This window comes from Anopheles marshallii, chromosome 2 (assembly GCF_943734725.1).
Source record: "Anopheles marshallii chromosome 2, idAnoMarsDA_429_01, whole genome shotgun sequence".
In the NCBI taxonomy this organism is placed as follows: Eukaryota; Metazoa; Arthropoda; class Insecta; order Diptera; family Culicidae; genus Anopheles; species Anopheles marshallii.
In genome coordinates, this window is record NC_071326.1 from 39,167,631 (window position 1) to 39,307,812 (window position 140,182).

A 140,182-nucleotide genomic window follows, 5' to 3' on the forward strand; every position below is an offset into this window, starting at 1 on the left:
TTGGAATTTGTTCTTCATTGGAGTAAATTGCATACCTTTTCAAGCAGTAATTTGATCGCTTTATCACGTTCCGCGCGTGCATCGTTCGCTATGGCTAAATAATTTTCAGGAACTAAGCTCTTTGCGATCGATTTCAACGTTGTATCATTCATCGGAATGCAATAATTCGTTAATGTAGGTTATTTGACCGGTAAAAACACCGGCTGAGCGAAAGTTGGTGAATGTTTGTTTACTTTATTTCTAGAAATGTCAAACGGGGAGCTACAATGTCAGGGCTGAGCAATGTGCTACGGTAAAGGTGTAGAAATGTATTCTTGGAAAAAATATGATTTTATTTTTATTCTGTCTTTCTGTGTAACTCAATTGAAAAGCTAAAAATTTGGTATCCTCTCGCAAGAAACATATTCATGTTATATTGCGCAGTAATTTCGCAGATATTATGCAATATTTTAAAAATTAATCGCATATTTTGGGCTATCCTGGTGCTTGTTTATGAACCAACCTGTGTTTTTGTGTATTAACCTCGACCATCGCCACTGTAATCACCTTGCGTACAAAAGGACGCGAGTTTGACAGCACGTAAAATACACGATCAAAGTTTTGAAAAGCAACGAGAAGAAGAACAGCGGGAGAAAAATAGTCCAGAACGAATAGCAATAATACTTTTCTTTTGTTTACATCGCCACCCGCTAGAAGATAGGAGGCATTCCGGTCATTTATCATCGTGCTCTCTCTTCCAAAGTTCAAGGTCGAACGTGTGCATAACAAAAACTGCCGTGGAAAGATCGCTTAGGTTGCGCAAATTCATGAACGTTACTTTGACCGGCAAACGAACTATCGAAATGTATCGCAGCAGATCGTAAACTGCTGGTCAGCGCTCTGCATCCACATTGTGAAACTGAGCTATTGCACCTAGTGCTGCATCGAAACCATGAACGGACCACCGGGTGTATCTATTTTCAACGATGGAGTTAGCATCAACCTTAACAACAGTGCGCTTGAAAAGCAGCGTGCCCTGGAGGAGGAAGAAATACTCGAGGACCAAAAGCGCCTTCAGCAGCAGCTGGCTAACGAGCTGGAAAATGCATTCGACGATGTGGAATGTGACGACAACGATACGCTTGATTCCTTCACCCATCGATACTCCGATGGAGATGACGATGACGATACCGGGCGAAGCAGCAAACGGCCGCCAGCCCCGCCTGTCCCATTGTCAGCAATGGCCTCAATTCCGCAGATGAGTTCAGCCGAACAGGTGGGACAAGTGCATCCCATGAATGATTACGGCGGTGCAGCTGCACGAGAATTACGCTTACTGCTGGAGTCGAAAACCCGTGAGCTAGAGCACGTTACGAGAGAAATGTACGACCAGCGCCACAAACACGAACAGCAAATGGGTGAGCTGGAAAAGAAGCTTCTTATCGAGCAAGCAGAAAAGGATCGGGCCAACATGACGCGGGATCAAACCCGCGAACTGTTGGTGCAGAGCAAGACGAAGATATCCGAGGCAGAAGACACGAATGAAAAGCTACGGGCGAAGGTATCCGGCCTGGAGGACGAAAATGTGAAGCTCGTGGGTAAGTTGGAACAGACAACGATGATGCTGCAGGACAATCTGCACCGCTACCGGATGTTGGAGCAAAATTCGGCCCAAAAAGCTGATCGCCACACGGACGCACTGCTGAAGCAGACTGAGGAACGGCACAATGCAAAGGTGGCGATGATGCAGCAACAGATCGACAATCTGCGCAGCGAGCTGGACGAACGGCAGCAGGATTGCCGGAGGCTAGAGGCACGCTACGGTGAACTACAGAAATCGCGCGAAGCCATGCTTGTGGAGCAGTCGGAAACCGTGCAACGGTTGCAGGTACAGCTGGAGGACTCGCAGCGCCAGTGTTCGAACTTACTGTCCAAGAGCAAAAATCAGGGCGATTTCGAGCAGGAAAGGCTGCGAATGCGCAATCGCATTCAGGCACTTGAGAAGGAACAGTCCGGCATGCAGCAAACCATACACGATCTTACGAACCGGCTGGAGAAAACGAATGCCGAGCTTGAGCTGATGGATAGCATAATGCATTGTGGACAACCGGAAGAGGAGGAGGAAGAACCCGCGGGCGGTGACAAAAAGCCACTCAATGCTGATACAACCACGGGCGGGTATACCTTTGCGCAGCGCAATCTGATCGGTAGTACGCCGCACAATAATGTACCGAGCTTGCGCGATCGTGGTGGTGGAGATAGCGATAATCGGGTTGTACGGCTTAAAAATGAGCTGCGCGTCTGTATGACGGGACAGAAAGAGAAACGGGAGCTGATACGGCAACTGGAAGCAAGCCTGCAGGCGAAAGATCGCGAGCTGGATCAGTTGAAAAAGGACGAAAGTGAAACGCTGGTGCAGATGAACCAGTATAAGGAGGAAGCATTCCGGCTCGCCTCCAAGTGTAGAATATTAGAACAAGAGCTGGAAAAGCTAACAGCTGATGAAACAGGGAGCGCGAAGAAAAATAACGAACGATCGATAACTACCGGTAACGGTGGTGCAGCAAACCGTCGACGGTCGAGTAGCGATTTTCGACCGGAAGCGTTTCTCGAGGATAAGATTTTCACCCTACAGCAAACAAAACTCGAAGCCGACGAACGAATCCAGCTGCTGGATCGTGAAAACCAACAGCTGACCGAACGGTGTGCAACGCTAACCAACGAAACCGGTTCCCTTGCTGCACTAAAGCTCGAAGTGGAAAAGCAAAAATTTCTTCTGCTGGACGCCTACAAAGAGTGCGATCGTTTGAAGCGGCTGTACATAGAGGTGAGCGGAGCGAAAGAAGAGCTAGGCCGGGAGCTGTCCACCTTGCGATCGCAAGACAGTGCAAAACAGATTGCGGTCTTGCAAGAGCAGGCCGTTTCGCTCGAACGAGCTCTCCAGTTGGCCGAACTGAAGGCGAGTGAATTGGCGAAGCTACTAGACAAGGAAAAGACGGACCATGAGCAGCTGTTGAAGCAAATGGCGAGCAGTACGGTTGGTCACACGCAAAAAGGGGATGGAAAAAGTACTGCTGCTACCGGAGGCAACAGTTGCACCAAGTGCATCGATGGGTTAACACAGATCTCAAAGGTAAGTAGCGAATTGTTGGACTGTGCAGATGGTTCATCTATCATAGAGGATCTTTATACCATTTGCTTGTTTATTGCAGTTGGAGATAGAAAATCTGAAGCTTCAATCTAGCTGCTCGTCACAACTGCGAGAAATTGCCGAACTGACAGTTCAACTAAACGATCAACTCGCGACAGTAAGCGAGCTACACAAACGGCTCGATCTGAAGGCAGAACGCGATCAACTGTTAGACGAGCTGAAGGAAAAGGCGGCCCAGTTCGAGCAGATCATTCGCAACCAAATGTCGAACAATTCCTCCAGCACCACGTGCGATAGTGCCACATCACCGCGAAAAGTTTCGTCTCGAGATCAGAGTGTCGGTACGGACGATGAGCTGATCGGTGGTTCCCCACCACTCGAGGATCCCGAAACACGTCGCCAGTTGCGCGAGCTGGAACAGAAGGTGCGCGAAGAGGTGGCCAAGGTATACGCCGGGAAGGTTAACCAGATCGAGGAAAAATTTCTTGCCCAGTTTAACCGGTTCAAGGAAAACATCGACACGCTCAAGAACGAACTGTACGATCGGGTGGCCGAGCTGAAGGTACGCAACCAGGAGGTTGAGGTGCTCAAGTGTGCCATTGTGACGGAGCGCGAAAAGATGTCCGAACTGTTGGCACAAAAGGACACGGATGCACGCTCGCTATTCGACAAGCAATCGGAGCTGATGGGCAAGTACAAGGCAGAGCTAGCGAATGGGCAGAAAAAGGTGCAGTTTCTCGAACGTGAGCTGCAGGAAAAACGGGAGCTGGTTGCCAGCGAACGGCAATCGATGGAAAAGTTGATTACGCAGATCACTGCCGAACGGAAAATGTTCCACGAGCGGGAACAGGAAATGAACGATCGGTTTAAGGAGGTCGAGGAGGAGTACCAGAAGAGTCTCGATTTGGTGACGGAAAAGTATCAATCTGCAAAGAAAACCGCACTCAACTATAAGGTACGAAATCCTGGCAACTGTACTTATGTTCGAGCATTTTAAAACTAACATTTTCTAACTTTCCTTTACCGTTTGTACAATTTAATAGAAATATGCGGAAGATAAGGAGAAGCACATGCTGAAGGAGTACGATCGCATCAAGGAAGGTTATAATGTAGCGCTACAAAAGGTACAAACCCGCATGAAGGAAGCATTGGAAGGCAAGGAACAAAGCTTGCGCGAAAGGATGGCCACACTAGAAGCCGAATACGAATCGAAACTTCAGCGTATCGGGGCGGAAAAGCGAAAATGAAATGCAATCGTTGGGCTAATGAGCATGTATTAACAGAATCAAGACGATATTATTGTATATACTAACAAAACTGCCTTACAGAAAAAGGGATAGACGGTCGTTTATGATTTTATCCGGTTCGTTTTTATAGGTAGAAATAGTCCTGAAAGTCGGTGCAGAAATGTAATATACTGGACCCCATAGCTCTCTTTCTCACTGAATATCTTAGGTTTTAAACGAAAGGTTATATTGGAAAATGAACCATAAAAATGTAATAAACGGTTGACCAACGTCGCAAACAAAGCGATGGTTAGGACACGTGATGAGATGACGCTCATAACAAAAGTATCTCCAGCAGATGCTTGCCAGCGACACTTCAGTTGATGGAAGTGAATGAAGCGATACAACGTTGGAGAGCATCACAAAGTACTCTAAATGTGGGCTCGGGGAGGGAAAGATGAAAGTATATTGCCCATAGTATTTATATTTTCTATTAACAATCACACTGCCTTGTGCTTGTAGTAAAAAAAACGTAGAGTTTGTAGTAAAACAAGCCATTTTAATCGCTTACTAAAAAATCCTTGTTGAAAGTAAAAAGACTGTGTATTCTGTTTCTGTTTTAGATGTTGAAAGTAAAAATGCTGTGTATTATATGTTGTGTTAAGATATCTGCAAGATGTCAGTCTCAATCTCGGACAATTTCATTTCCCCCTCTTGTTCAATACCATTTGAGCACATTTTTGTTATCATTCCAATCAATAATCAATAATCATCGATTTTGGAAGGCCAGAGAGCGTGCGACATCCATCGATGAGGTAGTGCGTTCTTCTTTGAAGTCAGCATACGAGCTAATAATAGTTTACAGGTGCTGAGTCCCCATCAATCCAATATATGGGTTGGTCCCAACTGAGAGAATTGCAGCCACTAATGCTACTATTTTGCTTGTTACCAATTTGGTATGCATTTTTGTAGAACCTTGGACACTATCCGAAAAACAGTATGTATGGCGAATACTTTGAATGGCAAAAGTTTCATCAGCCTGTAACCAGTTGCCGTCACTGTTTAAGTGTTTTTTTCGGCGTTGTAACTTTTACCACCCCCAACACAAAACAATAGAAAATGCGCAAAGGTTTCTGACCGTGATTTTCTGGTTTAATTACAAATTAATAAATATTATACAGGCTGTCCACTCATCGTAACGTAAGCACTTATGTTTGGACATTTATCTAACTTCACTGTATCCACTTGAAATTCTTTTGGCACTCGTCGCCAAGTTTGCGCGTCGAAGTAGTAGTACGTGCCACGTTCGGTTGTGCCATTTTTTTCGTACGGTGTCATGCCGGGCACACGGGTTATCCATACCTTCTCCTCCGTATGATACCGCCAATCTCGACTGTGCCTATGGTTGTGTGTGTGATGTGTGGATTGGTAAGCGAAATAAGAAAAGAGAAGACAGCATTAGCGCGATGCGAAAAGTGAGTGTTGGGGTTTGGAAGAGTTGAATTACAGTTCGGCAGCCGCTGCTAATTGCATCATATCACCAACGTTCGTGTAAAATAAATAAAATAATAGATCATCCTTATACTTTTGCAGCGTTAGCTTCGACAGCTTGTCCCTTATTGACATGTTGATCAAATACTCGGGCGGTACAGGGTAGTCGATATCCTGAGGCCTGTGGCGAGAAGGGTTATCGATGATTTCAATTAAACACACAATCAAGAGATCAAGGACAATACGCTAGCGACAAGTCCTTACCTCGCCGGCGCATCAGCGAACGGGCCACCAAAGCACGGGTACAGGTTTTCCGCCGCGGTCAGATTCAACCCCAGCGCCATCAAATCCTGGCCCATCGCTAGCGTCACAAGGTTGGGATCCGTTTCCGCCGCCCGGAGAAACGTTAGCAGGCCCACCATACCGAACTGGTTGTTCACCATACTGGCAGGGATGTTTGTTACCGTTCCTACGGAGAAGTAAAGTCACGTAAAGATAGTTTCAACACGAATAACGAGAAATGGATAATTTCCCGAGGGAAATATTAGTATCCGCAAATGCTAACCATTGGGTGATGTTTGTACGCCTCGTTTCATCGCCCCCTTGTCCATGTTAATGTTGGAATTGCCGGAATCACTCTGCAGGTCCATGCCCATGCCTGCCGCACTGCCCACCGGTCCACTGCCGCCCGCACCCTTGCCACCCAAACTGTCCGTCCCACCATGATGATCCGGATGGTGATGATGATGAACACCCTGCAGGCCCTGGCTGGCCGCACCAATCTGGCTTCCTTCGGCGTTCTGCGTGCCGGGCAACGCTGGAAAGTCTTCGTTCGACATCGTAAACGCAATTTGTTCGGACGTCGGTTGTTTTACCATGCCAACTGTAAATAGAATGCGGGTTCAAGGTTAGTCCTTCGTGGCTCTTTTGGGGTACAGATCAAACAAAATGTGTAAAACATTACCGTACGGTTTACTGCCTGGTGGTTGCAACGCGTTCGACTGCGGCAGGGATTGATCGTTTTGACCGCCGCGTGCGTTCGTGAGCGAAGGAAACTCGGAGAGATCGAGCAGGGGCGGAGTGACCGTTTCCGCCGCACCACCGTCGAACACACCGTGGTAGTTATTGAGGCTATTCCCGCTTTGAGATCCGTATCCTCGCGTCTGCATGAACGAAACCATATTGGACTGTGTTGACGGTGCATGAAAATTAAAAAAAAGCAACGGATATGTACATGATTAGAATATTGTTCTAACTTTATATAGAGTCAAACAAAAGGAAAGGTAAATAAATGATACACAATTTATTTTTTATTAATTATTCTTGATATATTAAACACACAACGGAAAAAATGGTTCAGTCATTATAATTAGAACCAGAACAAACCAAGTTGAGTAACCAAAGAAAATAAACTCAATTTTGGTTGACTCAGCCAGAAAATAATTAATAGTCCCTAGGAATGATTTACTCAGTCTGCTTGGATTATTTGTATAGGTACTGCATTCTTTAGTACTAGCCTGGGCCAGGTGTAAACATTCTAAATGATTTGTGGTGAATTTACATACTTCAACTGGATAATTTCTTCGGGGTAACAGTGACTGAATAACCCCGGGTACGTTTAGCAAAACGTTGATTCCTTTTATCTTAGCCCACTACGGTCAACAACGATTCTTCAACGATGATCTTTCTTTGGTCGATTCTCGGAACTTTCCACTAATACAATTTGGTGTAAAAATAAACCAAATTGTAGAAGAAGCGTTGCTAAACGTGTATGCAAAATGGCAACAGAAAAATGGAGAAAATGCATGAGAGAGACACCACAAACGCAGGGATTTTTTTCTTTTGGTTATTCAAGAAATTGGAGTTCAAGGAATAAAGGACATGTTAATTAAAACACTAGTAGACATAGCTTCAAGGAAGCAAAGTACACTGTGAATTGTTTTTTTTTTCGTTCTGAACCTTCGTTTCCTCATACCAGAGAAGAACTTCCAAATCTGATTGCAAACGATGAAGATTACATCAGATTGATCGATTGAGCGCCACTAATTTATACTTTTCGATTGTTAAAACACCATTTTTGCATTCGGCGAGACAACACCGTACTACCGACGCCATGCTTTCGGGTGCTGTATCTACATCGTTCTGGTTACACCATCTACAAAAGATATTTGCACACACACACACATACACACATCTTCAACACTTTGGGTGTTCTATAATGCTGATCCATGCGCTTTTATGTTTCACTCCACGATCGTCCCAACGATACGCTTTTACCATTTCTCCAATGAATCACTTACATTGCCCTCGCCTACAGTAGTGTTTCCTGCGCTACCCACACCGATGGTTGCAACACTCGATGAACCCGACACCGGTGTTGACCGCTGATGGTAGTATCCTTTGTGTGGCATTCCGTTCGGCAGAGTGGAGCACATGCTTCATTAAACGCACAACAGTACAGCAAAACACAACACAATCACAGTAGTCGACGACAGGAAACAAGCTTCCGGTAAAGTGGCGAATTATGCTTTTCTAACCATCCACAAAGAGCGGATGACGCATACACACGCGCACGGGGACGGGACAAACACACAAGGAAACAGCGCTGCGTGAAGGTTTCGTCTAAACTAACTTCGTCTCGCCTTCGCAAAACTCTTTTTGACAGTGCAGATCGCGCACACGCGCCCGCACACAGCGAAAGCAGTTGTGTGGTTCGTCCTAAAACACCAACAAAGCAACCGCGGATGTAAATAAAAGCTAGGTTATGAAGGCAAGCGCACAGCGAACAAAACGCACGAGGCACGCGCATCAACAAACACGGCGAGTGTTTAATGACAAAAAAACTGCGCAGCACGATTAGACTAGATGGTACGGAATAATCTTATGCTTTTGCTTTTCCGTTGTTGCCGTCTGTTACAACGAAACGGGAGATTTATTTATGTTTTATTTCATTTACACACCGCGCACGATCATGGATGGGTTTTGTTTTGCTTCTAAGCGTACGTGTAGGGAACAGTGTTTTGGTGTGTGAATCAGGTTCCGGTCTGTGCAAGAATGCAGTTATCAAACTTATGCAGAGGTGGTCAATCCGCGAGCAAGAGCGCTGTTGTTTTCGCACCTTATAGCGTACACAAACGACCGCATGGTATCGCTTAATACAGACGTTTAGCTAATCACATTAAACACACAGAGGCATGTTCATAAAAGGACGTAACACAACGAATACACAGAACTAGGCACAACCCGAAAAAATGGTTCCGAAAAAACGTGCACCACCAGAAGGATGATCGCGAGAATAACAAACAAATGTTTCATGCGCGGGCGCTTCTTCCCAACAAAGCACACACACAGTGCCGTCGCATTAAGTTAGCCACTGTGGCTAGCGCATCACAACACAAATGCATCCGCGACAACACCAACACGCATACGCACCGCGACTCTGCGCGCACCGAATTGCTCTCAATCTTTTGCGTAAATACGGAAAGCAGATGCGTCGCCTGGCACCAGCCTGGAATAGGGTGTGCGGAGTGAAGACAACAGCGCAGGAGAGGCAGGTAGCGCAGGTTGGGGAATACGGGTATGTGGTGGCCGCACTATGTAAATGTATGCATTGCTTGCGCACACATGCTTCCCGGCAAAGGTTGATCACCGCTCTTAACAGCGCGTGTATTTGTTTCAACGTAAACATACAATGGCGCAGCATATGAATCGCGATCGCTTGCTTCATCTCTCTATAGCTGATCTTCAACAAACGTTGAAAGTGGAATCTTTCACCGGGTTCAATCAAATGTGACTGTGAACACACGCTGGCAGGATAACAAAATACGACGGGCACAGGTACATTTAACGATTTATGATCGATGCTTAAAACCATCCGCGTAAAAGCAATAAAATCCAAAAAGTACATGATTGCTGGACAGTTATGGTTGTTGTCATGTTTTGTTTTTCTACCTTGAAAAAAAGATGTTCCTAAACATAGCGGAAGCAGGCAAAAAAATGCAACACTCATCCAGAATTTTGATGGAATCCAATAAACGCACTGTTTTTAAGGATCGGAGGGCGAAATTTACTGCTCCATTTACCCCACATGGTTACCTTCTTTTCAACAACAAACAAGAATAAATCACAAAAAATAATAAAAGTAAAGTTACATGCCTATGCATTGGGTAAAAGTGAAAGAAGTGCTGCTGCAATTGATGCTACTCTGCGATCTACCAGATTGTAGAAAGATTATAAAAAATATATTTTTTTTTTGCTGCAGCATTCTTTACTTCATCAGACAATCCAAAATTGGCCACTTCCATGTTGGTTGCACATAATAAAATCGCAAAATTTTACGAACGATAACAGGAACTCTATCGGATATTATCATAACAGTATCGATTTTGTTCTAGCTCTAACGACGTGGTCTATTATGATATCCACAGATCAGCAGATTGCCATCAGAGGTGCCACGCTTGCATCAGATTTAGAAACGGTCGAAGGAGTTGCTCAATGTAGATCAAACACTTCGTTTTAAAGCATGAAAATGGTAAAACAAACATTTGGATTACATTTTTATCATACATTTATAACCATCTTCTTAATAAATCCTAAAAATCACCTCTTTTCAGGCCATCGAAATGTAATACCTCCTTAAACTAAGTAATCAACCGTTTAGAATAAGTCTCAGATGACGATGGAACACCATTAAAAGAATACAACATTACACGGGACCATTTGAGGTAATGAACATATAGAATTAAATTATACAAGAAAAAACAACGAAACACAAACAGAAACCTTTATCCCATCCCTTGTACCAACCAAAACCAACCAACCGAACCAAAAACCAAACATAACACAACAATTTAATATGAATATCAATGGATGAACAGTTAAATTACACAGTAAATGAAAGAAACTAGAATTGCAAACAATAGGAGAGAAGTAAAATAATAATAGTCTTCGAAACATACAAGACAGATTTACAGCAAGATAAGACGACAAAACGTTTTCAAAGTGAGAGCACTAATTTTTGCTTGACGTTCATTAGACTCGGGTTGTTCCGAAAAATAAACTCAAAAAATAATACAAATCACATCATCACGGTAGCTATCGCTGTCAAAAGAAGGGACCGTAAGCATTTTTAAATGTTTAAATGACCAACCACAAAGTGGCCGAGCATATGCGTGTGCCTAATCATAGCGAGATGTGTGTGTGTGCTATATGAAGGTGTGTTGGATTAACTGCATCATTAGGATTAGCTTCTTCATCACTTACCATCGAAGTACCGCTGAGCCCGGACAGTGTCCTTCGGTCCGCGAAGCCTCCCGTGCCACTACCGGCCCCGCCACGCTGCTGCTGCCCGCCAACTCCCGCACCAAACAGGTTACTACTTCGGCCACCGCCCGACAGAGCGTTGCCAGTGGACGACAGTTGCTGTGACTGCTGCTGGCTACTATTTGGCCCGTTACTAGCGAGTCCGGCGCCACCGCCTCCGCCGCCGCCCACGTTTGGCCCGCTCGTGGCACCCATAACGCCCGAACCACCACCCGACCGGGGGTTTCCACTGCCACCATTCGAGCTAGGCGAGAGCGGTGCCACCGACGAAGAGGATTGATTGCTTTGCTGCTGCTGGGAAGGAGTGGTGGCATTCTGTCCGAAAGGGCCACCGGTTGCACCGACCACCGAAGGAAACATACCGGACGTTGGGGTAACATGTCCTCCGGCACCGGTCAACGCACTACTACCGAACGCTCCGGCACCACCTCCGCCTACCACACTGCTATTGCCTCCCCCGCCTCCTCCTCCTCCTCTCCCACTTAAGGACACACTGCTCGGTATGCTTCTGGGCGGTTGTTGGAAGTTTAAGTTTGCCATAACCTGTTTGCCAAAGTGGTCCAGAGCGTTTTGAGACAAATACATCCGACCCACGACACGGCATGGGATTAGTTTTAGGTTATCATGATCGTAATCGAACAACGTATGTACGATCATAGGGGTTTTGGAAAGGAGTGTAATGCAACACGCAATCAATATCAAAAATGCAAACGCAATCAAAACAGAAAAAAAAACAAAAGAGAATATACGATCGCAAGTCACGCGGCAAAGAAATAAAAACGAACGCGTGTTGTTTCGAGTAATCGATACACAACATTAGAATAAAAGGACAAAAAAGAGAAAGAAAAAATCAATCAGCGCATAGCAATTGGATGCATCAGTAATGTCCGTTTGGTTTTCGTTTTCGGTTCGATTTTGGTTGGTTTGGGATTTTATCGTGTGATGTTCGTTGAAAGACAATTTGAAATTGCAACAATATTATCCATCGCCATCATCAACGGTGTCGGGGGTTCGTTTATCATACACAACAATATCGATCAAAACAACCATCCAACGAGTGAATGTACACAGATATTGTTACCGTAAGATTAGCCACCAGCATTTGGTTCGATGGCGGATTGCAATTATTTGTGTTAAATGGAAAGAAAAGAAAAAGGAAAACATACCATTAGTGTTGTAAGACAATCGACAAAAATGGACAGCCCATATTTACAAGCTGCTAATATAATACACTGGCTATATCATTCCTGGCTGCTAGTTCTTGCTTCATGTTTGTGTACCAATAACAGCTAAGATTTCTTCTTCTTTAACACTATGAACTTCTCGTTTCATGTTGCACTGCCCATGGCATACTGATCAAATCCAAAATATCCTTTAAGCTTTGTATATAGTACCGAGCAAAACAAACGCAAATGATGCAACAGCATCGGCGTAAAAGCACTATTCGGCAGGCGCAGCATATGCCGTCACTTTCAATGTTGTCATGATTCGATTCCTCGCATTCGTTGCCCGGAAGTGCCGTTTTCGGGCTGTTCTATCACCAACATTTAAATATAGGCTTTCCTTACTAAACTTTAGGCTTTTAATACTAACATGGATTCTTCTTAACATCTTTAATAACCAAAGAATTCTCTCGGGATGTTGTGGGCCGAGGATGATCTGCACTTTAATCAAGTAGTATCATGTCGGAAGGCTGCTATTTAGACAACAATCATAATATTGACGGTTTTTAGGAGACACTTTCATCCCTTATTTTCTTTTCTATCATTTCTTTGTTTAATCGTACACAAATAATCTCCCTTAGTTGGTTTCCTATTGGATTTGACACCATTTTGCGAATACCCGTTTTTACAGACTTCTTTTAAAAAATGACATAAGTCTTTTATAAAATTTTATAAACCAATTGTGTATTTTACTCAAGATATATAGTTTTTTTAGCGGCACCACAACCTCAAGAGGTCTATAAAGGTCTGCCATTTCTGGCTTTCTGTGATTCCTGCGTCTGATCCGTTCGTGTAAAGACCGGTGTCTTTACTATCATGCCACCGGGCCGCCACAAGAAATGTAATAATAAATATTATTAAGAAGAATAAATAAAATTATTTACTGTTTTTTTTTTGCGGTACTGTACCGTTTTTTTTCTACTGTATAAATATCTCATACAGAAACAATCATGCATGCATAATTTTACTTATTTCAAGTATACCAATTTTTTAGCTTCGTGGATAATAGAAAAACATTAGTTAATGAGGGCTCGTGATTCATTAATTTTATACGAGACTCTACGGCCTGTGCCGTCCCTTATATCTCCCAGCATCTCTTTGCGCACTTTTTCCTCGATGGTATCGACGGCGCGAAAGTATACTGTTGGTGAGATTATGCTATCCTCACTAGAAGCAAGCTATCATCTCCGAGTTTAGTGCGGTGTACCATTATCCGGCAGATTGTTTTTCCTTCTACCACTTCTTTTCATCACTATCTATATTAATGCTGTTAGCCAAACATGAACTTGCTATCTGATATCTGATATAGAACACAACAACACACGATTGTTATTGGTATTTCTTCAGCTGATACCTAAAATGAAAACAACACTAGGCGGTAATGATTGTAATATATAATGAACAACCTACCTAACTTTCGTAAACACGATTCATAAAAATCTGTAGCCTGTACACGTTAAATCCCTCCAGCTTCCGCTTCCTGGTTTCGTGTCCGTTTGTTGTCGTCCAGTGGCAGTGCAATGTGCGCTCCAGCCCCTTGATTGCCCACACGTTGTAAAGCTATTTCAAACACGGCAGCCAAACCTATAGATGTGAAACAAATAATGAAGTTTGCGCTGAATTCTTGGTTGGCGGAAATGTTTTCCCGTGGTTGCTATGATATGTTCCATTCGCGGAAACAATCACCACACACTCCCACGTCACACAACAATTTTTCGTTTAATCTCGCTCTCGTCGTTCGAACGATTTATGGACAACGCGTGTATGTAGAACCTTTTCCTTTTTCCGCTCTTTTACTTCTTACGAAGTTCCTTAGGAAAAATAATCAACCTGCACACACACCGAACCGCGACACATACTTTTCAACGCGTGCTGTGTTTTTCCCTTTCTTCCTTCAGCCAACCTGCGACGGTCGGGAAAGATTGGGTGATGCCGGATCAGAGGTTATACTGGCAGTGTGAGGGAGAATGAATGGTTTGCGCTCACTCATTCCCCACAGAAAAAAGGACGGGTGGGAAAATCACGTAAAAATCATGCTGTGGAAAGAATTCCTGGTTTTACACACAAGTGCACACATACTGTTGTCACACATACAAACGGTCCCCCGTTTACACCCTTGCAAAGAATCTAGCAACGCAACAAGAATCCTTCAATGGGCAGGTTATTTATGCTGCGTATAGGAGAGAAAGCATAGCGATTCTTCGTATTCTTCTTCCACACTGCCACCACATACACAAGTGCACCAACACTAGTGTAAATTCAAGCGCGCGCACACACACGCATACACCTGCAGGCGGCAGTTTGTATGCGTGTGTGTGGGTTTGTGTATACAAACGGTATGATATTAATTTGGTGTTTTTTTTTTCTTTTGTTTGTCTTCCTATGCCTAGAACTATTTTGCTGCTGTCGTGCGATACTTTTTACATCGTTACGAAACGTTTCGTCAAATTGAATCTATTGCAGCTATCACACGCCAAACTAAGACTAATCGATCAGGATTTCATACCACTCGAGCATCGCCACCGCAAGCACACGCGTTAGCAGGCGCGCGAAATATTATTGATTAATTTCGTTTAACCAAATGGCAAACCAACCTCGTCAAATCAGAATCCAACCCAACGTGTGTGTGTGTGTGTGTGTATGTGTGCACGGTACACTGCCGGCAAAGGAAGGGTTTGCGTCGAGTTCGTTGTTATGTTGATATCATGCGCTGCTGCTTGTCCGCGTCCGTACTGTCGCCGACGATTGCCACTTCGCGCCTACCGAGTGTAAATGAAAAGATAGAATGGTGCCGTTAAACGTTTGCAATTACTTTGGGATTCGTTCTGAAGAGACAGTAAACAAAACATTTTGCAAATAAACGATTTTTTAGAAACCGCAATGAAGACGAATCGCGTAACGCACGCACGGGGCAAAAATCGACATTAGCCTTGGATTTTGTGGGCATGTATTTGTAACCCCGCACGGGTTGCCTGTGTGCAGCTTGCTCGAACCGGTTTTATATGCGATGATTCTATGATCACACATCGAGGGCGAAGAGCCACCGTACCCTGCGAGGGATTACATCGATTGGGGGTGTAAAATCTTTCTCTTCCGCGCACCATCCAATTCATTCATGTGTGTTCCGTTTTGCCTATAATGCCGGCGGTTGGAAAGAGCCACCCAAAGTTAATTGTTTCATTCGCTGTAGTTTTTTTTTTAATAACATTTCCTACACCGTATTTGTTTATTATCTGATTCTGACTGAATTTGTCTGAATGCTGCATCGAATACGGTGCGATAGTTTGCACGGGACAAATTCATGAAATAGGCTACACCAAATTCCTATCACAAAAGATGGCGCGATAATAATTGCATTATGCACATAGAACAGGGATAAACAAACCCTATTCTGAGCTGCTTTGGTTCAGCAACAATCACACCACCAATAACAATATCGGTATTGTTTCACTATTTACAGCGCCACTGAGAGCATACATACATCTGATAATTACAGTAATTTACCACACTGTATAAACAGAGCGAAACTGCATAACAGTATATGGGGGCCATGCAATTTGAGATGACCATCATATTTTGATTACGTGCAAACCGTCACGCGCTTGGGACCGACGAATATCCTTGGCTGGATGGTGAAGCAATTGAATACCACTAGGATATATTAAACATTTTCACTAGAGGAAGACGCGCAGCCCTAACCAAACGTGAAGGCTGCATTCACTGAGCTTTGCGAAGAACACACACACACAAACACACACACACACACACACCTATGTACAACATTCGATGGAGCGCTACCCGAAAGAAGACAACGAACTCACTGGTGCAAAGAAAGGAGATTTGGATCCCGTTTTGTGGGTACGATTTCACTGCATTAACGGTGACTAATTCGTGTGAACTGCATAAATGCTCGGTTGTGCATACCTACGCTAACAATTTGCACCAGATTTGCAAGGTATTTTCACCGAAAAACGTAACACTTTGGACGCGTAAAATATTGAGAAACTCTTTCCACTTTCAGTAAAGCTTCTGCTTTGACGTTTTGTTGTTCAGGAAACATCGCAGAGCTTTCAACGTGGATTGCGCCAGTCAACAAAATGGACATGCGGCTTGACAGCGTAAAACATCGACATTTTGGGAGAAAGGTTTTATTTTATTTGCGCGCATGGAAAAAGCGCCGATGCACAAATCAATATTACAAATCATGCCAATTTATGCACAAATCAATATTAATACACACTAATTTGGTAAACATAATGATCTGGTTGAAACCGCAACATTACCGCTTTATTAAGTAAGTGCAAACGAATCAATAGATAGACAGTTATTATTTTTTTATTGTTAAACATTCGTCACCCTGAGGCGAGCTATTGTCAAAACGTCAATAATCGCGATTAGCAAAATTTGTCCCACATGCACCGGCCTGAACCAGACGCACACACTTCGGGCTCGAGATGGTTTGACAGTTGTCTGTTTTTTTCTCTCTTGCCTCTTGCCCAGCCGCGTTCCGGATTTCTGTTTTGTGCGGTTCTTGTTAGTACGAATGGAAAAACACACAGAGGAAAAATGGCTGATGCGAAAAGATCAACAATAACGACAACTAATAGCAGCAGCGGTGGCGGTAGCGGCAGCAGTAGCAGTAACAGCGGAAGTACCAGCAAGTCTCGCAAATCCAAAACCGATTTGATTCGCAGCCTTGTCGGATCCTATCTGAAAGCGCGCAACTACAGTGTAAGTGTAACGACAGGGTGGCGGTATTCCATGTACTGTTACCTTCACAAACCTGCTTCCGCCAGCAAAGGATCTCTTCGTTTCCATGTGTTGAAATTGATCGTTCCTGTAACGCCGGGTACACCGAACAGTGGAGTGTGTGCGCGGTGTACAATGTAGCGCACAAGCTAACCCTAAATCCTGGAGCCGACAGTAACCGGAGAACGGCGTTGCTCGCTGGTTCCCGGCTTTTTACACCAAGAAGCAAACTTCTTTAATGGCTTACTGCGCTGACTCGCATGTATCTGATTATGTTTCGTTCTACCGTTTGTCAGGTTAACGACCGTTATCGAAAGTCGGATCTCATCCTCACGCAATCAACTGAGCAAATTGTGATGAACACTGCCATCAAAAACGATACATCGATGGTGAACAGTTTTCTGTACTCCAACATCTGCCTAAACTCAAACATAACCCAAGTGGAAGCCCATTTTGCCAAGTATGCTTTTAGTTCAATGTATTAAAACGCGTCACCCGAACACCGTCATTAATCATATTTCACTTTACTTGCCCCAAACAGCTTCGCCAAGTTTGTACGAAACCAACCGGAACCGATGCGTACGGAATTGAATGAGATTATCCCACCGCTGCTATGCCATCTGTATATCGAGATGTTGAAGGTGGTTACTTGGCGATCGGCAATCGAGTTTCTGCGCAAACATGCACCGTTGGTGGGCAGGGTGGAACCCACCACCGGTCCGGCTGGTTCATCGCCGCTGCTCATGTTGAACCAGCAGAAACTAAACGGCACCATTGACGGTTTGCCGCTCGGAGCAGATGTGAGTTCGCTAATGCCATCGGCAACTATGCACAGTTCCGCCATTGTTTTCTCGCCCGTACGGTTCCAAGATTCGACACGTTTCGAATCGTACCGAAGATTGATCCATAAACTGTCACAAATTGCACGGTTTCAGGACTGCGAAAGTGAACCACTGTTGGTGCAGTTTCGCTCCTGTCAAACGCAATTACGTTTCCGTTCCGAGTCTATTGCTGCCATGCGCCAGTACTTGGCCAAACATGGCCATTCGCTTATACTGCAAACGTTGCGCACGTGGTTCTACTTCGATACGGTCGACGACAAGAACTTTGTAGACTGTCAGCCGGACACTTCTGCAGCTATTGCCCAACTGAATTCCACGATCGGGCGTTCACTAGCAGTTCGATTGAACTCCTCGAACGGGCAGCTAAACGGTAGCAGCCTACCGATGGAATTAGACGAAACCGGACCGGAAGATGTATCGAAACGAACCGTACCAGAGTATGATTTCACCGAACATAACGAACGTGAAAACGAACGCTATCTATTGCTGAATGGTTTTAATGCCCGATATTTGCGCTACAAAATGCTTGATGCGGAGAACGGTACGATCACGAACGATCGGATCGGTTCGGCAATACTCGGCGAAGATGAAGATGAGGACGAATATGGTAATTGTATTAAGGACCCGCAAGCCTCCCAAAGTGGAATTTCGGAACAGCAGCAACAAAACGATCCGGTTACTGGTAGCATTGGTATGGATGGAATGTTCCCGCGAATGGACAGTCAGGAACGGTTGCGAAGGTTGCAGGAAAGTGCAGAAAAGTTGTCTATGTATCAGCGGCCACTGTGCGTGTACAGCTTAGAAAACGTTGGTCAACAGCTGACGAGTATGGCGATCGATGCCGGTTGCTGCCATGTTGCGAGCGGGTTCGAAGACTCCACCATTATGCTCTGGTCGACCAACCGTAGCACTCAGATGGGCCGCAAACCGTATGCCAACTTTCGCGACCGGCAATGCTGTTGGAATGTGACTTCCTGTGATAGTAGATTTAGTGAATCGGATGAATCCGATGATGAAGGTGCAGATGGTGGAAACGGTACGGACGAGTCGGAGTATCGGATAGCGGGAGGGGACAGAAACCGCCAAGACGGCACGTCACTGCTGGACGATGGAATAGATAGTATGTTCGATTTGCGTAAACCGGCTGATATCAAACGGGCGAATAAGTTGCTACCGCCGCATAAACGGCGCCTTACCAAACGGGAACGCTGGAAGCAATTTCTCGACAATCGCTGCTTGGAAAACACTTTGTATGTATCTTGGTCCTTATTTGTTTGCGTTCATTTTTATTCATCTATTAATACCTTTACTTAAATACCATTTTAGCTCCGAAACTGGTGGATTGTCTTTGCGCGGACACGGCAATGCCGTCACGGATCTTCTCTTCTCCGAATTCAGTCCGCTGCTGGTAAGCGTTTCTCGGGATTGTACCATGCGCGCTTGGACGGGTAGTGACTATACGTGCCGAGCAATATACCGCGGACACAATCATCCCATATGGTGTGTCGCGGAAAGTCCTACCGGGCTGTATTTTGCTACCGGTTCACGGGACTCAACCGCTCGCTTGTGGTCTACCGATCGTCGGTTTCCACTGCAAATGTACGTAGGCCATACGCAGGATGTCGATACAGTGGCATTTCATCCTAACGGGAACTATTTAGCCACCGGTTCGACCGATCTGTCCGTGCGGTTGTGGTGTGTTACCACAGGGAAATTATTGCGTATCTTTACTGACTGTCGGCAACCGGTACAGAGGATATGCTTTAGCCCTGATGGAAAATATCTTGCTGCGGGAGGTAAGTCTTTGCGACGGGAAACTTCATTTGTATCACTACCTGTACCTTTAGACCTCACATTAACCTTTCTCGAACCTTGCAGGGGAGGAGAATCGAGTGCGCATTTTCGACCTAACGGCCGGTTCGCAGCTGACAGAGCTGAAAGATCACACAGCGGCCATTACTTGCATCACATGGAGCAAGGACAGTGGTCATTTCGTTTCGTCTTGTGCGGATGGCACGATACGAATCTGGGATGCGAAGCGCATGTTACTTCCCTCATCATCCTCTTCTTCCTCCACTTCCACCACGTCCAATGCATCGACTACGTCGATGCAAATGCCCACACGGGAACTATCGTCCACTTCAGGGCGAAGCATCAATTTCGCTACACTTAACAATGGTACCACCACCAATCCAAAGATGAACATCACAACTAATCCACAGCAACAAGCGACTCCTGCTGGGAGTAGTGGTAGAAGTGGTACAGGATTGACGTCGCAACAGCTGCATCATGCTACGGGCAATGTGGCATCATCAGGGTTACCTCCAAACGCACCGATGTCGTCGTTGGGCGCCGCTAGTTCCGTCAATAGCAATAATCTCCTGCTCGCATACTCAACCGGTTGTCGGCGAATTTATCGACTGCACTATAATAAGCTTAGCGGTGGATTATCGTGTTTAGGAAGTAGTTAATGAAAGGCAAACACACAAATGAGGTAGCGTGGGAGAGAGAAAGAGAGGGAAAGAGAGAAACCTGGAATAAGTATTATTTATTGAAACTCAGTCCTCCATAAAGAAGCAAGCAAAAACTAATGCAAAACAAATGGTTGACTGTTGGAGGTGGTCTACTAAAATGGACTGTGACAAAAGGAAAAAGCGACAAAATCAGTGCGCAATAATGAGCAAATGGAACCCGCAGCTACATTGGTCGGTTTTGCGCGTACTGCACCGCACAAACACTCCGTGTGTCGTGTGATTATCGAGTCGTAGTAGAATTTTGAATGAAATTAAACAAATAAACAATAGCCGTAAGGAAGAATCGTCAAATATCACGTGAACCGGTGTACAAGAATTTAATTTCAAACGAGAACTTGAAGCTTGTCTTGGGTAAAATACGCCTCGCTTAACAAACCGACAGTTGGCGTAGTGCCTTATTACTAGTAAAGTTAGTAGTACCTTATTACTTGCTTATTGAACAGTTGTTGAGCCGTTAATCAGCGCTGAATTGAATACAATCGTTGGGCGGAAAAAAGCAAGCAACGATCCACATGCGAACCCTGCAATGCTGCAGCGAAAAGCGATGACACGCACACATACGCATCGAATCCAATTTTGCTGCTTTCTGCACTGGCTACGGTGTCGGGGTCTGGTGTTGTGCTGCAGCTGCGAAATCGAGACCGTTCGCATGGATGGCGAAAAATTAGTTCAAGTGCACTGTCATTTCTTCAGCAGCGAATAGGGGGAACTCCCTTCCAAGGAGCCCTGCTGTTTGCTGTTATCTTCATCCACCCTATCGTGGAACGGACTGCGAGCGAGAGTATGTGCCGCGCGTGATTAGTGGAAGATGAAAGTCATTGACAAACAACAGTGCTGCTGGTGCCGCTGTCACTTATGCTGCGTTACGATATCCCTTCCAAAAGGACACAAACACCTCAAAGATGCCCGTGGCAGCAAAGCGCTGAGCTCTGAGGATGCGTAATACCGTGGAAAATGGTGAGCAGCATCAGGCCGGAAGTTTACAGCGTGGTACGCATACGGAACGGACAACCAGTCAAATGAGGCTGCGTGCTGCGTACAAGGTCGTTGTCGGTCAAATTGTGAAATTGCCACATTGTGGTCAACTGTTTCGGACGGTGCCGGACAGCCGTGGAGAAAGTGAGGAAAGAAAGAGTGCTTCATACGCGTGTGTGTGTATAGTGCAGTCCCTGCATTCATAGGAGTGCAACAGTGTAAACGGAATAGGGAGTGTTGGTGTGCAGTAAAGTGGGAAATGTCAAACAAGGCCACCGAATCCACTTGGCTGCTTGGATAATCAAAACAATAGCAACAAAGTTAGAATACTATCCGTTTCCTTTGGAAGCTGTTTGTGGCTGTATTGTGAGTAGTTTACCCACTGTGTCTAGCGTATTGTAGGTAGAAACGTCAAGATGAATGTAGTTTTCTTTTCTGTGTGTTTTTTTTGCAGCATAACAACGTGCTGAGTGTATATGTAAGGGTTTAAAGTTTGTTTTTGTCTCTCTGTGCATGGTGATTTTTGCCAGAAGGAAGGCCCGTATCAACAACCACCGCAGGAAAAACAGCAATGGAAGACAGCACCAGTGGGCCAAACCGTTTCACAAACTATTTACACCCGAACCAGCAGCAAACCATCACTCCGAACATGATTGTTCAGCAGCATCGGCACTTTCAGCACCAGTGCCGGATATGTGGTGTGAACGAAGGGCTTCGCCGATGCAGCCGCTGCCAGATTGCGTACTACTGTTCGGTTGACCATCAGCGAATCGACTGGAAGGTGCACAAGACCGAATGTCGCTCTATACATCATCTGCCGCAGCCAACGGCAGTTTCTTTGCAACAGCAACATCAGAATCTACAACCCCTAAGTGGTGCAGCAGTAGTATATTCTGCTGCCGTAAGTGATGGACCGCAACAGACTTCAAATCAGCAGTTGGCGAATGTTTTCATGCCATCGCAACCATCGGACGACGGCAGTTTTTGTGTACGTGCAGAAATGCTACTGCCGAATTGCAGTACAACTACCATCAGCGGTGGATTGCTGCCACAGCCGTCAAATGTAAACATCGCTGCGCACCCTTCACTCACACAGCCATCCGTTGATCAGAATGCGTCTGCTGCTATCGCATCCACCTCTACCCACCCGTCACAAACAACCATCCTTGGACCTACTCTGGACGACGGTGGGGGATTGTTAACTCAGGGTGTTGCAGAGACGACGTGCGCGCGAACGCAGCAACCGATGATAGCGTCCGATGGTAGTGACAGTGGCGATGAGTTTCTGAACGAGCTCGCAGTTTCAAAGTTGTTCCCGATCGATGCGCTAGCGTCTGCCGAAGAGCTCGCCGATCTTGACCAGCTAGATGTGGACCATATACTGAATGAGAACAATTTTCTCAACAACATTAACAATCTTAACGTGTTTGACGGTACCGAACAGCATCTGCCACCGGAACAATTGTTCGAGTCGGATTTTGTGATCGCGGACGTGCAGAAAACGGACAACAACAATCGCAACTTTGGCAGTGAGTTTAGCCGGGACGTGGTTGCGTTTCAGAAGAACAATAATAACAATTTTGTAAACGGCCCTGTTGTACTAAGTGACGGTTGTGAAAGTAATTACGTGCAGGGCGGGCACGATCTGGGCAATACACCGCACGGTGGAAAAACGACGAAAATGCAGGTGGCACAATCGGGTAGCGTGATGTTGCTACAGCAACCGCAACAGCAACAGCAGGCACAGCTTGATCAGCGAAAAACCAAAGCTCAGCAACAGAAACAACAATTGGCCGCACTGCTCCGGCAGGCCAATAGTGCCGTTGATGGACCCATTCTGCCCAAAGTGGATACAAGTGATGCTACCCTGCTGCTGGGTGGTGCAAAGCAGGACACTCGTAAGGGAAGGACATTACAAGTTTCGAATCATGGTGGTGTTACGAATGGAAAACCCGCTTCCGGTTCGAGTGTTATTGTTAGTGGTGGACCGCTGGGTGTTATGAGTTCAGTTGGCGGTGAAGCTACCCAGGGTGCGTTCGATTTGGATAGTGAAAGTTTAGACGAAGCCTGTCGCAGTTTGATACGAGATATGAATGAGTACGGGGTGTGTGTGCTGGACAATTTTCTTGGCCAGGAACGCGGTCTGCAAGTCCTGGACGAGGTGACGGGAATGTATTCATCCGGAGTGTTTCGGGTAAGATTTTTATCAGGTTTGTAATTCAGGCCTGCAAATAGGCCACCTTAGGATGCTACACAAAAGTAGCTACCATCTATCAGAATCTTGCACACTTAGTCTTTGGGGCATCGGTGAAATGCTTTACTTTGAACGTGCCTTTTTTTCAGCGACATAGAGAAGATTTTTTATTGATAGGTTTGTACCAGCACACGTAATTTCCCAAATATTTCTTTAAATTTAAAGTACGTTTATATATACGTATTTTTTTAACATAGATGATCATGCAGCTGACGCATAAAGATGTCTTAGTGGCTTATCTTATCTTTCATTTGGTACAGGCTGGTTGAATAATTTCTTTTGCTTTGGCTAGATGTAATTGCGAAAATCTTATTTGTACATCCCCATTAACATTATGGTTACGAGTAGGAATTCATTTTTTTAAGTGAAATTCTATAAGATATTGCCATTTTAATTTTAAGAACACATTTAATATACCTACACAGGATGGGCAGCTAGTGTCGAACCGCGGTGGAAACAATTTACGCCATATACGAGGAGATAAAATCACCTGGATCGGTGGAAAGGAACCAGGCTGCAGCAGCATAGGATATCTTATCAATCGCGTAAGTATAATGCAAGTTAAAATCATCCCATTCCGACGTTTAACACGCTCTTGTTGACACATCTGCAGGTTGACGCCGTCATTACCAATTGCAAACGGATGAAGAACAATGGCAAACTTGGGCGATATAATATCAAAGAACGAACGAAGGTATGTTTATTAGTGATTAGACCTGAACTTAAAAAAACACCGCAATGGGTTGGCTTGCTTATGTGTGTGTGTCTGTTTTGGCTGGTTCATCTCGGGGAAAAGTCTATCCCTTCGTAGCTACGAACCCCACACGTGCACGTGCGGCCGAACACGCGCATCCCTTCTGGCGCGACGAAGAACTGCTCAACGTTCGAATGTCGCGCAACATGCTGTCAAATGCGTACGTGAGCTCGCACGTGCACGATGTTGGTCAGCCGTCCCTTTCTCTCACCATCTTTGTTTCGCTCTCACCTTTCTCTCTATCCCCCGTACAACATAACCTTCCTAGCTCGTTTATTTACCCCCTAGACGAATGGTGCGTTAGCCCAGGTTATGGTATTAACGTTGGTTTTGCCGCATCTTTATATCACTTCCATCCTATTTCCCGGACCAACGTGTAACGCTCACACTTTGTGATTGTTGCTCTGTCCCATTCGGCTGGTAATATGTGGCCTACGTGCGTATTTCATTGGAATTGTGCGTAACTGTTTGTACGCTATTGCATCGTTCTTGTACAGCGCTTCAGACGTTTCTGGAAGATTTGCAAAAAGAATCAAGCACGTTGTAATCGAACATCTGTTTGAATTTCCTTTTTGCGTGTTGCTTTTTTACTGTTGTTCACTCTTATTCCTTCGTTCCACACCTGGCACTACTATGGACTAAAGAGGAATAAAGGTCAATGAAAGACCTTGAGGAATATTGCGTTAAACTGCTAAGTATAAAAAAAAACTTTACACCGGATCTCTTTCCGAGCAACAACAAAAAAAACAAGGGAATTGCGTATGACCGGATGGTCACGTAGTTTCAATCCAGACTGCTGACCGTATTCAGGGCCATCCGATGGAAGGCTGCACTTTCACACTGCAACGCTGGGGGAATGATGGGGCAATTGAATGCAACCACGACATAGCCCTTATCTTGCCACGTTTCTTCGAGAATTGCGGCTCGAAGCGTGTGTTTGTCCGCGGCACAGGCACGGATGGGTTCGGAGCGCAGGGAAGACAAATAGCGAGGCTTTTTGCGCGACAATTGTGTACCACCCACCACTATTCCGATGCGTCATCTTGTGCGGTCAGTAAACAGTGGGTCAGTTCTACGAATCTAAAGTAGTCTACCACCTACCCCCTCTTAACCCGGTCACCTGGTGCCATATTGGCTTTGGTGAGAGATGTTTGTGAGCTTTATTAATTAAAAGTACGGGCCACTATGTGTTGTGGCCTTCCAGCCAGTTCTGGGAAATGTGTACATCTTTGCACATGTCCAATGGCTGACACTGTTCTTATTCCTCCACCCTGAACTGGTATCTTTATACTGGCACGATGAAATCATCTTTGGAACGATCGTCATCGTGAACGGAAGTCCACGGGGACATTATTTGTTTTGTTTGGAAATAAAATCTTGATTCGTCCCTGGTAAACCAAACACCCCCGATCAAAGACAAAAATTCCCACAATCACTGAAACGTGATTGATGACACACTGGAGACACACAAATCGCGATTTAAACGGGGGTATGGATTGTGCTTCCCGTTTATCAATCTATGGTTTGTTTTTATTGTTGATTCGATCTAATGGTTTGTGGTTAAAGATGGTTCCCCGTGGTATTAGATTTGGCGGTGAACGAGAGAAGCAAGGTTCGGGGATACTTTTCGTATGTGAGACATGAACATGAGGGACGATAAGATCGGTTTTGGAGAGGATATCCATATCTTAACATTGGGTATTATCGAGGAAGAATTGTACTAGGTAGGCTAGATTAACACATGCTTTGGCGAATGTCCTAACCGTACCGCTTCTAGAAGTATTGATGGAAAAGTTTGCAAAACAATGGACGAATAGCCCATCCCTATCCTTAGGATAAATTACATTTTTAAGACACAGACGAATACGATAGGACCACAAACATAAACCTAGAGACCAATAAGACCCGCAGTAGTCGAAACACAGAATAGAGCCTCTTAATATGAACTGACGAATCAAAGGTTATCTGAGATAGAAGGATATAATCCAGCCAGATGTACCAAAAATAAGAAACAAAGAAGTAATCTAGATTAAGAGGAGTTAGATTAGCTATAGGCGCGTGTTATCACGCTTGGCATTTGTGAACTTTTTGTATAGTCCTGTCAGTGTGGTGTTAACGATCATAAAAGACCAAAGTCGAGTCACATCTCACTTCGAGCCCTTTTGGTCTCCTTTCTCGTCTTCGCATTGGATTTGTAGGTGTAATGTTTATGACATGCACAGCTCAGTGGGACGGGTTTAAAATCACAGGACGTAATAGTAACGTATAGTTAGATGTCGGTTCTTTCACTTACATCGGGTCAAATAATGCCCTAAGCATCTAATCGATTTAAGCGCTCATTAAACAATCTTTTAATTTTTTATTAAATTTCCAGTCAAAGTGAGGAATCCTAGAGTTAGTTCGATGATATCACGCGAGAATAATACTTGATCTCTTTATATTATCGCTGCCTGAGATAATGCTATCAACCAATGGGATTTATACTTGATTGTACGATCGTCCGCGGTATATCTTACACATAATTCTAGTGCGACAGTGCTACGAACACATTCCCACAGTGTTTGCCAACCCTTTTTGGCCATCGGATAACGCTGCACATTCGCACACTGATAATGGTACGCAGGTGTACTACCAACAGCAACAGTGCGCGACTGCACCACAATCCCGACACTAACACACTATCCATGGGCGCGCGCGCACTCTGCTCGGCCACACTGTCAAGAAGGAAGCTTCCTGGGACGTCCCGTCGGCGGTGGTTTGCGGAGGTATTTACCGTATTTGTGCAACGCGGGTGTGTGTAAACGCGTGCGCACTGCTCTGCCTCGCCTTTGACCGCTCGAAGTTTGACCGAGGAGTTTGTCACGTACGCCAATTTCGGGATGGTACCCCGGAATTTGGTACGAAATAGAAGCGTTATGCAGTGTCAATGGAGGGATTGGTTTTATAGATTATTACCTTTTTTTGCATCGTATGATGAAAGCCGGAATTTCTTCAGACACATTCCTAATTACGGGTTGGTTGAATAATCGTTGAAGCTTAAGGAACAGTTTATCTTAATCGTCATTAAAAATTGATAACACACACACACTAAAATGGTCATAGTACCATACTGATGAATTTAATTGTTTTAAATTCGTTGCGAGGTGCGAAGAATTTGATAATGTCTATGAAACGATATATGTTATAGGGTTTCGGAAGGATTAACTGGTTGTGCCTTACTTTTGAATGAAATCATTTATTTGCTCTTCCTTGTGTGTAGATAGGTTTCTTGTGTGTTGATGTTAGCCTAATTGAACCTGATTGTACTGAAGGAATGACTCTGAATCTCTATTAAGGGTAAAACGATTCATGAATCTCCACAGGGTTATGAATCTTTGAATGAATCCACTTGTTAGCCACATAGCTAGGTAACCAGAGTCGAACCTACGTTGCGTGATCAATGAAATTGAGGTTGAAGCTGTAACATATTGATTCAAAATACAGATGTTATGTTAAAAATTATTTCATTTGTAGAAAAATCAGTGATTTGCAACCCGGGCTTCTCGTTTCTTAATCGATTATGTTTATTCTTTGCTTTTAGGCTATGGTCGCATGCTATCCTGGCTCCGGATCCCATTACGTGAAGCACGTGGACAATCCCAACCGTGACGGACGCTGCATTACCGCCATCTACTATCTTAATCTCGATTGGGACGTTCGGGAAAGCGGTGGTTTGCTCAGGTATGGCATCGTTCACATCGCTCCATTTTGGCGCTTGTTCGGATCGTTTTGTAATTGGATCTACCGTTTGTTGTAGAATATTCCCGGAAGGATGCAACGATCGGGTCGCCGACATTGAGCCGCTCTTTGATCGTATTCTGTTCTTCTGGTCCGACCGGCGAAACCCGCACGAAGTTCAACCAGCCCATCGCACCCGGTATGCCATTACGCTCTGGTACCTGGATGCGGAGGAACGTGAATCGGCACGGTTACGCTACCAGCGAGACTGTGAGAGCCGGTTTAAGGCTTAAGGTGAAGGAGAAACCACCGAAAGGCCACGTAAAGGACCCGCGATCCCCGTCGGTTGCGGGTAGGCAGCGTAACGCAAGTGCTCGCGATCGTACCAAATCGAATAATTTATTAGCAAAATTGTTATTAAAATGTGATATAACTATACATACATATAAATATGGTAGGTGAGTGTGAACACGGGGTCGAGGATAGAGTTGACTATTTTACGTAACCTTTAAACGTACTAATAGATAATTTGCGCGTGCGTGCGTGATTTGTCTGAGCCAGTATATTAGAATGGTAGGAAACGGTAAGATAAAACAAAGCGAAAACACTTCGGTGTTCGAAGGTCCGGAAAGTGAAAGCAACAGAAATCACGCACCGTAAGTTTGTGTGTATAATAACGTAAGTAGGACAGAAAACGAATTGAAAGAAGTGGAAAACGATAGGGACGACACTAATAGGTGTGAACCTAAACTAGGCAAGCAGATTTAAGCGGAGCTGTGCAGAATTGTTGATAAGATATGTTGATCGCGGTTTCATTAGCTAGCAAATTGCGGGAAGGTTGCCATTCGGCCGTTTAATTGCTGATAGGGAAAGAGAAGAGCTATACACAACTTTAGCGGGGAACAGGACATTGTAGATGGCAGCAACAAACGTTTTAACGTTTGTGTTGTATTTCGCTTATAACGAAAGTATGCAAGACGAAAGGTTACGCACTTGATACTAGCGAACCGTATGGGGTGACAAAGCACACAAGTCAGATGGGATGGAATGTGATGAATGAATTATCAAAAAGTGTGTGCGCGATAATTTTGTACATGCTATACACTATTAGATAGCTTGCGAAACTGTATGTGTTGCGTTTCATGTATTTTTTATTGAATATAAGTTAAAAATTCAGCAACTGGTTTACCTTTTGTTTTTATACTACATCGTAGCGTTAGCGCTAGTTTCACTGCTTCGGGTATTCAGATTATTCAACTCGATCGTTCCGAAAAATCACTGCCAAAGCTACCTGAATGACTGCAGGATTGAGTTTAGTTTGTTTGTTAAATTATTAAAATTTTTCGTTACTACAACCTTTAGGGGATTGTTCACTTTCACTCAAACAAAATTCACTCAAAAAATAAATGGGGGAGAATAGGAAATAACACCTCATTAAGATGAATTGACGCAGAGTGACTGAGTTATTTTGAAGAATTAACTCTTAAGCCAACTCTTTGACGAGTTTTTCGAACTGTCCTTTTACGCGACTGTCAGCTGACTAACAGTGAGTGCGTGATAACACTCGCCAAATCAAACAGCAACAAACACATAAATTGTTCTGTTAGCAGTTTTAACCACCTCTTTGAGGTTATTCGAATTAATTTGCTCATGAATACCGGAACGATCGAGTTCAATCATCCCTTGTAAGTATGTCATCAGGGTCTGGAGAAAAGAAATAGAAAAAAGGTTAAGGAATGATCTAACTTTTCGTTTTGTTTACATTTTGTACGGCATATACTAAATTTTTAAAAATACTCGAAAATACTGTATCCCCAGTTATTACAATCGCGGTTCCATGCGTATCCAAAAGCCATCGCGTGCCTCTAGTGAGGAAGCTGATTCGATTAGCTTTACCGGTTCCGCCGTACGCTCCCCGGGTTGCAGCTTAAACCGTTGTACTAAAGCCACCAGCGTCACCTTCACTACGAGCTTAACAAACTCTTGCCCAACACATCCCCGTCCAATGCCGAACGGAATGAATGTGCTGACCCGTTGGGCATTCGCATCCACGAACCGCTCCGGATCGAATTGTTCCGGCTGTGGAAAGAAGTCTTCATCGCGATGTAGAGCCCACACGGATAGGTACAGTTTGTCGCCCACCTTCAACGGGATCGGAGCACGATCACCATTCTCGGTGGCAGGAATGAGAAACGGTTTCGTACACTCTCGAACCAGCAGTGGATGAGGTGGCCATTTGCGGAGTGTTTCTAGTACGATCGCTTCCAGGTAGGGTAGCGATCGGATACTCTCGTACGATGGAACACCGGTGGAGCGCTTTGCTGTAAGACCATGGTGAGTCAATTCCTCGTAAAGCTTTCGCTGCACGTCCATGTTTTGGGCCAACTCGTACGCTGCGAACGACAGTAAATTGAGCGTCGGTTCGAACCCTTTCGTAAAGAAGGTGGCACACTGTGCGGTCAACTGTTCGTCCGTTAGCTGGAGAGAAGTTTTCGATTTGTCATTCACTTGGCTGAGGGAACGAGCTATCGAGTTTTGGCCGGGTGTGGAAGCTGCACTATGATACTGCTTGACAAGATACTCAATGTCCTGCCGATCGGTAAACTGTACGCCAGCGCTACGCATCAGTCCAGGCATCAGGTAGAATGCCATCGTTTTTATCACCTGTGTCGGATTGGTTCCGTATGCCATCCCGCTAGCCACGGTACAGAATCGATCCGTATCGTCTTGGAATGTGTTCAGCTCCTTGCCGAACGCTATGCCAGCAAAAATGTTCAGCGTGTGCTTTAGGAAAATGGCCTTCAATTCCAGCTCTAGCTCGACGCGTGACGTTATAAAATCAACCAGCGCCGTGCAACACTTTTGCGAAGTCTGATCCATCGAGGAAAGGCTGTTTGGGTTGCGGAAAATCGGCGTAACGAATGAGGCCACCTTCGAGGCCTTATCGGCACCTTTAACGAGGTGAAGCTGACTGCCGAGAAAGTGATCCTTTTCTTCGTCCAAAAAATATCCATGGCTTTCGAAATGATGCATGTTGGGCTGTAACAGCTGGCGTATCAGTGCCGGATCGCGTACGTACAGTGCCGGTGTCATGTAGTTGAAAAACCCGAACAATCTACAATGCGTGATTGCCATCAGTGTGAAAGTGGTCTTTGATATCAACGCGATGTCGCACTGCTTACCCATGGCTGGAGAACTTTCGGTAGAACTGTTCAATTTTCTCCATCGTCGTCAGCTTCCCGCTCAGCACATCGTCCAGATTGCCGTACAGAAAATGGGGCTTTTCGAAGGGCACACGCAACATCCGAAAGTATGAACGGTGGCGTGTGAGCAGTTTGTACGTGAAGAATCCAAGCAGTGTAACAAGAATGAACGTGAACCAGTACAGATCCTCCTGATTCATCGTGTTGCAGTTGTCGTTTTCGAACGGGTTACAGTATGGAATGTGACGAGTCTGACCGTGGCTGCCAGAGCTGTGAATCAGTTCAAAGGAAAAGCCTCGTTATCTTATGTTTTGGAGTAAATTTTCATAGAGAAGTACTGCAAATGAAACTCACCGCGCCAAGTTGGGTAGGAAAACGGTCTGTGCGGTCAGCTGATGTCCGGCTTCGAAATGTCATTGCTTTGATGGTAAACACAAAACAGCAGCCGTGCTGCCAAACACAACACGATTCGAGCACGATGAAACTGCTCGATTTTACAAATTCATGAAAATATTTGAAATGCTCGTTAAAAATTGTGTTTCCACCAATATCGACTCGTTAATTTCAGATAAATCGATTCGGGAGTTCATTCAATTACCGAAAAATACAGTCACTTTATTTAACTTACAAGCAAAAACTTTTTTACACGTACAAATATTCGTTTAGGCAACGTAGTTACCGGAACAGACCTTACCAAATAAAACGTAGTAACTAGACTTGCCTTCACGCGTTCTTTCCAAACCAACTGGAAAACAGTTGATGAAACTCGCTGGACGCTCTGCGCATAAAGTTCACGACTGATCGCAGCATAAAAGCACCAGGCTTTCCCTCATCGTCATCATCATTTTCGGGCTGTGGCTCTCTGTGCGCTGACTGTCCAGTAGCGACGGGTTCCTCCTGCTGCTGCCTTGGCATGCGTGCCTGTTCCGGTAGGATAAGATTTTCGTACGAAGATTCATCGGATTGCTGCAACCGGTGTATCATGTTCGACCGTTCCCGGGATTCCCAGGACTGTGGATGAAGTAGAACGTTTCGCTTCGTACGTTTACGCGACGGTTCAGCGTTCGCACTCTCCTCCAGCCGCACATCACCCTCATCATCGCTTACCTCCCGGGCATCGTTATCTTCCGCTTCTAGTTCCTCAATTGCCTCCAACAGAAGGTCAAACATTTCGGCAAACTTTTGCTGCAGCTTCGCATTGGTGCGGAAAAAGTCCTCCAACCGTTGCACCTCCTCGGACTCGATAGAGGGCGGTTGTTCGGCGTCAGCCGTAGGGAAAGAGCGTTTGTATCGATTGGGCAACAACTCAGCGACCTCAGCGGATGTTGATTCTAGCGACCAGGTTGGTTCAAGCCGTGGAATAATCTGACGCTCCTCACTAGTCCGGGGTGCCGGTGTGAAAAGTTGAATTTCCTCCTCCGAAGCTACCATTGTACGGTCAGACGTTTCCTCCGGAGTTTCATCGGAAATGGTTGCAGTGTCTTCGGGAGAGTTCTCCTCCATCTCCATAGCCATTTGCTCGTTCGTTTGTGATTCCAATCGTTCGGGGTTCATCTGTGCAATCGTGAATGCTTCGCTGCTGTCGATTTCTTGCTGAACGGGTTGTGTGTCGAAACGTTGCATCTCTTCCGATTGTTCTTTCCGGATAGGCATAAACCGATCGATACGTCTCGTTTCACGCATCTCCTCCATCTTTGGTCCCCTACGGAGCGTCCGTCGCCGTCCACAATCTTCGTCCTCACTCGTCTCGACCGGTCTACGCTCCCGAGCCGGTGCAAAGCGATGAAAATCGCGCTGATTGATCGAGACTCTTCGACGAACTGCTGGTCGATGGCGCGAAACGCCCCAACTTGGCATACGGTACTCGTCCGACCGTTCCGCTGGCTGTTCCGAATACTTATCGCCCGATACCTCATCATCACTGCTGCTGCTTCCCTTCGAGATCACCAGATGCACATCACCAAGCGGAAAGTCCGACCGCTGTTGTTCCTCATCCTCCTCGTCACTGCCGGCAAAGTTCGGTGGCTCATTGACAGCTTCCGCCAGCGAGGATCGTTTCGTTTTACGGCTGGCCAACTTGGCCGACATGCGCTTCAGCAAACGATCGTGAAGCCGACGGTTCGGATGGTTCAAAGCCGACCGACGATCCATCAGCATCATATCGCCCCGTTTCGATCGTTCCCGCCGTGCCTCCCGCAGAGGGTGCTTCATTTTCTTCAAATTGCGCTTCTCCAACCGCTTTTCCTTCTTCCGCATGCGGCGCTGCTGTCGTTTGTAGGCTTGCGTCTGACGGGGACCTCGCGCGGTCCTTTCCGTCGTTTCCACTGTCGGTTGCGCTTCCGCGAGAACCTGCGAGAGGCTTTCCGTAAGGCTATCATCTTGTGGTGCATTAGCGTAACGACCGTGAAAGCGTTTTCGCTTCTCACCACCGAAGATGGCCCGTGCCGGTCTATCGCTCATCAGCAGCGACCGTCTTTTGCGCTGGACAGCTGTGGTTGATGCCTTTTCCACCAGCTCACCGATCAAATGCTCGAGCAGCATATCAGCTGAGGTGCGATCGTGCTGAAGCTCGCGGGGAAGCTTCTTCCGGTGCGGTAACACATCATTGCGGCATTCGCGTATCTGCACACCCGGCACTACGGCGAACAGTATTGCTTCCGCTGGTACGTAGAAGCTAACACCCTGCGCTAACGTCGTGACCGCTCGTACTGGTTCGGGTTGAGCGAGGGTCGTGCCCACTTGCAACGGTCGATTATTCACCATCGGTTGCCCATCCTGTACGGTCAGTAAATACAGCTCGACCGGAGATGACAGTGAGCGGGTCATCAGTTTGATCGTGACATTAGTTGCGCCATCCTGCTCACCGTTCACCACCACGAGCGTTAGCGAACCGGTGCGATTGCGCGTACAGTAAGCGTACACCGACATGTGGTCAGTGTCCGTGCCGGAAGGATCCATGCTGAACTGGACCGGAAAGACCTTATGTCCTACGGTTTGCTTATACAGCAGACCGACTAAGTAGTTGAAGGTGTACTGCTGAATGTCGTACCGTAGAAGAGGCTGAAATACCGCACTAATGCCACCACGGGCAGCTTCACCGAGTGTGCGTGCATAATCCAATCCGTTCTGGACGCACGATTTACAACAAGCCACGGCAGACGTATCAGGTTCGGTTCGCTGTTCCCCGGCAAGATCCAGCCAGATCGGAAGTCGTTGTTTGGAAAGTCCGCGCAAATGAATTTCTCTCTGGAGCGAAGTGTAATTCCATGACGCACTATCGCACTGGGGCCTATCGGGGGAACCATTTTGCGGAAAAAGTGGTGTGAGTGTGTGTTACTTAAAAGCATAACAGAAACAGGTGTTCCTAATACCAATAATCTTACCTCGTCATGGTGATGGCCTCCACAAGACTATCGGCATTCGCGTGAAAGTATTGAATCTCTTCCATTGGGACGAACTGAGGACGCAATTCTGATGCCACAACTGTCCACTGTTGCGCCGGGAATGCCTGCAGCATGGTGCGGAACGTCCGCAAATCATCCGCATACTTAGGAGCGTCCTTAACGAGTCCTAGAATGAAAGTGAACGTTGGGTGTGATGAAATTGAACTATTGATTCAGATTCTTATTTGACCTCGAACTGAATGTATCCTTAAAACTCCTTCAAGCTTCAACAAAAATTTAGCACAACTGTTCTGTTTAATCGAAACCTAGCAGTTCTTGGGTTATTTCATGAACCTTACAGGATCTTTAGCGATTCAAACATCTTTGGGGAGTCATGAATATTTCGAGAGTTGACTCATGATTTGATTGATTCCTCTTTGAATATTCAGATGCCTGCTTCTTTTCTGAACATTACTTTAGCCCAAAGCACTACAAAAAGACCATTCTTACCATTTCCCAACTGCCAACGACATTCGCCGATTCCGAGCGTATTGGCGACGGTTAAAATGCGAAGCGCATTCGCAGCGTCCCACCGTTCACCGTCGTTCGGGTAATCTAGTACAAACACCGGTACCAGCTTGGCTCGCCGTGCCCATTCGTAGAACGCTTGCCATGCACTGCCACTGATCTGCACCAGCTCCATATCGTCCGGTTTGCCGATCACACTCTCGCCATCATGCGTTTGCAGATGAAGTTGCGTCGAGTCGGCTATCACCTTCAGGTTCGCACCGCCGAGACTTTGTGCCATAAGGAAGCTAGTTTCACTGATCGGATTACCCTGCCCGTCGAAAATGTCCTGCGGTTTGGCGTAGAAGCTAATAAACTCATCCACCAGCACGTTCGCTAACCGTTTCGTATTAACACTGGCGGCAAGCTGCCGGACCGTTTCACTGCCGTACACTGGGGGCGGCACTTCATTGTTTGCCGATTGTCCACGGACACCGGGAACCAGCGAAAGGATCACCACCGCCAGCCACAGGCGGGTGACCAATTGGACCTTAGCCTGTACTAAAGTCATATCGCGCGGGAATCTTCGCCCTTGGTGGAGAACGCTTCGCTCGATCGGTTCGTTCCCGTGCGCCGGAACGTGCCAACTACTCAACCGTAACTGTGCACTGAAATGCGTGCGGATACCTTCTTTTGTGCTTTATCGCTGGCGGGATACAGCACAGTCCAGTCCCGGGATGGTGGTGGGAGATAATTTCTCCAGAAATGTGCCACCGCGCCCGAAAGGTTCTTAGCGAATTTTCGTAAACTACTAAGCGCAAATTACGCTCGCTATGTTTGTACGGCTTTGCAGTTCTTGCCGCACACCTCACCACTGTCGGCAGTGTTTTCGGTAAAGGTAAGTTCTCGCGATACAAATAACTGCCTCCGAAGCATAACTTGCGACAAATGCAAGTCTCAGCTAAAGTTACTAGAGCTAACGGCATCACCAGCACACCGCCGGGGGGAAGCGGTGCTGTTGTTGGTTAGTATTCGTGGGTCGAAAGGGCAAACCCGTTTCGATGATTCATCAAGAAAGTGTTGGTCTGTTAAGTTGGCCACCGTTTTTCTGCCAGTTGGACACATTTGGCTCATTCAACAACATAAACAAAGTGTAGGGAGGGAACAAGTTTTGGTAACATTTTGCGAACTGGGAGGCAGCATCGCAGATTGCGTAACCTTAAACGTGTTGTTACAACGTGTATTGTCAAGATTCTAAAGTTCTGCAACATTCCATATAACTACTAAAAAAAATGGCATGTATCCGTAGGCATCGTAAATAGTATCCCAAACGCTAGGGAGGGCCAGCCGCCTGTGAGGGCGTGGAGGTGGAAAATTCTGGAACTTCTTCTTCTAGACCATCTTCAGTAACTCAACCCAGATTCTGGCATGCACAAAAGATATAGACAACACGGCATTGGTTACGGCTCTCGTACGCAGCAGATGATAACCCTCAACAAATTCCCTTAAGTACAGATAGGCGACCGTACTTTCGAAGTCGTTCAAAATCGACAAGGGAGACGTGGTAGGCTCAAATAATAAATCGAGAGAGGCCAGAATCCGCCAGAAAAGCCTGGCAACGGACAGGCAGACGAGGGTGCTAGACCAGCAGACGAGGGTTTCCAACCATTAGCAAGTTCCGCAGACAGGCCAAGACTTCAACACGGCTGATTCATCGGATATGAAATTAAGTATCTTTTGAATATAGTGACATTGCATGTTAATTTAGATTATCTTACAACATTCTCGAATTTAGGTGTACACCTTACGCAGAAGGATACCGTCTGTTGGATTCCTCGTTATCTCTTATTGTTCTGGAACCAGGTTGCCAATTGTACGCTCTCTCAGCCTGCCGGAGGGTTCTCGATTCTTCATTCAGGGTATGTTCGTCCGGTCTGTTTTGAAGGCGCTCGGAACGTCTTCTATGACGACTTCGAGATCGCCGTGATCGCCGTGATCTTTGCATTCTTCTATTCCGTTGGCCATAACGTCGACGTCTATTTCGTCGTTCGTCGATATCAAGTTGACTTCGCTGAAGCGCGGGAACCACTAACTCAATCATTACGATTCCGGTATCATCGAACATCTCGCTACCCATTGCAAGGGCAACGTCGTAGTCCGTTTCATATCGATCGTCTTCATATGGTTGTTCGTTAGACGCGTCCGGTTCTAGTTCTTCTGTACTTAATGTTAGTTCTGTAGATCCCTCAACGTCCTCTGCATCCTCAGGAAATTCAAGCCATTGTGCTGGAAGCTAAAGAAGTGGAGAGCGGAAACTTTGCGGAAATTGTGCTTTCATCGATACTAAGGTTCTGTATTCTTGGTTTCACCTTCAAATCCATCGGATAACTTCCAGAAAAAAAAAACTTGTTAACACAAATCAAGACTTCCGTTTCAAAATTAGGAATGTGGGTTCAATTGCATTTGATTCATTTATCGCGGGTGGCTTGGATTGCTTTGCAAATGTTTTGTTCTGTTTGAGAAATTTTATCACTGATTATTCTAGCAGTGCGCAAGTGGTGAACATTTTTTTTACCAGCACTTTACCCATTCGAGCAGTACATATTCACCACGGCTGACAGCTGTCAGCGGACGGCAAATGTTCCAAATCGCTTTCAGGTTCAACAAAACAAGACCTCATTAATTTAATGAACTGTTTGCAGGGGAGACGTGTTCGAATTCCACAGCTCGGGGACCACAGGAATAAAGTTTGAGAGGATGGAGATAAAGTTGTTTGCTGCAAGATTATCTGTGATAGTCTTTACCGTTCTAGTATGCAGTCCTGTCGTGCAGTCGCAGAAGGCCCACGACAAGTACTCCAAACACGCCAATGCATTGCCGGATTCCGAAATATACGAGCCGGATTTCCGAAACATCCAGCGACCATTCCGCATGGCGAAACTAAACCTTGTCTGGACGAAGGCACAGCATGTAAGTATTGTCCCCATCCGCAACACCCTTCCGCCACGTCAGGGAAACTGAACATGTTTTGCGTTTTTTTTAGCGACTCACCGAACCGAAACTGAAATCACTCTATACGGAACTGAAGCTGCACGATAAGGAAGAAATTACGTACAAGCAGCTTAAGGAGAAAGATAAGGATGGGTTGAAAGAAGCTGAGCTGCGCAACAAGCTGGTTAGAATCATGAGCACCTACGGTTTACTGGAACATTTCGACGATACGCAGGATCCAGAAAAGTACAAAATGTACAAATCCAACGATGGCACAGGAAAAAAAGATACGTACAAAAACAAGAGCCTCTTCAAGGACAAGAAGTTAAACAAACTGTGGGACAAGGCGGAGGCGGCCGGTTTCACAGTGGAAGAGCTTGATGCGCTGCGTGAAGAGTTCGATCATCACCAGACTAAGATCGACGTGTATTACAGTCTGTTGGAGCGACTCGGTGATGAAGCAGACAACCAGGGAGGAAATGCCGATACGCATCTCGCAAACGCGATCAACGAGGACGAACACGATCGATACAATGAGGTGGATCGGGCGGAGGAAGGAGATCGATCGGGGCAGCAAGGAGCTAACAAACAGCACGCATATCTACATAAATCGAACCAGTTGCGTGAAAAGCATCGCGAAATACGGGACAACTTCGATCGGTTAGATCGGATTGCTTCCAAGGGACCGAACAGCCAGGACTTTGTCGAACCGAAGGTGCAGGGTTTATGGCGTGTGGCACTCGCGAGCGACTTTAGCGCTGACGAGTTGGCCTCACTGAAGGTGGAACTGTTGCATTACGAAAGCCGGCTGCTAAAGTTGCGCCACATGCATGCGGAGCATGCGCTTAGCCTGGAGAAGCATAAGCAGAGCGATGCCAAAGCGGACACTCACAAGCAGATGGAAGACAACATCAAGAAGCAAACGCGTAAAGTGGAGAAAATTCAAGAAGAGGTCGAAAGAAGAATATTCAAACACTCGGAATTGTGAGGACGTGCTGCGGCAGTAACACATCATGACCTCTCAATCTAAGGTAGTGTGTGTCCATTCAACAATCCTTTTTAATAGAAAATTGATAGTACACCGAGCAAGCGCGTTTTGTTAGTGCCAAAACGGTTAATGATAAAGTAACTCTCTCGGATAAGAACAAAAATAGGAAAACAATCTCTTAAATTTAAATGGAAAATTGAGTGTATTTTAATTTTGTGGAGCATACAGTTTGTAAGAAAATGAAAGATATAATAAAAATCTACACTGAGACCAAAATTCCCTTTTCACATCCTAAAAAAGAATAGTTGAATGTGAACAATTGTAATCTCAGTTTAGAATCATTTCTAAACTATGCTACACAAAATTTTCCAAAAAGTTATTTAATTAGTAAATGTAAGACATGTTTGTTGACAGGATGAGATAACAATGCTATCACATTTTTTTTTTAATCCTTTCTGTTTCTTTCGTTCCTCTCTTTCCAATCATTGAAATCTCCGTTGAACAAAGTAAAATGTTTCCACGACTCTTTTTCTCATCATTTCGGATACCACTCAGAATCATGCATGTAAAATATGAACATACACGATCATCCGAAATTCTAGTATTTAATATAGCTGTACCTTTTTCGCATTGAATCATTGGCAACATTACTGGATTACGAATTGTTTGAGTAATGCTCTAATACTTGGGATCGAACCATGTCAACCTATTAGAGATATCAGGATCAACCGTTCCGGTTCCAACTTCCCTTTATTATTTTCCAAGTGATCCTGGTGTGCAAAGGAAATGCTTCTTCATTTAGTAGCGATCAACAGTGGTCCTGTGACAAAGTATATCACGCAAACCAAGCGGCCACATGGGCATCGAACACGAACAATCACGAACCGAAAGAACCTGCCCCAACTGTCAAACTCTAACAGGCCTCAATTACCATTCCACTTAAGGCCTCCGGATGGGAGCTTGATTCGCTACTGCCCTGAAGCACAATGCATATGCATTGCTTCAGGAATATGACTGATAAACAACGCATCCTGTTGGGCGTATGACATGGCCCTAGGGACATCTGATCCCATATTATTGTATCGAATCAGATCATCCTTTTCAATTCCAATTCCAATTTCCTTTCGCTCAATACTCAGTACTAGGGACTGACTACCTCCTTCCCCCTTATACTCAAACGTGAGACGTAAACGTAAGTTCGTGTCTTACCGTTCGTTCAAGTTTTCAACATATTAACAACTTCAGAAATTTTAATTCCGTTCCGTTCTTGGTATTGGTTCATTCTAGGTTCTACAGGTACGGTGGTGATTCGGTGACGATGTTAGAAGTGTCATCATTTTCGCTAGGGCATCGCATTGCTGAAACTCCCTACTCCGCGCGCAACGCATTATAGAGAGAGATTCACGGGTTATGTTTTTTTTCTGCGCTTCATTACTTATAATATTCCGTTTTCAGTTTTTATATTGGTTACTTTCCAAATATAATATATAATTTATAGAATAATAATATATAATAATAATAATTATTCAATAATCCATCAGTAATTCATTAATCTGTAAGGGTGTTGCTTGTTTTGCATCATGTGTTTTCGTCATCTTCCCCTTTACGCCGTTTTAACGACCAACGTATTTACCAGGTTCGCCACACACCAAAAACATACACACACATGCGCGGATAGGTTGTGTGTATGCGTATGGTTTTGTTTTGTTATCATTTTGTCATTTTTCATCTAGTGTTAGCGTAATTTCTATTACTATAACGGTTTGACTCTCTGTACGTCCACTTGTGTTTATTTTCATCCTTTTACTCAAGTTTTCCACTGTTGGTAGTATGTTTTGCTTCATCTACAATTTATGTTTTTCAATACGCGAGTGGCTGTTTTTTTTTGCATATTTTGCAAATATGTGCTCTTTTCTCTCGTTCTCGATGATGAGTTCGTGTAAAACTCATCTGTGTTATTATGCTTTTATCATGTTTCTGCTTCTTCGTGGTTTTCGTATCGTATATTTTCAAGCAGTATTCGGGCTGTTCTGTTCGCCTCCTACCAGAGCGTTATATCTGCCCTGAAATCGATCTCGGACCTTCACCTCTTTGACTCTCTCTAACACACTTTTTCGTCGATCATTTCTTGTATTTCTTAAATATCATATAGTGTGTGCAAAGCGTTGTTGCAACAATCACTTGCTGTTTTCCATCTTCTGCTTCTTGCCATACACTTGCGTCCTCACAGTATTGAACAACGGCGAATAATGTGTATTGTGTATGATGTCGGTTGTACATGATCGCATCTGTAATGAACTTGCCTAACATTAAACTGGGTGTGCATTTTCAAGCAACTTATTTTCGTTGGGAACATTTAACTCAGGGCAGACAAACGGATGGTACATTACGCATTGTGATACCATTTCCTCGGCTAACCCCTAATTAAACACGGATCCCAACTAAAGGAATACAGAAAACAACCAAACATTATTGAAGCTTCGAGTGCTGCGCTTGCCATTTACAGTTTTTAAATATTAAACATTTGCTTCGCATGAATGTTAACAGCTCGTAGAAACATCCATCGGAACAATCGGTTGATGCTGGTATAAAACACCTAAAATTATGCTTTAAAACAATCCCTGGAAAGTTACGGTCAGTGTCACGGCCTGAGTGAGTGTTGGATGTAACCTGCACTAAACGGAACATGGTTTTGTTTGGGCATGTGTATAACGGTTGTTCGTATGCGATACGAAATTCAAATCAGCAACGGATGGCGCTTTGACAACTCCTGTATTTCCCGCCAATCTTCAAGGCCCAATTGAAGATCACGTGGTCAGAACAGGAAGGATGCACAATCACCGTCCGATCACATTCCTACATTTCAAAGATGTTGCTTATTTCCACAGCCCACACGAATAGCATTTTTCGTTAAACTTTAAATGCAGATTTTCTTGTTTATAGCACACCAATCAAGGCTACAGCTTGACAATGCACTGTCGCCCATCGTCGCCAAGGTTAAGAAGAGACAGGAATTTGCCGTTAAAAAAAGCGATTTTTTCTTCATGTATATTTGGGCGTTGTTCATTGATATTCGTACAGTTTCCTTCAAGGTTCTAATAGGGAGCTACTATCAACAGCTGTCGTGAAAACTGCATTGATTATTGGTATTGGCTTAAAAAAAAGTGCGAATTTCTATCACCGGCCCTATCCAGAAAAAGCTGTGGTTTTGATGATTTAGATGCATGTATTAATAGGATAATAGACAAAATATGATGAAATAGCTGTTTTTAGATTCAAACTTTTCAAAGCATAATCCTCCATGTTCAACATGATCTTGTAAAGCCTGTTTTTTATGGTTATTATTGATATAACTGTTCATACTTCCATCTCGTTTATTTTTTGCACGTTTCTTTAAAAAAAGCTTACTTTTGCCGCACTTCTAAACTCGGGTAAAACCTTCCATTTTCTTTTGCTCATCATTCCCGTTCAGCAGGTTTGTTTTTAAGCCAATTTTGTTCTTGTACCGCGACTGCATCAAGTGGTATTCAAAGAAGAAAAGAATGCTTTCGATCCTAATGATGGCTACCATCAGTACTTACGCGTAAGTCAATTCTTCTACTATTAGTTGTGTCCACTATGTTTACGTCACTTTTTACTAAGCTATCCATAATTACCGGTGGTGCGACACATTCAACTTCGATCGTTAGCACGAACAACGGTCAAATAGCGACTAACTGGCTGTGGTTGAGTAGTAGTAGATAGGATTCTGCTTTATCTAAACCGTAGATGCCTAAAATTCAAAGTTGCGAGCCATTACACTTTTAGATGCACAAATATAATCAACTACATGTTACCAACACGCAAACCTTGGTGGATTCGGGCAGCTCAATTTCGATCTTGTTGCTCCTATGGGGCTTTCTCTTTTTCTCTCTCTCTCTAAGTAGTGTTTCCGGTCATTGTAGGAAATAATTTGAATAGGCTTGAGTAGTTGAGTGAGAGTGTTGTTTTTGCGTAGTACAGCTTTTGTATCATTTGCAAATTTGTTATGCGTGTTTATCTCAGTGTGGCATCCAAGTGTAGCTTATAAGTGATAGTAGTATTAATGGTAGAGAAGTAGATATTACTCTAGTAGGTGTTATAGTAGTACTGGTATTATTTATACTAGCTTGTTATGCTATGCATTTGGCTGGCTTGATATTGATTTTATATCTTAACCGTTAACGTCACACACCACTAAAAACGTGCGAAATCGTCACTTGCTTTGCTCGTACTGGTACTGGTTGCAAAATAGTCGTGTTTATGTGTTATTCACTGCGGCAAAAGGCAAACATTGTTTACCGATTTTATTACGGCGCATGATAAGCTGCATACTGCGTGAACGGAATTAACGATATACATCTTTGTCGACACCGGTGTTCCTGTGCGCATACTATGCTATTTGTCCTATGGGAATATAACTCGTGTATTGAGTTACAGTTGAGATTAGCGTTCATTTCGGTATGCTCAAAGCGATCCCCAACTCCTATGACTTTCACAGGGCATAAGAAAGAAATGAAAAAAGGCATAGTAATACACTGTTGACATATATTCTTATATTCCATTACCCAAAAACGAGATGGTGCACATTAGTGTCTTTGTAGTTTACACTGTAAATGAACATTTTATTTGCTCTACTATTAACTGTACTGCAATAACAGCATGTGGGTACGTACGAACGACTGAACATAATAAAAAAATAAAGAAGCAGGAAACGAATTCGGGCATGCACATAGGACAGTGCAGTTACCCTACTACTTTCTGTAACGTTCAACCGTTTTTCCTCCTTTACACTGTTGTTTCGAGGAATTGTATTCTAATACGTTCTCATCAGTTATTTTATGAATTCGACACTATTGAAATGTGGGGGGCCAGTGGCTAACGCATACTTAGAATAAACATAATCGCGTTTTAACATATGCAATGCGAACAATGAAGAAACGCAGCCAGAAATAGTATTTGTGTCCGTGTATGTATCAAGCAGTGGTTGTAATCAAACGCAACATACACAGTTTAGGCGGATCTATACTGTTGCTTCGACACCATCGTTAACATGGTAAATATGCAGGAAAAATTTCCAGGGCAAAATCCATCACCGTTTGTCGAACCAGTGGTGGAGGTGCTAACTTACCACAACGAATCTTTCTGCTGATTCTATGTCTGCTTCTACTATCTATCCCTTTCTAAATGTCGATCCTTGCCATAGATGGTATTGCTGCCGGTGCATTGTGGCGAAGTGATTACAGTTGGCGTCCGCGACTTCTTTGACAGGATCGCTTGGGGTTTTCTTACTTCTTCTTCGTCTAGTGTCCAGACCACTTTTGCGACCAACCCTGTCATCGAAAAACAAACGAAATTAATGACCCTCGTTATCTCATCATACCCACGGTTCATCAATTAAAACTTACATGCTTTTCATGTTCCCACGGTGGTCGCAGTTCTGCTGTTCCCACCATATCGTTGGATGGTGTGAATGGATACTGCATGAAGTTCATGTTAGGTTGATTGGGTCCACTGGGTCCAGATCCACCAATGTTGCCATGATAATCCATTTGAAGTTGCTGCACGGGTAAGAACATGGACAGTATAGTATAACATTATTCATTTACCAATAATTGAAATATATTTAATTTTAATATAATTTTCGTATCTGCTCACTACCTACCTGGAAATGATCCGGTATATGAATATCATCCATGTACTGTCTGTTCATTCCTGCCGGTGTGAGCCAGGGCAGAGGTGGTTGCTGCTGATGCTGCTGTTGCGACCCACCCAGACCTACACCGCTACCCATGAACTGATTTTTGTCTATACCCATCCACGGTTGGTTGCCGGACGCAGCAGCTGCAGCTGCTATTGCTGCCGGTGACGCTCCACCATTCATTATGTCCGGCCCATCTAGCCCGACGTATGTCGTTACCATGGCAGTATTGTACATGTTTCCAGCATTGTTTCCTCCACCAGAACCTCCACCACTTCCACTGCCCACAAGACCAACGTTACCGTTTCCGCCATATTTCCAGGCCCGTTCAGTACCGATGGCGCGAGGTAGCTTCCGAGCATCGTCCATCATGGACTGCTGTTGCTGCTGGTGCTGCGCAACGAGCCCACCAACACCACCGTTAATGGTGTGTTGCGCATTGTTGTTGTTTGGCGATATGTTGGGCGACCCGGTAGCATTAAGTGTCATTGCGAGCCCATTTTCCATGCCCATCAAATTGTCACGTTGTAGGTGACCCAGATCAGACGAGAACCAATTATTGCCACCGCTTGTTGCACCTCGATGATGCATACCACCAACCGGTGGAGGACCACTATTGCTGCCTCCTGTTCCACCACCACTACCGTGTTGCTGTTGATTGTTGGGACGACCCGGTGCAAGGCTGTAGGATGACATGGAAGGATACTTTCCCCCGCCCATGCCAATCGGTGGTGGCGCATGGAACATTCCAGATCCTCCACCACCACCTCCACCACCACCACCGCTAGCATTATTACCTCCGTAAGGCTGATGATTGTTTGAAAGGCTCATCTTGCCCGGTTGATGCTGCGCCTGTGGCAAGACTGATGGACCAATTCCGCCGGAGAAAGATGATGCCTTCGGATTGAGACGGGAAATGGGCGGCAGGCCTGCACTACCGTTTCCTCCAAGACCAAGATGTGGTTGGTAGGAGGATTGTAGCGAATCGGGAGGCCCACCACCACCAGCTCCAGAGTTTTCAAACAACAGTGGCGGAGGTCGAGAACTTCCTACGGGCGGTTGCTGTGGTGTTAAACCGGTAGAATGCTCACGGCCACCAGCATTTCCACCACTCAAATAATCCGGTGGTCCATTACCACCTCCCAAATGGCGCATATGCGAGGACAGGTTCATCATGGAACGCAGCATGCCCAACCCACCGCCTGGAGCTCCATTGCCTTGCCCACCGTTACCAGTACCACCACCATGCATCGATGGTGGAGGAGGAGTCGGTTTCATACCGACATTCGGTGGCTCGTTCGACGACTGATAGGAGGATGGATGGTGTTGATGTTGGCCACCACCTGAGTTGGATGACGGTACGGACGATGATGCGGAGGATGCTGAATGTCCTCCACCTACCATGTTCACAACACCTGAGTCCCGGGAAGTTGGAGTTTGTTGCTGTTGTGAACCGGCGGTTCCACTGCCCAAACCAGCGAGCGGTGATGTGCTATTGCTACCGCTGTTCGCTCCACCCAGTATATGACCGAGTCCCAATGACTGTTGCTGGTGCGAGTGAGGTTGTTGGGACTGATGGTGTAGATTTAAATGTCCCCCATTGGCCTGCTGCTGTTGCTGTAATGTTTGGTGCATGGGAGGTTGCTGCTGATGTTGATGTGGATGCGATGACATGCTAGATGATGGTGGAGTTGTAGCATTACTTGAGGCTTTGGAGCTAACTGGCGAAGAAATAGCATTTCCACGGTACCCCGGAGCCTTCGATGCGTCGACCTGCAAATAGAGCAAATAAATATATAAATTTACAATCGTCCCATTTTGATGCTATACGTTTTACATACCTGTAGCGTTGGTGGGTTCTCCATGAACGTTGCCAAAACACCACTACCAGCACCACCCACACCACTCGCATGCTGCTGATGATGTTGCTGATGATGATGCGGCGGAACATTCGCGTGAGACAAATGATGTTGCTGCTGATGGTGGTGTCCACCGTACAGAGGAGGTTTTCCTACGTCACCTACATTATTACCGCTGCCGGTTCCTCCAACACCCCATTGACTGTTAGTGAACGGATCATTGAACAACGAATATACGTTTGATGGTGGAGGTGATGGCGCCAGCTGCTGCTGTTGATGCGTTCCGATAGGTTGCATCTTTGAGTGTAGCTGACCACCGATTGTGGGTGAGGTGGTTGAGGTTTGCTGTTGCAGCAGGGGCGACGGTGTAGTGACGCTACGACTGCCGATGGGACCAGTCACTGACGATAAGGAAGTCGTTGTACCGGATGATGAAACGGTCGACGCGGAACCGACGGAGGTTGATGCGGACGACGTCGATGTTGGTTGACCGATTGGCGTAATCGATCGACCACTTCCTGGTGCAGCCAGGGGATTCGCTGTGTTCGGTACGCTGATGGGTGGCAAAGGCGGCAGAGCTGATGCCTCAACAATCGTTGGACCTGGGAGGCTTGTTGCAATGGGAGGTATAAACGAGGATATCTTCTGATGTCCAGCCCCTCCATTCCCAATGCTTCCAACACCAGTTGACTGATGTGCATTCGATGAAATCATGTGTGAACCGATCGGAGACACTCCAACACCAACTGTGTTGGCATTGCTACCAAATGGTGCTGGTAGCCCGGATCCACCACTTTTAGCAGGAGATTCCTGCACTTGTGCTGGAGCGCGACCTCCGATAACTCCAACCGATTGATGGTGCTGCTGCTGCTGTCCTTGTTGTGCCATGGCTGAGGAATTTCCCGAACCACTACCAGCGGAACCGACATTGCCGAACGACTTCTTCTCTGAAATTCCACCGTCTGAAGCTACCAACTTGGCGAAAGATCCTACCATGCGTGTGGTCGCACCGGTAGTGTTCCCGCTAACATTCGTACCACCTGGTTGTGGTACTGAGCTAGAAGCAATTGGTGCTTTGATGTTGTTTTTCGATTTGATCGATTGCATGCCCACACTGCCGAACGGTGCCGTTGCATTTCCACTGGATGGACCACTCGTAGCTAAGCCTGGGTGATGAGGCGGTCCCTTTGATGTGGTAGACGATTGTTGTTGTGATGCTTGTGAGATCGGCTGTTGCCGTTTCGAATCCTTCCCCGGCCCGGTCGAAGCCGCAACGGCATATGGCACGCTGCCGCTATTAATAGTGACATTATTACTGCTGGCTGCCGACAGCACACGGGTCGACTGTTGTTGCGGCGAAACTGTAACTGCCGATGATAGGAACAGATTCTTGGTAGTTGACGTCCGTGTAATGCTTGAGTTTGACGGCATCGAACCTTGGGTGGACGGAGTTTTAGCATTACCCACGGCCGTAGCACTGGTTGCTGTTGGGGCGATAGCACTAGTAACAATGTTGGCAGCATTTGCGTTACTAGACTTGTTCGAAGCACCGAACACATTCTTTCCACCTTTGACAGAGCCTGTCGTGTTATTGTTAGTACCAGCGGCTGCAGCGGCTGCGGCGGCGGCAGCTGCTGCTGCAGCAGCAGCTGCTGCCACACCACCCGATGCCACGATGGCTGACATGGTCGGAGCAGCACCATTCGTAGGAATAATGGCCGCAGGCACAATGACTGGTGACTGTTGTGCCGGCGTTCCAGCGGACGACACTATTCCTCCCGTTGATACTGAATTTTGGCCGACCGATGACCCACCACCAGTAGCTAATGTCGAAGAAGAGCCATAGCTTTTTTGCGTTGAGTTGCTACTGCTAGCGTTGTGTTTTGGCAACATTAACAGTATATCCACATCGGGATCCTTAATGAGGGTAACGATTAGTGAGTGCGCTTGCTTGGTTGCTTCCTGCGATCCCTTGATAGTAATCGATCTGTCGCCCTGGCTTTTGCCTTGCTTTTCAACCTCAATATGGGCTCCGGTTGCGGCACGGATTGCATTGATGTTACTGCCAGCTCGTCCTATTACGCGCGAGATAGCATGCACCGGTACCTGCACTTTGCGGCATTCCATTGGCGATGAAGAAGACCCACTACCACCGCCGCCACCACCACCACCAGAACCACTACCACTGTTGCTTCCGGTGCCGCTGCTACCTGCACTACTGCCGCTACCGCTCTGTTGTACCGAGCTCTTACGTACTACCTCCTTCCAGCCTTCCTCACGTTTGACACCCATCGAATTAGTCTGTGATCCGTTTGCATTCTGCTGCTGTGACACAGACGGCATTCCACCAGACATTGACTGTTGCTTCATCGGACTAGCTGAGGACATCTTACCATGATGACCGTGATCCTCACTATTTGCAGTGTTGTAAAACGTTTTGTTGCCATGCGTTTTCTTCCCACCAGCACTGGCCGTGTTGTAGAAATTGTTACCACCGCTTGGTACCAGTTCATCGTTTTGCTCCGAGGTGTGCCGGTTACCCGAACCAAACACAATAATCGATTTACGATTTCCCGACAAACTGTTTTGTTGCGATTGATGCATTGCGCCGCTGTTCGTACCGTTGTTACCTGTTGGCTGACCTTGCTGCTGATGATGATCGTTAGTGGAGGATTTTTTGCTTTCGTTCTTCGTGGTCATTGACAGTCCACCCGAGCGATCGTGATCTTTCGGTGCGACGTTTTCCTTCTCTAGCGTTTTTTCACGCTTTTCTCTGCCGCCACCATATTGTTGCTGCTGCTGTTCTTTCTCCTGTTGCTGCTGTCGACGATTCTTTTCTTTTGAGTTTTTATCCTGCACCACAGTATTACCATTCGACGTCGATGCAGAACCACTCTCTGGGCTTTTCGATTGGCGATTGTTGCTGCTTTGTTGATTTTGCGCATTGTTAGACGACTTACCACCACTGGATGCATTTGCGACAGCGGCCGCTTTTGCTGCTCTTGCTGCACCGGCTGCATTCGTGGAAGCAATCGTACCGCGAGCCGTTTGAGCCTGCAGTTGCTGTTGTTGCTGCTGCTGCTTTCTCTTCTTGTTGTTTTTCTTCTGCTCTAGGGCGCTACTATTGGACGTGGACTTCACTTCCGAGCTGGAACATGAGCCCAAACTGTTGGCATCGATACCGGAATCACCTTCCTCCTGTACCTGATATGGTATCGACATAGGCCGATACTGATACAGCTGACCATTAGCATTCTGCTGCTGTTGCCGCTGATTGCTATTAGAGGAAGATGACGACGCAGATTGATTGGACTCCTTTCCCTTTTCACGTTCCACATCCTTATGCTTATCCTTTTCCTTTTCCTTTTGTTTTCCTTTTCCTTCTTTCTCTTTCTCGCGATGATTTTGCTGCGACTTGCTATGAAGCTGTACAGACGAGTGGTTCGAGTTGCGATTCTTATTCTTATTACCAATAGAGGACTGTTGGGTCATGGCCGCGGAAAGAAGCAATTCGTCCTCGTCATGCTCACTGTCAACATCCTCCTCCTCCTCTTCCTCTTCTTTCTCATCTTCCACTTCCTCCTCCTCGTCTTCGTCATCGTTTCCTTCCCCGGCAGCACCTTCTTCGCCCATCTCCAGCTTACGCTGCTGCTCACGCTTTTCCGCCCGGCGTCGCTTCTTTCTTTCACGACGCTTCGCAGCAGCCGCTTTGCGGCTTTCCTCCAGCGATCGTTCGAGATCAAGCTCCTTCAGCAGAATTGATGCATTAATGTTTGCCTTTGTAGCCTGCTGATCCTTTGCAGCACGAATAACTTTTACACAGTCGTGACACTTTTCCAAGAGTTCCTGTTCGTTGATCGTATTGATGTAACGAGTCATCTCCTGATCCGACGGAAACTGTGTCACCTGACCGACCATCCATTTTACGACCTTCGTGTGGCCCTTGCGGAAAGCAGCCATTAAGCAGGAAACTTTCCTATTATCTTGCGAATCAATATCTCCGCCGGCGCTGCATAGTAGTTCCACTACACCCAGATGTCCTCCGTTTGCCGCCAGCCAGAGCGGTGAATTGCCTTTCTTATTTTTCACCTCCACCAGCGCACCACGGGAAAGCAACAGCTCAACGAACTTCAGATGGCCTTTGTCGGCTGCAATGGTAAGCGCCGTATCACGAGACGATGGAACGGGGGCAGCATTAACGTCCGCTCCTTTATCCAACAACACGCGACCCACATCGATGTATCCACCCGATGCCGCCTCCATGAGTGGGGTAAGGCCCGTCTTTGCACGATGCTCTACGTTGGCCTTACGATCTAAAAGCAGGCTGACCACTTCGTGCCGACCTTGGAAGCAAGCCAATGTTAGCGCCGTATTGCGGTTTGTTTCAATCTGTGCGTTTATATCGGAGCCCATGTCCAGCAGAAGTTTAACAGCGGCAACATGTCCATTCATTGCGGCAAGCATAAGCGGAGAAATTCCTAGTTTGCTACCAGTGCGTGAGTTTATCTCTGCTCCGTGCTGTAATAACAATTTGATGATGTTCACGTAGCCACCGCTAGCTGCTAAACTGAGTGGCGTGTAGTCGGACACATTGCGATGCTCTCGGTTGGCATTCATGCTGAGCAATAGCTCAACTACCTCGTACCGGCCACCAGAGCAGGCTAACGAAAGTGGGGTGTCCTTTGTTCGTTCTGATTGTGCCTCAATTTCGGCACCATTTCGAAGTAGTGTATCCACCACTTTTTCGTGACCAGCCGTAGCTGCCAATATCAACGGAGTGAAACCTTTCTTATCCTTGTGCTCAATATTTGCACCACGGGTAATCAACAGATCCACCATTTCATCATGACCGCCGGCACAGGCAAGCGTTAACGCAGTATCATGATTTGAATCGGTTTCGGAATCCACGTCAATCGTTCGCTCCGATGCCACTGTGCCGCCCTGCGGTGGCATCATACCACTTCCTGCGTGGAACGGTTGAACGGCCCCACCTGGCGGTGGTATGTCCATTGCTCCGCCCACCGATCGTGCACTGCCGTTAGTACTATCGTACTGATAGTTTTGAATTTGACCACCTGCTCCTGCACTCTGTTGACCAGCGGGCGCTTGCCGAACTGCTGGCACAGCGAGACGATTCTTTTCTTTACGATTTTTCTCTCCCTTCTTTCCACCACCAGCAGCTCCTCCCAATTTTCCACTGCCAGGAACATTCGCATTGGCTGGCTGATTGTTGTCCATCAAAGCAAAGTGCTGCGTCCTTACGAGCGGTGACATTTCCTCCTCACTTCGGGCGGATGTGACATGCTGTTGTTGTTGTTGGGGTGTTTGTGTAGAAACCTGCATTTGGGCGTGCTGCAAACAATGTTGTTGAGACTGCTGTTGTTGCCCTTGGGTCTGCAAGTGCTGCAACTGCTGCCCCTGGGCCTGGGACTGCAGATGCTGCATTTGCTGCCGTTGTTGTTGTTGATGTTGCTGCAAAGCTACCGAACCGGAATGACCGGCAGTCATACCTTGCGCGTGCAGTTGTTGTTGTAGCTGAGCGTGCTGGATTGCAGCGGCAGCTGCTGCAGCCGCTGCATGCGGTTGCATTGCGGCTATATTACACTGCTGCTGTTGTTGCTGACCAGCCGCCTGCTGTAATGAAAGTGACTGTTGTTGATTCTGTGACTGCTGTTGGGCATTATTGCCCATTATGTTCATGTGATCATGTTGCTGATCTTGTGTCATTTGCTGCTGTTGCTGCTGTTGAGATTGCATGGTAGGCAGTTGGAATAGCAAATGCACTTGCGAAGCTTTATCTGCATCGACATTAAACACAAGCTTTGGATGCTGTCCTTGGGTACCACTGGTTGTGGCTGGCGGATGATGTAATACAGTCCCGGAGGCTTGTGCGGAGGCGAGTGAAACAGATGCCTGAAACGATTGAACAACAAACAAATAATCATTTCTAGACCAAAATTTTCGTCGTTTTATTTTTCTTTTACATACCTGATGAATTTGATTAAGCAACTGGATCGATGTCATTGAAAATTGTTGTGGATCCAACGCCAGCAATTGCCCAGCAGCTTGAGCGGTGCGATAAGCAAACGTCGGATCGCTAAGAGTCACCATACCACTTCCGTCCTCTTCTACCGGTGACGATGTACCGGACGTAAGTTGATTCTGGTTACCCGCCCAACGTGTCTTGCAGAACGAGTTTAAGCCTATCAGATTTGCGTACATATCCATATCCTGGCAACCGAAATTCGCAGCCATATCCTGTGTATTTGGGAAACATCGTCAGATTTATGTTATACTTTTTTGCTAGGCGTACTTCTTAATACTCACGTGCAATGCCATTGGAATTTCGGGACATCCGTTAAGCACGTGGATCACATCGTCAATACTATCCACCCATTCGTAGTTGTATGTCGATTCTCGTGAGCCGTGTGCCTGTGTGACTGATCCGTCCTCGCCATGATATTGTTCAAGGGTTTCATCATTCATCAGTGCAGGATACATGCCACCCACACATTCGGTGATGCCATCTGCATCAGATTCCTCGATGTTAAACATTGGCAGATGTTCCTCGCCTTCTTCCGCATACTGATGACTAGTAGAGTCGCCCAGTTTGATGGGCTGTAATGTAGAATGTGTAATAACATCATTAAAACATTCATCTCGCTTTTTTCCAATGTTCGCTGCTGTTCGCTTCTTTTTCCAATGCAATGCTGCTGCACATTTCTAGATCATACTTACATTGCTACCGCTCTTATGCTGAATAATGTTTTGCATATGCTGATGTACTTGCACAAATTCTTGCGCAGGCAGCATGTCGGAACCGCTGAAACTGCACAGAATGCGCGAAAGCTCCGGATACTCGATATCTGCGTGAGTAAGAAAACGAAATAACAATAAATTACAAAACGTTCCAACATTCTAAACACCATTGAACGCAAATAGTCCGGGTGGCAGGACTAATGTGCATGTCCGTGGGTGACAAATAGGGAAGGGTGACGGGGGGCGGGGAAGTGGTAGACAATTCGTATCAAGCGCTGCACGCGTACTATTGTCCTTTCCACCCACTGGTGTTCGGTACACTACCGGCATTGTTTATCATCGCTGGCGGGGGTGAGGCAGGAGGTTCCAAGTTCGACCCTGGGCAGCTGCTCAGCGGTGGCGTTTCCGAGGGCGATTTGGCAGTATCACCGAACAAGCGATGCGCGATCTTGAGCATCAGCTTACGATCGACCATCGCAAAAAGGTTGAACTGGTTGTCCGGATCGATGCTAGACACGGTTCCACCGTTCCCACCACTGGTACCTCCTTCGTCTTCACCATTGGTATTACCTGCACCGGTTCCGCCTTCTCCTCCTTCGGCAGTGTTGTTATTTGCGCTTGTGGTAGTGCTGCTGTCGCTGCTACTAGCACTGCTGTTGCTGCTACTGATGCTACCACTGCTAATGGTACTTCCTTCGCCATCGCCACCAATACCGGCTTCCCCAGATGGAACACTGCTGCTGTCGCTAGTGGTGCTCGTTGTGTTGGTTGTTGAGTTGCTGTTACTAGCTGCCGAGCTGCTGTTCACGTTACCCGATGAGCCACTTTCTCCTGTGCTACTGCTGCTACTGGTGCTGCTGGCACTGTCACTACTACCCTCCACATTCGAGGTGTGTCCGGAAGTACCGGAAGCAATGACATTTGTCTCTTTGTCCGGCGTTCCTCGAACCAATGACGATGCTGCGACCAGTTGCTCCGTCGAACAACCTTCAGCGACATCGTGCTTGACACTTGATGCACGCTTCGCTGTAGTGCTAGTGATGACTGTCGGCTGAGCTGACGACGTAGGAACAATACTGCTGTCTTGTTTCACATCGGCAGCAGTTGACGATGATTCGGCTTCATTTACATGACCAAAATCATTCTTCTTCACCTCCTTTCCTGCATCCGTGAATGATTTCTTATCAGATGATTTACCACTGGGCGGTATTGGTGCCGTTTGCATCGTGGATGGTGTCGTTACGGGTGATTGTGACTGCAGATTCAAGTTCGCCATCGATTGCTGCAACAATTGCACATTCTGGTCGGAACTTGGAATCACAGACTAAAATAAAAAAAAAAAAAAACATGAATAAGTAGAAGAGATGTTAACATCAAATATGAAATTAAACTCAAAACATAAACCAGACTAACCAAGTTGTTATAAATTGACACCATCGGATTTTGTTGCAGGACACCGCTAGCAGCATTCCCGCTACCACCGGTTCCAGCACTATTACTCGTCAAAGGCCAGAAGGATTGTTGCTGCTGCTGCTGTACTGAAGCCGTAGCGGTTGCAACTGCTGCAGCAGCTGCTGCTGCTGCCGCGGCAGCAGTTTTTCGATTATTCTTGGCATCTTTTTTGGACACGGGCTTCACCTTTGGACGATCGCTGATGGCAGTGCTTTGGGACACTTCCGAAGGGGCAGTCAAGGTTGTGCCACTGCTGGTGCTGTTGTTGCCGGTAGCCTGACTAACGCTAGTGCCGCCTGCAACGACAGAGGTACCACCAGCGGCATTGGCAGCTATTGTTGCTAGCTGAAGATGTTGCTGTTGCGACTGGGGCAAGTTGTTCTGCAAGTTGGCAAGGTATGATTCCGTGTGCGGTAAAAGTGTAGGTGGCGGACCTTTCGCATCACTGATGAATTGTATTTTCGCTTTCTGTGAAGTAAACACAATTAGCAAAATAATAAATTATTAACCTTATCATCGCGTACAGTTATGTACTTTAGCGTATTGCACTTATCACGTATCCGTTTTCTTAATTTGCTCGAATAAAAAAAGACTACAACAACAAAAGCACTAGAAACAATAATTACCTTCTGGAACTGGATTTCACTCATCTGTTTCTGATACTGCTCGTAGTCAGATCGCATTGCAACGTTGCTGACGCGCGGAGGAGGCTGCTGTTGCAGCGACGAAACGTTCTTCATTCCAACACTGCAGCTCCCATTATTATCCTCGCCAATGGGATCGCTGCGAACCTGCTGTGCCTCGGAACTGGTTAGATTTGCCTCGAATGGCGAAGGCAGTGCTACTGTTGGTTGCTGTTGCTTCTTGCGCAGCAGACTACGCTGTTGCTTATTACCTCCTGCGCCAGTTGTATTGTTGTTACCTACCACCGTTGCCATCTGCTGCTGTTGTTGCAAATGTTGCTGCTGTTGTTGTGTAACGACATTATTACCTTGTAGAATAATTGACTGGGTCGCTTGCAACTGTTGCGCCTGCTGTTGATGTTGGTGCAGATATTGTATCAGCTGTTGTTGAGCGACCGTGGCTTGATCTTGCTGCTGCTGTTGACCGGAAATTGGCGGTGTTGTCGAAGATCCTGCCGACCCAGCCGGTCCGCTGGTCATGCGGCGAACACGGGGACGTAAACCGATCGCCAAACCTTCGAGGAAGGTATCTTTCAGCGAAGGGTCTTGTATTTCTAAAAGATGATGTGCCAATACGGATGTATCGTTGCCGCTACTATCCAGTAGCATGTTCGCCTGGTTTATAAGCTGATGACTGTTAGCAAGCAGCTGTTGATGTTGCTGTAATTGTTGATTCTGCTGCAGCTGAGCTTGCTGCTGAGACTGCTGTTGTTGCGGTGGACCTTGAGTTTGCAGTTGCTGTTGCTGTTCCAGCATATCTTTGCTTGGCAGTTGGAAAATCTGTTTGTTACTGACGCGAATCGCTTCGGGAACTTCGCGCAATCCGGGTGGACCCGCCAACAACTGCTGCTGCTGCTGTTGAGCCTGCTGTAGTTGTTGCTGATGGTGCTGGTGTTGCTGATGGTTTTGCGTGATAATGAGCTGCTGAGCTTGTTGGTGTTGCTGTTGTAATTGTTGCTGGTGGGCTTGCTGCTGCTGGAGCTGCTGCATTTGTCCACTGCTAAGCATATTCTGCTGCTGAGCGGCATTCGCGTTCATCAGTGAGTGCGGAAAGTCCAGCAGTAGCTGCACAACACCGATGTGGCCACCCTTGGCTGCCTCAATCAGCATCGTACTGCTGTCCTTCAGACGGTGGAAGGGATCTGCACCGTTCTTCAGCAACAGCTCCACAACATTCTGGTGACCACCAGTGCAAGCAAGCGAGAGCGGAGTGTGATCATTGTTCGTCGTGTGCCGATTAACGTCGGCACCTCGTTCGATCAGAAACTTCACTATACACCAATGACCGGCGCGGCATGCTTTCATGAGCGGAGTGCGACCACCCTCTGATTCATGCTCTAGCTCAGCTCCATAGTTCAACAAGATATCCGCTACCTCGGTATGACCGTTTTCGCATGCGTACGTCAACGCAGTATCACCCGTCTGCGTCTGTGCGTGTACATTTGCACCATGCTGAAGCAGAAAACGCACCAGATCGATATGACCCTCCTGGGCAGCTTCCATAAGTGGCGTTGACGCACCGAGCTCAATATCGGCACCATTCTTAATGAGATATTCGGCCACCTCGATGAATCCACCACAACACGCAAGCGTAAGTGCCGTTTCCTGAGTTTCTTCAGTTTGAGCATTGATCTGCGCATCTGTTAATGTTAGATAATTGACAATAGGAAGGATCAGTTAAGAGAAGATTTCCGATAATTGACAAATAATAAACATATCGTCTAAAAACATGTTCGCTCACTTCGTTCTACAGTTGGTAAACATAATTATAGCACAAGCGAATAGAACCAAAAGCTCTACATAACATAATTAATCTAACATACAATCTATTGTAAACTTACTCTGCTGTAGCAACAGTGCCACCATCTCCTCGTGGCCTTCCCGTGCAGCTTCCATCAGCGGGGTATAACCTTCATCGTTCACCTCCTCAATGTTAGCTCCGCGATCGATCAACAGCATCGCCAGATCAACATGCCCTCCGCATGCTGCTAGGGTGAGCGGGGATTCAAATGAGTCAGTTGGCATATTCACTTGTGCTCCTGAATCCAGTAGCAGCCGGGCCACTTCTACATGCCCATCCATGGACGCTTCCATTAGAGCTGTATGCATTTCATCGGTCTTATGCTCCTGGTCAGCGCCAGCTTCCAACAGATAGCGAACCATATCTAGATGGCCCTTATAGCAGGCTAACGTCAGGGCACTCTCCTTAAACTCATTCGAGTGCGTATTGATGCCGGCTCCATGCTCCAACAGAATCTATCAACAGAAACATATTGTAAGTTGATTACTATATATTTACGTCGTTTCTTTGGCAAGCAAAAAAGCTAAAAATGAGTGAAGAAAATGTCGCATTATGTTTCGCTGTAAGTGTAATCCATCAGATAAGATCAAATAAAATTCATTACTCAGTAGCAAAAGCACGGAACTCCAACTTTACACAAAAGAGACACATTCTCGCTAATCTGGACGACCTTAGAATCAGTAACGAATAGACTCAATAATAACGATCAAATCAATGACTAATATGTCTCTAGTATATCGTAGCAAAGCTGAGAGCAAGTACCATTGTACAATGTTTGAGTTCTGTTCTCGGGTTTAATCATGTGGAAGATTGTAACGTAGAATGATTCGATGGCAAAAACACATTTCGAACATAACCTAATAGTGTGTACCTTGGCAACCCCGACATGTCCAGCAGAGGCAGCTTCCATTAGTGGAGTGTGACCATTTTCGTTGTGGTCCTCCACCTTAGCACCATGATCCAACAGTAACTTAACTGCCTTCTCATGACCTCCAGCGCAGGCGTACATAAGCGGCGTGTTACCGGTGGAAGATTGCGCATTCACGTCCGCGCCGTGCTTGAACAACAGTTCAATTATCTCTACATGTCCGGCCGACGCAGCTTCCATCAGTGGTGTACAATCGTTCTTTTGGCCACGATCGTCGACCTGTGCGGACATTGCTAGCAGTACCTGGCGGAATAGAAATGAAACAATACAAGCAAAAGGATTACATTAAAAACAGTTTAGAATATTTTTTTTAATGACACCTTCCAGATGTCATACATACCTGAGCCAACTCGTAATAGCCTGCGGAACATGCCAACGACAACAATGAATCGCCCTCTTCGGTGGCTTCGTTCAACGAATTTCCTTCGACGAGCAACCGCCGCACTGTATTTACATCATTATCAGTGCAAGCCGCAATCAGCGAACGTGATAGCAAACTGTAAGAGAAAAATAGAAACGATAAAAACTAATACCTTTTCGCATTTAGAATGTTCATCACTTACTTCTTATCCCTTGGACTGCCATCGCTAGATTTCATTCGCGTTAATGCGTGCGCTGCCTCGTCTAAAATGGTTAGGACAAAATTGCATTAATACACAAGCTCTTGCTCGAAAAAGTATTCGCAATGGGTAGAACCATCGCTTACCTCGCTCATGATCGGTATCATCATCGTTCTCTAAGAGAAATTTTCCGGGTACCGTACTATGAACCATATCATCATCGTCGTCCTCATCGTCTTCTATTGTCGGCCGAGTAGCAGGGAAACAAAACAGAGGAGGAAAGCAATTGACGTTATTGTAAATGTCAAACAGTGGTCACACAAACTTGTTGTGCGGGGAGAGAATATGCGTACCATCAGAATCTTCATTATCGTCGGCATCGTTGTCGCAACTGTCCGACTCATCCATGTCGACGTCATTCTCACAGCTGTCGGAACATTCCGTTTCCGGAATTTCAATCGACTGCTGATCTAACGCAAAATCGTCAACCTGTAGCAACAAACAAATGAAGAAGATCACAACATTAACAAAAAAGCGAACATCATAGAATCTAATATGCGTGTGAAATAATATATGTTAACATTAAAAAAACAAAATGTGGCAAATTCATAATAGGCCACTCCTTTCTTCTTGCAAGCTTTGTTTCACACTGGCCTTTTTCTTTCCCTATAACATTACAACAGGTCGCTTCTTATAATGCACTTTTATAGTAAAAAATGAAAAAAATCAATAAAGGTAAAAACAATTTATATGAAGCACCTTTGGTATGGTATTTGTACTTTAAAGTTAATGTAAATATAGAATAGAATTGCCGACCTACTTTAACAGCAGAAAAAGTTATGTACATAGATTATTCCTTTCTACAAAATAGGTTCCGGAATTCGGTTACACTTGTGTTGGCAAATAAAAACTAAATAAATGTAAACTCCCATCAAATAATCCCGTAAACAATAGAATTTGATAAAACGTATTGTCCTGTTTTGCTGGTTGAAGCATCTAAAGGCTTGAGATCGGCTGGATGTTGTTGTTGATTGTGTGAGTGGTTTTATAATTGCACTGACAAACGACAAACGGTTGGTAATAAGAAATCACATGAATGAATTATTACTAAACTAAACTTTTTAAATAGAATAACAATAATAACATTTTTTAAAGTTAATAACATAGCGCTTCAAAAGTTTTTCTTGCGGTTAAAGAAAAAGAAAAATATAGCGAACCAACTTGTTCGATTCGATAATAAAAATAATTGTTTTCAAAAATCTTAATACGACAAAAACAGGTGTTACATAATATTAAACAATGTGTTAAGAATATTATTTTATAATTTTGGTTTTAAATTTATAATTACACAATGTTCAATAAAAGAAACATAAAGAACAGAACAGAATAACGTAAAATCATGCCTGTAAAAAACAAAAACATAACGTGAAGCCAGGGAAATGAAATGCGCACACAAACACTCACGCAAACACACACATGGAATGCGCAGGCCTCTCGGGGCAGGGTGGAGACCGCTTTCAACACAAGCAACGACACTTACCAGCAGATCTGGCCTTAGACATAGGCAAGCCAGCAAAATCTAGTAGGGTAAAAAATAAAACAATAAAAATGGCACAAAATAACGTATAATGAAGGGTGGAGCAAAGCTAAACAGAGTTTAACATTTAAGTTTCGGTTTCAAACAAACGTCAACTCATCTCACAAAACAAAACTAAAGGATTGCGGAGGGTTTTCTCGATTGAAGAGATACATTTGTAACATGTTAATAGACAATTAAGATTTTTTCTTTACAATTCGATGCTTGTGCTAGATAAAATCTAGATAGGAAATTTCTATTTGAAGCTATATTCATGTTTGATGAGTGATCTCATCTCATGAGTGAATTAATAATTGAGAGGCATATTTAGTTTCAAAAACTCAAACTCTGTGAATAAACGATAAGAGTGATCAAATATAATTTAATAACGCTATTGCCATTGCTATTACATTGCCTAAAAGGTTTGTATTCAACGTATAATGTCTTTCTTACTTAAAAAAAGGCATTCAGAAAGCAAAGGACCTGTGTACACTAAATAGACAATAGACTCCGAAAACGACCTGATGGATGATCAGTGGACATCAGTGGAATTAAAATCAAAATCGATATATTTTTGCTTAATATGCGACAAATTGTTTGTCTGTATTATGTTGAAACGTGAAAATCCGACAAAGTTTTGAAACAAACAAAATACCATATTTTCGGACCATTCTTTTCTTTTAAAATGAAAAAAAAATCCGGACTGAAGGGGCAAAGGAGACAAAAAATCTGTTAAGGTAAAAAATCCTTGAACGGCGGACTAAATTGGACGCATTGTTTTTGGGGAGTTATAATAATTATCAAAATTTTGGAAATATGGCCCAAAGGCATGAGATGATGATCGTGTTTTAAGTTTAGAGTCTTTGCTGTGGGAGCATTTCAGCGACACAGCTTCACATTTTGTTCGGTAACTTTAGAATAGAGTGTTTTCATGAATTTCGTGTGAGGTGAGGTCCAACAGATTAATTTTGTTTGCCTATTTTTGTCGTATTTTGTCTCAAGCAAACACATATAGTGCATTCAATGATAATAATAAACTGTCGTTATTTAATCATGTTTCGATCATACGTTGTTCCTAGTAATTGCTTCAAATTCACAAATTGTTGATTGAAAAAACCATCTTTGCTACTAACTATAAGTACAGCTCTTGCGAAACCCGTGCAGGCGAGGCAAGTACATTGACCTCCACACATTCGAGGTTGTAAAAGATTTTTAATGGAACGTCTGAGTATGGGTGGTTTGGTTAGGCTCTATCTGATATTTGCTACTGCCACTGTGTTGTGTGTGCAACAATTTGCATCGATTGTTGTAACGCTGCTTAAAAAGAATCGACCAAAAATGCACACAACAGAGTACACCGAGGCGCGTCGGTAGAACTGGCAACATCCAATCCCATTTGCATCGTTCTTCCGCACACCTCAAACCTAACCCAAACATGGCTAATGCCGGAACGTCCATAGTATTTTGACTAATTTTAATCAATTAATGGTCTGGTCACTGGACTGCTTTGAATTGCTCACAGATGGAATTATCTACGACCTCCAACGTATTAAGCATTCACATTTTTCCTTCGCTACAACTTCAAATTATTGTTGGTACAGGTATATGGGTAGGTGTTTTGGTAATACAGTCTTCGGAATGCAAATCGCCTTCATTCATTGTTCCCTTGTTCCTTAGTTCTTTCTCCATAAGATGTTCCAATATTGGGAATATAGAAACATATAGAAGGTTAACACGATCTTGGGACGCTTTGCTCGGTATTTCAGGCATTAGATGCCCGATTACCACTTCCCCAGAACCGTCCTTAACTTTGACTTGAATCGATTCGCCAACTGAACATGAGTAGTTCCAACACGCTGAACGATGGGGGAGAATTAATACCCTCCGTTGTCAAAGCGCCCGGTTTTTTGAGGGCCTCAGGTCACTAACACACACATACACTTTGCGCGGTCCCAATTATCATCTACTTCCGGATCATAGGGTACAGCACCAAACCACTACACCAACAAAGAGCACCAAGAGGTACACAATTTTCCTGTTTACTCCTGAACCGTGGTGCGTTTTCATCATACATGCAAATATTCGTTTGCCCCATGTGACAACCGCACGGTCAATTCAAATCCTTCCGCCTTAGCGACGTGGGTTCGACTAGTTCCCTTCTTCTTTTTGATATTTTCAATGTATTTAATTAGCATTATTATCAGAAGTTCAATTCATTGCACGTATATATTGCCAACAAAAATACGTTGAATTGAAACTGTGCTATAAATAATTCTTTAAATAAAAGAAATTCATTATGCACTAGTGATCACAAAATTGATCTGCTCAACAAATAGCATAAGAATAATGTGCGCACAGTGACTGTGCTGTCAACGCCCAGGTCTCGTTTGAACGACCGTTGAGTAAATGTGTCTGGTAAGCACAACTGACCACGGACTGCGCTAACATGTTAATGTGCTGTTTTTTCCTAACGGACTTTGGATGAACGGCGTAACCGCCGCTGATTCGTATCTATGCCGGAGAGCCAGCAAAAAAAAACCCAACACTTAGGTCCCATGCGTGCCTCTTGGAATTGATGACCTTATCACTCATCAATGTAGTCTCGGTACTAAAAGATATGCGAACCATGGCGGAGACCGATACTGACGGCGCGAGTTAATTCCTAACACACCACACAGCGCCATCTATTGGATGGTATTGGATATGAAATTAATGTCACCTGCATAGGTGATGCCGTGAAAAGATTACGTGCTTCTGTGCAGAATGTTGGATCTGCGGATTTGAATGATTTTAGAAATATTGCCGAGTATTAGCTGCAACGCCGCAGAAAACCACTATCCTAGGTGTACGCTGAGACACAATAAGCAGAATGATAAGATTTTACATTGTAACTCATCGTACATAATGCTAATTCTCGGCAAGGAAATTCAATTTAAAAAAAGGTTCCTTTACAAGTGTGAAATGTGTTATCCTTTGAATGATGAAACAACCTGACACAATGATATCAATCCATTTGAACTTAACGATTTTACAATACGTGCAAATGTTTTGGAACAGAATCAATTTCTGCGAAACCAAATGTTGCAACAAAACATTTCGCCATGAAAAAATGCATTTCACATTAAAAAAAAACGCAGTAGAGAGAAATCGATCGCGCTTAGGAGGAGATCCGTGTGTCCGGCATGAGGGAAACGGGAAAACAAATGACGGGAATGCTGTAGTGTGAGCGAGATAGCGAACAGACGGTGTGATTGTGTTGTACGGGCGAAGGCTAAACCCGTGTGGTGCCTGCCATACACATCGTGAGAAAAAAAACACGAAATACTGCAAAGAAACGTCGTCTTCGTCGCCGTTTCGAGCGCCGACGGCTTCAAATGGTACAGGAGAAGTGACGGCACCGGACGGAAGAGCGCTTTCACCAACACACACACAAACACACGTTTATATATGGTACACTCGTATGCGCCCACCTATACTCATCGTTTGCCGCATCGGCTGCGGCTTTGCGGAATGTGAAACGCATACTACTACGCGCGTGTACGCCGCCAAACACACACATCCACACTTCCATTGCTCTCTTTTATTGGTTAAGTTATAGTTTAAGTTCTGTTGCGAGATTTTTTGTCCAGCGGATGTTAAAATAGCAATTAAGAACGTAATGTTTCGTAGCCAGCATTTCGAAATTCTTATGAAGATTTAATTCTTTTAAATCGTTTTAATCGCTCTAAATATAGGGCAGGCTACACACAGCGTAGTAGGAACAAGGTCTTCCCATCCATCAGTGTTAATGGCGTATTTCGCCATTAATCATTCCAAGTAAATGTCCAAAGGGTCTTCGGAATTGAATATTGTACAATGCTTAATCAATTAATATACGACATCCTTGTTCTACCGTCCAAATAGGTGTTGTTTCAATGGTTTGAACAGTCATGCAGCACTTTCACGTTTTCTCCTTCTTCACGTACGGTTGTGCACTATTAACACAACTACCAACACGCACACACACACCCGTTCCATTGCCGGGGACCGCTCATCGATGTAGTGGTAGCACCTTTGGTACTTGCCCATAGCACTACCGTCAAAGTAACGTCATGTCATGCCTCCCTTTCCGACTCTTTTTTCTTTTTTTTGCAATCCATCAATTTCCCTATGCCTTCTTCAGGAATCGATGCACACGATGCATTTCGAGAATCACGTAACCTTTTTGTTTTACGACGAGAAGAACAATATATTCGGCAAAATAGACATTGCATTGGCACATCGAAAGTCACGACGAGATCGATTGTAATTCGCACAGCCTTTTTCTTTATGGTCCCCCGTAACAAACACTGAACACTGTCCCTAACAAGTTCCCAAAAAAATTCACGGTTCAGTTGATCGAGGGAAGAGAACACACAGCAATACGGGACAAAAAAAATCGCTAATATTCCGCATACACATATACACACACGCGCTTACACTTGCGAAAACTATTCTTCTCTTTTTTTGGTACTGTGCAGCATATTGCTGCTGATCCCAACCATACATGACCAGTGTGTTAGTGTGGGATGAACTTTTTTCCGTTTCGTCTTCAATTTTAAAAACTCCTCCCATCTATCCAAGCACACAAATCCTTCCAATCATGCGGGAAGGATTTTACTACATTGAACGCACGGTTCGAGACACCTTTTTCCCACTTCTCCAGGAAATTGCTGATTTAGCACACACGACACTATATTTAGTTGACACTTACACGCATTCTGGCCTCCTCCAACACACGCTGATGGTCGTTGGGCAAACTTTGCTCCGGTTGCCCATCAATCACTTCCCCCCCTTCGACCGGAGGAGCACAATCTTTTAACCTTTTCATCGCGTCTTCCACATGCATGCTCGACAACATGCTTTCATCACACATTCTGCTGCTACTTCGATCATCATCAGCATCTTCCGCTGCAGTCGAATGGACGACGTACCACACCATATACGCGGACACACACACCCAAACGCATGCACGCACGCACTACGTGGTTTGCGACTGCTGCTACTACACGCGATAGAACTTCAACTATAGAGAAACTCCGCAGAGACTAAAAAAGTCCCGCGAGACTAAAAAATTCTGTCCTCACTAGTTTCTGACACCTTTTGAAGGAACGAACACGGTCGCGCGACTGTTCCCTTTTCTGCTGGCTAGCTGGTGCTGTTACCCGCGACACACACACACTCATACGCTACATCTTCATCTGCCACTGTGTTGGTGATGCTTTGCCTGGTTGCCGATCGCACATACACACATGCGACAAAACACAGCTGCCATTACGCACACTTCATTCGCTATATACACACACAACTATGCCCGTCAATTGCTGCCCGTTTTACCAGCACAGCTCTTTGGGGGCGATGTCGAACCTGACGAGGGATGAACGATGAAGGACCACGATTGCTCAAATAAGCGCGATCGTTTTCCCTTCCCTAAAAAACCGGGCATGCTGTCGTTTCTTTTGTATGAAATAGAACTGCCACACATTTGCTGCAAAAACACAGATATCGGAAGACAACCAATTGCTGGTTACGGAGAAAAAAAAACGCATGGTCTGCTCGATTGCCGGATGACAGACTCGTGATTAGGTTAGGGTTGTGTGTTCTGTTCGGAACAGAGGGTTTCGTATCGTAAAGAGAAAATCTTTAACCACGATTCGTATGGATTTAGACATAATTACGTGACTTGGGGCTCTTTGTTTCTTAGATTTAAAATAATCATGAACGATTTGTCTTCGATTGAACATGTCGGAAGATAACGAGGAAGGAAGAAAACAATGTGGAATCTTGCCGAAACAGGGGAGGCATTTTTGGTCGATTTTACGAAGGCCTAAGTTGACTGGCAATATAATCCGGCCTTGGGTTTAAAAGCGCCTCTGTACAGAGCACATAATAGAGAATGCACTTTTACAGATGCAGACCAAACGCTGCGGCACAATTATGTTTTTTTGGCAGTGCTTTTGTTTCCTTTTTCATCGTTAAGAGCACGCCCTTCAACATGCTTTTGCCTACGCCAGCTGCTTTGTATACGCATTTTCAAATGACAGTGTTGGGAGAACAATTTCCATTACTGGAAATTCGCAGTTCTGTGTGGCACACTTCCGCTATTAGTGTTTAAAGAGATAAACTTTTGTTTTTACATCAATCGAAAATATGTATCTGGCGTAACGTATATCTATGAATAGGGACATCAAATGGATATTGACAAAAAAAGTTTCTAACAAGTCTATTACTCCTTCATGTAACGAATAAACAAAGGAAAAAATGCATTCGGAACGTTAAGAATCGTAAATAAAAAAGGTTATCTAACGGCAATGGGGATTATTGCTAAATAGATAAGCTTATAATCGCATGACGCCTTAGGTATACATTTGTGGAAGTACAAACATAGGTACTTTCTTCTTTGGTTGAAAAAGGAATATAAACATAAAACTTAAAAAAAGAGATCGAATATAAAAGGGGTTAAGTAAGGCAAGTGGGGTGGCCCGGTGGTATATTGGTAGCGGCGCCGATCTTCACACGACAGGGCCGCTCCAAAATCCCATCCGGACCAATCTTCCGTACGTCGCACCGTCTATCTGGCTATGGGTACATAAAGTCAAAGGCAAAATAGAAATGGAAGGCTTAGACGTCTTTAAGTTGTTGTTCTGATAAAGAAGAGGAAGTAAGACAAACAGATGAATGTCCCATCTGTTGTAATCAGCCAGTTGAACCTGCGTAATGATGGTAAACATGTGTAGCAATCAAAAAGATGAGAAATTTACCTCCGACACCGATTCCTCTTCCGACTCTGACGAGTCCGAAACGCGAGGCTGTATCTCGGAGAAGGTTTCGGTATCCGACTTGGTCGGAGACGAGCTATTGCTGGTCGCTGATGGTTTACTGTTGATATTAGCAGCGCTCTGGCCGGGCACACCGGTAGTCGGCTTCGACGCACCAGCGGTACTTCCGGTTGCTCCCGCTGCGGCGGTCTTGCAATCATCGTCGCCGTTGGTACCGTTTGCTTGCTTACCGGCACTGCTACCATCACCAGCAGCTCCTGGGGCGCTCGTTGCATTGGCACCCACGAGCACGGTCGATGGCGCAGAAGGCTTTGTCGCTGTTGTGCAATTCTTCGGCGTAGACATTGTTTTACCATTATTTTTAGAATTGGCTTTACAAATGACGCTGCCAGGCAGCTGGGTTCGAATCGGCTCGACCCCGACAAGCGTTACTGTGTCGGCTGCAGCAAAAGCGAGCCTGCTCCTTAGCTCTCCAGCTGCAGCTTCTTCAGCTTTCGCTCTTAATGACGATGGATGCGCCGCTGTTCTTACGACCGAATCCGCTCCGTCACCAGCATCCTGTCCTGCGTGCAAGGCCGATGATGATGACGATGACGGCAAAAATGTCGTAGAAGTGGTGGCCGTACCAGCAACAACGTCGACGATGGTAGTAGCAGCAGCACTGTTTCCACTGCTTGTTACTCCACTATTACCACTATTGCCGATACCACCACTACTGTTGCTGCTACTACCACCACCGATTGTGCTGCTGTTGCTGTTCCTATTGTTCTCGGATGTCGATGACGAAGTGCTGGCTGCTCCTGTTTCTGCTACTTTGCTCTGGGAAGTTGCTACTGATGCCGTTGCCTCTTCTCCTTCCGTTGATGTTGACGAGGATGAAGACAACGAACACGACGAAGACGATGGTGAAGGTTGCTGCTGCTGCAGCTGCGATTTCAACGAAGTCTGCTGATTCACTGATTTAACAATTTTCTCCCGGTTTTTCACTCCGGATTGTTCAGCATTCTGCATTTTTCGCTATGCGTCCAATGTACTAGGCGCATTTACCATGCGTTTGTCACACTTTCGCTACGTTTACAGTCACTTTTTATTGAATAAATTCGCTTTTTCATACGGAGCTTCCGTGCCTGCGACCGCCTGTAGAATTTTTCGCCATATTTTATTTTCTCCTCCCGCTTTCTCCTACTAGCACTGCCCCGTTCTGCTCGAAACTGCTCGAAAATTGAGGTTTTTTGTCGCAAATCTGCTCGAAAGCCATTACTGTTTGACAGTTAATTCGCCCGTAAATGGCTCGTCACATCCGGAGCGAAGATCATGCGGTGAGAGTAGCAAATTTGTCCAGGAAACTTTTTTGCAAGCAAGGATGTTTCTGCGCTGGAAATAAATCGAACGTTCCAGAGGGCGGTTGAAATGGTATTTACTATTGGTGATTATTATAAAGATAGAGCCCGAAGCAACACTTTTACTCGTCAACTAAACACTCGAGATAATTTGAGACATTTTGTACAATAGCTGCTGTACAAGGTAGCCTCCCAAATGCTGGCGAACGAATGGTTTGAAATTTGAATTTTTTTTGGATATCAAATAACTTGCAACTTTGCGTACCTTTACAATGTATCTGAAGCATATTTGGCGATTCCATCATGAATGCTGATACATGAAGTTGTACTGCAAATTTAAAAAATCAATCGTAAAATAACTTAATTTTTTGCATTGCCTTTCTCGAAAAACATCTGTGGGCTGTCGGTATAACTAAACTGTGGCTTATAGACGTCAAAATCTGATTGACAGCAGAATTAGCAGTGCTTTCGGTGTGTTGGCAACAACAAATATCCTTCGGTGTAGATAACTTGCCGTGCTGTAAATTTAACTTCCAGCCCGAGAACGAGCGATATTCATTAACCAAAAATGCCTACCGTCGGTGTGAAACGTGACTTATTGTTCAAGGCTCTTGGTAAAACATACAGTTAGTATCGAAATTCATGTGAACCGGACGAGCAAGAAGGTTATGTGTCGTGTAATACTCTGCCGGATGCCGGTTCATGTATAATTTACAGCTGATGATGAATTCCAAAAATTATGCTTCGAGTTTGGCCTGGAGCTGGACGAGATCACGACGGAAAAGCAGATGATCACCAAGGAACAGGGTCAGGTGGAAGCCGCCAAGGATGCATCGGAGGAAATAATCTATCGTATTGACATTCCTGCCAACCGGTACGATCTGCTCTGTTTAGAAGGACTGGTAATGGGGTTGCAGGTGTTCCTTGGAAAGTAAGCATGATCATTGGTCACAAAATATGAAGCTCGTACATAAACCAAACGTTTATAAATTTTAGACTCAAGTTTCCCAGATTCACCAAGGTCGGACCAGCCGGCAAGGGTTCGGCACCGCAAAAGATGATCGTTACGAAATCTACTGCATTAATACGTCCATTCGCGGTAGCGGCCGTCCTACGTGATATTACCTTCACGAAGGATTCGTACGACAGTTTCATCGATCTGCAGGATAAACTTCATCAAAACATATGCCGTAAGCGTGCACTGGTCGCAATCGGAACGCACGATCTAGACACCCTGCAGGGACCGTTCACATACGATGCTAAGCCGCCGAAAGACATTAGCTTCGTGCCGCTGAACCAGGACAAAGCGATGAATGGTGAGCAGCTGATGGAGTTCTACTCGACGCACGCCCAGCTGAAGGCATACCTTCCCATCATCCGTGACTCCCCTGTGTATCCGGTGATTTACGATGCGAAGGGTGTGGTATTATCGCTACCACCGATCATCAATGGCGACCATTCGAAGATTTCGCTGCAAACGAAAAACGTGTTCATCGAGTGCACTGCAACCGATTTGACCAAGGCGCGCATCGTACTCGATACGCTTGTATGCATGTTTTCCACGCACTGTGCGAAACAATTTACCGTCGAGTACTGTGATGTCGTATCGGCAAGCGGTGAAACTAAGCAGTATCCGGATCTTGCCTTTCGGAAGGAAACGATTTCAGTGTCCAAGACAAACGCGTACATCGGGTTGAATGAATCGGCAGAGAACATGACGACGCTGCTGAACCGATTGCTTCCGACCAAGCAAACCGATCCGGACACGTTGGAAGTGGAAATTCCACCCACGCGGCACGATATGCTGCACGTGTGTGACATTTACGAAGATGTAGCCATCGCCTATGGGTACAATCGTATCCCGAAAACGCTGCCGGCCAAGATGCACATTGCGAAGCAGTACCCGTTGAACAAGCTGACCGAACAACTGCGGGAACAGATTGCACAGGCAGGCTTTACGGAAGGGCTGACATTTACGCTCTGCTCACGAGACGATATTGCGGTCAAGATGAATGCAAGCATCGATCACATCCCGGCAGTGCACATTGCCAACCCGAAGACGCTGGAATTCGAAGTGGTCCGTACGACGCTAATACCGGGTTTGTTAAAAACACTCGCAGCCAATCGCAAAATGCCTCTTCCGCTGAAGCTTTTTGAGGTGTCGGATGTTGTGCTGGCGGATAGCAAATCGGAAGTCGGTGCCAAGAATGAACGTCGGGTGTGTGCGGTAAACTGTAATAAGACGGCCGGGTTCGAGGTGGTGCACGGATTGTTGGACCGTGTGATGCAGCTGCTGGAAGTACCGTGGGATAGGACGAACGGATACTATCTGCAGGCATGCGATGATCCGGCCTACTTCCCGGGCCGTTGTGCTGCGGTCCTTTACAAGGGCACGGAAATTGGACGGATTGGTGTGCTGCATCCGACGGTGTTGCAAGCGTTCGAGCTTACTACGCCGTGTTCGGTAGTAGAGTTCAATATGGAATATTTTGTCTAGAACGGTTCGTTTGATCGGAAATAAAACTCTTTGCCCAGTTTGTACGCTTCTTGCAAAGTTATTTACCGTTTATTCTTAGAAAACCATACACTGACAGTTTGACGGAAAATTCTCTTAGCTGGGTTGTACTGGACACCGTACCAAGCAGCTGCTTTTTGCGATCGACACTATTGCTAATGATGGCGGAACATCCGGGGCCGGTTCCAACGAGTTGTACGTAGCTGATTTCTTCGTTTTGTAGCGGGCTAACACGATAATCAAGCTCCATTTCAATTATTTGTTCCACATCCAGCGGGCCTTTCGAGATGGTGATATTGTGCAGCAATTGTTCCCCTTAAATCAGTACCAATAATTAGCGACCCGATACGTTGGATTGCATATAAAACCGCTCACTTACCGGTAATTTGTTCGCCTATTTTAATGTTGCAGTTTGCTTTGCAACCGATCACACTGAGAAGTGGTAGAAAGGTAACTACAATCGTATAGCTCTGCATTGCATGTCAGAGTTTGCTGTAACGTGTCCGGAAGGAAACAAAAACTGGTATCGAACTGGTTCGAGCCACGACGATGTAGTGTTCCGTGTGAGTCATTTTATCAATTCTCGGTTGCTCGTTATCAGTAGCTAGCTGTGAATAGTAGCTATCTATGTGGTTATATTTCATCTTCCTGAGATAACGTTTGTTATTGGCAATGGAAGCAATATAACCTCGAAACCAAAAACCAAGCTAAACGGCGAAGCACGTTGAACCGCAAGTAGAAACCACAGCTCCATTATCAAATATTATGTGAGAAAAGGGATATAGACTTTTGTATATTTTCAACAGATTATTTTTCTTACATGCAAAATGGCCAACTTTCGGTACATATCACAGATGCACCCTACTCCATTACTTCTCCAAAGCTTCCGTCTTATAGAGGTCCGTTCGGCGTTGGCTGAATATCGGAATTTGTGCCCGCACTTCATCCACCGTCTGGAGATTCACGTCCGCAATTACCGTTGCCTCGTCTTCGTTCGCCTCGGTGATAACCTTTGCCCACGGATCGACCACCATCGAGTGGCCCCAGGCCACGTATCCTGCTGATGCGTCGCGTGCCGGTGAAATTGTTGCCACGTACGATTGCGTATCGTTCGCACGGCCCCGTGCAAGCAACTCCCAATGCAACGGTCCCGTCTTCATGTTGAATGCACCCGGGTAGATTAACATATCGCAACCCTGATTGCGGTAAAGCCGTGCCAGCTCGTCAAATCGTATATCGTAGCAAATGCCGATGCCAATTTTTGCACCCTCGATGGACACCGTCGCTAGGTTGCTGCCACCCGTCAGGACGTCCGACTCGCGGAAAGTGATCCCGCCCGGTATATTAATGTCGAAAAGATGAATTTTACGGTACGTTGCCATTAGGGCACCTTCTGGCGACCATACGGTGCAGGTGTTGTACAGTTTGTTATCCAATGTACATTTCTCCGGAATGGTGCCACCGATCAGGTAGATGCCGAGTTCTTTCGCGATCGCGGCCAGGCTGCGGCTTGTTTCACCGGTAGGAATTTCTTCTGCGTACGCATGAAAGTGTTGCGTTCCGTATGGCGAATTGAAACATTCGGGCAGAGCTACCACGCGGGCACCTTTCTCCGCCACAGCAAAGCGTATTTTCGATAGAGCGTTTTCGATGTTTTGTGCCTTGCTTGTACCAACCTTCAACTGTAGCAAGGCAATGCGAAACCCAGCTGCGACTAAAGATTGCGCATTTAATACAAATAAACTAGTTGTAAATCTTTTTTGCTTACCGCGAGCCATCGTGTTCATGTGGTATCGTGAAGAAGGGAAACAAATCTGGAAACGTTGTCTTTCCTATATAATAAGATAATCAGAACGAAAAAAGCACATCCTATTTGTGTCTGGTCTTTGATTGTACAGTCTTATCACTGCGGGATTATGTAGATGCGGGATCTATACGGGGGATACGTAGGAATACGTATTACACAAAATAAACAAACCTTTGTAAAGACTCAATTCTGGAATGGTTTTCCGCTTATCACGATTTAAAATATCAGGAAGCTTTTCCAAAGTTAGAAAAGACTAACTTTAGAAAGAAGGAGATTATAGGCTTTTAATTTGAAACACAAGTGCACTGATAAAATGTAAAATTTTGCTTAAATACACCTATCAGCTGGTTTTCAAACAATTGTTCCGAATGTTGTTGCTGTTGATAACGACAAAATACCCGACGAACGAAATTTTGACAACTGCCGACATACGGTTTGTTGACAAACGAATAGAATGACAGTTGTATAACGTATTATATTAGTATTTGTTAAGTTTTTCAGATGGTTTGGATTACTTTCTTTGCTGTTAATGTAAAACATTTAATTCACGCATTATTGTGGGAGTGTTGATGAGGATTGATTGAGGAATAATATCAGCAGAAATTGAATAATATGTGAAAAAGAAAAACTTCATGTGAATTGTTGGAGAAGTTGCTGCATGAGTTGCATGTGAGTCCATGGGCTACCACTTCAGGGGACGCTGCTTTAGTGGATTCAAGTAGGACTTGGTGCTGCATTGAAACTGTTAACTACGGTAAACAGATTATTTTAGCTCTCCTATTCTTCTCTCATCCTGGTTTGAGAATATGGAATGTTATTAAGATTTTTCAAATCCTAGTTCATATGAAGTTGCGGTGATGCGACAAAAGTAATTGCTAGCAAAGCCGGATAGGGAGTCGGTGGATCAAGTTGATGAATGGTCCTTCTTTGGTATTAAAATTCAATATTCAAGCAGAATTACTCACTTCACAAAGAAAACTATGCTATAAAATTATGCAAGGTTCCTCGCTTTATAACGACATGGTTGTATGAGGTATGATAGAATCTTATAAAAATCACTTACATATTTTTATACATCACTTGTATATTCATTTAGAATGATAATAGACACTGATTAGTCGCATGTGACCATGACTTCTGTTCGCAATAGCTATGAAAACATCACACCCATGATTCGTTGCATCTGCATCATTAGACTATTACAAAAGAGTATGTTTTTATTCATTATCAGTAAACCGAAAAAAGTGGCAACTGTACCATACGAAAGATGATTTAACATTTGATCTTCTTAAACCGAACGTTGCACACAATATAGCAAAAAGATGATCATAACACTAAGGAAAAACAAAAAAAAAAGGAACACACACAATCATCGTGCCGTCGCGATCATCATGGCGTGATTCGCAATCGCAAATCGCGATGATCGCGGAATGGCGTTTCAGACAGAACAGCCGACCTTCAGCTCGTATAGATCGGTTCGCTTCTGGTCGAACACCGGTATCCGTTGGCGCACGACGGACAGCTCCTTCAGCACCAGATCCGCCACTACGATTTCTTGAAACTCGGTAGCCCGCTGGATCACGCGGCCCCAAGGATCGACCACAAGCGAATGGCCGTACGGTATAAGCTTGGCGTGTGTATCCCGCGCAGGTGAACAGAATGCCACAAACGTTTGATTGTCCAGCGCACGTGCCTTGGCCAGCAGCTCCCAGTGCTGCTCCCCGGTCGGTACATCACAGACCGCGGGGTAGATCAGCAAATCGCAGCCCATCGAACGATAGGCAGTGGCAAACTCGGCGAACCGCATATCCCAACAAATGCCCAGCCCGATGCGCGTTTCGCCAACGGTAAACGTGGCGTACTTGTCACCGGGTGTGAAAAGTTTCGTTTCTGCTACCGTCGTCTTGCCGCTGAGGCTCGAATCGCACAGATGCACCTGAAAACAGATAAGAAACAGATTCCAGAACACTGCTAGCTGTGGGAGTCGATGGGACATTACCTTCCGATATGTTGCCACAAGATCACCTTCCGGACCCCAAACGGTACAGGTGTTGTAGAGCCGTCCGCTAAACGATTCGACGATAGAACCACCAACGACGTGTACACCGAAATCGCGGGCAGCATTCGACAGTGCGCGACATGTTTCACCACTCGGAATCTCCTCGGCCACGTCCTGCAACGAGTCGGCCGTGTACGGTGCGTTAAAACACTCCGGTAGCACGACGACATTCGCCTCCTTTTCCTTCTTTGCGATGCGTATAAGATCGATTGCATTCTTAAGGTTCTTCTCCTTCGAACCAACCACCCGCAGCTGTACGAGCGCGATCTTGATCGTCATTTTGGCAGCACCGATATGGGAATGCAACAACAATCTGCTATTGCAGTGTGGTTCCCGGGGTCAGAATTTAGCGTACACTGCACTTTACGGCTCACGAACTACTGCTTTGGCGGCTACTCACGGTCAAGTGCGTTCCCGAACTGCTGCTGCACCTTGCACGCTCGGAACACCATCTGTTCCGCGGACAGGGTGTCGATTGTACTGATGCTGGTATCAGCTATCAAGCTGCCTGTTTGACCCCCGGAAACCATACGGCGACCGGGTGACCGGTTACGGACAGAGATTTGTTTTGACGTTACGCACGATGGCCGTACAGCTGTTTATTGCTGAGGTCTGTCGATAAGCGAAGTTCCTACCGAACGAGATGAGCGAGATGAGATGGATGGTGGATGAAAAAGAAACAAAACGAAAACTACAGAATGACAAAGCCATGATCGATTACCGAGCGCATAAACGTGTCGAATTGTTTCGATGTCATCAATTAACACTAGCGTTACCGATTGGGGTCGTTTTGCGGGTTTTAGTTTTGGTTATTGGTCATTTTTTATTGCACAGGTAATAATTAAATGCCACTAATCGACCAATTACAATCACTTTGCAATCTCTCAAGCGGATCCATCAATCGTATGTGTTGCGATAACAAAATACAAACTGCATCAGTCTTCCTCTGCATGCACCAAACGTTGGGAAGTATTTAAAAAATAAGTTTTCCAGTTGTTCAATGTAAGTTCAGAAGGTTTGTTTCAGCTTTTAGCTACGAAATCCCAAGGTTTAAGGTTTGAGTATTGTTTGCATGATGATTAATTGCGATCTTTAGCATTTGTTTTCCACGAGGCGTCGATGCAATCGGTTACGCCCGATAGGTAGTCTTTGTTTGGCGTTGCAAAGCAATTATAGTGATGCTGAGCGAATATTCAATACCGATCGACTCCGACAAGAGCATTGAAGAAAAGATACGCGCTAGAGTGCTGGCTGTCAACCGATCTTTCTGTAGTCTGAGGAAAGTTCCACTCAGAACACCTGTCGCAACGTTCGAAGTTGGGATTCTATAGAATCTCCATAGTTCTGGTACGCACATACACCTCTGAGGCATGGTCTTAGTCCAACACTCAGGAGATCTCTTAACCGCGTTTGAGAAGTTAATGCTCTACGAGCTGTACAATGAATTAGACACGTCATGCTCCGGTGTCATGTCATGAGAATAACACCGGACGATCCAAGAGTTTGAAAAGTCTGAGACAGAGGACAGATGAGGCGTTTGAACGGTAGGTTCAAATTGAGATGGTGAGATGGCGTTGATGCGTCCGCCAGATAGGGTGGGATATTGGATAGTTAGACGACGGAAGTGGACCGGATTAGAGATCTTCTGCAGCATACCATACGAAGCAGTTGAAACAGCTGATAAGTAAGTAGGTATGAGCGACTATTCCAGCACTGAATATTTCCATTTTCTTCATAGGAGGTTGGTAGTTTGCTTAAATAGAGTACATTGCTTGCAGCTTTGATTGCCTTTTGCAAATTATTTCGCTCTTGTTGCAGTATGTTTTTCTTTTCAAATGATAATCGAACGATTTCATACAAGCCCTTTCGTAAATGGCATACGCTTCCCGGAATCGATCGTCACTCTTATCATATTGGTAGCAACCCGGTCAACCTTTGCCACCGCCGAGCTACTCATTTTGCTCTCGGTGGTGTGATGGTGTTGACACGTTAGCAAATTTAGTGCATCGGAATGGTTCGATATCGATAAGCCACCGATGTGTGGCTTGATTGGAGCTTTTATATAAAGCGCTAGCAAAGATAGGTGAGCAGCAGTTGATCAGGAACCATCATTCCGGTATTGCCGATCAGTTCGTGCATTTTGTACAGAAATGTCTACCCTGCGTGTTGCTTTGGTGCAGTTGTACGGCCGTCCAACGAAGAAGGAATGCATCGCGAATGCGATCGCACAGATTCGGCTAGCGAAGGATCGCGGAGCGCGGTTGATCATCCTGCCGGAGTGCTTCAACTCACCGTACAGTACGTCCGAATTTGGACGCCATGCCGAGGAGATACCGCGTGGTGAAACAAGCCAAGCACTGGCCAAGGTAGCTGCCGAGCTGGGTGTATATCTGGTCGGTGGAACATACCCGGAACGTGATGGCACTAAACTGTACAACACCTGCCCGGTGTTTGGCCCGAAGGGAGAACTGTTGTGCAAGTACCGGAAGATGCATCTCTTCGACATAGATATCCCTGGCCGGTGCACTTTCCAGGAATCGTCCGCCCTGGCCGCAGGTGATCGTTTCGCCACGTTTTCCATCGGCACGCTGAAGATTGGGCTTGGCATTTGTTGGGACAAGCGGTTCCCCGAGTTGACGGCGTGCTATCGCGAGCTTGGCTGCGATATGATGATCTTCCCGTCGGCGTTCGATCCGTACACTGGACCACTGCACTGGGATCTGCTGGGACGCGCGAGAGCCCTGGACAATCAGATGTTTGTGGCGCTGGTGTCGCCGGCGCGGGATCCAACGACCGACTACGTTGCGTACGGGTATTCTTTGCTGTGCGATCCTTGGGGTCGGGTGCTGTGCCGGGCAAAGGAAGGTCAGGAACTGCTAGTCACGGACATCGATCTTAAGCTGTGCGATGAGATTAAACAACAGATACCGATCCTACGACAAAAGCGTACCGACATTTACGAACTAAAGGCTAGGAAGTGAGCAATTTTATTTGGACCAGATGTGTTTTTTTTTCTTCTTATGCCATACCACTTAGTCCACTTAATGGGCAATAACGAGCCACTAAATAAATCTTAACAATCATGCCTTACTACCACGAACTGCGAATTAACTCAACCGCACCCTTGTCTTGGGGCTTTTTTCCGATAACAAACAAAAGGGAAAAGTGTTTGTGCTTCTTGTCCTGCAATTCTTTCCACTACGGCGAACACGGATCACAACCCATCCGTGACGAAATGGCATTGAAATGAAAGGCACAAAAGGGGAAAAGATCACTGCCACCTGATCAGCGCAGGCAATGATGCAAAGAGAGAGAGAGAGAGGGGGAGGGGGGAAGGAAACACTATTCATGTAATTAGCAATTTAATAGTTGTTTTATTCACATTTTGCTACGTAGCTTAAATTCCGGTGCAGTTACCTTCGGGGTACCGTTTGCGATCAGGGCTACCGGACTATCTTCGACACGGGGAGAGACAGCGGCGTGTGCCACGGAGTGCAGCACCGGTCGCTAAACGCCGAAGTGTAAATAAACATCTATGGCACGGAGCGAGAGCCTAAGGATCGGTTGCGTTACATGATCGGTTACAGAAAGATAATACACTCAAAACACTCGCACGCAGAAAAAAATGTTGTACATGTACGTAAATTACAGAGAGACAATTCGCGACCGCACCGCCTGTTTGCCGGATGACGAGAATGCGACATCTTAAAGCCTAAAGCAAATTTTGCCTGCCGATTTACGCCTATTTACGTTCGTACAGCACCGGAAATGCGCGATCCTCCGCCGGTTGGAGCCAGTTTTCTTTGGAATAGTCACAGTCTTCGGTTTCGATCACGTGGAAGGTGTACGCGTGCCGGCTACGTTCGGATTTGTTTGCCTCGCTCCGGTGCACGACCTGGCTGTGGATGAGGACGCATGAACCGGCCTTTACCGGTACGGCGACAAAGTTGGACTGCGGGTAGAGCGGTGCCGGTCGATCGTAGACGAGCAGTTCGTCGGCATTTTTGTCCGGATTGCGGATCCATCTGTGGGAAACGGAAGAACAGTGGGTGAGATCGATGCAGCGTTTTACACAGTGCACATCAAAACATTCCAAATGGACATGAATAATGTGCGAACTATAAATCACTGGAGAAGATGTGTTTTGTGAAATTGATATGATTTTTTATAGAATCTCGAAAGTATTACTTCTCATGAATCCTTGAAGTTTATAGTTTCTTGCTAGCTGTCAACATTGTTGGACATTCCAGAATCCTTTAAGATTCAATAATTCTTGGAGGCTTAGGAAATTTTTGAGATTCTAAAATCTTTGAAGAGTCTAGAATTCATGCAGGCTCAGGAAACTTCCGAGATTGAAGAGTCTAGAATTTCTTGAAGGGTCTAGAATTCTTGGCGATTTTAGATACCTTGTTATGGCGATTTATGATTCGTACAACACTCTCTACACTAAAGATGTATAAAAATGATTTTGTCTGAGGAGTTTTTGGAAAGTCATTGGTGCCTGGAGGCAAAAGATGCTGAGAAGATGTATGTCACCCATTATAACTTACCGCCGGTGGACACCGCTTTTGTGGGAACCTTTGATAAAGTGCAGACACCCGTTCTGCAGTGTGGCATCCTCGAGCGGTATCCAGAAACCGATCGTTGTGCTCGGTTCCGTGTAGAGGTAGGTGGCGTCCTGATGTGACTTTACCTCCCCGCCAATGCCCGGATTTTTGAAGATGTACATGCTCTGCGCGACGGCCGGTCGTCGGAATCCCAGCTGCCAGCATACTTCCTTCACGCGGTTCGAAAACGTGATCTCCTCGAATGCTGGATGTTCCGTGTGCAGGGCATGTCCCACCTTGTTCAGCGCAATCGATGGATCGACCAGCAGCTCACCGTTTTCACCGACGGCACCTTCCTCGAAGAAATATCGCACCTTGTCCGCACTGTCGAGGAAATACTGCTCCCGGCTTTGGGCCGATTTGCCGTCCGCGTTCGCGCTGAACACTTTCCGCTCCTCCTTCGGTGCATCCTTGTGGAGGTTCTGGCCATTCTTTAACAGATCTTGTATCTCGTCCGCTGTCAGAAAGTCATCGATCACGGCGAACCCATCTTCGCGGATCTGCGAACGGCACAGAGAGAGAGATAGAGAAAGAGAGAATAAGAAAATGGGTAGACACAGTGGTTAAGATCGTACAGTGTCGTACAAACATTCCTCAGCGCATGCCATCCGATTGGCGTCACGTGTCGCTCAAGTTCGACATTACTCATCGGTCGCGTGAGATAAAAGTGCGTCGTATATTTTACGAGTAGGACGGGGGGGGGGGGGGGGGGGGGTGACGCATCCTCGTCCCGTTGTTGTATAGCCATTCGCCCACCAGTCGGAAAAGCGATGACACACAGGCGAAACACAACCAACACAGCATAAGGAAACCATTCATGGCGCACGGAAGGACGCGCTTGATATGTTTTATTTTCTTCATCTTGCGTTGAGTACGTGTAAATTCAACTCCGCCAACCAACAAAGACACTCGCGGTTGGGTTAAAAATAACAAAAATCCGCTTAGTTCACGATCACCAGCTACAGCAACGCAACGCCACCCTCACCCAGAGGACGCCGATTCGCATCGTCTAATTTGGACGCGAAATGCCGGTGGTGGTATGTGTGTTCGTTGGGCGGGTTTTTTTTTTTGGGAGCGGCCAATATTTTTTGAACCAAAGCAGAAGATCATTTCGACTCTTTGCTTTGCGCTTGTATTTTGGTGGAGGAAGTTTGTGCCGCCATTGCATCATTGCACGCCGGTTGCATGAAACCGGCCGAGAACTGCATTCGGTGGGAAGATGGGGCCTCGTGTATGCGGATAATATTTTGTGTTATAATTAAAAAAAACACTGACAGAGAGGGAACTGAATTAAACAGCAGACGCAATGCCACAGGATGTGTTTGTTGGGGTTGCCTTTTAAGTGCATGAGTAAGAAGTAGAGCATACAAGAATGTGATTGTTTTCCCGTGAAGGTGATTTACAGCAACTGTGCAATGGTTAGTAATGGTACCGAATTGGAAAATGTGATGTTACGTTGCATTCCGTGTTCCGATATTTGTGGTATGTCATGGTTCCACAAATACTTTGATTATTCATTGCATTCGGCAAATTTTTCGAGGGAGCAAATATACTTCTTTGGACAAAATGTTTGTGATGTTATTTCTGATCTTTCGGTTAACATAGACTTTTACGTATCAAACTATTGCACTGAAATTCGACAGCATATCAACAACTAGTTTCGAAAGGAAATTCTATTCTTTACAATATTGATAAGCGCTTCAAATATAGATTATAAGAACAGCGATAAGATGTTTATGTTAGATAAGCTTTTGAAACACGATAGCGTTGTGACCTTTATGAAAGTATCATGTTTTGTCATCATATTTTGACGTTCCTTTTAGAGGTGCGTCACAAGAACTAAACGAGCCATAGATCCTGTATGGTCCGATCAGTTATTTTAAGTGCACCCCCAGGTTGAACTATATGCATGGGGACAGGTTGGCTGAATTGTGCGTTAAATGTAAAAGTAATTGAATAAGTTGTGAAGCAGGTTGAATGACGCACGTTGAACGGATTGTAACGCAGGTTGAACGGAGTGTAACGAAGGTGGAGCGACCTGGAACGGCAGGTTTAGCGAACTACCCGTCGAATATAGGAACACTTAGTGACCGGCCGGCCGACCGAGTGATCGATTTAGCGAACTGTAGGTTAATCGAACTATAGGAACGAGATAAAGTATGAGATACACATTTCTTGAAGAGCGGCAAAAGAACGAAAGATCTTTACCGTTCTTTCAGTTCTTCACAAAGAACGAACCGGTTCGCTCGATTTCATACAAAGCTAATGATTTACCCTAATTACTTTGAACACGATTTCGGAACGGTTCTCGCTTCTGGAGAACAACGGAATAACAATGAACATTGAATAACAATGTTTCATAGACAGGAAGTTGCATGTATATTGTTGTGCTTAATGAATCTTTTAAGAAGAGTCATTCATGTGAATTTTTAGTGAGGAGTCATTCAAATCAGGAATCGAATCTCAAAAGATTCATGACAATCAAAGATTCACGAGGTTCTTGAGGAAAGATCTTGAGGATTCTTGAATCATTGAAGTAGAGATTATGATTCATTCATTTAGGTCAAAAATGTTTTTTGATATACGAATCTTAATTAGATTCACCCAACACTAAGTACGTGTAATAAAGCAGAAATAGAACGTCACCAATATGTAATTTCGTAGCACACTGTGCGTCCTGAAATATAGGTAATCTTTGACATCTATGGCTGTGTATCCACAATGTAATACATATAATGATGAGTCGGGCTTACTGCACGTCTTTATTCGTTTGGTGATCAGAACAGAATAGAGCGCTGATTCTAATCTTTAGCAACCGCTTTCATCCATTTCACATTAAATGTTTTGCACAGTGAACTACCCCCTTAAGCAAAATAGACTATTAAAATCATTTCGACTTCCATTGGCAATGATTGTCGGTCAATTTGGCCGTCTCATACACAAACACAAGCGAAACAGCGATGCTTCATACCCGAAAGTGAATAAGTGGACAAGAATACATCTCCTCCCCATGCTGCGAATGATACCGACCCGCTGAACGAGTTCGACCACCATCAACGTCGAACACATGCTGAAGCCACCCACGCGACCATTCGCAAAACCGTTAGTTTTAGTTCGAATAAATAGAGTGAATCATGGACAGATCCAACCTTCCCACGTCCTAACGCGCTCCCCGATGTTGTCTAACAAGATCACACCCGATCACCATCCGATCGACATCCGGCAGCCTGTTGCGGTGATGAGTGTGAATGTGCGTGCGCATAAACCACCGCAGACGCAGCATCGCGCGGGACTGCGGCAGCGCGTGCAAGTGCGTGAAAATGCACACATATGGTGCGAAGGAAATATATTTTCACCTGCACGCTTCTCTTCACACCGAACCGGACCGGGACCGGACCGGGAAGTGGGTGGCGGGAAGGTGTTGTTTGCCGGTCCGTCTCATTGACTTATCCACCGGTCCGGCCAATGGCCATTGATGATGGGCTAGTTGTGTACGAGCGCGTGTGTCCGTACTTTTATTACCATTGTTGAAATCCATCTTGATCCATTTTCTTGACAGACCGGCGGTGGAAAAAAAAACCGCCTCTCGCAACGGTTTGTTGTTGTTGGTTGATATCTGGCGAGTTTTTGGGAAAGCCACAACGGTGAATGCATTTAGCGAGGCCGCGGTGCCGCGCGGTTGCCACTCAAAAGCGTCTCAAATGGCGGATGGCGAAAGCGCCGGAAACCGTTAGCAATGTGGCGTGGTGGTGGTGCGTTGGTAGGTGAGTTCATTAAAATTCAATTATTATTAACCCGTCAGCTGGCTTTGGGGTTGGCACGTTGAGGTGGGTGAGGCGGCGGTCCGGTTGAGGTTTGCCTTATACGGTCACACCCGGACCGGCTCAGTGATTCGGTCATCCGAAAAAGGAAAACCACTTTGCCGCAATTTTGTTGCATGTCGCCCATATGTGCATTGCTTTCTCACACCGATTGATCGACACGGATTGATTTTACGAAGAATGGGTGTTTTTTTTGTTTTGTTTGGCGAGGATTATGTCACTGGAGGTCGGACGGAAATGAGGCGTCCGAAAGGTGGCGAAAAGTGAAATGACAACAACTCGCGACATCAAGCACCTAATTTTAGCACTGTCCATTTAACGTGCCGGAATTCGTTGGGGACGGTGTTTTGTTGCTTTTTCGTGTGAGCAAGATTGAGAAACAACCATCAACCACCCCCTCCCAAACGGACCGCAGGGGTCAGTGAAACTGTCCGAAACATCTTCCAACGTACGTGATTTGTACTTTCAGGTGTTGGAATGTGGCAACGGTTGGTAAACCATTTCCACCCCACAAAATACCCAAATCGGTCCGCGGCACACCTTTCGCGTGGATTTTAAACTTTAATTCCTGCGCAATCAACTGCCGGCCGTAAAACGGCACGGTTTTCCACGGTTCCGTCCCTGGCCCGGCGGTTTTCCGTAAAATTGCACACGGTTTTCTAAATTTAGGTGCCTCAATCGTGAATGGGAAGATCACGGAAAAAGGGAGCACAAAGACTGGCAGGCCGGTCCGCCACACGGTTTCGCAATGCTTACCTGATCGATCAGAAGGTTCCTCATGATGGAAGAATTTCTAGAAGCTTTGCCTAGTCACTGAGGTCCGTCCAACACACTGGCGCTGATTGGCCGCACAATGACTATCTGCAGAACAACCCCCGGGGGCAACCACGGCCGTACGATCCGCGTTTTTGCTGGACGACCGTCCGCTTATCTTATCTCAGTCCTGGCTGCACGTCCACACCACCACACGCTTGGCCTTATCTATTGCTTTCGAACGCTTATCACAATGGCGTCGTGCCGAGCGCGCGGTCACTTATGATGCACGGTCCCACGAACTTACTATGCTGGGCATTCGAACAAAACTACACCGCGACAACGCTCGCTGGCACGGTTTTATGTTGGGCCACCATTCATGGACAAATGCGAGCAGTTTCGACAATTCTCGCTCACTCTCTCTCTCTGTTGCTCTCTGGGTCTCATTTCGCTTTGTTTACATTTTTGAATCACTCATGAGTGTGCCTGGTTGGGTAAGTTTATTTTCCTGCTGTTGCACTACAATTATTCACTGCTTTTTCGTGATTTGTTTTAAATACACTGTAAAAGAGTAACATTTTAGCTTTCTTTTAGTGTAGAAAGATTTTGATTGCACTTATTACTCTTGTTTGTTTGCCGAAAATTAGAGAAACATCCAAATCTCACGGCTGAAGTGTCGTGGACATCTTTTTACTGAGCTATATTGTATTTTAGACTTATTAAACATTAAATTACTGCAGCCACATACAGAAAAACAACAAAATAATTCCAGAAATACTGTGCAATTTTAACCTCACCATGACTTTCAAATATTCGGAAATGTAAAAAAAATATTAGTACAAAAATACAAACTGATAAAGAAGGGAAAATGATGAAACAAATGCAAAAAAGGTATATAAATACAAAAGCACATAAAGATTTACTATCGGTACACACATTGTAAAAACCCCTGCTCACTGTCGACTGCCGCACTCGAGAGAGCGATCACACCCTTTGCGCTGCGGGATGATAGTTTTTGCTCCTTGGCAGAACGATCAGCTCATCTGTCATGCGTAATTAACCATTCCACGCGATCTGCTGCAAACAAGTGAAAAGCTGCAATGCATTGGTGCATTCGGTTGGCTTTCAATCGGGGGTGCGCGTGAAAAAATGTGCAATAAAGCTGCAATTAATAAATGGGGGGTTTTTTTTTCTTCTCTCGTCCGCATAATGAAGAACGCATCCTGCTTTGTTTCCCTGCGCATGATTTATGCAAAACACATGCTTAAACACAATCTAACACTGTGTACGCAACAAGTGTTTTTTTTTAAACTGCTGTTGCTGCTAATTCCGTTGCGAAATCTCTCCGAGCGGATGCAGTGAGTGAAATTGGGGTTTTTTTTTGTTGGCGCGTTTCGTGGCACTCATACTCACGGGGGAGCCTGCACGAACTACAGGGTGACCTGAAACGGATTGATTTAGGTTGTAGCATAAAATGGTAGTTAAAATATTTATTTTTAATTATAAAACATGTAACGTGTTTTAGGGCTTCAACATACACAGCTTTAAAGCTTTTGTTGCCAAAATAAATCTGAATAAAAACAGGCTTTTCCCGAGTCACAGTTCTTTATACGTTACGAAGCAAATTAATAATTGATATTTTTACGTTTATTTCGACAATTAGAATGAAATTATACCAAAACTGTTTATAATATTAAAATGTAACGTATTTTTGGGAAAATTTGAAATTTGTATATAGGTATTTTAGCGGATCTGTCCCATAAGCTATCCATAATTCATAGCGCCTGAAAGTATGCAATCTTCTTTTAAAGAGAGTTTTGTACTTTAGCGGTCTAAAAAAAATGGAGACTTTAGGGATTTGTTCGGAATGGAAGAACGAAGGATCGAAATGGAATGTATATGTGTTTAGTTTAGTTTAGTTTTTTTTTGTCTATTTAGTCTACAGAAGTTAATGTTTACATTGCGTAACTCCTTTGATCATCTCCTTTGGATCTCCTGATTCTTTATCGGCAATAACAACCTCAAGAGGTCTAGGTCTGCAATTTCCGTCTTCCTTTGATTTTATTTATACAAAGGATAGCCAGTCCTGCGTACCGAGGATTGGTCCGGATGGGATTTGGGTCTGGTACTGTTGTGTAAAAACTGGCACCGCTACCAAAACACCACTGGGTCACCCCGTTTCTTTGGATCAGTGCAGAGTAATACGACTAGTGGTGGACATTTTGGAATCATTATTATAGAAGCTTATGCAAAAGTAATATTTTTTCCACATTTTTTTAAAGACAATTTATATAAAAAATGGATTGAAATAAAAAAGTTACTATTTTTGGACACAAAAATCGGCACAAAAGATATGAATAAAATTGACAAGATTGCACAGAATTAAAAAAATGTCAACCTCTATCAAATTGGACTATGCATTGATCTTTCACAGGTGTAAAAGTGTCGTTTATTCTTCTTTGGGTGACTTGCGATTGTATGTCTCTATGAACAAATTTAGCTGTAAGTGAATTTTAAATCTGACCCTTTATAGAAAATTTCATTTAGGCTTCTGAAGAGTCTAGGGTTGGAAGGCATGAAAAATAATTAGTAAAATAGGCTAAGTAGGGGATGGAACGCTTACGCATTGCAATAATATCTTCATCAAGAGAATCGTCTCCTATTGAAGGAGTACAATTCACACGACGCGATAAATTTTCCTGCTGATATGTTCATTAACGTTTCTTTTTCCCATCGAATCAATCATCAATTTTCTACCCACTGCCAAATTTCGACAGTAAAAGCGTATCCATCACATCTCGGCAATTTACTTCGTTACGGTCCCTCGTGGACGCATCGCAGTCAGACCAATGCATGCATCTGTCCCACATTTTACGAAACAAACAAAAAAACAAACACTCTTCCACCGCGTCATATCGATATTTTATGGGTGGCGGAAAATCGGTTTCCATCGCAGCTGGGAAGAAAGGTTTTCGGCGAGTGAAACGGTGCACCGGTAACGAAATGACGTTCGTTCGTCAACGATAAAGATGAGCCACGGTGACCGCAGTAGTGAAGAAGCGAGAGGAACGGGTACGATTACGGGGGAATGGTAGCTGGACAGGATGAGACTAATTTTAGACAACGGTTTCCGTTTTTCCTTCAATCTACCACACGCCGAGCCGCGAGATCGCGGTGAGACGGGGAAGATAAAGAGCGAAGAGAAGTGGAAAACCAGCCATAGAAATATTAACTAATGGTGGGGATGAAAAGCTCAGCTGTGAATTGACAAGTTTGTGGAAAGCTGCCAAAAGTCGTGCTGAAAGCTGAAGTACCCCATCCGCAGGTTTGCGACGCACCGTAATATCGCCGTGGAAAATGTTACTGGGTTGTATTCCATTGCTCTGTAGCAAAACGACCTACTGGCAGATGGATTATTTATCCTCACCCCCAAGAACTCATCAAACTTAGCGTGCAATCTAATTGACGTCGGAAAATGGTCGCTCTGGAACGGTGGACGGTGGAATGTAAACGAGAATAAATTATACAGAATGGTGCAAAGATTGCGCTGCAAGAACGCCAGCAAACGATTACTGGCGAATGTCGGCAGCTTCCAGTCCACGGCAGCCCTTCCACGCGTTGGTGCACCGGTGCCGCAAAACAAAGAACTTTTCCGGGGCCCGTCAAATGAACGGCAACGAACCCGCAAGACCCGTCAGCGCAAGATGCGATTTGCATTGAATGGCGTTCAAAGTTCTTGAGAAGACTTTAGCCACCCTCAGCCGTGGCTGCGATGGATGCACCTGTTTGCCGCACGTTGCCAGGTTGCGGCACGCGTTGGGTCATCCGCTTGCAAGGGGCGTCATCGCGTGAATTTGCAAACCGCACGATGCGCTCGAACGGTCGTGAATTCCGGTCAGACGACTAACGGTTGCAAAGAAAAAAAGGTTACATTATCGGCCTATCACGACGATCCGTCTGGTGCGGTAGAACGCCCCGGAGCGCAACAGTGAAGTGAATGGGACGGGAAGCGGACACATATGCGGGCCGTTCGATTGCAGGTTCTCGGTTCACGGTCGTTACACGGCACCGACAGCACGGTCCGGAGCCGTGACATTTAGGCGAATGGGGAAGCTTTTATAATATCGTTAGATATGAGTGGAAGAGTTGTAATACGTTTCCACCCCTGATCGGTGCCCGCTGCGTGCTGCTGGGGGATCTTTAATCCCTCCCCACCTCCGTGATCGGCACACGATGCAAATCGATGCACGGAATGGAAATTAATTAATTTTCTAGCGAATTCAAAACCACTCTAGAACGTCCAAGGTTGCTGGTCCAAGTTCCCTTGGTTCCTCTTCCTTTTTTTCTCTCTTTTTGCCCACGAATGTTTGGGATGGGGGTAGTTCGCTTCATAGGACACGCGTTGTTTACCGGAAGGAGCTACTCGGGCCGGTGGATGATGTTTTGGAATTTTTGCCTGTTCATTGTTGTTCACATTTGGGACAGATTGGGTTGCACTTTTTGTACTGCTTTGAAGGTCTCCCGTGTTTGACGGTGGGCAGCAGTAGTGGATTTAAGCCACAATTTCGTGGCGGTAAATAAAACACCTCACCTGAAACCATGTTGCCCATCGCACCGATCTTCGGTTCGAACGAAGCTTACCGCTTGGATGAGATGCGATCTGAAAGCTCTCCTCTTCGCCAGCGAGTCACTGGCCGTGTGGAGGCAGCTCCACGAGCAAGCAGATCCAGCGGACAGACAAACAATCGTTGAGAAAGGAAAAACGGCATCGGGTGAGATCTCGCTACCCGTGCAGCCTCTCAACACCGATAATCCGCGAGAGGACCGACGCAAACGCAACGGCGTTCGTTCACGGTACATACATATGGTCGTGCGCCAGCGCGGCGGGCTTCATTTGGGCTCGAGCCGTTGCCCGGAGAGCACCCAGTTTTGAGAAGTTTGTGTTCCAACGAAAACCGTGCGATCCCGCTGGAGTCTGGAACTTGGGACCAGAAGATCACCGTGGAAACAGTGTGTGTGTGCGTGTGTCGGTACACCTCCAGGGTGTGTGTACGTGCAGGGAAAAGAAACGGGACTCTTTCGTTCGTTAGCTCAGGTTGTGCTCACGCAGAAAGTGAAGTAGTGCAGCAAAACCAAAACATCGCAACGCAAAGGGAGAACGATAGAAGGGAAACTAAAACGAACGGGACTTGACTGAGCTACATCCCGGTTCCCGTCGCTGGTCGGACAGCTGGAACTGCGGTGCACGAATTGTTAAAAGTGAAGCTTTGCTCCGGAGTTTGTTAAAAGTGAACTGTTTGTCAGCGGATTCCGGACCTGCTGCCGTGAAGAGGTTGCGTGTGTGAAGCGTTGTGCCAGGAAGTGCAGTGCGTGTTGGAGACAGATTGCGATTCCAGGACGGAACAACCGTTAAGGGTGGATAAAATGTTGCCAACAAGCAGCAGCACCAACGACCGGCCACGATCGAGAGTGATCGTGCTCTTCGCTGGAATACTTTTGATCTGTAAGTTTACTGTGACTACGTTAGGACGTCGGACGTTGTCCAAGACTTTCTGCCGTGATCCTCCTTCGACATCCGTGAATGTGTGTCTATGTGCGTGCGTGTGTGTGCATTTATGGGTGCTCGTTTGTAGGGGTAAAAGCATAGCAGCACATAGCTTAGCCCTGTGGCTTTTAATCAATCAAGAGTACCTGGAGACGGACACCTGATGACGATCATTATTGACGTGTGCGAGACGCAAGAGATTTGGGTCAATTGTCGGCCAGGCAGGCGACTTGATTCCATTTCCTTGCAGTGCGTCGATCAAACCTATCGGGGTGAAAAATGTGTGCCATGATGTTACGAATTGAGCTGAGGTTTTAATTTCACCTCGACTACTCGATCGGCCGTACCGTCGGTTCGCTAAGGAACCTCCCGGCAGCATAGCTATAGCGGCAATCGGAAAGAACAAGGCAGAGTACAAGGCGAAATAAAAAACAAAACGACCCATACTGCAACATTGATCTTTCACGATCTAAGTCGCGGTGCTTGACGTGATGAAGAGTCATGCCCCCTTTTTAATGCCATTCCAGCACATGAAGCGAACGGAGTCGATCCATCCACGCATCCCGGCGAGTCACTCTATGCAGTACCGAGCCGAGTCTGAGTTTTATTCCCTCCATGGTGCTGATGATGATGATGATGATGGCCAACCGTGCGGGGTCGGTCTTGGCTTTATCCGGGTGGCAAATTATCGTGTGCCGGTTCCCTAGTTCCACCACACGGGGCTGGTCCGGCACTTGGATGGAATACCCGTGCAGATCGCAGCCCGTTTGCTGCATGCGGTGCCGATTCCGATACGACCCGAAACCCGGCACCAGGTACCGACATCATAATTAATGGTTGCTGTTGCTGCCGTTCGGGGTGGATAAAAATTCACCATTTTTCGAATGGCAAGACCCAAATATCTGGACCGGCGGATCCGATAGTAGGCGCCCACTTTAGGCGCCCGGTTGCGCGGTGCTCGATTTGTTTGTTTTCACCACAACAGCCAGTGGCCAACTTTCGGTTCCTGGCGTTTTGTCCGTTGCACGATGCTTGCAGTTTTCTTAGCAACCCGGTCTCGGACGGGCCAACTATATCTATATATACAAGTTGGTCCATCGTTCCGGGGGGAAGGAGGCGGGGTGGGTGGTAAAGGGGGTTGCCTCCTTTTTCCCGGTTTGCTTTCACGATTTCACTCTTCCCGTGCTGCCGCACCCGACACTTCACGCCGGACACCTGCAACGATCGGGGCGATCTCGGTCAGCGTTGTTCATCTTCGGTCTCGATATGCCGTTCCTTTCGATAGTTGCTTATCAATTTGCGGGATAGCAAAAGGAAAAAGCGGCCCATGGTGGAAAAGTGTCCGCTACTGTTGCCGGGGAGCGAAGACGAACAGAACAGTTAAAGAAATTCAACGATTTATCCAACATCAGTCCCCGGGGGAGGAGTGTTGCGACCGCTTCCCGTTGAGTCACTTGGCCGTGAAATGGATTTGAATAATTATGCTCGCTACATACTTTTCGGGCACACAACACACACATGCACACGCGGCCACAGCGAGTGAGCCGCGCACGCTTGGAAAAGGGAAATTTTGACCCAAATATTTCGGGCCCGCTCGATACGGTGCCAGCTTGTTAGTTTTGAGTGAGATGTGTGTGTGTGTTTTCGTTGCTTTTGTTGTTGCAATTAATATCAGCAACTCATCGGTCTCGTCCCAGAGTTTGGTGCATGGTTTAGTTGGTGCGGAACTGGAGCGTTACCGGTCTTGGGCGAAATCGGCGACAATTTTGTGCTCGCGATGCAGTGGTTTATTTTTTTCGGCAATGGCTCAACTTTGTTCGGTTGAGCACCTCACATCACTTGTCGTATCGTTCGGAACACTTTACGGAAGCTTTTCTCTTTTTTGTTGATTTGAACGAACCACGAGATGGATGTTGTAAATTGGCTGGCAATAAGTAGACATTGTGCTACATTTATTTCCGGCGCCCCGATGGTTGTGATTTTGGTGAAATGGAGGAAAAAATGTGCTTAGCTTGGTTTGTTTTTGTAAAGTTATTAATAAATAGTTCGCAACAGTGTGAGATGTAGTGAAGAAAACAGTAAATACATAATTAAAAGTTACATTAGCGGGAAACTAATATGTCTAAATGAAAGTTTCATTTAAACAAATCAATTAATTAGGAATATAATACAAAACAAACACTTAGTTACGCAATTCCTCAATCTAACTATGAACTAATAAAAAAAAACTCACAATACGAAGTTGCTAATGAAAGAAGGGAAAAATATGGAAGTATTCTAATAAACCATGTTCAGTACAACCCCTTTTATTTCGTGTTCATCGACACTCGATCGTACCCGTATAATTGGACAACACGGATAAAACGTATAGCTGTTTTCATAGTGTATGTTTTGAAAAGCTACACGATGTATTTTCAATTTCTTTCTGGTTTTTCTTCCTTCCTTTATCGGCACAACAACCTCTAGAGGCCTTGTCCTGTCATTTCTGGCTTTCTTTGCCTTTATTTAACCGTAGTCGGATAGTCAGTCTATCGTCTAGGAGGATTGGTCCGGATGGGATTTTGAACCGGTCCGTTCGTGTGAAGACCGGCGCCGCTACTAATAAACCACCGGACTAATTTCCCAAATTCTTCCCTAATTTCTAGTTCACTACTGCACAAAATGTCTTTACTTTGTTGTCTAATTTCTAAAATTCTAATGTTTATCACAAAACAGAGATTGGAACATCGATTATCATTGCTCATCGTAGCTTGAACATGTGCGAATAAGCGAACAATTTGGATATACGCCACATGTGGTTTTGTTGATACATGATAGTGTACTATAATGTATGGTGGACTAAGTCTCTTTGATTATTATATAATGTATACAGTTTTTTAAAAAGAAAATTTGAAACATTTTGATGGTTTTGTTTGATTAATTATAGTTTGAACTAGAACTTTTCAATTGTGGTTATCGTTTTTCGAGTTGATCTATCAATTTACTTGCAGCTGTCATTTCCTAGTGGAAGTGACTATTGAATGTGCAGCTTCTAAAACTGCCTTGTATACATTTTATAAGAGATTTAGCTTACATACGATAAGTTAACCACCGGTTCAATGCATAAATCCTTTTCAAGAACTGTAATGATTCCCGGTAACAGTAAAAACAGCACAAGCAGCGAAGTGGATCAGCTAAAGCTAAATGGTAAGAATAACCTGCTGTGAAACACCACGCAAAAACCCGTCCAGCAACCTCGCCGCAATCTGTAGTGGCCGCGATGTGGATGTCCAGCTGTGTGCAAAACCTTTCGGGGATGGTCGGATGGCAATTGTGCATCTTCGCGGCCCCCCCCCCCCCCTCGGTACGCACAGTTTCCACAGCTCGTTCCACAGCTGCAATCGGGGGTAAAACCCCGGGTGGTGGCGGTTCGGTTGTGAGGAACCGCTATTTATCAAAGGTTAAAACGATTATGCAAATGTTGCCCCTTATGCTGGTTTTGTTTTGTTGGGTTGCGCTTTTTTCTTCTCCTTGTTCTTCTTTTTTCCATCGCGATGTTTCGTCCGCTCGCACGGTATTATAGCACCGTGTGCGATCACTATGTCTTATCCCATCCCAATGCGGTCAGCGAGCGAATGGTCGCGTGCGCAAGACGTGTGAAGATGATCTTCTCGATTCGATCACCGTGTGTGTGTGTGTGTGGGCGCGTTTGCGGACGGGAGTCATTTTGGATGCTGTAGCCATGCCGTTGCTCCGTAGAATTATCGTTTCAATTCCAGCCGATTCACCGTTCGGTGGGAAAAACGGAAAAGGCCAGCGGCCTTTTCGGACCATTGAGTAGCGAGAGCTCTTTTTCATGCAAAGATTTGAAAGCTTGTACTGAACTCTCGGGCCGGGATTGAGTAACATTTGCGTTTGACATTGAGCCGGGCCGTTTAGACGATCGGCAGTTAAGTTATTAATAAGGTGCATTTTATGATACAAATTCTCACGGGTCGTCTAAGTGATCAATTAACTTACAATCAATTGTGTATTAATTTTCTCCAAAATTAAATAATGATTTTTTTGGTGCATTTACTAAATTCATTTCAAAACCGTACGACTTATATCTCACCGCTAACTCCATCGGGATCGATTGTGTAAAATGTGCTAAAAATCAGCAAAAACCAGCCATAAACACAACAGGAAGACTTCGTCCAACGCACTCCATCATAAATCGATACTTTGAGACCTATCTTCCGCTGTTGTTCGATCGTTCCCTTTCGCTTTTGATGGGCACAGTGATTGAGTGCATAGAGGTGGTGGATATGTTTTCTTTTTTACCAGGAGTGCTTAATTTTCCCCCCGTCTATTTACTTGTCATTTAGGCATGCCACAAGACGAGCACACCGACCAAACCGATTGACCGATTTCAGACGGCATGGTCGGCAAGCAGAAGCTTCCCTTTCGCTTTTATCAACCAGTGGGGAAAAAAATGTTGCACCGCTAATACAAGCGCATCTTTTCGTGGTGGCACATTATGCGGTTGGCAGATCTTTCCAAGCAATCCAGCAACTTTTTTGCGGAGTGATCGTAAAATTGTGCTGTTTATTGTATCGCGGTGCGATATTTTTTCCCCCGAATGCTCTGTCAGTCAATGCACTTGCATATGATCGTTTGCTCGGGGCAGGAAACGGGTACGCTTTCATCCTTCCCCCATCGATTAGAAAGGGGCAAATGATATGATGAAGTTCTTGCGTAAGGGTGATTGCTATCTGCCGACGGTGCACTTCTTGCAGAGATCCTTAATAATTCATCTCAATGACATTAATCCGAGCGAATGCTTGATAATAAAGAGTTTACCCTTTGCAAAGAGCCCACTATTGTAGGCTACCTGAACTCTAAGTTTTGTAAGATGTTGTTGCTTTTGAGGCTTTTAAGACAAAAGAGAAGAGTGAGAATGAAGTCTTCATAGCGATTAGTATTTCAATCGCAGAGATCAATTGAGATGTATTTAAATCATGATAATAAACAAGATTTATCTCACGCATTCTTATATAACTCAGGAACGATCCGAATCATTCTGAAAGAGTTGCTCGGCTAACTCCCAGTCTAACTCATTCCTATTTAGCTCATTGATTAATTATATAACTCAGTAGTGATTTATGTCACTGTGAGTGAGTTATATCGCTCCAAAGGTATAAAAACTATTCGTGGAGATTAATTTTAATTCACTCACTGGTAAGTTTTTTTAAAATCGAATTTGATTTGAATCATGATGAGCGATTTGTTAATCACCATTCGTTTAAATAAACTCATTCATGAGATTGACTCAGAAGCGATTTAATTCACTGTGTGTGAGTTGAAACATGAATGAGCAATAAAAACTATTCGTGAAGATTCAAGTTAACTCATTCGCTTGTAAGACTTTCTTAGTGAGTCTAATGATCTAATTAATCCAATTCTTATTCATTCAGTTTCAAGTCATTCGTGAATTTTATGATTAATGAATGATTAAACCACTGTGAGTGAGTTAAATCACAAATGAGTGATAAAAACTCTTCGTGGTGAGCTCACTTGCTAGTATGATTTTTCTCACTGATTCATTCTTAATTCACTATGCACATGACTCTGAGCAAGTATTATAATCATTGACAGTTTGTGTGTTAATCAAACCAATCTTGCAACGCCTTAGACACGCGCATCTCACCGAATGCTTATTAATGTACTCGGCAGGGAAATGGCTGTTACATCACATCACAGATCGTTCTCTGATCGATCCCTTTAGGTCTTGCGCTAGCACTAGCTAACGATATGTTAATTTACAACTGCTCCGTGCCACCGTGTGCAATAGTTAGTGCAGGTTGCATCCGGTGGTAGCGCGAACCCTACATCGTGCCGTAAAAGAACGGTCCGACCAGGATCGTTACGGGCCGGGAGGGTTCATCGATTGCGCAACTTTACGATCATGTCGCAATACAAAAATGGCACAGTGGTTTGTGTTACTGTTTTCTTCATATATTCATATTTTTCCCGCTGTCCCACCGGTGGCGACCGTCTGGTGCGCCTTAAGAGCGATGAGGTAAGCTTCTGCGTCAATGGGTAGTAGGTTTTTTCGGTGGTGCTTGAATTTTATTCGCCAAAAAGGTAGAAAAGAGAAAGAACGAAACGGTGCCGGATCGTAAATACCACGCGCCATCACATGGGATGCACAATGATTGACATCATGCCGGCCTTGAAAGTACATTTGTTTTCAATAGTGGGATGTTTTATGCTTGTTTATGGTAAATGGCACAATCTGGAGGAGTCGTGCCAGAATGCAATCGAACCGTCATCTTTAACATCGTTAAGGTCAATGGACGGCTCATACTGTATTGTCAAACTTTCACCATGGCAAATCCCTTTTGGTTTCGCGATCGTGTTCCCGATCCACCTTGGGTGCCGAACTGCGCTCCAAAGGGAGTAAAGAATTCGACCGGCCCGGAGGGAAAATTCACTTTTGTTTTCCTTTCGCCACAGTCATCGATACACAGCGTCCGGTGCAGGGCTTTTCACACGATAGTCGCTGTGGTTTCGCCACGGGTATGTTAATTATACCAAAGCGCGCGCGTATGTTTCGGGAACGGCATCCGAAGACATTCCCAGCCTTGTGCCGGGCCCTACCATTAGAGCCTATCAATCAAACGACGCCCAACAATGACATAGGTGTCGACTATTGCTGTCTTAAAGAGGGAAGGCAAGCGAAAGAAAGGAGAGCACGCGCGTTTGGAACGTAAGTGTCCTCTTATCCTTTGCCAGTGCGGTGTAATGTCTTACCTTTTCATCGCTTTTCTCTGCCGAGACAAACGCTCGCATGTTTTCACGCGACAACGATTTACGATCGTGCTGCCGCTTTACGATCCATCTGTCCTCGCCCTTCAATCAAAATACTTGCCCGGGTTGGCAGTCGACATCAAACGACAAAAGCATACGCTCGAACAAACAACCGAAACCCTCCAGCAGTGAAGTTTTTTGGTCTGGAAGATCATTTGGCCCGGCGACAGCCCGCCGAGAAAGTGGTTTTGCTTTCCTTCCGGCCGCCAACGGGAAAGAATTTGGCCGTGGACAAAACAGTTCCAAGCTTCTTGGAAGTGTACAACGCGAAGCGTAGGCAGACAAAGGCGGCAAGGGTAGATTAATGGAACCAAAAGCGCGTTTCGTTGTCAAACCCCGGCGGCAACGCGCGATGAAGCGGGTGAAAATGAAAGGGAAAATCCAATTAATTTAAGACGAACAAATGGATTTCTTTTTCTGGTTTTTAATGTCTGTTTTCTCCCTCTATCGGGAACCGGTTTCTCGTGGCTCACACCAGGAGTGGCCATTCGCAAAACACAGCCCGGGGCGAAAGAATCACGGAATATATGTGATCCTTTATCCGCGTTGCGAAATAGCTTTGCTAATTGGTGCCGCTCGGTTTTGTTGTGCTTATGCTTTGGGTTTCGTTCCCTTTGCAGCTCGATTCATGGGAAGATTACAGAAAACTTGGAAAGAAATTGGAATCAATTTATTCTTAGCTTGTGCTTCGCTTTATCCGTTGCAGGTTTCCTAACAAAACAGACCAGCGCCCTGCAGGGATACTATGGCACAAAGATCGGTGATCTTTCCGAGCTGCACCACGGTGTCTCCGGCTCGGTATATGCCGTCGACGCGAGAACGCTGTTTCTGAAGAATTTCAACTACGACGGCGAAGGTCCCGGTAAGTTGCGCTCGCGTTTTACCAGCAAAAAGTCGGTACAACATCATCTTCCTTACCGCCGGGGCATTGCTCTCCGGGTTACTTTAGCGTTACCTAACCATTCGGTAGGTTGTGATGTTGTTGCTTTTTTGCTTTCTTCAAAGTTCGTTTTCATCAGCCACCTAAAATCACCTTAATGTCGCTAATGTCCCCATAGCTGCCTACTTCTACGTTGGCAATACGCGAGCCCCCAGCAACAAGGGTGCCCATCGTTTGCGGGATGAACGGGGCCGGGCCGGTGTGCTGCGGCGGTACCGTAACGAGGACATTACGCTATCGCTGCCAGAGGGCAAGACGCTGCGCGACATTCGCTGGTTCTCCGTGTGGTGTGATGACTTTTCGGTCAACTTCGGCGATGTGCAGATACGGAACGATCTCGACTTTCCGCGCCCGACCAAGATCGCGGGGCTGAGCGGTGTGCATGATGTTACCTCGGACAACATCGTGATCGTCGATGCGCAGACGTTGCTCGTACCCAACTTTAGCTACGACGGCGAGGCACCTGGTAAGCAGTGACGACTAGATAGAAAAGAGTTTAAGGAAACATGCAGAGGAGGGCACATATTTGGCAACTTGTGTGTGACCCGACAAAGCTATTACAACTCGCTGATTGTGTTAGTGCAACATTAAACACTAAAATACAACCCTTACCTACTTCTCACACGTCGCGCTTCGTAGATGCCAAGTTTTGGGTCGGACGTGGACCGGCACCCACCTCACAGGGCATTCGCATCCCGGACGAGAATGGCAAGGAAACCCCCTTGCGCCGCTACGACAAGAAAACGATCGTACTGACGCTTCCCGGCGATCTGACCGTGTTCGACATCGGCCACTTCGGGGTGTGGTGCGAGGCGTTCACTGTCGATTTCGGGCACGTGCGCATCCCGGACCAGATCAATGTGCCACCGTCGCTGAAGATGCTTGGCATCAGCCCGCAGGTAACTAATGGGAATCAGCGCCGAAAACCGGGTCGTCCAGCGGCTGGCAGTGCCAGTACCGGTGGGCTGCTGGACTACGTTGGCTCACTGCTGTTCTAGTGGACGTGTGGGCGATCATAGGCAATGTTCCAAACTCCATTTACCATTTCCAACATTAAGCACGGGCGGCACGTCACGGCACTGGGGGTTTGGCAGGTGCAGGTGTACACTTACCTCATGCTGATACACACGTTACACTCACATTACTACATTTGTGCCACTCACAAACCATCTGTTCTACCCATATCCGTAACCTGTAACACCTTCCTACAGATGTTAACGTCTGACATCGAAAAAAACCATTGTACAACTTCTTTCTAATTCCACGTTTGCAAGCTTCACTGTGTGGATGGATGAGCACCTTTGGTCAAACACACCAGTATAGGTGGACTCATTTACCCGCCAATATCATCTCTACACCCATCTATGCACCACCAGGCATGGTGGTCGCTTGCGTCTAATGGCACGTTGCAGTTCTGGCCCGATTCATTGGGCAGCAGTGACAGCCCTTCATTTGCAAACCAATACGCTGGTTTTACTCTTCCCCACTTTACTCTCGTTTGCAGCGATCGCGTTTCGCGTAAAGCGGCCACTAATCGGTCTTTTGGAACTGCAGCGATGCGCTACGGAGTTCTATGCTTAAGTACACCGTTATTTAATACCTTAGCCTGTGTGGCTTAAGACCATGATGCAGAGATAGTGTTTGCTCGAGTTGCGGAGTAACTCATTTTACCGAAGCTGCAGCTGATGCAGTATTCATTTTCGCATCTTCTATTGACAAGTGCAAAAATTTCTTTCAATAATTATAAAAAAAACGAAAAAATACATCGTTAAAGTTTTGTGTAAGGATATTGCAATGGCAGAATATTCGAAACTCCCTTTAATGTTATTCTTCTAGGATGTAAATAAACAACTGTACAACTGTAATGTAAAAGCTGATTTATTTTTAATTAAATGACTAACATAAGCAATTAAAGGAGGATTTTTGGAGAAATGGTAATCATATACATTGGCCACCTGAAAACGCCATTTTTTGTCCCAACGCTTTCCAAGTGACAATTTCTTAGCGTGTGATGCGGTGTACACACGGATGCAACACACGATCGGGGGGGGACACACATTATTCTAACATTTGGCGGAACGATCAAGATGGAAAATAAAAGAAAATGTATCTTCGCTACCAGGAGAGGAAACGTTTTGCTCTAATGAATGTGAAGAATGTGTTTCGGTGCTTGGTAGCGTAGAAAACTGGGAGCTTGAACAGCAACCATTCCTCGAAAGATACCTGCGAGTTCAATGACACGGCAGAAGAAAAAAAAAGCTTTCCAGCAAATACTACACGCCAAACGGTTCCTCGTTACACCGTAATTTGTCACTTGGCTTTTATCCGAGCCGAGCCAATGCAGCCAGTTGGTAGGTAGCCCGGTGGCACTCTCTGTGCGCGTGTGTAATTAACTAATCCTATTACCGCTAAGTGCCGCGGGAGTGCAGTTACGACTGCAGCAGCGACGTTGCTGCACCGATCATCGCGCGTGAGCTGCATCGCCTGCATACGCCCGTTACGCTTGCCGGGCCGCCGATCATCACCATCGTCCACCGATCAGCGCCGTTGATGGGATGGGGATGGTGCAAAAAAAAAAAAAATGGTGTAAAAACGGAATCGACCGAGCAGTTTTTCCAGCGGTGTTTTCCATTGTTTGTAAATAATAATTGCTCCGTGGCGGTGTTCCGAGTGCTAACGTGGTACGCGCGTCGATAACTTTACGCTTGCTTTGATTGTGCGATCTAATGATACCGAAATCAACCACAATCGATCGACGAAGCTCGACTGCCCGGGGACGGTGCCTTCGTTGGCGAGGCGCGCGTAAGTAAGACATATCGCTCGGAAACGATCTAACCCATTTGTTTTGCTTTCTGGCTTGGGCGGGTGAGTGCTGCAAGCCGAACAATGAAAGCGATTGTAAATAGTAGCGTTAGTAGTACCTGCTAGATTATACGTTGCGTTGGTATGTAAATAGTTGCCTGCTAATCGGTGGAATAGACGGGGTGCGTAGCGATGTAGCGATTTACAAAAAAAGAACAAACAAAGTATTAATGTATTAGCAGAAGTTTAGTGTATATTGATCTCCAAAGCTTGATATACAACGCGCTCAACTAAATTAAGAATTTGGCTGTTCCTAATCGATGGTATCGCTTTTTTATTTCCCTTTTTGCCACGCAGTCCAAACTGAACTGTGAAGTCCTTCTGGACGAGTTGGCTTTTGAGGTACGGTGGGCAGTGGCCGGGGAAAGTGTCGTCGTACAGCTGGTGGCGAAGTTAGGTGAGCAAATCCCCCATGAAGACTTCGTATCTGGTAATAATATTTTTACAAAACAAATGCAATGTTTCGAATTCTCTTCCGCTGCATAAAGATGATGGCGAGTACATGTCGTTTGGCGTTTCGCCAAACCCGCAGCAGAGCCAGATGGTGGGTGCCGATGTAGCGGTCGTCTGGGTGGACAAGGCCACCGGCAAGGGCTATGCGCAGGATTACTATCTCGATGCTAAGTCGCAATGCTCCGGTGGTCGTGGAAGTTGTCCCGATACGCGCATTACCGAGAACAGCAATTCGATCCGGTTGCTCAATGCGGCTATGGTCAATGGGTACTCGATCGTAACGTACCAGCGTCCGCTGCGCGCTTCGGATCATCTCGATCTGCCCGTCTACACCAACGCATCGCAGGCCATCATCTGGGCGGTGGGACCACTGAACCAGCGATACGAGGTGTCGTACCATTCGCACTATTTGAAGGGTAACAAGTTGGTCGACTTTGGACGCCAACCGTTCTGGAACTGTCCGACACCGGAATCGGACCAGAAGCAACCGGAACAGCCACAGAAGCTATCATCGTCATCGTCCAGCTATGGGGGTGGCAACCGTCGGGAGGATGTGGGCAACAGTGTGCAACAGCAGAGACCTCAGCTACCGGCGACTGCGAGACCACCGGCAAAACCGGGCGCATGGGACATTCCACCGATCCAGTGCTACGAGCCGGAGGATGGTGTATTCTACGCGCAGATGGGACCAACGGGTGGCAAACAGGGCTATCCAGCTATTACAGGTATGAGACAAGCGTTTGAGCAGGTTTGATAGTGGCGGTAGTGTGACACGATGGTCCATTCTTCCAGGACACGTCGGATGGGGCATTTCGTGGTACATTAATGGATTGCTAATTCCCGAGATAAATGTCGTGCGCGGCAAGACGTACACGTTTGTGGTGGAGGGTGGACTGGATCCCAACGTTCCCGCCAAGTATCATCCATTCTACATTACCGACGATTCCGTTGGTGGATACGAACATCAATCGGAGGAGGATCGTAAGGTTGGTGGCCACTTTGTTGTTTGGGTGTTGGGTTTGGTAGAAGGATACGTTGTGGTTCTAACTCAACGCGGATGCCGTTTCAGAATATACGCATTTTTGCCGGAGTACATCGTAGCCGCAGCGGAAAGCTCGTACCAACGGGTGTTGGACGCCTCTGCAACTGGACACCGAATCCGGATGGTCCACCGTCGGACGAGTATCCTTCGTTTGGTGCGTACCAGCGCAGTCTTTCGCTCAAGTGTGATGCCGGTGAGCCGGGCATCATCACCTGGACACCGGATGCCGACACACCCGACACCGTGTACTATCAATGTTTTACGCATCGCTACCTTGGCTGGCGCATTAATGTGCACGATGCATGCGATGTTGCGCAGCCCAGCGAGCTGGATGAGGTGTATGCGGAACCGAACGAAGGTATCTCGGTGGAGGAATCGATACGGCACGAATCGAAGGTGCTGCCGGCAGATAACTTCCTGCAGCAGCATGAGAATTTCCTGCAAAAACACGAACTGGATCTGATCAAGCACCACAAGATGACGCCGGACACGAAGAAGGAACAGTCGTTCGATATCAACCTGGAGGAGAACCCCGAGATGACGCGCATTATTGAGGATGGCATACGGGCGGCAGAAGAGTTGGAAGAGAAGCTGCGCGCGAACCAGACGGTGGAGAGCGTTAATCAAACCGTACCACATCAGCACCATCCGGGACATCCGAGTTTCATACCCGGCCCACCTGGACACCGTCATCCGCCGCCTCCTGGGTATCCGGGATCAGCAAAGCCCATCCTTTCGTCGTCTGGTTTACCGGTATATCTGCGCCCTCCGAACAGCGGTCCGATGTTCCGACCGGTGAAGTTGCCTGTCCGGCGTCCGATCGGCATGGAGCGTCGCCCGGTGCATGGGAGTAGACCAACGCGCCCATTCGTTATCCCGCAGCCATCGATGATTGTGAGTCACTACCAGAAACCGGTCGCACCGTTGATGCGACCGTTCGTGACGAAGGGCAAAATGCCGATCAAGGCGATCGCTCCGATTCTGTTGCTGGGCGAACCAACGGAGATCAAACCGTTCCGCAAAGGCCCGTCGGTGGAGATGATGGTGGCGAAACCGCCGAAGCAGATTTCTGGTGGTGAGCCGCGTCCTGGTAGCTCACCGGGCGGTCCACCATTTGCACTGCCGGAAATGCCTCCGCATCTGACGATGAGTTTGAAGAAGAACGAACCGGTGCCGATTACGCTACCGATACGCCATACGAAACCGGTAAAGGAATCTCACAAGCCGAATATTAAACCAATCTTCAAGATACCGTACGATGTGTCGGAACCGAAGGTATCGTACGAGGGGCACGCCGCTAATCATGGGTTCGAGCCGAGTTCGGTCGTAGTGGAGAGTGGGTTTAAGCCGATCTATCGCCGGAAAGACGACTACGATCTTGAGTTTGAGGATAATCGTGCGCACGGCTTTTTGCGACGACAGGACGATGATATCGATGAGGCGATCGAGAGCGATGCACTGATGATCCATGGACAGGACGAACCGTCGAAGCAAACATTCGAACCGATGTTTATTCCTTCGCCACTGGACAGTATGGCGATGGCACATGTGAAACCCTCTGCCGGCCCGGCCCGTGAGTCGGCCACGAAGCGTAATGTTGAAATCTTACCGGACGAAACGGCCGATGTGGTGGGCGAGGGACAAGATTCGCTGGGTGCGGCAAACGATCGGGCCGATCCGTTCTATCTGCCACCGATCGGTTCGGACGGATCGGTTGTTTCGTTCGACGGGAAAGCCGTGCTGGACATGTCGTTAGTGAACGGTCCCGCTGCTGTCGCGCATCAAAGCGAACCACTTCCGCCGGTTGGAAATCCGGGCTCGAAATCGGAACAGTTGCTGCGTGAAACACCTCAGTTTGGTCCGTTCCGTGGTGAGTATCCACCGATAGCGGCCTTCCTCGCGCCGGACACTGCCGCTATCTATGGGACGCGAGGCTCGAACGCCGTCCAGCCGCCGGTGTCTGAGTATGCGAATCCGCTGCTTCCGGGTGGTATCAATGCACAGGACAGTGCCAGCAACGAGCACCAGTCCGGGGCGGTAGGTAAACCCATCTCGACAAAGCTGTCGATAGTGAAGCCCGTTGCGAACTCGCAAGAGGACCCGATCCCGTACGAGGAAACCGAATCGGAAGCCGGTCGAACACGGAGCAAACGGTCGCCCCATCATCATCCGGACCATCACGGTGACAGCCACGACGATGGTTGGCAACCGATGGCTGGTGGTGGAATCGGCGTCGCAAGCAGCTGGAGCAAAGTAATCCTTGGGCTTTTATGCACGGCATGGCCAACGGTCGTGCTTCGGCGAACGGCGTTGCTGTAGTTGGGGGTCGCTTACATTACCCGGCAAGTCACGCACGGGATGCAGTATTAGGGGATAACAATGTGGTGTTCTAGAAGCACCGGAAGATAGAATTAGCATTTTATTTAAATAGAAACCCAAAACATACGCACGTACATTAGAGTTACAAAACAAGCTCAGTGGAAGTAGTGAGGAGATTGTTAAAGGAGAGACGTCTTCAGACGACGAAAAAGCACAAGAGGGAGTGCCTCAACAGGTTGGAAATAGATACGATAATCATAGAAACAGAAAGATCTATACGTATCCGGATTGTGCGAGACGCTCGGTAACGCTCACAGAATCTGATCGTTGCGGGTTGTAAATAAAGTTGAAAATTGTCTGGAAAAAAATAAAACCAACTAGTTAGCCTTTAGTGCTGGAAAACACAGTTTATTGCGAGATTACCTTTGCGAAAAATACAAGTCTTTGGACCTCAAAATTTCATTAAGTCTTTCGTCCGTAATTAAATCTTCAGTCTTCTCCTGAGCAGTCGCAGGATCTCCTCCTGACCCGATACCTGAGCGTAGTAGAGCGGTGTCAGTCGCAGCCGATCCTTCACCTTTAGCCGGCACTTGCGTTCCAGCAGATGCCTTACGATATCTACGGACGAGCGCATATAAAGCGCCCGAAAGATCAATGTCCACTGGCAGCGATCGCGCGTCTCCTGACTGATGCCCTGCGTCAGCACGTACTTCAGCAATGTCAGATCGTCGGCATCAATCGCGTAGTGTCCGACGGTCATGCCGACACAGTTCTGCGCGTGCACATTGGCACCCCGTTCGATGAGATGGCGCACCAGCGTTAGGTTGCGCCGGTACACTGCGAGATGCAGTGGCGTAACGCTTGTTTCCGGCACACCCAGATTAATGTTAGCGCCGGCATCGAGCAGTGCGTTTACCAGCTCGAGACTGTTGCTGCGGACGGCCAGGTAGAGGAACGTCTCACCATGCACGGGCACATTGACCAGCTCGGGGCGAGCAAACAGCAGTCGTTTTACCAGCCCCGGTTGACATTTTTTAACTGCACGATACAGGCCCATCGTCGAGGGAATGTTGGGAAGGGTGCTGGCCTTGAAGATGGGTGACTGATAGGCGTACTGGAAATCGGCACCGTCATATGGTTGGTGCAGGATGCTCGCACGGAACGAGTAGCAAAGGTTCTGCTCGAGACACCGCACCGTAAGCGTTGTTGCCGCACCCCAGTACACCGTTTCCCAGCGATCGCGCTTGACACTGTAGCACTTTTCCACCTTGTACAGATCGTGCGGCACATCGAGCGGGTTCCGGAACGTCCATTGGAACGTGATGGAGGATGTGGTTTGCTTAACGAGCACAACTTCAAACCAATCGTCTGAGGAAAGCACTTTTACCGGCATGTTTTGTTTGTTTGGTGCCGTTGTTTGGTCGATGAATGGTTTGAACTCCGTTTTGCCGGTACCTTCTCGATACAATTTGGAGTAAACGCATGCGCAGACCCATGATAACGGGGTAATTATGCCTCATAACGCTTTTCTCATGTAAGTTCCACAAGCTTCTTCAAATTCGATGAAGCGCCCTCTATCGGGCGGTACCGGAACACACGAAAGCTTACGATCCCAGAAAAGCGTTGCCACAAAGATTTTTCTTTCGTCACCTTCAGTGGTTGTTTGAAAGAAAAAAAAAAAATAGAATTTAGTGTTACATTTGATGTATTTTTTTTTGTTTTAATACAACAACTTAGTTCTACGAACTAAGGTATCTAAGAGCTATGGTTTAAAATCAAAATAACTATATGATGTAGAAGGAGATACAATAATTTAAACAAGTCACGTGACGTTTGCGTTCATCGATGGATTAAAAATTTTTATAATTACTAATTTCTAATGAAGAAAAGTATTGTAAAATGCATCTAAAAGTTTGTATACACAAGGTTCGAAAGAGCTTCAACTGCTTGAACCGGATTTGCTAGTGGAAAGTGCTGAATGTACGGGATGTAAGTACGCATACTAAAGTGTTACATTGTTAGAGTAAAATTAACAAAAGCACAGGGGGTTTCCTTCAAACCACATAGGAATAAGTAACCGCGACTTAAATTTTGTTGCGTTGATGATAATTTTAAAATGAAGCCCAACATGCTCGTTACAGAAATTCGGTGTGTCAGATCGTTCAGCTTATCAGTCCACCAACCGTGAGTTAAAATATCCTCTTATCAATTTTGGTTTGTTTGAAAATCACATGCAAATCAATTTATTTATTTGTCGTGCAAAACGAACACAAACCTGTACCATGTAATGTCATGCGGACAGGGCATACACAAACATAGTATCGATTCGCACTGCACGTCCACGATAGTCCGCGACATTTGGCACACTTTGTCCGATGATTTATCGCCCGCTTGCTATCGTGGAAGCAATTCTCCCTACCGACAGCAAGCAAATGGTGTGTAAATTATATACACCACAGCCTTCAATCAATATTCTTTTGCCTGGCGTTGCCCCGTGCAGGGGACCGCGGCAACCGTTAACGTGAGGGCAAACTGTCAAGTGGATCAAGTCGCTCGCCATTACTCGTCGATCGTATCCAGCACCGTGCGACTCCCCCCCTCATCGGAAGATCGATGGAGCGTGAAGAAATGGAGAAAGGATTTACCATTTTTCTCCCCTTCATATTAATATTTTTGTTTGGACGGTACCGCTTCCTGGTCATGGCCGACCGGCAACGACCTGGGACGGTACGGTAAAGGATTGATTTCAGTGAAGGGTTCAACCGGGACAGCCGTTCTGCATGGGAAGCTTTTTGTGGGTTTCGTCTGTGCCTTTCCAGGTCATCTAGAAAGCATCCCGTATCGCCCGTTTGCAGCAAATTTTCTTTTATTTTGATGCTCAGATGAAACGTTCTTCGGGCAATGGTGTACGGTGAGCTAGCGGTGAAAAAATAGTTCTAATCAATCTTCATTAGCATTGCTCGGTTGTAGTTCGCATGAAAACCCCCCCTACAGCAAGAAAACTCAAGCGGTAAGCGGTGTCCGTAATTACACCTCCCACCACCACCCACCGCCAGGGCATATTACATGTCTGACGAAACAGCTGTAATTGAAATGTATATTTATCAGCTGCGAGACGGTGCGATAACTCAATTAAGAACCGAGGGAACACGCAGGAACCAACACGTCCAGTGTGTCCCAATTTCCGGTGGCAGAATTAAATGCGTTCTTTCCCCAATGCATGCGCCGTGGAGGATCTTGGTCTTTGTGTTTGATCCTGCCAAGCGGCACCCGGGCACAACATTATGGTTCAGCTTCCGTTCGGCTTGGGAGGAAAGTTAAAATTGTGTCCGCTGCGGTGCTGCTGCAGTTGAACGATAAATTTCCGCCTTATGAATGTTTCGCTTCCGGTTTGTGTTTGTTCCTTTTGGCACTACCGGGCGAACCTTTGCTGAGATGAGTGAGAAAACAGAAAGTTCGAACAATGCTGCCCGACTCGCCGTACGGACCCTCGTCATTTACGCTTACGTCATGGTGCTGCATCCGGTCAGGTCAGTTCGACAAGTCTGGAACCAATCATGCTTCACATTGGGTGCTGGACAAGGGCTGCCGTGACAATGATATCGGTACCGGTTGTTCTTCATGCTTTATGCTTGACCAGCTTCTTTGCGAACCCAAGCGGCGCTGTGCTGATCGGAGGTGGTTGTTTTGCACAAGTGTAGTAGTGCTGTGTACATGATCAGCAATCATACAATCTATTGGCAGTAAAAGGAAGTTAGTGTTGGCATACGAAAGTCTGTAGCCTGTAGCGATGCAACAGAAAGTCTTTTGATCTGTCCACATTAGATTGAATGCTTTCGACGGTTCTTTCACGTCAGGGGTTCAGGGTCCAAAAAGTGCAAGTCCTTTTTGTGTCTTAGCTCAGTTTAGTAATGTTTCTTTTAAATCGAGAATTTTATATACCAGCTGGAATGTTTGCAAGCAGCAATCTATTGTACTTCAAGTTAACTCGTTTGACACGCGGGAAGCCTTGTTTTCACATTTGCGAAGCTTTCAGGGTGTTAGTTGAGAAAGCTTTAAACGGAATCGATTTCAACTTGTTAAAATTCCAGAAAGTGTCAAGGATTAGAGACCTACCTCTAAATATTTTTGTTCAAATTGAACAACATCCAGATAAGGGGTTTAAGACCTTCGGGGCTATGATATCACGAAAAAAGTTTAAGAAATTACACCGATATTTCCTTTAGACGCCATTATATCGTCTTAACTTTTCAGGAGCAAATGATACTGCGTAAAAAAATAATAACCCGATAAGGTTAACGATTGCAGGATTGTTAGACAGTTACCATCTGAAGATGAAAGCTTTTGCAATTCAAGATTTCCTTCACCATTAAACCTGAAAACCCTGCAAATAACAATCATTTCAGGAAAGACTTGTAGAATAGTTAAAACAAAAAAGCAATTATAGATAAATGATGGAAAAACGTTATAGTTAGTAAAACAATCTTAACTTTAGAGATGATTGGCTTACAGCCAGCATGTGTCCCAGGGTATGCATACCGTACCGCTCCCCGAAATCACAACCATTTCCGAGTGGGGTTAAAAATCAAAGTGGCCTTTCCATTGTGATACCTTCTTTGTCTATGTGGTACGGTATCGCTTTGTAAACGAACCAACTTCATAATAAAATGGTTTTGATACGAACGCGCGTTCATCTAGCTTTACCGGCATTGGGGATGATTTACGGTCCCACCACGGGGCTGACAGCTTAAATTTAGTGGAAAATAGAGAAAATTTTATTCCCTCCCTCGTTCGAGTTTTCCGGCGAACCCGTCCATCCAACCCAGCAGGCCAGGCCCTGGTTGTGAGTAAATGTCCGAGGAACCATTCTCGTACCATTCTCTAAGCACCACAGTGAACATGCTTTCAAATTAAACATGTCCTCAGTTTTCCGGATACACCCCCACCCCACTCCCCCCCACTCAATCCCCCTGGAATCGCATTCTTCGGGTGCTTCAAGAAGGTACCCGACTCTGATAAGATACAAACACCCATCTCCCACCTTTTTTTTTTCGGTACGACTTATGGTGCCGGAGGATCCTTCTTCGAAATTGATTTTGTGCCCTCTTCTGCTACCACTCCCATCACCAAAAAAAGCCAATTCACTCATACTGGATGGGCATAGCAGTCCGGGTAAACGGTCGTCTGTCCGCAGGCCAAACGCACCGGCTAACGGCTAGTACGATCGGGCATTTTATGGGTGGGCTTTAACTTCGCCCGGAACCTATCCGGCTAGGGGGTCCAGGGCTAGTCCTGGCCGGGCATTTCAACGGTTTTTGCTCCGATAAGTACCGGGAAAGTGTAGCATTAAATTTCGTATCTCAACCTTCATCTCACTCCACCGCAACCCTAGTGCTTGGAGCTGCTGACATCGTAAATATGGCATTAAACTAGAATGTGTTTATGCTACGGTGTCGCTTGTTTTTTTTTTTTGCTTCATCTTCTACCGACACCTCTCGCGGACTTTATCGCGTGGAAAGGGATGCTGTTCCTTTTTGCCGTGGGACGGTGTAGGACCGAGTCGGTTTGGCGGTGTCCTGTCATCGTAATTCCATTCAATCCTGAGTGCAAAGTTTCGCGCCCGCCATTGCCAGCTAGGAACCAGCTGACGATGACCAGACCCTCCCCTCGGTGTCGATTCGCTGCTAGAACACGCTGTGAAAAAGAAAACGCAGAAAACGAAATCTTCTTATTTTCGCGACACAACACTTGCGGGAAAAAGGGGTTACAAGGAGCTTTATGTTGCCTTTAACTTTTTGTTTTCGTTACTCTCGCGCTTACCTTACACATGGCTGTACGATCCGTTTTGGCCCGTTCGGTCGCGTCCTTTACTCGATGAAAACTTTACGAGTGTCTATCCCGTTTCGTAAGGAGTTTTTGTGGCTGTTGTTGTTGTTGTTGTTGTTGTGGATCGTAGCGCAAATGGTTGCCAATATAATGCGGCCTTATTTATACGCCAAGGGTAAGAGGATACTAATATATTTTCTTTCTTTCGCTCACGTTCCAAACCATCTTGACTTCTGACACGGTTCCGATCGTTCATTAAGACCATGGGTGCTGGTGCTGCCGTATGCACTTAGCTGACGCGTAAAGGTAAAATGTCATTATCTGATAGCTTGCCATAAAAGGGCACTAGGTAGGAAGTAGGAAAGCAAGAAATGGGACAGGTTTAATGTATGCGATCTTATCGTGAAATGGCTTTTTTATAATAACAAAAACACTTGTGGAAAATTTTAATATTTTAGACAAAAACCCCTGTGTTGACCGGATTTACGCATGGAATGACAGGGTTTTCGAGCTCAAGTTAGTAATCCGTTTTGGGTTCTTTTCAAGCTGATCTGGAATATGTAGAGGTAGATGTGGAACATTTTACCTTTTCTTGAACTTTTGCAAGGTTATATCGATTTTATGGAGGCTTTCGTAATTGAATATTTCACAGTATTCCGGCCTGACAGATTTGATAGTTGAAAAAGCTTTCTATAGTAGCCAAAATCGTGTTCAAATGGGAAATATTAATGCAGCATTTTCAAGTTGAACTGGAATATTTAGTGGTAGAAGTGACTTTTTTCTCGTTTATTGAGCTCTTGTAAGGTGAAATCGATTCTACGATTTGTTTCGTAATTCACTCATGCAAAGCATTCGGAAAGGATAGATGTGTCAGTTGAAAAAGCTTCATACAGAATCCATTTCTACCGGAATAAGATCCATGAAGTGTGAAAGATTCCATATTCTCCTCTATACGTTCTATTTCAACTTGAAATGAACCAAACAATATCTCCATTTTTCTCACATAAACTCAAAACCCCTGTAAACTAACAAATTTTGCTTTAATCATATTGCATACCAACAAGCAAAAAAAAAAGAATCAAATCAAATTTAATCCAGTATTCAGTTTACCTTTTCTTAACTCAACCTTGAACGAGTCCCTATATCTTTTGTCCCGAAAAAGCCTATCGGTTAAAAGTATACACCTCATGCACCTTCCTGTCTGGCAACATATGGCATCCCGAACGAGACACCCGCTTATGCATAATGTACAACACGCCGCACTGTGAAAGGATGTCCCGGTGCTTTGGTCCCTGTAAAGCGATCGCTACCAAAAATATGGTTAGGAACCGGTTCCATTCTGTGCTGGGTTACCAGTTCCGAGATTCCGATGTCACTGTCGTAGATAGTTTACCCTACGTTAGTGATTAGATTGAAAGCCGTCCAGGCTGGTTAGGCGTCCGGTAGCCGCATCATAGGCACCGGTACCGATGGTAAATCGAAAATGGGACTTTCAATTTGGAAAATTGTGAGCCGGAGCTTCATTTGGCAGATAATAAATGAATTCATTCGATGGGGCTGAAGCATAATTTTGACCATAATCATGCAATTCACCCAGAACGGGTTAGAGTAGAGGAGTTTTTTTGCCACATTTTCTCCATAGCTACATCAGACGACCGATGGAAAAGGTTCAACCAGTAGGAAATTATAACGTTCGTATGAATAAAAAAAAAAAATGATATAGTTATAAACGGATGCAAATGTGTTGGCTAAATGTGTGGTTTGAATAAATTAATTTTGATGAAATAATCTGCGTTAGAATTGGCACTCAAAAGCTTGTGACACGTGTGGATTGCTAATATGAATGTTCGTTAAGGACTGCCATCGATTAACAGTGATTGGTAAATAGTTTTGAATATTTTTAGTAATACAACAGTATAAATAAACTTGAAATGTCTATCTATGCAAAAGACAAATTTTCGTGGAAGAAACAATAACAAAGCATCCAATTATCGTAAATTGTGAAACTATTTACAGCTCTGCATGAAATTTTCTTAGTTTTTAAGGAAGCTTATGCTTTTACCGGCCCGTCTTCTCAAGTTAATGCCGTCTAAAGACACGGTTTTTACCTTCAACACGCACTCGAGCGTGCGATGGGATGGCGTTAACCCGGAAACGCGCCGTCAGAAACAGCCCTCTCGACACAATTTCTTAAAGCACGCATCTCAGCGTTCAACACTTGCACTGTGACGTTTGGCCACCGGTACGCACTACACCCGGGCGCTCAGTGCACGATCAGCATATATCTTCACCATCACAATCACAAAACCATGAAGGATCAAAGCGAAAGCGATGCGGTAGCATTTTCGTGTATTCCGCCTGGTACCATTTAAACCCCTCCCGAGAACTCCCTTACCAACCCGTTTTGGCTGGTCGTTTCCGGTAAGGGGGACGCAAACGCAAAGCGTACTGTTGCACATTCCACCACGAACCAGTCAGTCCCGCACAGCACGGGCGGGTTGGTTTCCACTGGCAGAAAGAAACCAAACCAGACCACGTCTTGCTTTGTGGTGCGGTACAGTCACAAAGGATGTCATGGTGGCGGCAACTTTGTTATTTCCACTTATTTACATACTATCCCGTCTGGTGAAATGGGTTCGCTTTAGAACAAGGAAATGAGGAATGCGATGGATGGGTGCATTGGCGCAAGAGTTACGGTGGATGGTGCTGGGTGGACGGTTCGGGAAAAACTGTCAACCCGCATTTTGCTAGCAAGAGGCAGAAAGTTGATTGGCAAGAACAGTAAGGATCGTGGCGGTGTGACACCATCAGCTAGCGCAATAAACTAGAGAAACCGGCATGAAGGAACCAGTTTATGGAAGCAAGGCTTGAAGGGTAACAGATTCTGCAGCAAAGGGTGGCAAGTGAAATAATATTAGGAAAAATGCCGCACTGAAAGATTCGCGAGTTTATTTTTTTGGTGGAACTGTGCTAGGATGGGATGGGAAGGGAACGGAGCAGTAGCTTTGGGTAGAGAGCAACCAATTTTAGTGACATTTGGGAAAAGGGAATAATTTTATGCAGTCTGGAAAATGTGTATTCGTCGTGGGATTCGACACAGACGGTACATTGCTGAAGAATTAAGCAAAAAACATATTATTGTTCTGAATTGCTGTGGAAGAATTTTCTATTGGTTAATGAAGAGATATGTTGTTGTTGCACATAGAACTTACAAACAAATAAAAAAATTGAAGTATGATAATGTTTCTTATTGATGAAATGTTTATGAAAATGTTATGTTTATTATAAAGGTTTATAGTTCAAAAGATAATTTTGAAGCATTTTCTGGATTTTTTGCAAGTTGAAGATGATTTGCATACAAAGCTTTGTGACGATCACGTACATCTCATTATACCATCAGCATCTTTTTCTTGAATGTGGTTAAGAGGGTTTCCTCTTTTCTAGACAAAGTTTATGTCACAGAGGCGCATGTAAGTTCCGGAGCTATTTAGGTTCTGTATACGCCACGGCAGGGGTTTTGAGTAGAGAGTTACCGTAGACTGTACATATACCGGATGACAGCCAGCATCCTCGCGTGTATTTCAACATCAATACAGTTGTTGGTGTTGATCTACGACCCAAGATCAGTGAAATATTGAACGACATCAACAGTACAGATCTTCAATCTGTACGTCACCGTTGCATAAGTTAGAATTCGAACTACCAAGTCTGATGATAATGTTCTTATCTCTGACCCTTATAATCAATTAATGAATGTGTTATCTCACGATATATGGTGCACGTTTTACCATCTTCTTTTAACTTTGTAATCAGTTTCGCCTTTATTTTTATCATTTTTCTTCAATTTGAGTTAGGCAGTTTTCGTGTTTCAGATAGTGCCTTCCTTTAATCCTTTCTCTTGCGGATAGTTATACGATTTTAAACAATATTGTAACGATATATGAAAACATTATTTACATACAAGATGAACGGTTAGAAAATATTACAACTTTATTGTAACGAGAATGGAAGCTTTAGAGGGTTTTAGTATTGAGACACCTGATTTAGAGAGATCGTGCAGTAGACGGCAATCTGAGAGTCGTATGCGGGCCTACTGTACCTTTTGTTGATAACGTAGTGGCAATGTCCGTCGTTACTACGTGTGCTGTTCTATACACACATTCGATTTGATGTGAATTCGATCCACAAGGTTCGGTATATGAGACGGCCGAAACACGAAGTCATGGACACAAAAGTCGAGATCATCTAACCATTTTGACAATGTAGATAAGTACTGAGTTTAAAACAAAATGTGCATGAAATATACATAAGCAACAAGTTTGAATAATTATCTATATTATAGAGAACTTATTAAAAGATGCCAGCAAAAGTGAAGGGTTTCGAAAGAATTTGGAAACAGTCTATTATATGATAAAACAAGCGCTCATTCATAGCAAACACACTAATAGGATTAATACGTAGCACAGTAACAGCATTAATAAGAAAAGCATGTACCACTAACATGCAAGGCACTGCACCGTTCTTCTGGGCAAATACTTCATTAAAATACTTTAAATCACCACAAGCTCAGTAGGTGTAACATCCGGCTTTATGGCTGTTTACCGCCTGCTGGGAGTCACTCGCCGATGTCACGTGCGTAGGGCGACCGGATGATTTTCAGTTCCTTAATGACCCCATGGGGAGCGCTGTAAAGTCGTTGCCTTTTACGAACCACTGTCGGAAGCTGTGGAAGCCTTCCAGGGGAATAGCGTCGAGTCGCGAGATTTTGTCAATCATTTGTCAATCAACAATCAACATCGAACCAGCGCCTATCCCCACAAGCGATGGTGAACGCCATCCAGACACAAACAACGCGGTGAAGAATCGATAGAGAATGAGTAAAATTCAATGGCGGAACGTTTTGTTAAGAGCGCTGTGCCAGACTGGGGACTGGAAACTTTCTCCCGATTGTACAATGATGGTGTTAGTTAGTATGTAGTACAAGTGGAAAAAAACGTTGGACGAATGCGGGTCGCGCGCTGGTTAGGGATCGAGATGAAAAACACTCCACACCACTGCCAGCAGCACGATGACATGCATTTGAGGTTCTGTCGAGTGACACAAATCAATTTTCCCTTCCCTTCGACAACGGAAACAGGATAAAATGCGAGCACCAGGAAGAAAGCTGAAAGCTGTTAGCGCATGTTCCAACTGTTCCCCGTGCCGGTGCCTCCGCCTGTGAACGTTCGCAGGTGGTGAGTTGTGGACAGTAAATTAAAAGTTTACTCCCAGTGCCGGGCGACAGATGTGAAACTTTAATCGAAACATCGCGTTTGGGCTTTTTTTTTGTTGCTGTTTTGTTTTAGTGAAGCTGCCAGAAGGGATGATCCGGGGATGAAGCGATTTATCTATTCCGTTCCGGCAAACGGGACAGGATTCATATTTAATGAACCAATCAAATATTATAATAGCCTATGACATCGAGCCGCCTGGTGGCGTTCGTCCCGATGACAGTGACTTCGGGCTGCAGGATGGATGACGCTATAATAAAGAGAAAAATATCGACACTAGCAGCAAAAGGATTAATACTGCTCCGTGCCGGTAAACTGTCACGATACGACAGAGAGATGTTCTGTTGAGGTGTGTGCGACTTCGGTGGAGAATTTGCATTCAGAATTCCGTACCTAGCTTTATTTCCGTGCGTTCGATGTCAGCTTTTGCCCGTACCGATGGTGACCGATCCCGGAAACCGGACACGAGGTTCTATTTATAAAGCCATTTATGCAAAAACCTCTCCTCTTATCGGTGTATCGTACGCTCTGCTTCGAGCCGCATGGTTTGAAGCACTGCGGGGGAACAGCAGGGAGGATTACTTTTGCCATCCTTGACAGTAAACTTCTGGAGCTAGGGCGGGAAGGACGTGGCAAGCATGGGGAAAGATGAAATGCTTTCGCACGTCTTAACTTCCTGACGCTGGGGTCTTCAATAGACGGGCCAACGATTGTGCCGGAACGCCGTTTGAATTATTCAGCAAAAAAGCGGGAAGTAGGAAAAGCCAACGAAAACACGGCACGACAGGTAGGGATCATTAATTATTGTGGTTTCGAAGCGATTTTAAGGAAACGGTTTAATGTTTCAACGAAAGCATCGATCGGGCTGACCTTTCGGCTGGCTGGGGTGGTGAGGAATGGTTTGTATTGAATATGCTTGGTAATTTTAGATAATTCTAAGTGTAGCCTTAACTGAGCAGGATTTAATGATTAATTGAATGATATCCAAAAGTGTTGAGCAAGTAGAATTCGTTAGAAAGTAAGGAAGGTAATACGGATTGTACGTAAAGTTAAACAAAATTACACAACCTCGAAGGTCTTGGCATGGCATTTCTGACAAGGGTGTTTTTTTAAACTTATGCTTAGGAAATCAACTTTTGTAAAATTACTTCCACTCTTAACAATTTTAATGATGTTTGGAAAGCCTCATGTTCGAAGGAGACTTGAAGATATTCTACTCGTTATCATCAATTCCAGGAAGAAAGTTCGCATCAATATGTCTTTAAGTTTGGACCAAGATTAATAGAGACATTTTAAAAAAATAGGGAATTTGAGCATTGCCACGCTAGGCTTTCAACTCAATTCGAATCCATATCCATATGTCCCTGTTTGAACGCATCAAAAAAGGAAATCGTAGTAACTCCACTGACCTCTGACCGCTTCTCCAATACATTGTAGAAATAACGTAACGTTTTCTAGAACCGCATCCCAAAGTTCAGTAAAAAGTAAATAATTGTTTTCGATGCAACAATGAACGCTGGTGCGCCAATAACAAATTGTTCAACGTTGCGCATCCGACCCATATCGAACAAAGATTTCAATGGACAACGTCACTACATACTTCTGGCACTTGGCTGTAATTGAAAAGCAAGTGATAAGTTGCTAGGAATTTGTTTTCAAGTGCCTGCTTTTTGTTGCCAGGCAGCAAGTTTTATTCGCTGAGAATTGGTTCTGTGTATTCTTTTTACACCAAATCACATTCGAAATGTTTGCTGGTAGAAGCATTCATGCTACCGAATAGATGCAACACTGTACAAGAGCACTTAGCGGCCAGTGCTCAGAACTGCACACAATCAATCAACGCTAACCGGTTCGATTTGACGGTGAAAGAGACTTAGATGCATCCGGCATGCCGAAGGTGCTGTTCACTTCCGAAAGAATTTACCCTCATTGTTGCAAGCGCAACTGGAAGCTGGCAGAATATCTCTTTATCTCTGTTTTCTTGGTGAACTGTTTCCTTGAAAGCTTGTTTGCAAGGTTCCACCAGCAGGACAACTTCCGGATCTCGATTATTCGTACGTCTTGGGCAGGGATTTCTTGCAATTCGAGCATGCTGGATTGTGTAAACTCAACAAAACAGCCCGTACCTTTCGCTGGCTCATCGTTCATGATGCTTTTCGTACAATCGCTGCACTCCGGTACGCGTTCCGTGACGATGGCGGCAGGAAGAAGTTTGGTCCCGGAAGCGCTTCCTACTTTCTGCTGTCCATTTCGAGTTTGTTCAATGAACGGGCTAAGGATTCTCGTTTTTACCGTGTGTGCGCAAGTGTCGGTAACGATAGAAATAATTACAACGGCCAACAAAACGTTTGGCTTTATAATCCATCCGGACCACAGTACAGTGGTTCCTCGTTGTGTGTGGCAAAGGGGAGAGCTTTTTATGCCGATCTGGGACTTGCGATCTGGGGATCTGACATTCTTGCTGGTTTGCACGTTAAACAGCAGCATTTGCTTCAGCTCAACCCAACCTTAATCTTTGTTTACACTCCGACAATAGATTTGTATGTTTGCGTGCACATGTGAAGCCTCCTGTTAGCCTGTGATCAACCAACGGGTGAAGTGGATGTAATTTATTTTTCAACCAGTTTTAATGTGGTTGAACATCGTACATTGTGCAGACCAAATTTGCAGGTGGATGATCGAATTCTTAAATGTGTGAAACTTTAACAAGAACTTAAAACGATAATTGAATTTATTCCAGATAATTGAAAATTCATTAGATTTTGCATTGTAAACTGGTAGCTTGAATTCCAATGTTGCAATAGTCGGAAAGAACGAAGTGGTAGAAATTCAGAACCAAATTCCTCTAAAACCCGAAATTAAGATTCTGGATGGCTTATTTGCATATCCAGCAAATTAATTTGATAGTACATCACACAATAAAATTCTCGACACTACTAATGCACTAATTTGTGCAAACGGATTAGTCGATTCGATTTCCTCGAATGTTCACAGAACCTAATGCAAACAAGGCTAGCAAAAAATGAACCAAATCTACCATTAGATTTTCGCAGACAAAAACGAAATGTTTGTAAAAAAAAATCTCCAACATGCAGATTTGCGTTTTCACTTTGCGTGTGTGATTTGCTTTGAACTGGAAATTGCGTTCGTTAGTGTGGCGTGTGCAACGCAACGCAAATCTACCAAATTCTATTTGCTCAATAATCCACCGTACCGCAATCATTAGCGTGCCCGTACATGATGCATGGGTGAAGCACTAATGGGGGGGGAGAAAAAGTTGGTAAAAAGCAAATTTGTACCGCGGTGCAGCAAATGGTGACCAGCGAGGGAAAGTGTGATAAAATCGATATGGAATGTAAATGTAATATTAATTAACATATTGCAAATTGCATCCCAGCGACTGTGCGGTTGCGGTGGGGTGAGATTGTGCAGAAAGGCAAAGGGATTTTCATGCGTAGCAGTGTGTTAAAGGTGGAAATTTTACAGTTGTTGCAGGGGTTTTTGAGTACAAATGATGATTTTGGAGCCATTTTTGGATTCTTTTAAAGTTAATCTGAAATGTGTGGCGGTAGATCTGGTTGGTTATAGCTTTCTGGTACTTCCAAGCTTTCGCAATTAACACATTTGGAACAGAATCGATTTCAGTTTACAAAAGTTCCAAAAAGTAGGTTGGATTGCAGCTTTTCCCTAACATTTTACTGTTCAACTTGACCAGAATCCAGTAATGGCTTCAACTTTGCCACTGGAACTGGAAACCCCTGTATGTTGCGATTCGCCGTGCCGGTAATGGCTGTGGGTAGCAAATGGGGAATCGCAAATGATATTATAATGATCAACGTAGATGTTGATGGCATCGACATCAGAGCAAGCGGTTGCTAATGGTTCTGGTTGACAACGAGAGCTGTATTTTTTTTAAAGCTAAATTCAGTTTATTTAGGCTGTGCTCTGTAAAATACAGTGCAATTCTTGTCCTTCTGAGTTTCTCCACACGTTTAATGTGAATCGACATTTAAATGATTTAATTTAACTTTTTTGTAAGTATTTTACGACCAAATGGAATAGATGGAAAGTCCTTTGAGTTTACTGCCGTATAAACATCGTGCATGCATCGTTTGAAGTGTTTTAAAAAGTTGTACAAATTTACCTACAATGTTTTGATGCGGCAGGAGGTACCATGTGGTTAGGTTATGTTCAGCGCCATGTGTCAATAGGACAACATTGCACACTAGCACACTGACAGATCTGGACGATTTTGATGGATGTTTACACAACAGTATGGAAGCGTTTAAAATAAACTGTGAGTAAGCACGTGTTGTGTAAATATGCTTTGTAAATTAGTTGTAGTGATCTGTTTGTTTGAGTTTAATTTCAATGCAGTGGGGTTGTTTGGCGATTTTTATTTAAGTGGGGTAGTTAAATTTTATATGCTGATATGTAAATTTGCAAATGTGAAGAAAAATATTTAAATGTATAGCTTAATGGTTGGATGTGCTAGATCTTATTTTATTTCCTTAAAGAACCAATTTCTCATAGGGCCATAACAGACAACTATCAATTGTAAACCTGATCAATCAATATTTATGAACTGCCTAACTACCTACAACAATTTTCACTGCTGCAAAACAAATAACTTAGCAAATATATGAATTTTAGACGTTACGTCTTGTGCACCAAAGGCCATGGAACGTTTCTCATCTGGACCGACTCTTCTGCCAGAAGTTTCCAGTTTAAGTGGTATAGTATAGTGGTATAGTGATATAGTAGTAGGACGGCCCGGTGGCATGATGGTAGCGGCGCCGGTCTTCACACGAACGGACCGGACCAAAATCCCTTCCGGGCCAATCCCCCGTAGCAAGGACTGACTATCCGGCTACGTGGTAAAATAAGTCGATACGGCCAGGCCGTTCTAACGAAAAAAAAAAAAAGTGGTATAGTTGGAGTCGTAAAGATAAAGGTAGTTTTAGAAACTTTCCATACCTCGCAAGTTTCGCAAGTTAACAGTTTAGCCTTTAAGTATTGCTAATAAAGCAAAGCTGGGTGTTAGTGAATGTATAATAAAATACGTAGCTGTTGTAAACGTTTGTTTATATTGAATATTTTCAATTTTTTTTAAGGAGAGTTTACAATTAGAATTTCGATGTACAGGTTTTCCAAAACAGATACATTACATGTACTTTTTTTGTAACCTGATTCGTTATTGAACGTTGTTACTGTTCAACTTGTGAACACTTACGACACACTCTTTAACAGAATGTGTCAAAATTATCGGTTAAAAATGATCCAGCTATCTGCTCCACGTTTTGTCCTTTGGAAAGAAATCTTTCCAACACGCTTCCCGACGGGTGTAAAGGGAGCGCTTAAAAGAGTCGCCTCCCGCCCAGCAACACCAACGGTTGATGAATTTCGTCGATTCATTGCGGAAAGCAATAAATCTTGGCCGAAGCGTGATAAGTGACGTCGTCACCCGTGTCCTTCATCGTCACCCGTACCGTCATCGTGACAGTGTTCGTCCCGTGCCATCGTCCGCAGAGCAATTTAGGGACTGTTTTCGTTTCGGGAACTCGTTCAATCATTCCATCAACGGTGCTGCTTCCGAAAAGGAAAAAAAAGAACTCCAGGATCTGCTAGCCACGGACGACAGCCCGGCCCATGGATGATAAAGTAATGAAGTATCGGAGCACATACTTTCATCCGGCGTTTTGCCCGGTGCTGAATCTCGGTAGGCACAGTCGGCATCGGTGGTTTTGCGCGACATGATTTGGCCGCCACCGAGAAAAGGGCACGCGTGCGTCAAGCACGATAGATACATTATCGTTATGATTAATCTTAATCTTTTTCATTGAATTTTGACATATTTTCCAGCCCGCTGGGAGCGCGACTTCGCACCATAGTGCTTGACTATCGTGCAGCCAATGGATGCGGCTGCCTATTGTTATTTCCACAAGCTGTCGCTGGCTGTTGGGGCAGCGGAAAAATGTCTGCCTGTCCCACGATAAGGGATGGATGGTTGATTTACCCTTTGCAGATTTCCTGCCAAATGAGTGCAGGTTGGAACGGTCGATTGCTTACAATTGAGAAAGCAAGCAATTGGTTCATGCTGGAACCGTTTTATCTCCCAAAATGGTCGTTCTGGGCATGGGCATCGTTTAGTGTTCCGGGCATAAATAATTGACGGTACTTCTTGGCGCCTTGTTAAAGGTTGCAAAGAATGTCCCCAACGATGGTATGGCTACGCTCTTGACGATAGCCTGCCGACCAGCTTTGGTGCGAAACATTCCATTTATTGTCCGGCTGCCGGGGCGGAATTCGGTTCGCTGTCCGTAGGTGATGTCTTTTTTCCGCTCTTTATTCAGTATTCTTCAAATCCATTAGAAAATACACATTTCTTTCGGTTTTTCACCGTCCCCAAACGTCTTCGGTATGGTCTGTGTGGGGTTCCAAATACGGTCGCCGTCTGAACTCCCAAATAAAATGGAAAAAAAATAACACATCCACCTCGGACCATAATCCGGCGAGTGATGAGAAAGCACCATAATGCTTTTTGACGACCCCTTACCAACCACCGACGCACTTTCGGCGCGACAACTTCGGGGCAAACACACTTGCGAAGCGAAGCCCTTACCCGCGGTTGGGAAAAATCCGTTCGTTCCAGGCCTGGGTTAGCCATCGGTAGCAATATGGTTTCGCATTCGAATGAGTGCGCTTTGTGGTGCGTGCGAGCTGCTGTCATATCACGTCCGCCATTACTCACGGCCATTCTACCATCGGTTCATCAGCTAGAAGGGGAGGGACGTTGGACAGGGTTCTTTTTTTTTGCTTCGTTATGTTGCTGGAGCTGTACACAAGTTCATCCCTACACTCGAGGTATTAGCGCGACGTGCACAAGTTATGTAATCGCGTGCTTTTGGATGGAAGGATTTCGGGCATTTTAGAGGGCCTGGGATGGCCGATGGTAATGTGCTGTTCGTTGGAGCGGTTTCCTTTTGGCATCGCGCGCGTGTGAGTATGATTAAGTGCAAGTAAGCTTACCGATTGTGCGAAATACGTAATTCTTTCCGCTGCTAGTTGGAGCGACTAGTTACGGGAAGTCTTTTGCGGTAATGCAGCAAGTTAGCGTATTATGCTAATGAGTGGGCTGGATTTAATTGGAAAGCTGCTTTGTTAATTGTTAGTGCTGGGATTGCTTTCAGAAATACAGTTTAATTTTCTGAATGCTGTACCGACCATAGGAAAAATAGATTCTGTAAAGGATTGGCAGGACTTTGTGGGATTTGTGACTACGGAGATTAATCCGCTTTTCAGATTTAAAACAATGGAGCCGGACATTATAACAGGAAAAGGGATGCGAAGATTAAAATAAATATGGTTGATATTTTAAATGTTGCAGTGCTTAAGTGTAACTCGTGCAGGTCGTGAATTTGGTTAAATTTTCTACACATCGTGCGATGATCAAAAAGTTATCGACCACACTTATTTGCTATTAGTTTGTTTAAGAATAAGGGTTGGCATTTTGAAAGGTACAACTTTTTTTCTCTCGGCCCAGCCGGCCGGAACGAGAGGCCGTGTTGCTGGACAGCAATGATTAATAAAAAATAAATCAATATTTTGTAATAAATAAGCAAGATTTTCAATCAAACTTAAAACATGAACGATAAGCTCGGTGAACTGTACATCAGATCAGTCGTGCACTACCTGTAAAATTCTTTTGATGCTAAGCGTTCGTCCAGATGCAAAAATGTTTCAAGTCTTTAATAAACTTGAAATGCTCATCTTATTGGCTTGGAGCTTTAAAGGGTATGCAAATAAACAGTCAGTATCGGCCATGGTAGTATAGGTGACTAGTAGGATAAAGCCATTATACATTCCCAATAGCTAACCTAGCCTCCCAATAGCAAATGGACTCTTGCCTGCTAGACTAAATTACCAAACGCTTCAGAGTTCAATTCTATCGTTGATTAAACTGTAGAAGAATAGTCATCAGGTCGTTAGAAGAATGTTTTGTATTTTTCATTAAGAATCTTACCATTCATGTAGCCTTGTCTATCGCAAGAGCGAATATTCTCGAATCTCGAATTTCAGATTTAGGTGCAAGTTTCTTCTCCTTGATGTAACGACCTATGAGGTCATGCGTGCCATTTCTGCTTTATTATACTCACTTTCACCATGTATGTAGAAAAGTAGTCCGTCCTTGCTACGGAGGAACGGTCCCGAATGGGACTTTGTCTCGGTCATTTCATAAGGGTGGCTCGCTACCAAATACACCACCAGTTCGCCAGTGCCAATTTATATATAATATTAGCTCACTTACACCAGTATGCAATTTGATACACTTAAATTTCTCTTCCGGGTAATCAATTTAAAGGCAATTATCACAACGCTTGTACACGGTCATTTTAGTGCCATCATCAGATGATAATAATCCAACATCAACTTTACAGCCTTGGAAAAGTATCTTGTCCGGCAATGTTTTATAGTCGATCTGGGATAAAATTCGGCTTATTCCATGTCAATTGAATGAGGTTTCAAACACCTATCTACCGTATCTTAACTTAGCTGTGCCGATCTCCTTCGGTTGTGTTATTGTTCCGGAAAAAGGTTAATGAAAGGAGGCGCATTTAAAAACCCTGCCAGATTCGTGCTTTATCCGACCAAACCGCAGTTGATGATGAAGGTCTCGTCGAAAAGAAACACAGTTGGGCCAGCTTAGACGTAGCAATTTTCCTAGCTAATTTATGAAGATCGCAAAAAAAAATGCAAAATGAAAGAATGCTAATAAGCCAGGACGACAATCCTAGCCGGGTTCGCCACTCCGGGTGGGAAAGCGTTTCATCCGGTTTTTTATTGCTACCAATTTCATGACATTCGATTCCACCGGACACCCAAATGTCACCATGAGCAAGCTCTCCTAGAGACATTGAGGGAGGACGAGCACATTTGCTAAAAAGATGCTGTATTATCAAAATGAGCCTTCATGTGATAAATGTTGTTCTGTTTGGGTGATGAAAAAAAGTTTTACCATTTGAAGAAATAGATAAAAGAAGACACCCGCGTGGACCGGGGCAAAGTGTCCGCTGAACAGAAAAGTTAGGGGCCATTGTTATGATAAAAGCACAATGTTCCGCATCCCGCCACAGTGTTTCACCATCCACATCGTGCTAACAAGGGAGTTATAATCTGTCCGGAGGTCCGGTGTACCTTTCGGGTTATTATTTTTGCTTCGTTGGAGTTGCCGTTTTTTTTTGTTAATCTTTTCATCATTAAGAACATCGTGCAAGCTAAGCTCTTTTCGGGTTTTTTTTTACCTTCCTAGCATTAGGTATGATTGTTCGGAAGGAAAAAGTTCGTTAAGGATGATATTGCTAGAAGAGTTAAGGGTAAAGTCGCCGAAGTATACAACGTGAGGAAAGATTTGCATGTAATCTATTATTAATATACGAGATGGTGCTGTTGGATTGTAGGTGTCTTTTAAACCGTCCGGTTCTAACAAATTTCCATTGCTATTATTCTCCATTTTCCACCGATCTGTTTCATCACTTGAAGGACGTCCCTTTTTTATTTTAGTAAACGTTGAATTTTGGGTAGATTTCTTTTTGGCGTAGCAACGCAAAACTCGGTTCCACCTGATGCAATCAATTGGTGGTTTGCTATGGCACCGGTTACATCCGCGGCCACGGTTGATGACTTTTTATAGCCATTTTTTGTTACATTCATATTTTTCAACCCATCGAAAATGGGAACGGAACTTCCTGGCGGTGTAACAAAACATTACACCGGGTAGGACGTCCAACATCGGATATTGGGTAACGCTGCTGCCAACTGACCATGGGCTGTAGCGCACAAAGTACGGCAATTAATCTCATCTCGGAAATGGTAAGTGCAGCCGCGCCACACCCAAAACGGTGGTCCGAATAACCGAAATTGTTCAACAAACCGTAACGATACGATGACAGCCGGATGATGGAAAGCCAGCGGATATCCGCGGTAGAGAAGAATGTCCCACGGGAGCATTGGGACGGATGGGGCTCGCGATGGAAGCAGGCTGGTTTTTGTATTCTCTTTATTTTTTTTTCCACCCCATCACGTTGTAGCGTTATGACAAATTACGTCCAATAATTCGTGACTAGTAATCAAGCAATCCTTTCCATCTGGGAGGGATTTTGAACGCGCAAGTTGGTTGGATTTGGTTCGTAGAATTACCTGGTGTCTTCACTCCATTCATTTCTCGGTTTTGCGATGGTAATGTAGCACTTGTTTTGATTTCCTTTGAGAATTTTCCATGCCGTTGCAATAGTTCGTAGTGCTTCTGGTAGGAGTGATTGTTGCTAAAAGTGTTTTTCCTTTCAGTTGCCGGTACAGCGATTGGTTAATAATCATTACCCTACCGCGAGTAAACAGGCTCAATGAACAATATACTGTTGTTACCGTAAGCGCCAGGCTGGGTGTAGAAGATGTTTTATTCAGATCCGAGGTTTGTGTACCAGTTCTGTGTTGGATAATGTGCTGGTGAGGGTGAAAGTTGCATGTATACATTAACGTTGATTGCTATGATTCGATGTAAGTACGCATTAATTCTCAGGTCATCAAGGAAACGTCAATTTATTCAACGTGAAAATCAGGATAAGCTGATTGCGCTAATGAATGGCACAGGGCTACAGTGTATTTATACTTGAAAAGAATAACGGTAAGCTTCTGTATCCAGTTGTTTCAGAATCGTGTAAAATAGATACGTAAGAACATGTGTAGGAACTGCTATCACGTGATATTTCTGTTCATGAAAATGTTATGATCCGATCTGATATGGTAGCGCTTAGAAGTCTATTTCACAACAACAAAAAAGAGACTTTTTGATAATCTAAAATTATTATAAAAACTACTTAATAATACAATTGGTTTGATTTTACGGCCTAAAAGAGTGAGCTTCTTGTAATTTATTGTAATCGCAACGATTTCTTGATAGGAAATCTGTAAAATCAATTTCTAATCTTAAAAGTGTATTCGTAGTAGATGAGGCTCATACCCATCCAAACCCGTAGGTTTTATTTATTTTTTAAAGCAATTAGGATGGGTGTACCAATAGTGGTGCTAGCATCAATAGTTTTGGTGGTGGAAAAAAACCATCTTTTCGGCAAATTGAACGCAATACAGATATTTATAGCAATACAAAACGTTCTCTTATATTCTACGATTATAAGAGAAAACACAAACGACCTCATTCTGTGTTAAAATGGCTTAAACTTTCAACTTTTGCAAACAGGCTGCAACATTATGCACAATTCCTGAACACTTAATAAGAAAAGTCATGTTTTTCTTAAGGTTCTAACTGACAGGAGAATCATTAAAATCATATAAAGTCTTCACAAACATGCTAAAAATCGTAGATTTTGCAAAAAATCAGTTTGTTAGTGTAGTTTCATAATTTTTGGTTGGTTTTGGCCATAGTGTTACTATGGGAACAGAAAAACAGGCATGTTTCTACTAGCGATTGCATAGACAATAGGCAGGCTACAAGGATTAAACGTAATCAACAAATCAGTGGACGGGAGAAAATTTATAAGATGAAATAGTAGTGAAATAGAACCATACCACCATTATAGGTACAATAGAACATGTACAAAAAAGTAAATTTTCACAATAAATTCGATATGTTTAGTGATGGATATTGTTGTTTTATAAAGAGAAAAACGTATTATCTATCATATTTCGTTGAATCAACGAAATTTACTCCTTCCAAACAAATTCTACAATTTCCAATCTTGCGTGTGCTGACTAATTACACCACTAATAGTATACTTATCCTACTAACCAGTAAATCCAGTATATTTTTTTAGGCAATTTCATTTCATTAAAAAAAAGAAGGAATTTCGTAGTCAATTCGTTTTTACTAAGTCACATTGGAAGAATTATAAAATTGTGCAGTAATTTGGCTATTCAAAAACCTATAACATGTAATATTTTCGTATTTCATTTCGTAGACACCAAATGCAACTGCCGTCAACCGTAATGTATGTGTTTTAGTCGGATTTATTAAACCCCAATAGCTAAATGGTTCTGTTGCCCTGTCTGGTTAACCTCTTCTACCAAAAATATATCTTTGCTTTACAATTTGCTGCTAATTGTGTGCAAATTGTACACGGAGCAATACTTTTACGACCCACTGGTGGTTTAACTTTGTGGAAAAATACACTCCGCATTGGTGCGAACTGGAACATGAACAAGTGTCGGTTCCAAATGTGAAAGCGATAGTTCCACTCGTTCCACACGAACGTTTCATCATCCCTCGGGCTGGAAAACTTAAAACGGGGTACAAATTACGAATCCGTACCATTGCTCGGCGGGTGTTTGTTCAATGATTTCTATCGCATAAATCTACGCAAAGACAATAGTTTCAATTAGGATAAAGTTTCTGCTCCATCCATACCTTGGAGTGCCCGGCCCAAGGAAACGGGGATCGTTAACTCTTTTCTGCTCGGGCTGGGATCTGGAAATCCGGTCCCGGGGATCAAGTTGGCAAGATAACCCGGTCCCCGGGTATCGCACCCGGACGGGTGACGATAAAGTTGTGCCATTTTGATTGGTTGACAACATCTTTTGCTGGTTCCGGTTGGTGCGGCGTTCGTCGGCTTAGTACGGGGTGGTTTGCAGTTGGACGGAAATCCGGTTTCGTCCTTTTGTATCGGGTCGCTTGCGCTTCACCGTATGCGGGACGGTTGGGCATTGCTCATTGCCGACAGTTGAGCTAGTGCCGCCGGGAGAAAAACACAACCGAGCTGATGATGCCGGTGGCAGTTTTGAGCCGTGATGGGTGCGTATCCGGGGCAGGGGAAACGCAACGTCCACGGTACGGATGCGGAAGCGTACTCATTCGAAAACTATCTTTTCATCGGGTTCGAGGGGTTTGGGCTAAAAGTTTTATGCCGAAGTTGAAGAGTGAATTAATTAGTTCAACCGAGGCCCACGTCGAACGGAGCCGACCGGATGGCGACCCGTCACGGGTACGTGAGTGTCGAAGGTATTGAAGGTTTATCGCACGAGCAGTAGCAAACGGTTTGGGTTCATTTCGTCAAATGCATTACACCACAGTCATCAATCGTGACCGGCAGTATCGTTTTTATTTTAATGGTGGATAGGGGAAAAGAAGCTTCTTTTGCCTTACTAACGTTGATTGGTTGCCATTGTGCTGCAGCCAAGAAAGTGACGTTTGAACTTATATTGACATAGGTAAAAGGTCTCTAATTGTTTTTAATTTTCGCCTGCATAAATAAATAAATAAGTAAATAAACAAATAAATAAGCCAATTAAACAACAGAAAATAAATGATGAATAAACAGAAAAAATACATACAACGTTAAAAAAAAAAGTTTCAATTATTTTCCAGTGCTTTCGACCAACCGGAAAATAAATATAAGCAAAACAAACGATGATACAAGCTTTCATTCACTTAGCACAATGCATAAAACTAGGCCGATCAAGTGATCGGTAAAGAATGGTCCGTTTATGCGGGATTATGTGTAACGGTCGAGCAAATCGTTTACATTTCTGTATTGCTTTGCTTGCCATTTCACCTTCGAACGGCCACACACAACCGAGAGCAGGGCGCAATCGAATCGAAGAAGCGTGAATTCATTAGATGTAATCCCCCGCACGGACACAGGGAAGCTGTTACCCTAAGCGCATAGTTCTTTGGCTAGTTGAGGGTAGTAGATTTATTCCGGCACTTTTTCCTCCGTTTGCTGCCCGTTGATCAGCATCCGAACTGTGCCTTGTTCCCTTTCTATGCTTTCGGTCGAAGAAAACGGTCGACCAGCTTCCCCGTGCCAGCCTCCCACTTTTTTCATTAAATTAATGAATTTTCCATAAAAATAAGATTTATCTTTTATTTCTTCGAAAGGAACGATGTTATGGTTCTTCCGTGTTTTTGTTACGCGTTTTCCCCGATTTCCATCTGCCGACGGGAACCGCCTTGAACGCCGGCTATTAGAAGCTATTTTTGTGCCACAATTTACGCCTACCGAAGGTGTCCCGGGGATGCATTTCGGGTTTTTGTGAGGGCCGGTGTTTTCTTCATTTTGTTCTCCACTTCCTCGTAGAACAACCGTCGTTTGGGTTGAGTAATTCTTTCCTGGCATCCCGCGGCGACCGCGCGCCCTAGTAGAAATCCAATAAAATGGACATTCTCTTTCACCTCGGCTTCTCGGCAATAAAGCAATGGTTTGTGTGCGGGTAGGGCAACGCACAGTAAGTGCGGCACGGTGTGAAGCAGCGAGGGCATCGGGATGACCGTTAGCACATTGCAGCCGACACCTTCACAGTGAGACAAACGAAGTGCGCGTGAAAAAATGGCCCTTCGACTTCAATTTCCGGCAATTGATTTTTATGGAGGTGTCCGTTTCGAGGTTGTCGTTTCCCATTAGCGTCGGGCGGTTCGCGTTGGTCAAAGCGATGCGTGAACAGTGGACGGAATGGTTGGACTCTATTTGGCTAATGTCCGAAACGCTAAGAGATGTAGCAAGAGCAACGAAGTTCAAAAATTTTTTTTGGGTTGTACTTTGAAAAAAATTAGTTGAAAAATTGGAAAAATATACTAAAACAATATTTTAAAATATTTTAAAGAGCCTTTTAAATTCTTTCAATTCGCTTTTTTAAACAATTCACATAAAAAATCATCTAAATGATTTTCGTACGCACACACGTACATACATTGTCCAGTGTGTTTGAAATATTCTTACAACTCGCCTACTGTAAATGCGAGTGTTTCTGTAGCGTGGTCCACAAGAAAATGAAATACGCATAAATTACGTGAACGATGTCGGGACTCCATTTTTTTTTTGCTGTACACATTAGGTGTATTGTTAAGTGGGAAAAGCAATGAAAACACCTCTCCTACAACATCTCGAACCGACCGGCGGGAATGGGCAGTTTGAGTCATTCAATAAATTATAAAACTTTAGCTACCGCAAACACCAGCGCAACAATCAAAGCCCGTGCGCTTTTGCCGGGACGGGAATAATGTCTGTGCTTTTCCTCAGCCAGCTGGTAATGGTATTATTTTAAATGAAATTGAAATTTATCAATCATTAAATGGCACCCGTGGTGTTCCATTATCGCTCGGAATGGGCACATTGATTTCTGTGTTGCCGTTCGGTCACATTTATCGCAATAAAGACCGGGTACCGGGCTCGTCGTCCGCTGGCTAGCAATTTGTAGTACCAAATTGGTCTTACACCACCATTATTCTAAGCATTATTGCGCTTTCTCAATCCCAATCCGGATTGCGATAAATGCGCTCAATAAATAGCACTCCCGCATGCGTCCGGGATCAAAGAGTAAAGCTGCGACATCAAGAAAAGCATGCGATGACGACGGTCGTGTCGCACGTGTGTATGTATGCATGCGTGTGTTTGTTCGCTTTTGCATTCGCTCATGTTGCCGTCCTAATGCGAGGACCAAACATCGTCCAGCGATTTATTTATCACCCGGGCTCGGAACGGTACGATGATTGCGAATCCCCGGACAGGCTCCATGTTTGCTGGCTTTGCGCGGGGCTTTAGAGCAATCGATTATGGGCCATTTGTTAGGACGCTTCTTCCGTACGACCGGGACGATCAAACGGGATGATATTTATCAATTTACATACCGTTTGCATGCCTTAAGCATGCGTCTTTGTGTAGGGCTTCCGGAAACACACATACACGCAACGTTTCCCGCTTCCAAGACGCAGCCACCCATTCCTGTTCGAATCGGTTGGATCGGCTGTAGATAGGTTTCGCTTTGGAAGGAGCAAGAAACTACAACGCTTGCTGGCCAAATCCTTCCCATATCATCCGTCACAGCGCCAGCAGCCGAAACATTCGAACTTCACATTCGACCTGTGTTTCTGGCCAATGATGTTCACGCAATGTAAATACGCTCAATCGCTTCCTTCAATTTCTGATGTTCGTTGTTGTTTTGCTTTTCTTTCCGGTTTGCCCCCGCTGTCCAACAGCAATGCGGGAAGTTTCGTGGAAAATGAGAACAAATGTAAACGATAAACGAGCGGCACGCTCGTCGTCCTTTGCGGGGATTGCGTTAAAGCTGGGCTTCTTTACTTACCTTCCCCCGAGGCAATGGGACAAAGCACCGGATTACGTTTGGTTTGTGGGCTGGGAGAGCAAAAAGCGAGGCTTAAACCTTCGGGGCACCTCAAGGAAAAGGGGGAAGGATTTTTGACTTCCGTCCATCGGGCGAATACAGGAACAAACAGCGGCCCGGTCCGTGCCGGTTGAGATCGTTTTCAATTTAATAAACGTTCATTTCGCTCGGGTCTGGGGTTTTCCGAGTATGCTTTTCCGCCTTTCACGTCGGTTTTAGGGGTGCATCTGAAATTCTACCAAAAGTCAGTGCCTTTTTCCGTGAGTTTTCCATTTCGCGCATAGCAGACATTATCGACCTTGAGTAGGTGGAGTATAGTTTAATTTTAATAACTCCCCGACACAGATTAACCTTAATTCGTGCCACATTGAGCAGGAGATGCTTGTTTTCAAAAAGCGAGACGATTTGGCAAAATGGTTCATGGTGAGGAAACTACTTTTGCCAGTAACGGAGAATTAAATTAAAGTCGTTGGTCTTGGTCGTGGCAAAAAGCTTTTCCGTGCCGATCAACCCAAGCATTTGTTTTGCCCAAGATTGGTCCGTACTGATAAATAAACTCACGGCCAAATGCAGGGTTTTCAAGTTTCGAAAGCTTAAATGCCAAATTGAAGGATTTGTTTGGTTCAAATAGTTGCTTTTGATGCTTAAGTGTCGTATTGGAGTAATTTAAGTAAATTAAGCATTTCTTTAATTACTTACCTACTTACTTATCAGGCGGACTTGGTCTGCTGCAGGATTACTATAAACCGCTCATGGTCGAGTGCCGTCGTCGGCCAATCCATTGGAAATCATTGGAATGAATTTCTTTAATAAATCTGAAAAAATCAATTGTGATAAATGTTTGTAAAACCATATTTAAAATATTCAAGCAATACGGCCTGGCCGTCCTTATTGAATAAAAAAAAAGATATTTAAATTATGGTAAACATAACTCAACCTCAATTAAACCGAGTAGAAAATTCTTTGCTTTGACATTTATCGAGCAGCAGTTTGAAAGTCTCCAAAGTTAAAGCCGTTACTTCTTTCGGGTATATTTGTATTCCTACCCACAATGGTCTTCAATGTTTCAAACAAAAAAGCTTTCAACAGCTTTTGAAATTCTGAAAGACTACCTCGTGACGATTCTAGTCCAACTTGAAACAAAATCCACCAATGGTTTCTCCTTGACCAGTTGATCTCGAAAAACCCTGTAAGCGATGGAAGGAAGAAACTTGTGCCGCCACTTGAAAAGCTACCAGTTTTGACCGGATGGTAAGCATCGGCTAGTGTTCAATCCACCGTAAGACGCAAAAAGAAATTTCGAAAATGCACCAGCGTTCTGTTTTGGCTTCCCCAACACGATCACCATCATCATTATTATTATCATCCACACAGACAGACCAATCTTGGGGGGCAAAAAAAAAGCCAACCCTCTGTATTACGTGAGATAAAAATCATATTTGCACCGTAGTGGAACGACCGAACTTCTCTCAATCGGGTAGGTCTTTGTGCGGGGCCGCGGGGTCAATGCCATAAATTATCTGTGTCACGATACAAATCCGTTATAAATTGCAACTCCCTTATGTGTGTGAGTGAGTGTGAGTTACTGCTTTGTTTCGTTACCAGCCAGGGAAAAGGGTGCCGGTCGCGATAACACCGAGTGCGGTTGACAGTGTCGAAAATCCATTATCACCAGTCCTGCTAGTCGGTCGTCCATTTTTCCCGGGGTTTGGCCTTTTAAATTAGTGGAACGTAATCCTTCATCTTTCCACCGTTTGGCTCCGGTTGCTGGTTTTGAATGACCATATCTCCGGACGTGAGTAGCAGTCGGGACTGGAATGGTAGACTGGGACTGGGACGGACAATCTGTAGAAAAATGTTGGCTTAAGCTCGTTTTCTCACAAATGTACGGTGTTTCGTGTTTTATTTCACCATACATATGTGTTCCTGTGGGCTGTTATCCTTTCGCTTCCGGTGTGCTTTCGCTTTATCGGACGGTTTGCTTGGCGTGGGGGCCCATTTTTATTAGCAAACACTCACAAGGGAGCCCTTTCACGTTGGAAAAGGACGTTAGTTTTTTTTCTTTTTAGAGCAGATCTGGTGCTTCAAAATTCCTTGGAATTGGAAGCGTGGGGGTGATTTTGATTTCTTTCACTTTATGTCGTTCCCTAGCTGGAGTTGCCTCGGCGCCTTGGCTGTGTAAAACTGGATGATGGCGCACGAACGGGGTTTGAGCGTTGGAGATAAAATGGTGTGTAACGCTTGCAAGGAGGGTTAGACGAATTTTGTTAGATTTAATATCGAGTTTGGGCTTTTTTTTTGGGGATACGTTCCATTCGTTCATTCTCTTATTTCCATTTCCGATTCCGAGTCAAATCTTCTCAAGACATTCACCCCCGGGGATGAGCAATTGGCAGGGAAACGCGTTTTCCGCGCAGGGTACATAATATATAGATTTTGATTATAACATTATCGTAAATCCTTCCGATCCATCCCTTCGAACGCAGTAAGAGGGTGATCAGCAGCCTTCGCTTTACGGTTGGAGTTCAATTGAGGAGAAAACTCAGCATCAGCCGAACGCTACAATCGAATTTCTGCAGTTGGAATACGCTTCGGTTTGCAATTTTCGACTTAGATAGTTTCACCCGACTTCAACGCTTCCTGATATCCTGTTCCATCATTTTGATACGAAAAGGATAGTACTGGAAAATCATTACAACTCCACCACGCTGCCTTCGCTTCTATCGCATCTGTGTGTGGAATTTATGGTGGTGTACTTCGAGGCCACGGCAATCGAAACGACGATGCAGGATCGTGAAAAGTGTTTGAAATACAATCTGCCCTGTAAAATATCGAATGGCGATTAAAGGAAAAGGTAATGTACGAGTGAGAAAAACTCCTGATAGAAATGCCACCAGGAATTCGGAAGGAAGATATCTTTCCGTTTTCCAACTGCCTGTCTGGAAGGATTGTAGTCAAATTTCAGTTATACATTACAGTACCAGCTGGTTTGTGGCGGGTTGGGCTATCTATTTTACCTGTTAGCTCAGGTGTTTGAGTCAGAAGTATCGTTACCTTTAGTGTTCTTTAGTGTGGCTAAGTGTGATGTAACCTCTGGAGGGGACATTTTTCTTCCCCCGCAGCACAATGGGTAGTTTGGTACAAATGATGGGATAAAATTACGTTTTGAAAAAGTTCAAGTTTTTTGTTGAATAGTGGTTAGTAAAAAACATTTCATGCTTTTTAACAAGTGGTGCTAAAAAAAGACGTTTATTTCGTAGAGCTTGAGACTGTGAATAACGAAACTTAGCAAAGTACAATATAATTTTGATTATTGTTTGTTGGTTTTAAGAGTTTAGTTGTTTTTATTTTAAATTGTTTGAGTAAAGTTGAGTAGATTAATGGACACCAAAATAGAGCATTTGTTATAACAACACTTGTTTTAGGTGAACTTCCAGGTCTCACCTTTTTTTAAGGGGCACAGTGGTAAATTGAATATCCAAAACTATTTATGGAGACACCGGGTTTCGTGAATGAAGTTTGCGTTTTAAAGCTTAAACTATTTTTTTTTCAATATATGACGTGATATGACACGACACCACTCTACGTCTCTTTCTTAATATCATTTATTATGAATGAATGAATTTATTATGAAGCGAAAAATTCTCATTCTGCTTGCCATTGCCTGTCCGTTTTAAATTTCTTTGAACTTTTATACCCACGGCTGGATAGTTAGTCCTGCGTTTGTCTAGACTTTGGAATGGTTATCTTTCTCTCTTCTTGGCTTAACAACTTTCTAGGTCATGCCTGCTATTTCTGGCTTACTAGACTTAATTTTACTACGTTGCCGGATAGTCAGTCGTTGTTATAGGGGATTGGTCCGGATGGGATTTTAGGACTGGTTCCGTCGTGTGAAAACCGGCGAATGGTTATAAAAATTGTATTACATAACCTTTATTTATAAGAAATATTATAAAAATTGGGCTATAATTGAAATTACTATGTTGTTATAAAGACGTATTGTATAAGTATTGGTCGAGAAATATTTTAAGAAAATAGATTAATGAATTATGTGTATTAATCTTAACACAATTACACACACACACATTGTGACAAATGCTAATCTTGCACTGGTGTAGATTAATGTACATGGTATATGTGTTAGAATGCTGTAGTAAATACTTTAAAAATGTTAAAAGTTATTGATTGCATTCTGATTCATTGGTTGATTCTAAACAATAATAACCATAATTTTAGATGACATTTTTACAACGAATTATCTAATATTGCTATTTGTTCTCCAATATGGTAGTTTTGAAAAGTATTTTTACAACAATACCACAGCGTGTTAGAAAATGTCTAGCATAGAAGACAAAACACAAATGCATATTATTCACATAAAGAAAGCTACACTTGCTCAAACAGTTTATCCCAGAAAATGTAAAATGGATCCTTATCATGTCAATAAATTAAAGCTGTCATGGTAAGCGCAACCACTTAAACCTAAAGCATTAAGATCCATCCTACAAAGACAGCACCATTTTTTCGTTTGCTTCGTAAGGCGCAAAGCTACCCTTAATTCCCCTCGGGGTGGGAATATTAAACAAATCTTCTAGTTCTGTGAAGTTGTAGTGTGTGTTAAAGCGAAACTTTTAGTCCTACGCACGAATGCCTAAATCATCCACCTGCTGCCCATGATCTGTTGGACCGTGATTAATCATTAAGTAAGCTAGCGCATAGTTGGCCATCATCTGAAGTTCGCCCAAACGGCCTGTACTTTGCGTTTGTTGGTGGATTTTTTTTTGGTACACCTTTTCCTTATGCTTTTTCTAGGTACGCACGTTTACCTGAAAAATAAAGAAAAATACTTCACCTGCGTCAGCCCTGTTACCGGGAGCATTAGTGGCGCTAGTGGGCTGGAGGTAAAAAGTAATTTGACCAATGCGTATCACGAAACAGAAGCTAACACTTTTTGGGAAGATAGGGTAGGGAGGCAAACAGCAAAAAAAAAATGGTGAACAAGAAATGAGTGCCATTGCCATCATTCTTTGTCGGCTTTGCTGTACACTAGCAACCATAGCGTCTATGAACGGGAAACCTTAGCCGAGGGCCCATAGATTGATGCACACGGGTTCTGAAACTGCTGCAGAAATGAGATGAGAGAGTCACTTTACGTGGGCAGCACAGGGAAGTGTGTAGCAAATGTAATCTACCATCCCCAGCACGCTACCCATGGACACGTGTGATGGCCCTATCAGCCCTCTCAGACGGCGCTGGTTATTTTATTCTTCCCCGATAACTTTCATCCTACTTACGTGGCGGGTCATTGTTTATATTATCCTGCGCGCTTTATATTGTCCGGCTGTAGAGCGGTGTATTTATGGTTGCATGCATTCCAAAGGACCATCCGTCCGGTTGCCGGGATGTGGCCTGGTAGATGGCACAGCACCCGAACTGTGCAACCCTGCTACCGTGTGTACCGTGCCGCCGGAAAGCACCCGTTGGTGGAAGTGTTTCCGCTGAACAGAGCTCCTGTTTTCTCCGGGGAGGTTGGTTTGGTCGTATCCGGGTGTTCGATCCGGGACGGGCATCAAAGGAATCATTCGTGCGGAATGGTGCGATGTGCACATCAATGGCAAAGCAGTGTTGTGCAGCATGTGATCACATGCACTGCCGTATTGTGGATATGCTAGAGCAGCATGTAGTTGGTTAGTGCGCAAACAGGATAGTGCTTTATGGATCTTTGCTTTTATCTCAATTTTATTGAACCCTCCATGACGTAACTCCTCGGCAACAAAAAGGCTGGAGTGCTACTGGTGGCTGGCGCAGAATGATAATTGATCTTCCTGGTACAGTTTGTTTGTCAACATTATTTACTAAGCATAAGGTATATTGTAGTTATATTTATAAAATGTAATAAATTTAATACGATAAAACGCTCAGTTTAGCTAACATATGTAATTAGAGGAAAATTATTTCAAATGTTTCCTTCAAATGGAGACGCCCAGTCTTTCAAGCGGTCGAATGTTTTGAACGAAAAATAGCACCAATTTTAAAACTATTTTACTGCCATTATATGCATTAGTTAGCATATTTGTTGTAAAATGTATTCTGCTACTTCATGTGCTTCTCTGCTCGCCAAAATATCTTAAAATTAAGTACCGAGCACATAATACACTTCCACGTTTATCTGCACGCCGAGAAGTGATAGCGAGGATGGTGGCAGACCAGCGAACCATCATTGGCAGGGTGTAATTTATGTGTAATGAAATGTTCCCACACTAACGCGGTACGCTCCACTGGACGCGTACTCGGTGGAGTCATTCATACCATCCCATCCCACCGGAACGTCCGAAGTATCCGCTGCGCCCTGTGCGGAGTGTGATAATGCTTGCTTTATTACACCATTTTTCTCCCAACCCGGTTGACCGGTGATGAACTAGATGTGCGAAGCGGGAAAACATGTGTGTATATCACACACCCTCACTATCTCCACCAACCAACTGCTGCGGTGTGGGTTCGCCTCGATCGGGATGGGTCTTGAATTTGAAATGTTTACCCCGTGTGTGGATGACTATGGAAGAAAATACATTCGGAGCGAGATGGAGTTGCCGCATGGGATAGCAAAGGTTTAAGATGTGTTATTTGAATTTTAGATTAACCAAACCTTTGGCACAAAAAACGCACGAACAGAGCGAACAAACAAAACCGGCTCACTTCCTTTGGGCGGAAGGGTCGCGTAAGATCGGATGGAATCGATAGGAAACATCAACTGGACGGTGTAGAAGTCCGTGGAATTGATGGGGTGCTTGTGGGGAGCGAGCAACATCGAACATGGCACGGGGTGTTATGCCCATCCACCGGCATAAAACGGCACTTTGTGTTTTGTGGTGCGGCTGGTGTAAATTTCTTATAAATTAGTGCAATTACTTATCTCGACACCACCTCGACAGATGGTTCGCTAGAAGGTGGTCAACAAGGGGGAAATGTGTACTTAGGGGTTTCTTGGGTGTTATTGCTACGTTCATGTAATAGAAAGATGGAAAAGTAGATACAGAGAGCGAGAGAGAAAGAGGGAGAGGCAGAGAAAAAACAAAGCTAGACTAGATCTAGCTGGAAAAATTGCTTCATGAACCAAGCTCATGGTTGGGCACGGTACGTTCTTGATAACAAACCAATCGATCCGATCTCGGAAGAATGATGCCTGCGAACAGAAGATGAACAGATTATCCCCATCCGTAGAAGAGTTGTAGGATGAAAGTTTTTTGAGGATTATATGGTAGATTTTATATTATAATTTTTAATTGCTGCATTGGGAAGAAAATAGTTTAAAAATTTAATATTGTTTTAAGAAGTCTAGGATACGAAAAGATCTGATCTTCCGCCTAACTTGTTCTTACATAACTTGACTAATTGCTAGACAGTCGTACGAAACTCGATAATTCAATCGATAATGTTTAAAAATAGCCTGAAGCATGTATGAATAGAAGTAGGACTGTCTGTATTTACTTACATTTAAATGTTCATTGACTCTTTAATTTCCTCCCATCGAAGAGTTATTACCAATCATGGCGATTATAGCACTCTATTCACCAGTAGGGTTCTCGTGGATGTAATGTGTCAGAACACGACGCTTTAAGCAGCTGTGAAATGAGGTGTCGAAAGTAAGTGGTGCGAAAAAAGCTACACTTAAACTAACAACTAACACGTTAACGTGCTGCCGCAGATAGTCATCGTCCGCGGGTATTGTTGCAGGGGCGAGGCAGAACGGGTCTTTATGTGGCAATGTTTCTGATGCGTTGATGATGCTCACTGGGTGTTGCCGTACCCCTTGCCGGCGAAACTGCGCACCGCTTTGTCGCAGGCATCGATAAGCGGGAAAGCTGTTCCGCGTCCAAATCGGTTTCGAAGGGTAATAGGACTAGAGCGCTGTAAAATAGCGCTCCGCATCTAAGTGCTTCTGTGCAGCGTAGAGAAATTGCGTACCATCTTTTACCGCAACGTTCCCGGTACCGCGTACAGCTTCATCGGAACATTCCGAATTTGCTGTACTTTGTAATTGGAACGCGCACAATAGCACTTTACGCCGTTGAAGAGGGCGCTGAAAAGTCCACCGGCAGTTTAGGGCAAGCGTCGCTCGTGGTGAACCGGGTGTCTTCGGAGGTGAAAGGGTGGTACCGTGGGGAAGGTTTATTATCTGCCTGACGCCTTGACGACCCACCTTGGTGCAAGTACAGTGTCATCATCCCTTTCGCCGTAAAGGGCTGAAAATTACATCTTTTCTACCCAGCAAGATAGTGACTGCTTCATTTTGCTCACTTTTGTTCGTTTTTCTAGCGACCCTGTGTATTCTAGCGCGTAGAATTCGGTGTCTTGTTTTTTTTTTTGGGGTAAGTGTGCTGTGAAAACTTTGCCACAGTGTATACGCGGCACGGGTTGGGTCATAAATTTGAGATGCATTCAAAGAGTTTTCGCGACGCGAAGACGGTTGAATGGAAGTTTTAACTCGGTTAGCCCGTTCGTAGGTTGGAGCGATTTGGGAAAGGTTACGAAAAGATTGTACAACGAAAAAGATGGGGGCCAGCTTCATGTGCTACATTATGCAGGAAGCCATAAGCGAAAGAGGTGGATGTAATTATGAGCTTATACGTAGATTTTATTT

At 44.9% G+C, this 140,182-nt stretch overlaps 17 protein-coding genes across 17 annotated transcripts in view; 7 read left to right on the forward strand and 10 right to left on the reverse strand.

Annotated features, from left to right (window-relative positions):
* LOC128706825 (O-phosphoseryl-tRNA(Sec) selenium transferase) overlaps positions 1-152 on the reverse strand; it is a 3,888-nt gene extending 3,736 nt beyond the window's left edge. Inside the window, exon 1 of the mRNA XM_053801766.1 lies at positions 36-152. Coding sequence (XP_053657741.1) covers positions 36-152 — 117 coding nt within the window. The remainder of the gene's footprint in view (positions 1-35) is intronic.
* Positions 153-931: 779 nt separating this feature from the next.
* LOC128717943 (centrosomal protein of 152 kDa) lies at positions 932-4,377 on the forward strand. The gene is made up of 3 exons (XM_053811618.1): positions 932-3,112; positions 3,192-4,085; positions 4,174-4,377. Exons 1-3 carry the CDS (start codon positions 932-934, stop codon positions 4,375-4,377), a joined length of 3,279 nt encoding a protein of 1,092 aa, XP_053667593.1.
* Positions 4,378-5,488: 1,111 nt separating this feature from the next.
* On the reverse strand, positions 5,489-11,709 carry LOC128710221 (regulator of gene activity). The gene is made up of 6 exons (XM_053805268.1): positions 11,110-11,709; positions 6,812-7,034; positions 6,413-6,730; positions 6,112-6,316; positions 5,864-6,028; positions 5,489-5,755 (listed from the first exon to the last, which is right to left on the reverse strand). The coding sequence occupies exons 1-6, from the start codon at positions 11,707-11,709 to the stop codon at positions 5,530-5,532; spliced, it is 1,737 nt and encodes a 578-aa protein (XP_053661243.1). The 3' UTR covers positions 5,489-5,529.
* A 5,249-nt stretch (positions 11,710-16,958) lies between these two features.
* LOC128708191 (uncharacterized) lies at positions 16,959-20,454 on the forward strand. Its single transcript, XM_053803152.1, has 5 exons — positions 16,959-17,123; positions 17,438-17,601; positions 17,683-19,233; positions 19,310-19,779; positions 19,862-20,454. The coding sequence occupies exons 1-5, from the start codon at positions 16,959-16,961 to the stop codon at positions 20,452-20,454; spliced, it is 2,943 nt and encodes a 980-aa protein (XP_053659127.1).
* A 998-nt stretch (positions 20,455-21,452) lies between these two features.
* On the forward strand, positions 21,453-28,510 carry LOC128717944 (uncharacterized). The gene is made up of 6 exons (XM_053811620.1): positions 21,453-21,636; positions 22,023-23,686; positions 24,172-24,291; positions 24,360-24,440; positions 28,081-28,220; positions 28,297-28,510. The coding sequence occupies exons 1-6, from the start codon at positions 21,453-21,455 to the stop codon at positions 28,508-28,510; spliced, it is 2,403 nt and encodes an 800-aa protein (XP_053667595.1).
* A 1,528-nt stretch (positions 28,511-30,038) lies between these two features.
* Positions 30,039-31,620, reverse strand: LOC128708545 (probable cytochrome P450 9f2). The gene is made up of 2 exons (XM_053803523.1): positions 31,400-31,620; positions 30,039-31,332 (listed from the first exon to the last, which is right to left on the reverse strand). Exons 1-2 carry the CDS (start codon positions 31,618-31,620, stop codon positions 30,039-30,041), a joined length of 1,515 nt encoding a protein of 504 aa, XP_053659498.1.
* Positions 31,621-32,143: 523 nt separating this feature from the next.
* Positions 32,144-35,881, reverse strand: LOC128708786 (uncharacterized). The gene is made up of 3 exons (XM_053803765.1): positions 35,314-35,881; positions 34,804-34,990; positions 32,144-34,709 (listed from the first exon to the last, which is right to left on the reverse strand). Exons 1-3 carry the CDS (start codon positions 35,879-35,881, stop codon positions 32,144-32,146), a joined length of 3,321 nt encoding a protein of 1,106 aa, XP_053659740.1.
* Positions 35,882-38,067: 2,186 nt separating this feature from the next.
* LOC128717945 (alpha-2-macroglobulin receptor-associated protein) lies at positions 38,068-39,289 on the forward strand. The gene is made up of 2 exons (XM_053811621.1): positions 38,068-38,280; positions 38,354-39,289. Exons 1-2 carry the CDS (start codon positions 38,068-38,070, stop codon positions 39,287-39,289), a joined length of 1,149 nt encoding a protein of 382 aa, XP_053667596.1.
* Positions 39,290-44,610: 5,321 nt separating this feature from the next.
* On the reverse strand, positions 44,611-68,434 carry LOC128719543 (ankyrin repeat and KH domain-containing protein mask). Its single transcript, XM_053813170.1, has 19 exons — positions 67,406-68,434; positions 60,591-60,629; positions 59,404-59,539; positions 59,197-59,289; positions 59,054-59,114; positions 58,831-58,987; positions 58,434-58,733; positions 57,603-58,017; positions 55,705-57,401; positions 55,040-55,546; positions 54,546-54,950; positions 53,951-54,503; positions 53,606-53,733; positions 53,195-53,485; positions 52,856-53,125; positions 46,850-52,780; positions 44,973-46,781; positions 44,716-44,868; positions 44,611-44,640 (listed from the first exon to the last, which is right to left on the reverse strand). Exons 1-19 carry the CDS (start codon positions 68,432-68,434, stop codon positions 44,611-44,613), a joined length of 14,004 nt encoding a protein of 4,667 aa, XP_053669145.1.
* Positions 68,435-69,331: 897 nt separating this feature from the next.
* Positions 69,332-71,260, forward strand: LOC128707000 (phenylalanine--tRNA ligase beta subunit). Its single transcript, XM_053801943.1, has 3 exons — positions 69,332-69,389; positions 69,481-69,694; positions 69,760-71,260. The coding sequence occupies exons 1-3, from the start codon at positions 69,332-69,334 to the stop codon at positions 71,258-71,260; spliced, it is 1,773 nt and encodes a 590-aa protein (XP_053657918.1).
* A 58-nt stretch (positions 71,261-71,318) lies between these two features.
* LOC128717946 (uncharacterized) lies at positions 71,319-71,754 on the reverse strand. Its single transcript, XM_053811622.1, has 2 exons — positions 71,658-71,754; positions 71,319-71,593 (listed from the first exon to the last, which is right to left on the reverse strand). The coding sequence occupies exons 1-2, from the start codon at positions 71,752-71,754 to the stop codon at positions 71,319-71,321; spliced, it is 372 nt and encodes a 123-aa protein (XP_053667597.1).
* A 393-nt stretch (positions 71,755-72,147) lies between these two features.
* LOC128707173 (omega-amidase NIT2-like) lies at positions 72,148-73,065 on the reverse strand. The gene is made up of 2 exons (XM_053802121.1): positions 73,047-73,065; positions 72,148-72,986 (listed from the first exon to the last, which is right to left on the reverse strand). Exons 1-2 carry the CDS (start codon positions 73,063-73,065, stop codon positions 72,148-72,150), a joined length of 858 nt encoding a protein of 285 aa, XP_053658096.1.
* Positions 73,066-74,523: 1,458 nt separating this feature from the next.
* LOC128708440 (omega-amidase NIT2-like) lies at positions 74,524-75,423 on the reverse strand. Its single transcript, XM_053803417.1, has 2 exons — positions 75,085-75,423; positions 74,524-75,021 (listed from the first exon to the last, which is right to left on the reverse strand). The coding sequence occupies exons 1-2, from the start codon at positions 75,421-75,423 to the stop codon at positions 74,524-74,526; spliced, it is 837 nt and encodes a 278-aa protein (XP_053659392.1).
* Positions 75,424-77,294: 1,871 nt separating this feature from the next.
* Positions 77,295-78,125, forward strand: LOC128709315 (omega-amidase NIT2-like). Its single transcript, XM_053804302.1, has one exon. The coding sequence runs from the start codon at positions 77,295-77,297 to the stop codon at positions 78,123-78,125; it is 831 nt and encodes a 276-aa protein (XP_053660277.1).
* Positions 78,126-78,886: 761 nt separating this feature from the next.
* LOC128706712 (uncharacterized) lies at positions 78,887-84,352 on the reverse strand. The gene is made up of 3 exons (XM_053801654.1): positions 84,329-84,352; positions 79,695-80,251; positions 78,887-79,169 (listed from the first exon to the last, which is right to left on the reverse strand). Exons 1-3 carry the CDS (start codon positions 84,350-84,352, stop codon positions 78,887-78,889), a joined length of 864 nt encoding a protein of 287 aa, XP_053657629.1.
* Positions 84,353-89,749: 5,397 nt separating this feature from the next.
* Positions 89,750-104,317, forward strand: LOC128710219 (protein Skeletor, isoforms B/C). The gene is made up of 8 exons (XM_053805266.1): positions 89,750-89,828; positions 97,408-97,563; positions 97,760-98,107; positions 98,281-98,540; positions 100,801-100,900; positions 100,992-101,681; positions 101,749-101,942; positions 102,026-104,317. Exons 1-8 carry the CDS (start codon positions 89,750-89,752, stop codon positions 104,315-104,317), a joined length of 4,119 nt encoding a protein of 1,372 aa, XP_053661241.1.
* A 481-nt stretch (positions 104,318-104,798) lies between these two features.
* LOC128709139 (alpha-latrocrustotoxin-Lt1a) lies at positions 104,799-105,710 on the reverse strand. Its single transcript, XM_053804125.1, has one exon. It carries the CDS (start codon positions 105,708-105,710, stop codon positions 104,799-104,801), a length of 912 nt encoding a protein of 303 aa, XP_053660100.1.
* Positions 105,711-140,182: the final 34,472 nt, after the last annotated feature.

What these genes read in the sequence shown, in the direction of transcription:
- LOC128708545 (XM_053803523.1), bottom strand. Translation starts at nt 31,620, where the DNA reads ATGAATCAGGAGGATCTGTACTGGTTCACGTTCATTCTTGTTACACTG. An exon ending in CGAAAGTTCTCCAGCCATGG is followed by an intron (nt 31,333 to 31,399) that starts GTAAGCAGTGCG and finishes CACGCATTGTAG; the next exon opens with ATTGTTCGGGTTTTTCAACT.
- LOC128717946 (XM_053811622.1), bottom strand. Translation starts at nt 71,754, where the DNA reads ATGCAGAGCTATACGATTGTAGTTACCTTTCTACCACTTCTCAGTGTG. An exon ending in AATAGGCGAACAAATTACCG is followed by an intron (nt 71,594 to 71,657) that starts GTAAGTGAGCGG and finishes TACTGATTTAAG; the next exon opens with GGGAACAATTGCTGCACAAT.
- LOC128719543 (XM_053813170.1), bottom strand. Translation starts at nt 68,434, where the DNA reads ATGCAGAATGCTGAACAATCCGGAGTGAAAAACCGGGAGAAAATTGTT. An exon ending in AAATTCCAATGGCATTGCAC is followed by an intron (nt 53,126 to 53,194) that starts GTGAGTATTAAG and finishes CCAAATACACAG; the next exon opens with GATATGGCTGCGAATTTCGG. An exon ending in CGTGGGAACATGAAAAGCAT is followed by an intron (nt 44,641 to 44,715) that starts GTAAGTTTTAAT and finishes TTTCGATGACAG; the next exon opens with GGTTGGTCGCAAAAGTGGTC.
- LOC128708191 (XM_053803152.1), top strand. Translation starts at nt 16,959, where the DNA reads ATGGCTGATGCGAAAAGATCAACAATAACGACAACTAATAGCAGCAGC. An exon ending in TGAAAGCGCGCAACTACAGT is followed by an intron (nt 17,124 to 17,437) that starts GTAAGTGTAACG and finishes ACCGTTTGTCAG; the next exon opens with GTTAACGACCGTTATCGAAA. An exon ending in CGCTGCTTGGAAAACACTTT is followed by an intron (nt 19,234 to 19,309) that starts GTATGTATCTTG and finishes ATACCATTTTAG; the next exon opens with CTCCGAAACTGGTGGATTGT.
- LOC128708440 (XM_053803417.1), bottom strand. Translation starts at nt 75,423, where the DNA reads ATGACGATCAAGATCGCGCTCGTACAGCTGCGGGTGGTTGGTTCGAAG. An exon ending in TTGTGGCAACATATCGGAAG is followed by an intron (nt 75,022 to 75,084) that starts GTAATGTCCCAT and finishes ATCTGTTTTCAG; the next exon opens with GTGCATCTGTGCGATTCGAG.
- LOC128710221 (XM_053805268.1), bottom strand. Translation starts at nt 11,709, where the DNA reads ATGGCAAACTTAAACTTCCAACAACCGCCCAGAAGCATACCGAGCAGT. An exon ending in ACCAGGCAGTAAACCGTACG is followed by an intron (nt 6,731 to 6,811) that starts GTAATGTTTTAC and finishes TTCTATTTACAG; the next exon opens with TTGGCATGGTAAAACAACCG. An exon ending in TTCGCTGATGCGCCGGCGAG is followed by an intron (nt 6,029 to 6,111) that starts GTAAGGACTTGT and finishes TTCTCGCCACAG; the next exon opens with GCCTCAGGATATCGACTACC.
- LOC128709315 (XM_053804302.1), top strand. Translation starts at nt 77,295, where the DNA reads ATGTCTACCCTGCGTGTTGCTTTGGTGCAGTTGTACGGCCGTCCAACG.
- LOC128717944 (XM_053811620.1), top strand. Translation starts at nt 21,453, where the DNA reads ATGCGTAATACCGTGGAAAATGGTGAGCAGCATCAGGCCGGAAGTTTA. An exon ending in TAGGATATCTTATCAATCGC is followed by an intron (nt 24,292 to 24,359) that starts GTAAGTATAATG and finishes ACACATCTGCAG; the next exon opens with GTTGACGCCGTCATTACCAA. An exon ending in ATATCAAAGAACGAACGAAG is followed by an intron (nt 24,441 to 28,080) that starts GTATGTTTATTA and finishes CTTTGCTTTTAG; the next exon opens with GCTATGGTCGCATGCTATCC.
- LOC128706712 (XM_053801654.1), bottom strand. Translation starts at nt 84,352, where the DNA reads ATGAGGAACCTTCTGATCGATCAG. An exon ending in GGAACCTTCTGATCGATCAG is followed by an intron (nt 80,252 to 84,328) that starts GTAAGCATTGCG and finishes TGCCGTTCGCAG; the next exon opens with ATCCGCGAAGATGGGTTCGC. An exon ending in AAAAGCGGTGTCCACCGGCG is followed by an intron (nt 79,170 to 79,694) that starts GTAAGTTATAAT and finishes CGTTTCCCACAG; the next exon opens with ATGGATCCGCAATCCGGACA.
- LOC128717943 (XM_053811618.1), top strand. Translation starts at nt 932, where the DNA reads ATGAACGGACCACCGGGTGTATCTATTTTCAACGATGGAGTTAGCATC. An exon ending in GGTTAACACAGATCTCAAAG is followed by an intron (nt 3,113 to 3,191) that starts GTAAGTAGCGAA and finishes TGTTTATTGCAG; the next exon opens with TTGGAGATAGAAAATCTGAA. An exon ending in AAACCGCACTCAACTATAAG is followed by an intron (nt 4,086 to 4,173) that starts GTACGAAATCCT and finishes ACAATTTAATAG; the next exon opens with AAATATGCGGAAGATAAGGA.
- LOC128707000 (XM_053801943.1), top strand. Translation starts at nt 69,332, where the DNA reads ATGCCTACCGTCGGTGTGAAACGTGACTTATTGTTCAAGGCTCTTGGT. An exon ending in GGCTCTTGGTAAAACATACA is followed by an intron (nt 69,390 to 69,480) that starts GTTAGTATCGAA and finishes TATAATTTACAG; the next exon opens with CTGATGATGAATTCCAAAAA. An exon ending in TTGCAGGTGTTCCTTGGAAA is followed by an intron (nt 69,695 to 69,759) that starts GTAAGCATGATC and finishes TATAAATTTTAG; the next exon opens with ACTCAAGTTTCCCAGATTCA.
- LOC128709139 (XM_053804125.1), bottom strand. Translation starts at nt 105,710, where the DNA reads ATGCCGGTAAAAGTGCTTTCCTCAGACGATTGGTTTGAAGTTGTGCTC.
- LOC128710219 (XM_053805266.1), top strand. Translation starts at nt 89,750, where the DNA reads ATGTTGCCAACAAGCAGCAGCACCAACGACCGGCCACGATCGAGAGTG. An exon ending in CTACGACGGCGAGGCACCTG is followed by an intron (nt 98,108 to 98,280) that starts GTAAGCAGTGAC and finishes CGCGCTTCGTAG; the next exon opens with ATGCCAAGTTTTGGGTCGGA. An exon ending in AATCGGAGGAGGATCGTAAG is followed by an intron (nt 101,943 to 102,025) that starts GTTGGTGGCCAC and finishes ATGCCGTTTCAG; the next exon opens with AATATACGCATTTTTGCCGG.
- LOC128717945 (XM_053811621.1), top strand. Translation starts at nt 38,068, where the DNA reads ATGGAGATAAAGTTGTTTGCTGCAAGATTATCTGTGATAGTCTTTACC. An exon ending in TCTGGACGAAGGCACAGCAT is followed by an intron (nt 38,281 to 38,353) that starts GTAAGTATTGTC and finishes CGTTTTTTTTAG; the next exon opens with CGACTCACCGAACCGAAACT.
- LOC128708786 (XM_053803765.1), bottom strand. Translation starts at nt 35,881, where the DNA reads ATGACTTTAGTACAGGCTAAGGTCCAATTGGTCACCCGCCTGTGGCTG. An exon ending in TCGTTGGCAGTTGGGAAATG is followed by an intron (nt 34,991 to 35,313) that starts GTAAGAATGGTC and finishes CTTTCATTCTAG; the next exon opens with GACTCGTTAAGGACGCTCCT. An exon ending in GAGGCCATCACCATGACGAG is followed by an intron (nt 34,710 to 34,803) that starts GTAAGATTATTG and finishes TTCCCCCGATAG; the next exon opens with GCCCCAGTGCGATAGTGCGT.